Here is a 140047-nt window from a genome sequence, read left to right as displayed (position 1 = left end):
GTCAGTTTTGAAGTGTTTGAGGTCTTAATAAAAGAAGCAATGTGAAAGTGCCCCCCCAGCATTCAGGGCTCCGGGACGGCACCTGGGAGCGCTGCCTTGTGGTGCAGAAGCGATCGGAAGACGGGGCCTAGTGCGGCCCCCAGAAGGAGCTGAAAGCAGGTTCAAGCCCAGGACAAACGGAGGTCACGCCCTCGGAAGTGAGAAGGACACACTTACCCCGGGGGTGGGGGGGGGGGGGGAGAAACCCGAGGTTGCCCTGGACCCAGACGCATCAGACTCAGCACAGTCTGAGCCCAAGAGGCTTCCCGGGGTACCACAGACGTCTGTGGGTCTCAGGAGGGCGGATTCTGAGTAAGGAAGAAACCAGCTGCTTCAGGGAGAACACCAGCCTCCTGCCCGCCGCCCACCTGCCCCCAGTGACGGAGAGGCTGGTCCCGGCCCCTCCCACAGCTGTGCTCCCCCGCCAGCCAGCGGGGACCCTCCCAAGGGCCCCCACCAGGACCAGCCGCAGGACGCAGGAGGCCACGGGCGGCAGGACACAGGAGGTGGTGGCCTGCTGTCCAGTTCAGGGGACCCTCCTGAGCCCCAGCCCCGACTGCCCGGCGGCAGGAGACAGTGGCCTGCCGTCCAGGTGTCAGGACTCATCACAATCCGCGTGTTGACAGAGGAAAGTGCATGTTGAGATTTTGAGGTCACTAAGAGGGGCAGCCAGTCTATTTTTAACGAAATCACGTGTACCTTTCATAGACGAGAAAGAGGCTCACTTTTTTCCTGCTCTACAGTATCTGTCACTAATGGTCACGTCTGCTTCAAAAATCTAAGAAAAAGCTTCAGTAAAACTCAGTAATAAAACTCTGCTACATTATGTATTTATGCCTTTCTGAGTTGGAATTCTTTTCCAAAGCTGACAGGTTGGGGTTTTTACTATCTATATGGAAACCTTTTCTGAGACGTCTTCATAACAGGAAAAGGCCAGACCCCGTAGGCAGGGGACAGACGGCCCTGAGCTCCGCGGGGTGCTCCCTGCCCCCAAGAAAAGCAGCCGGAGGGGCAGAAAGTCTCCCGCAGCCGCACCCCCCAAGCCAGACCCCTCCCGAAGCCTTCTCCCCATCGGCCGGTTCGAGCTGGTCTCCTGGCACCTGGAGTCACCAACGCTGATCGTGAAAAGGACAGCAGGGATCTCAGAAAGGGGGTAGCACTGATGGGGAGTGAGGAACCAGGGCCTCCACCCACAGCCCTGGGAGGTGTGCGACCATCCCAGGGAACAGGGCACCAGCACAGGCCCAGTGGGGTCCCCTCAGCTTGGCCACTGTGAGAACCAAGGCCCCACCCCAAGAGCAGGGTGGACAGTCAGAAAGTAGCCCCCACATAACCACACCCTGGGCCTGGCCGAGAGGGGGTGGGGGTGCGCGGGGCGGTGGGGGGGGTCTCACCTCACCGAACGCAGGTCAGAGCAGGGCCAGGGCGGAGACCGCAGGGGCTCAAACATCCACACCCCAGCACGGGGGCGTCCCCATGGAGGACAGCCCAGACAGGGTCTGAGGCACGAGGGAGTTCACCCTCTCCAGGCTGGCCCAGCGCCCCACCCCGCCCGAGGGTCCAGGCTGCACGGGGCCAGACACTTGAGACGCGGCGCGGGGTGAGAGCCCGGCTCCGTGCAGGGCGGGAGGGGAGCCGTCCTGAGAGGAGTTGGCGCAGGCTGGGCCCCCGGGGGGTTATCAGGGCGCGGGAGGGGCTGCGAGGAAGGAGGGACGGACGTGCTGTGTCCCCGGTGTCGCCTGAGGACACACTTCCTCAGGCACGACCCCAGGTGGGTTATAGGTCCACGATCCGGGGGCAAGTGGACGGAGGCTGGGAGGGTTAGCCCATCTCGCAGCTCTGAGCGGTCGCCGCTTTTCTTAGCCGAGGACGGGCCCCCCCAAAGGGACTGGGCGACGTCACACCAAGGGAAGGGGCTGGTGAGCTCCCCACACACGCACCCCACAAGTCACGGTCACCACCGCTCACGTGGGCTGTGACTACCAACGACCCAAAGCCGATCCCGTGAATCCCACGCACCCACTTAAACCAGGCTTGCCCCGCCTCTCTTGACTCCAGCAAAACCACGAAAAACGTGTCCAAACGTGCTGCATGTGTTTCCATCAACGACACCTTCACACTCGCCCGTAGTAATAATCCACTTGCTGGGAAGAAAGGTAATAAAGTTTCAAATATTCTTGTCCAGCTGTGGAATTTGGGAGCCTTTTTCTCCCGCAAACCCCTCCTGCCTAACCGGGACAGCTGGCAGGCCCAGCTGCGGCCCCCAGGGCAGGCTCCAGAACCTTCCAGACACACAGATCCCAGCGTCCACGGTGACCACACGCACGGTGTCCTCCACACTGGAAGAACCTGACACCCTTGAAACACTTTGTTCATTTCTGTTTTCTAATTAATATTTTTTGGCTTTTTAAAATTTAATTCCGTCTCTCTTGTTGAATCAAAATAAACAGCGGGAGCTGCTAAGGGAATGGCCTTTCCCGGAACGTGTCCCTTGTAGGCAGCAGAGCAGAGTCACTCGAAGGACCGTGGGGCCATTTCCACCCGCCCCGCTCTGGACGTGTGGCTCGAAGGCGTTCTGGTTCGTTATAAATAAGAGGGGTGTGCATTTTTTTCAGTAAAGGGTCAAATATTGCTCGTCGGAAGGTAGGCTTGGGGGGCGATGGTCCTCCCAGGCCTGCGGACCCGATGTGCATCCCTGTGAAAAACTCCCAGGATGTACACGAAGCCTGAGCAGTTCAGAGACGTGGCGCGCAGGGAGTCTGACAAATCCCGATTTCGTGCCTGCGGTTGGCTGCTTCATAGCCCGTGCGACTCCCCTCCGAGAGGAGTGGCCGCGGCCTCAGGCTGAGTGCACCTCCGCCCGCGTGCCCTCACTCACCTCTGCGAGGACACGAGCGACCTCACGCTTGTTGGCGGCCAGTGGGGGGGCGTCCAGCTGCTCTCCCACACCCTCCGTGGAGGCGCCCGACCCCAGTCCCAGCGCCCGACCTTTCCAGAAGTGAGATGCCGGGGACCCATTCTGCACGAGGAACGTCTCATTTCCTGGTAGATCTTCAAACCAGTAGGAAACACAGTTCGCAGCACCCCCTCTCTGAGAACACGGAAACGTGTGGACGTCTACACCCCCGGCCCAATGCCCAGAGGGGGTGTCAGAGGTGAGGGCAGAGACGGGCCTGAGCGGGTCAAGCTGCACTTGGCGGGACACGAGAGATGCCGAGGGCAATGGCTTTGGGATCCACCCAACCGCGGCACGTCAGTCTGGGGTCTGGGGACGTGTGTGCACGCGCGCGTGTGACCGCGGAAACTAAGGCCTGTGCCCCGTGTTGCCTCCCAGGCTGATCGTCCGTACGGATTCCTGCTGAGGGAGCTGGACTGAATTCGGACGCACTTTCCAGCAGAGCCCCAGAGGAACGCGCTGAGGAAAGGCTGGTGCCACCTGCTGGTGTCCCCCCCCCCCCGCCCCCTGCGTCCTGACCCACGTCCCCCGACCCGCGCCACGCAGCCTTCCCCGTGACCCTAAGGCTGGGCCACCGGGTTCGCAACACGTGGGCGAGGGGTCTTTGCAAAGCCATGCGGTCCCGACCTCCTCTTTCTTGGCTGCAGGCCAGCCCCTGCCTGCCTCCCCCTGCAGCTCAGGGCTCCCGGTCCACAGAAATGCGGGCCTTTACTTTCGCACTCGTGTGGCTGAGCCCGGGATTCAGAACACAGCATAAACTGATAAAAATGGACGGAAACTGTTCCATAAAATGCGTTTTGGATGGAGTCTGTGTATTTTAAAAATAAGGTCTGCATTCGGCTGGTGGTTAGCAAGCTTTCGCAAATCGGAGTCTGAAGGGGGCCGCAGGAACCCCCGGCTCCGTGCTGGTCCTCCGTCCCCGCTCTTCCGGGATGAGGGGGGCTAGGGCGAACCTTTGGGGGCTTTTGCCTTTGGGGTGCTTGTCCAGTTGCCTCCAGCAGTTCACTGAAAAGGGCTTCCTTCCTCCCTCGGATCGCCTTCACCAAAACCCAGTTCCTCTCCATGCGGGTCTGTTTCGGGGCTTTTGTTATGTTCCACTCAACTTGGCGTCACTCTGCGTGACCACAGGAGGCAGCGGCACCGTTGGGTCTAAGGCACGGTTTTCTGTGCACCTGCCGGGGGTTGCGCTGCATCTGGGGACCAAAGACACACTCGACCAGCTACTTCCCCTCATGTCCCCCGACCTGCCTCCGTGGCCGGCAGGAAGGTGGAACTGAGAACAGCCCTCCTCCCTCTCCCTCCCTCCTCCCTTGCCCCTCCCTCTTTCCATTTCTCCTCCTCCCCTGCCTCTCCCTCTCTCCTCCCTCTCCCTCCCTCCTCCCTTGCCCCTCCCTCTTTCCATTTCTCCTCCTTCCCTGCCTCTCCCTCTCTCCTCCCTCTCCCTACCTCCTCCCTCCCTCCCTTCCTCCCCTTCCCTCCGTCCTCCCCGCTTCCCCTTCTTTCCCTCCTCCCCTGCCTCTCCCTCCTCTCCTCCCTCCTCCCCTCCCCCTCCCCCTCCCTCCTTCCATTTCTCCCAAGTCTCCCTCCTCAAAGCACCCTGGTGACATTTCCACGGCAGCTGCCATAGTCTGCAGGTGCTGCTAACAGCTTCCTGACTATGGCAGTGACCCCCCCCCCCGACCCCCGCCATCCCACTGCCTCCCTGTGGCCTCCCTGAGTGAAAGCCCCTCACCAGGGCCCATGCTCCATGGGCTTGCCCACTCAGGGCCTTTCTGAAACGTGGGAGAAAGCAGGTTCCACGTCTCTTCCGGAGGCTGGTTGCGAGGCTCAGGGGAGGCCCTGTAGTGACCTTTGCCAGGAGCCCCCTCTCCCGCTCCCAGCAGCCCACTCCTGGGCTGTCATGACCCCTCTTGGCTTTCCCTAATGAGGACGGTAACGGTGGCCCCAAGGAGGCGGTGGCAGGAGGCTCGGGGACACCCCGGCCCCCGGGCTGGCACCCACCCGCCCATCGGTAAAGCTCCTCCCCCCAGAGGTGGGGACGTGGAACTTCGAAGCGTCCCGCCCCCACCAGCTCTCCAGGTTTGCTCCCCTGTGGCTTACGTCCAGTTCCTAACGTCTGGTTTCACACCACTTGAAGGGTATCAGAAGGCAGTACGCCTCCCACAGGAACTGCACAATTGACGCCCACCGATGATGAATTTACTTTCTTTCTAGTGTCTCCTTCCTGCAGGAACAAAATTAATTCAATATGCAGAATAAAATATTTATGCAAAGCTTTTTATTAGGTCTTGAACCACAGGATAAAGAACGAAAATATGCCCGAGGGCAGCGTGAATGGCTGCTCAGAGGATGGGCACTGGCGGGCCAGGCCGCCCGCCAGCGAAGGGGAGGCTCTGTAGACGCGGGCCGGCCACGTCCCGCCCCCCAGAGGTTCAAACGCGGCAATCCCCTGAGATCTGCAGAGAGGTAGCTCCTGCCCTTCGGGAAGTCACAGCAGATCCGGCACCAAGAAGCCGTCTGTCCCCACAGGAGTCCCCAGGACACAGAGACACACACACGGCAGGTTACGCGGACCGCTGAGCTCCCCCTCTGTGCGTGCTGAGAGCGGGTCCTCCAGCCGCCCCAGAGCCGGGCCGGGTGGGGAGTGGGGGAAGCGGGGCCTCTGTGGGGCGTTGTCTCTGCTGGCCTCCCCCCTGCTCCAAATGCATCCAGCGGGCCGTCACAGAGCCCCGGGCAATTGTCCGGCCGGCAGCAGCCAGACTGGCCGTTCAGCCCAGCAGCGGTTTTCCAGGTAGCCGGTCCCCACGAGCCCACACGGCACACGCCTCTGTGGCCCCCGCCCTGCCAGGTGCTGCCTGCTGACCACCGCCGCTGGGTAGGCTCCTGTGCCCCTTGCAGCCCCAGACCCCAGTCGGAGGATGGCTCCCGTACCCCTCCCCCCACCCCGGGGACAGCTCCTGCCTCCCTCTCCAATCCTCCCAGCTGAGGGATGGCTCTGTCCTCGCCCCCTGCCCCGCCCCCCCCACCTGAGTGAGGGCTCCAGGCCTGTGCCTGTGCCCCTCCCCTCAGCCCTCCGCAGGGACACAGGCCCCTGCCCAGAGCTGGGCAGGGAGCACGTCTCTGTAGCCGCTGTGTGTGTCTGCGCCCTCCTCTTCTCGAACCATTGAGAGGGCCCTCCAAGCCCCGCAGCGCGTCGCAGGAAAACGTGTCGCAGGGAAGGAGGTAGGAAAGCAAGAAGCAAGGGCTTGTTGAAAACGCAACACACGGCACTGGCTCCCGTCGCGTCCACAGCCAAAGCAGAGCAGAGGGAAGCGGGGCAGCTCCGCCGATCGGCAGCGTGCAGGGGAGAGAGACCCAGGGAGGGGCCGCTGGGGAGCACGGACGCCCGCCTCACACTCGGGGCTGGAGGCCGCGACTCGTCCTTCGGAGAGGACCGGGCTCCGAGGGGCAGAGCGCTGGGGTCTGGACCTTTGGCCCCTGGGTCCCCACCCTGGCCCCAGGGCTCCTCGCCAAGAGCTGTTCTCCCCACTGTCTTTACACAGAGACTGCGTGGCTTCGTCTTCGCTGCTCCCCAACCAATTTTAAAGTTTATCCGCGTGCACGGAATTGGAAAGGGCAGATACAGGGCCATGGCGTGGCAGACACAATTTTCAGTATTTTTATTTGCTTCAGAACCAACCTGAATGCCAGTTTTCAGAAGAGAGTTGACACTTTTCATCCCGTAATTGGAAAAATAACAATATCGAGCAAAAACGGTCTTGCCACAAACGCCCCAATTTTCAAGACAAATGACACTTTGGTCTTGAGATTTGCTTTGATTTCTCAAAAACATAATTCCAAGATAAATGCTTTACGTGTCACTGCAAGTCCCCCCTCCAGCACCCGGAGAATTCTGCCAGCCGATGTGGGTCACCCCACGTGACCAGGAGGGGTCGAAAACCAAGCCTCAGACTCTCACTGTGGCCGGTGCCCAGGCTGGAAAGGAAAATAAGGGTGAGACATGAGCCTCGTCTCAGAATCAGGAACGTGTGTGGGGGACGCACTCTGGCCGCCAAGTCCTGGACCCGCTGGGCGGTGTCGTCTTTAGAGACACTTCCTTGGCCGCTCCCCTCACGTCGGGAGCTGGAATTCAGACAGTGCAGGCTGCACGCACTTTGCTACGGCTGACTAAGGAGTAGGTGCAGCGGCCTTCGGGGTGGGGGTCTCTGCGCCCGCATGGAAATGGCCCTCTCCCTCCCCGCAGGACGGGACGAGGGACAGGGCTCGGTTCCGCGGCCCGAGGGTCTCCTCTCATTCCAGGGGCTGTAAACACACTGCCCGAAAACCCCACTCCAAGAACCTGTTGGAGCCCTGACTGCTGTCCGGACGTCTCTTGCCCAGGGAGGTGGCAGGGAGGCACCACCTGGCACCTCCAGGACCCGACTCTCGTCCTCGGTCTGCGGCCACCTCCACGGCTCCCCATCGGGAGGACCGTGTGTTCCCCTGGCTGCAGGGTCCGCCCTGCGCTTGCTCCCGGCTGCCCGACCCCTCCCCCACACTCTGCCACTCACCCCAGGGCCTGTCCTTCCTCTTCCAGAAGGTCAGGGCCAGAGACACGGAGCCTCACCACGTAACCTAGAGCCTCTCAGGTTCCCCCGTCTCCACAGGAGGGATGCGGGTGCTGCCCTATGATGCCCACCGCACCGAGATGCTGCCCAGGGCCCTGCTGTCTGCACTGGTGGCCTAGGCACTGCGTCCCTGGGGACGGTGGGGCCCAGCTTGGGGTGTGCCGGGGGTTCCCCGGACGACCCCGGGGGCCAGGCAGCCTTCCTTGTGCCGATTCAGCAGGAAAGAGGCCCGGAGAGGCAGGTCTGCATCAGCAAAGGCCAGGACAGGGCTTTGGGTAGACATGAGCATGGGGACACCAGGACTCTGGGGAGACCCCTGGGTCTCAGGCTGAGGAAAGGGGCTGGTAGGCCCCCGGGAGAAGTGGACACAGTGCGCATTGCGAGAGATGTCGCTGGTTATTAGGGCTCCAGTACTCACTCTTGTTCTCATTCTGGGTTTGAATTAATAGAGCAGTACAAAACTAAAGTTCAGTCCACCCACTTCGGTCTGCCTTTCAGTGGGCACAGGGGACAGACGGCGGTGGGCTCAGGGGACAGAGGGCAGGGGGGACAGAGGGCAGTAGGCACAGGGGACAGACGGCGGTGGGCTCAGGGAACAGAGGGCAGTGGACATAGGGACAGAGGGCAGCGGGCACAGAGGGCGGTGGGCTCAGGGGACAGAGGGCAATGGGGACAAAGAGCAGTGGGGACAGAGGGCAGTGGGTACAGAGGGTGGTGGGCTCAGGGGACCAAGGGCAGTGGGCTCAGGCAACAGGGCAGTGGGCTCAGGAGACAGAGGGCAGTGGGGACAGAGGGCAGTGGGGACAGAGGGCAGTGGGCGCAGGGACGGAGGGCCGTGGAGACAGGTGGCTGGTGTCCCCGTTGCCCTGAGGGTAGGGTCACAAGGGCAGCAGGGCTCACCTGAAGCTACAGGGAGGCTTCCGAGAACCACCTTCGTCTCTCCAGTGCCTGTGATCTCTTTGAGGCGACCCCTCGAGCCCCTCCCCACTCCCTGCGACCCCGCGGGACCCCAGCCCCACTGCCCTTGGCTGGCAGTTGGGAGCGGACACAGTGTCACCGGGGGAAGCCGCGACCCTCTTCGCGGGAGGCTTCCGGCCCGGGGGAATCCCAGCTGGAGCTGAGTGGAGACTGTCCCACGTCCCCTCTGCTGGCCGGTCACGGTAACGATGGGGGCCCTGGGAGGTGCACTCTATGGAGATGAAGGGCAGCTTGCTCTCGCCCAGACGAACGCTCTGGGTGGCTTCTGGGGGCGTGGGAGCCGGGTTGGGGGTCCAGGTTGCCGCCCTCCCCGCCAGACTCCTGCACGGAGGGAAGACTTGTGGGGCCCACGGAGCACGAGGCCACGGGTGTGGAGGAGCCTCATCTACCTGCACCGCGAGCAGCCCCCTCTCTCCCGCGATGCCCACGGACGCGCCGCGGGGGCCGCTCCTGACCCCAAGGCCACACCCGGGCTTGCGACGGCCGCCGCGGTCCAGAGGGCTGGCTCCTTAAGGGGCCCTGGGCTCTGACAGGCAGTTGGGCCTGCGGGCGGGGTCTCCGTGACTCTCGCTACCCACGCGGACACGAGTGGCCGGGGACGTGGGTGTTGGTGTGCTGTGGGAGAAGGGGGTGCCCAGCTGTGCCCCCAAGCCCAGAGGCCACTTCTTAGGGGTGTGAGTCTGAGCACCTGCCTCCCAGTCTGCCCCCCCCCACCCCTGCTCTGTACCCAGCGCCTGAGGGGACTCCGGACGGGGACTCTGGACGGTGGGAGCGCTTGCTGCCCAGCTGGGGGCCGGCAGGCAGCCACCTCCACTGTCGTTCCCCGGGCGGCCTGCCTCCATGTCTGGTGAGGTGGGGTGCGAGGGTGTGAGGGCGGCCCGAGGGGGGAGTACGGTGCCCAGCGGCCCCCCGTGGTCCATGCCAGGGTTCCTGTCCGGCCCATCTCCTGGGTGATAGGCAAAACTGCCAGCTTGGGGGGGCTCAGAGCAGGGAAGGGAGCCAGGGGGCTCCTGGGACCACAGGACCCAGGAGACCCTGTAGCCTGGATCTGTAGCAAGACCCTGGGGCCCTGGGGCCAGGCTGGTCGCCTGCAGAGGGAAAGTGTTCACCTTTGAAAGTGATCTCCTGGAATGTTCCTGAACCCTGCTCAAGACAGGACACCTGGCCAGAGATACCGAGGGACTGTGAGGTCCACACTGGCACCAGGCTGAGGCAGACGTGGCCTTGTGCTTGGGGACCCGTCCACCAGGAGCTCCAGAGTCCCTGCAGGAGCAAACGTGCATCTCAGGGCTGGGGGCCCTTCCTGCCTGCGAGCCTCAGCCGGCACCACCCAGCCCTGGAACGGAGGGGGGGGTCCCGCACCACATCACATCGGGCCAGGGGGCTCTTTGCGGCAAAGGCGGAGTCCGGGAGGGCCAGGAGCCGTCAGGGGCCAAATGCAGGCCTTGCCTAGAACGCGGCACCCCTCTGCCCCATGCACCTGGTGTTTCTAGAGAGAAACCCGCTGCCTCCCGGATTCGTATCCCGGCCTCGGCCTGTGTCCAGACGCTTCCTTGTCCCCCCAGGGCCCCTCGTGCCCAGGTTACCTGTGTCTCTTGCAGAAAGGCTTCTGCGTCGGGTCCTGACTTGCTCATGTGTAAGCTCGTGTCTCAGTGTTTCCAAGGATCTTCTAGAAGCAGACACTTCTCCTTCTCTAGAGGTTGATGCCAAAGGGAAGGGGGTCCATCCTCTTTCCCCCTAAGAGGCCCGTGCTGCTGTGGCCTTAAATAGCTCTGAGGCTAGACAGCTAGGAGAGGGTAATGACCTTGGACAAGTCTTATTTTTAAATGTATCTGCTCAGGTTGCAAGAGGAAGCTCGTATAATCTGCACCCGGGATGTTTACTGAGTCTGAGGGGAACCTTTGAAAATAAAGGAGGCAGGGAGTGGGAAGAAGAGAAGGAGAGAGACACAGAGAGACACAGAGAGAAGGGAGAGATAGAGACAGAGAGAGAAGAAGGTAGGGAGGAGCCCCAGGGCCAGCACAGATAGGAATGGGGCTGCCCCGGGCCACCTGGTGGCAGTCAGGTTCCACTAGGGGCAGAGGTCACCTGGCTGGCCACCCAGAGGGCTGCCTGACCGTCTGGGGTCCACGGAGCAGACCCTCAAGCCGTCCATGATCCTCCTGACATTGGAGCAGGTGCACCATGGAGAGGGCTCCGTGAAGCCAGCCCGGGTGGAGCTGAGCCGCGCAGGGGGTCCGCACAGCCCCGGGGAGGGGGCTGGGGCCTGTGCGATGCAGGCGGCGGGTGATTCCTGGCAGGCTGGCGTCCGTCCGAGATTGGGGGAAGCCCCGGGGCACCAGCGGCCATCGCAGGCATGGGCGTCCTAGGCACTGAGGCCCAGCGAGGGGGTCTGGGTGGAAGACACCATACACGGCAGGAGGCAAGGTCATGGGTCACCTTTCCTGGGAGGGACCCACAGGGATTGCACTCGGTGCGTTTGCCACAGAGTCCTGACCCCGCAGGACGGGGCTGAGTCGCCACCAAGACTGTGGACCCCTCACTGCAGCCCGGGGCAAGTTCAGCACACCCTGCTCCCCAAAGCCTCGACGGAAACCATCCAATGTGACGGGCAGAGAGAAAAATGATGCTAGGAACGCACAGAGAATAGCAGCGTCATGTGGCCTAACACCTGTGCGCTGGAGCCCAGGGGTCGAGGAAAAAGACAACAGGGCAGGAAAAAACCTGAAGAAATAATGGCCCAAATTTTCCTAGATTTGATGAAGAACAATCGTACGGATGCATGGGGCAAATCCAAAGGGAAATAAATACAAAGGAACCACACCTTGTGGGGCTGGAAACTACAAAGAAAGAGAAATTTTTTTAAGTAGCTGGAGGAAAAACTTGGTTCTTTAGAAAGATTAATACAATTTCGATGTGTCCCTAGGAGATTCATCGGAGAACAAAGCACAGGTTGCCAACGCCAGGAGGTGGGGAGGAGAGCCAACCACAGAGCCCCGGTCATTAAAAGGCAAATCGAGGGATATGAGAAGAACGTTTAGGTTGATAAAGCTGATCGCTGAGATGAAATGCAAAAACTCCTTGAAAAACACAACTTACCCAAACCGTCATGGAACAGAACAGAAGTCTGCATGCCAACCCAAGTTAAGGGTCATTCTGCAGACTGACTTGTGCTGTACAAGAATCTCAAGGGTAAGAAATATGGAGACGGGCTAAAAAAAACCTGTTCAAGATTAAAGGGGAAAGAAAATTCGGACTTCGTGAATATTTTATCGACGGAGAGCAAACCGAGCGACTGAAAGTGGCCTCATTTGGGGTTTTCTTTGACAGTTACCTCCTTTCGCTCATTTGCTCGCTTGAGCCGAGAGAGGGGCCCGCTGGTTAACACTGTGCCTTCCCCCAAGGGCACCTGAAGGTCGATTCTCATCGGCCCAGCCAGTGGCCAGTGAAAAGCACTTAGGACCTTGGAGGGGACACGGCTCGTAAGAGAGATTATGAACAACGCTGTCAGGAGGGTAAAAGCTGTTTGTCAAAATAGAATGACCGATGTAATCAATAGATTGGTTCATGAATTCAACTAAGTGGCTAAATTATCATCAGATTCAGGATTGACTTTTCCAAGCCGATCTGGATTTTCATTTCCTCCTGAGTTATTTACATGGGCACGGCATGATGTGATCACACGCACTCTCCCTTGTTCAGCCGGTAACTAGCCTACGGTGACGTGATTGTCCAGTCGACTCTGGCTAAAGGGTCCTAGATCTGTGCTGTAATTACAGATTTTGCACTGGGTAGTGCCTTTCCAAGGAGGCTGAGGTGCGGTTTTTTTTGTTGTTGATGCTTTCCCAAGAAGCAGAGTCCCCAGGCTCCGATGTGTGCGAAACATTGCCCTCCGTTGAGGGTGAACGCCCGGAGAGCTTTTGGGCCAGGTGCCGACACGCCTCCGAGCGTCGCATGGGCGCCTTGCTGCGCTGAACCCCTCAGGGCGACGCAGGGCAGGTCCGGCGTGAGGAGGCCGTGTGGCAGGCGGGCCTTCGTCCAACTCAGGCCTCCGTGTGGGGTCGGCAATCAGGACCTCAATGAGAGGCATTTCTATGGAAACAGAAGGAAAACAAGGGCCAATAGTTACTATTATAAACTCGATTTCTCAGTTTGGAGAGCAGCCGGTCGAGAACATTTCTGGCTTTGGGCTTCCAGCGTCTTTAGATGGTGGACAAAGGGTGGCCGTTCCATCGTGCTGGGCGCTCCTGGTTTGCAGCTCGAGGTCCCTGCTGGTGTCGGCAGGTGTCCCAGTGAAGTCTCTGCGAGGTCCAGGCAGAGCGTTATGCCGACAGGACCCGCGGTGGTGACGCCTCTGAAGTTTCTGGCCAGCCGTCTGCCATCATCAAGCTGTTGGGCCCTTGGGAGAAGGGCAGTCTCAGTGCCAGTGATCCCAAGTCAGGAAGGTGGGAGGGAAATCGGAAACGTCAGTTTGGAGAGTCGTAGCCAGATAGCTGAGGAAACCAGAAGAGCTCGGGACCCAGGAGCGGAATCTGGCGAGGGGCTGCGGCTTTCTACCGAACGGTTGCTCTTTCTACTCCCGGCCTGTTTTTACCAACGATAATTGCGGCCAGAAAAAGTAAATCTAGTCTCACCGACCACGGCCTGGTTATTTACATAAGTGCAGTGGGAACGATGATTTTATGCGTATTCTCAAATACAACGTTCCGGTCAAAGCTTTGGTAAGATCCAGGGGGCTTTATGGGCTCCCACAGTCAATCTTGGTTCCTTAAAACTGTCCAGGAATAAGGAATCTCAGAGATTTTTTTAAAGCATCCCCAGGCTAAGAAACCAAGTCAGAGACTCATCCAATTGTTTCCTGTTCCAAGGAGAACAGATCCCTCTTGAACTTAGGTCAAAACCTATATCGTCGTGAATATAAGATATTTCGATAGGACTTTCTGAATTCCGGAGGGATCAGAAAAAAATAAATGCTTCGTTTCTGTTTATGCAAAAGTATATTTCCCCAAACTGCTGTGATTTACGGATAGCTTAAAAGAAAGGAGAAAGGGGATTCTTTAGATCTGGAAAACAAAACACTAAAGAACTAACAATGCTTTGAAGAAAAAGTTATAAAACTTATAACCACCCCATTAGTTCATTCGATCCCAAGTAACCAATTCTCGGTTCACTTGGGTTGGAGCAGGCGGGCCGATGTATGAATCGGTTTCTTCATTAGAGTTGTAGAAATTCTCACCGAGTTCAACGGCTGGATCCTAAAGTTCTCACCTGTGTTCTGGTCCTTTCCAGGACTCTCCGTGGAGATGAAGCCTTTCTACCTGTGCTTGATTGCAAACACTCTCAGGGAAGAATCAAGAGCCAATAGTAACTAACTGTGAAATACAAAAGTTGCAAAAATGGCCACAGTGAAAAGATCTGGTGAGAGCTCGCTATTAAAGAGGGATGCATTGATGAGGACATTTGGTTATTTCGGTAACATATAGCATTTCGAGCTAGTAATTAGAGAGAGACTATATGGATGGCAGGACATTGACAAATTTCTAGGCATTTTATGTAATTCTGAAACACGTTAATCAACACGCACCCAAACAAATAAAACCTAAAGAAGTTAAGTCACAAACACCGTCTCTGCAGCCCTACCTCAGACCCGCTGAATCAGAGTCTCCAAAAACTCAGAATTACGGGTGCCCATGAGTTCATGACTTTCCTGTGGCAGTCGCTGGGTCCGGCCGGGGTTTAAGCCCACTGCCTGGCGAGCACGGGGCAGAATGAGCCCGGCCCGACTCTGGGCTCCCACAGGCCGGCTGCACGCACCCCTCCCAACAATTAACGGGCATCCGCCAGGTTGCTTCACCGTCCCTCACCGTCACTTCCCCAGCCGCCAGCTGCAAACACTTGATCCCCGGAGGAGGCGGGAGGGGGCTTAGAGGAGAGAGGGGAGGTCATTACTGATCGTGGGGCTCCTCCCGCCCAAGCGCGAGGTGGACCCTCTGCGGGCCAGGAGCCCTCCCGCGCACCAGCGCCGGCGGCCCCGGGGGCAGAAGCCGCCCTCACCTCGCGCTCCCACGGCCGCTGAAAGCCTGGCGTGGGGCTCGCTGGGAGCCTTCTTCCACACCAGCGTCTTTTGAGTGATCACTGTGATTTATCATAGAAATGAATGTGTGGTCTTTGCCGGCTCCTGGCACAGAGCTCCTAAAACTCTTGGAATTTCCTAAGTGATGCGCCTAAAGGTGTCTTTTGTTCTGTGAACGAGGTGACCCTGGGCCGCCCCTCGGCCGCTGCAGGGTGGGGGCTGGTGTCCAGGAACCAGCTCAGAGATGGGGGTTTGGAGCGCTCATCCCGCCCCGGCCTCTGGCTAGAAACCCAGAAGGGGGTGTCCGGAGAGCTTCCGGGGTGCCGGGGGAACCTCTGCGCCCCTTCTCCACGCCTCCCCCTGCACGTCTTCGGTCTTCCTTTCCGGAGCTGTGTCCTTTCCTAAAAAACCAGCGATCCGGTGACTGAACCGTCTCCCGAGTTCCGAGAGCCGCTCTACAGCTTGATCGAACCCCAGGAGGGGGTTGTGGGAAGCTGCCACCCGCAGCCAGGCACCCAGAAGCCCAGGCGACGGCCCAGACTGGGGACCAGGGACTCACGGGACCGAGCCCTCAGCGTCTCCAGGGGGACAGTGTCAGGCGGGTCTGGATGGTAGGACACCCAGCTGGGTCAGAGGGTTGGCGGGTGCATTAACGCGCACACACCCCACACCCACACGCCCACACTCACACCCCCCCACCCCCCACCCCCCTGCACACTCACGCACACACACCCCACACCCACACACTCTCACACACCCCCACATACCCACACGGTCTCTCACACTCCCCCCCACGCGTGCACATTCTCACACACACACACTCATCCACACACCTCACAACCACACTCTTGTATGCACCCACATGCACACACTTACACACAGTCACACACACGCACACTCGCACACATTCTCACACACACATTTGCACACCCACCCACACTCAACCCCACACGCTCAGGTACCACACCCATGCAAACGCATTCTTTCTCTCTCTCCCTCTCTCAAACACACGCACACACACACACGCAAATGCACACTCATACACCCCCACCCCCACGCAACACTCACACACATATTCACACACAATCGCACACGCAAGTGCACACACTCTCACACCCACCCACTCTTACACACGCCCACACACCCACACGCGCACCCTCTCGCACGTGCACGCACACTCGTGCCGTCATCCGTGAAGTTGGCCGGATGTCACTCTTCAAAAAGATGTCTGTGTTCTAGTTCGGTGTCCGTGTTCTAGTCCGGTGGTTGAGGCCGTGGCCTTACCTGCAAACAGGGTCTTTGCAGATGTGATTAAGGGTCTTAAGCTGAGATCATTCTGCCAGAGCATGGACCCTAAATGCAGCGACTGGTGTCTTCACGAGGGAGGAGAGAGGGATTTGCACCAGACACAGGGGCCAGGGCAGGGGAGGAGCCACGGGAAGACGGGGCAGAGAATGGGCCGAGGCTCTGATCCCAGGAACACCTGGGGACACAGGAGCCAGAAGGGGCAGGAAGGGCCCTGCCCCCGAGCCTCCACAGGGAGTCTGAACCTGGCTTTGGGCTTCTGCCTCCAGAACTCCAGAGACCTTTCTCCTGTCGAAGTCTCTCCGCGTGCGTGGGTTTGTCGCGGCCTCCAGGCCCCCTGACCTCGGCCTTCTCCTGGAGTGTCCGCGGCATCGGGGATGCACGCAGGGGGCCGGAGCCTGGTGCCACGTCCATCCAGGGGTGTTGCGCTCCCGGGGAGGGGCTGACAGCCTCTCCCTGGGCCTCGTGAGGGGGGGCCAGCACGACGCTGCTCCCGCCCGCGGACTCTGGACCCGCACCTCCAGGGCAGGTGCCAGGAGGGTGGACGGACGGGAGGAAGAAGGCGGGACCCCCAAACACCCAGCCGGGCATCGGCCGAGACGTGGAGAAGGGAATGAGGGACTGGGGTTCAGAGCCAGCTTGGGAGAGTTACTGAACAAAACTGACTTTCACAAAGCGAGTAACAAAAAGCTCTTACATTTTTCATTTTCAATCAGTCTGCACTATAAACATCTTTATTTGGTTTTCACTCTGGGCAGGGAGGCCATTTAAATTTTAATTTTAATAGCTCCAAAATATGAGGGCTGTTACTCTTGCCTACGTTCTTTTCTTGGAAAAGATCAGAAGCTCCTTGCCAAAAGGAAAATAAGTCACTAGCTTAATAAATAATGAAACACAAAGCAAACTGCTAATGCTTAATTTTTCCTACCTCCATGAATATTTCAGCAAACAATGGAGGCTCTTTATATCGCAATAACAAGGGCTCCAGGGGGCCAGGGGACGGGGGTGGGGGCGGGCTCTTTCTTCCCTCGACTCTCCCGATGTCATTTGTTTAAAATTGAGGCAGGAGTTAGTATCATTTTCCGATTCACCGAATAAAGACATTTGTATCCCAGACGACACCTGATGGCATCTGCGAGCACACACCTTCCCGAAGGCAGCGGTCGGCTTCCTCTCCCAGAAGGTGTCTGTCAGTGAGGCTGGACCCCGCTCTGCCTGCCGTGCACATTGGCGACGCGCTGAGCACCTGCCTCATCGCGGTCCGCCTGTGAGCACCGACGGCTCGGTGACGCCAGTGTCCCACGTGGGACGGCCAGCTGTCATGCACGGTGAGGGAGACCGGCAGGGACAGGGCTCGCCTGCTTGGGGCACACACGTGGGGAAATCTGTCACAGAGACACACGTGTGCACACATGCTCACACACGTGCATGCTCACGCTCACGCTCACATACCCCCACCCTCAGAACCGGCTGGCCTGCGCCCAGGGGCTCCCAGGGCACGAGCTGGCGGCCAGAGGTTTCCACTCCCCAGAAATTTCGACATTTCCGGCTTGCCTTCAATGCCACCGAGCCCCTCATTCTTCTGGCTTTACAAACATGATGAAAGCCACCCTCGGTCAAACCATTTCCAAAATTCCCGGGACATCGGCCGACACCGTGACCTAGTGACCCTCCCCTTCCCACCTCTCGAAGCCTCACGGTAAGAGCCCTCCCTCGTCCCCCGGGCGGGTGCCGAGCCTGGTGCCCACCGGGGACACAGAAACGTCTCCCAGGCCCCGCCATCCTCCCAGGCACCTGAGGCCCGATCAGGACAGTCGGGACTCACACGTGTTCTTTCCCCTCAGGGGACAGTGTGTGGCATCCCGGTGAGGTGTGGCCAGGCACAGGGACCTCTGCACTGACTCACAGCTGTTGTTTCACACTTGCAGAGGGGCCTCTGTCCTAGCAGTGAGGGGAGGGAGCCAAGTCAGGACGAGGGGGGCGACACGAGCCAGGCAGTCAGTCGGGTGGTGGCCCATCCCGGCTGCGGGTGTGGGCGGCTGAGTTCCTCACCCCTTCGTGTTCTGTCCGCACCCTCGTTTGCCCACCTGCTCGGCGGCCTGGCCAGAGGGGTGGGGATACGGGATCACCCTGGTGGGTCAGACGTGGCCTTGTGGCTGAGGTCACTGAGCTGGGTCAGCCCCAAGGCCAGCGTCCATCCCTAGGAGGCTGCTCGGCTGCGTCGTGGGCTGGCCCGGCCTGCTGTAAGGCCTGCTGTAAGGGTCCCGTGCGAGTTGCAGGGGTGGGGTCTCAGGAGCACGGGTGGGGCACGGAGGAGAGAGGTGGAGGGCCAGGCACACAGTGTAGACAGAGGTAGAGGGCTGGGCACACAGTGTAGACAGAGGTAGAGGGATGGGCACACAGTGTAGACGGAGGTAGAGGGCTGGGCACACAGTGTAGACAGAGGAGGGAGGTGGAGGGCCAGGCACACAGTGTAGATGGAGGTAGAGAGCCGGGCACACAGTGTAGACGGAGGTAGAGGGCTGGGCACACAGTGTAGACGGAGGTAGAGGGCTGGGCACACAGTGTAGACAGAGGAGGGAGGTGGAGGGCCAGGCACACAGTGTAGATGGAGGTAGAGGGCTGGGCACACAGTGTAGACGGAGGTAGAGGGCTGGGCACACAGTGTAGACAGAGGAGGGAGGTAGAGGGCTGGGCACACAGTGTAGACAGAGGAGGGAGGTGGAGGGCCAGGCACACAGTGTAGACGGAGGTAGAGGGCTGGGCACACAGTGTAGACGGAGGTAGAGGGCTGGGCACACAGTGTAGACAGAGGAGGGAGGTAGAGGGCTGGGCACACAGTGTAGATGGAGGTAGAGGGCTGGGCACACAGTGTAGACGGAGGTAGAGAGCCAGGCACACAGTGTAGATGGAGGTAGAGAGCCGGGCACACAGTGTAGACGGAGGTAGAGGGCTGGGCACACAGTGTAGACGGAGGTAGAGAGCCAGGCACACAGTGTAGACGGAGGTAGAGGGCTGGGCACACACTGTAGACGGAGGTAGAGAGCCGGGCACACAGTGTAGATGGAGGTAGAGAGCCGGGCACACAGTGTAGACAGAGGTAGAGGGATGGGCACACAGTGTAGACGGAGGTAGAGGGCTGGGCACACAGTGTAGATGGAGGTAGAGAGCCGGGCACACAGTGTAGACGGAGGTAGAGAGCCGGGCACACAGTGTAGACGGAGGTAGAGAGCCGGGCACACAGTGTAGACGGAGGTAGAGGGATGGGCACACAGTGTAGATGGAGGTAGAGAGCCAGGCACACAGTGTAGACGGAGGTAGAGAGCTGGGCACACAGTGTAGATGGAGGTAGAGGGCTGGGCACACAGTGTAGACGGAGGTAGAGGGCTGGGCACACAGTGTAGATGGAGGTAGAGAGCCAGGCACACAGTGTAGATGGAGGTAGAGGGCTGGGCACACAGTGTAGACGGAGGTAGAGGGCTGGGCACACAGTGTAGACAGAGGAGGGAGGTGGAGGGCCAGGCACACCATGTAGACAGAGGTAGAGGGCTGGGCACACAGTGTAGACTCCTGCTCTGGGCCCGGGGCTCAGTCCTGCTGGGACCCAGGAGACGTGGAGCAGCCCGGGCAAGTGACTCCCACGGCTGAGTCTCTCAGGGGGGGCCCGGCCTCGGGGGACATGGCAGCCCACTGTGCTGTGGGCAGGTCCACACAGGCGGGCCAACTGCACCCTTGCATGGACTGCAGAAAGCCCCTCTCTCAGGATAAGTGCAGAAATCACCCCCAGGGCTGATGGGCCCCAGAAGGTGCCTGGGAGACAGTCCACCGTGACCCCCAGTGGGTGGGGGACGAATGGCCAGGGGAGGGTGGGTCCTCTCCGCCCGGGGGCCTTGGCCACGTCGCCCCTGTGCCTGGTCCCTCTTGTCTTGAGGTCAGCACGGCGAGAACAGGGCCTGGTCTTGATGACGGAGTTTGTGGCCCCTGCTTCTAGAGAAACAAGACAGGCCCGTGGGGAGGTTTCTGCCAGGGCCACCTGAGAAATACGGGGTGTCCCCCGACCTGGAACCTGGGGGATGTTTCTAGGGAAAACTCTAAGGTGACAGTCTACGTTAGTCTGTGTCTGCCCCTTTAGCCGGGGACTCCGGGGCCCCGATAAGGGACCCCCACCCTGAGCTTGACCGACCTAAGTCCTGCAGGGGACAGCAGCACTGGGGCCACCACCCTCAGAACCCCCTGTTGGCATGGCTCTCCCCACACGGCGACAAGCAGCTTTCAAGCGCAGACCCCTGTGGGGACTGTGGCCTGGAGGTGGGGGGGGCAGGTGCTCGGGGATCCCCGAAGAGGACGGGGATGGGCCCAGACCCATCATTCCACGACCCCCCCTGACCTGGGCCTGAGCAGGGCAGCCGGACCCCTGAGGGGACTGGGCAGAGGGGGTGCGGGGAGGGGCCGTCGCCTGGGCTGGGCACGCACATCAGGGTCCAGTGAGGAGCTGTTTTCGGAAGGTCACAGCGGCCAGGCCGCGGCAGAGCCCAGGGACAGGCTGTGGACACAAGCCCCAGGCAGGGACGCCCCATGTCCAGGAGGCAGAGAGGAGCCACCGGCAGCCCCACGAGGTTGTGGGGGAGCCCACGTGGCCGCGAACCCCGAGTGGTCCTGAGCGCAGGGAGGCGGCCCCAGGATTCCGGAACCCGGTGAGCACTTCCCCTGAGCCCAGATGTGGAGAGCAGACACAGGAATCCACAGTGCCCCTCGGCCAAGGGGCCAGTGACCTGCCACCCAGAGGCCGGGGTGTCAGGCCCGGGGAGGGGCCGTGCCCTCCCCAGCGGGGTCTTCGTCTGGGTAAGCCCCTTCAGGACCCCCGGGGTCCTTGCTGTGAGTGAAGCCCAACGTGGGCCACCCGGAGAGGGGGAGGGTCACCGGCCCACGGGCATCTGCCGTGCTTGGCCAGTGACACCTCCACCACAGGGGACCCTGTCAGCTGGATTTCCCGACTAGGACCCTCATGAAACGTCACCGATCTGCACACAAGTGGCTACCTGCTTGTGACTGTTGGGAGACTTACCTGGTGCCTGTCCTCGGGACACTCAGGGCCACGTAGACGTCACCAGCATGCGGGGTGTCCTGCCCGTGTCCTGCCCTCCAGGTGTGGGGTCGGGGGGCCCGCGGCGTTAGCCAGCACGTGCCCTGCTCCCTGTTTGACACCCGCCTCCTTGTGTGGGTCTTCCTGCGGCTCCCAACCCCCCAGCAATGCCCACCCTGGCGTGGCCACCACCTGGGGCGCCCCTGGCCTGTCCACCAGCCGGGGTGGCAGCCCAGCCCAGCAGTCACAGCGTTGCCCCAAGAGAAGACAGGACCGCTGGGTACCCCCTGGAGGGGGCAGTCCTCACACTGGGCTGGCCTGCGGGACCCAGGCCCGAGGGGCTCCGTGGCTGGCAGGTGCCTGGAGGGGGCGGTGCCAGGACATCAGGGGGCCACGGGGCAGCCCGTCCCCGGGAGCGTGTGTGGTGCCTCTGGGGGTCCTGGAGGGCAGGCGGCCGTGGTCTGTGCGTGAGGACGGCGGGCTCACGGGGGACATTCCCAGGAGTTCCCAGCTTCGGTGAGCACAACCGTGAAATTTTTCTTTCTATCAAATCGCCGAGCACGGTCACAGCCGACTGAGCCTGCATTCAAACAGCTGCCTGCGGCGTCGGGGTTCCGGGAGGGAGGATGGCGAATGCCCGTGAATGGTGGCAGCGAGCCGGAGGAGAGGGGACAGCTGCAGACACACAGCCGGCGCCTCCGCGGAGGCTCTTTCTTCCCCGGACCCAGGAAGGGGCGGTCTCCGGGGACGCAGATGCTCAGGGCCACTGGAGCCGAGCAGGCGCCCTTGCAGCTGGACCTTCGCCAACTGAGCCCAGGAGCCCCGTCCAGAGGTCCGGGCACCAGCGCGTCCCAACGCCACCTGCGTGCTCCCCACCCAGCCCAGACTCGCTCCCCGGCCTCAGAGGGCCCCCCCGGCAGGGCCAGCGTCCCCAGTCTACAGACGGAGAAACTCGGGCGTGGCGGCTGAGCGAGTGGCCGGCAGCTGCCCCACGAGGCGCTAGCGGCCCGCGGGTCCGGTTCCAGAGCCCGAGCCCCGCGGGGCGCCTGCCGCCTCCTCCCCTCAGCGCCCCAGCCGCGGCCCCAGCACCTGCCCCGCGTGGCGTGCCTTCCGGGTCCTGCCTCGGGCCTAGAGGAGCTGGGGCTGCGGAAGGAGGCACCTCCCGCCCCCACCTGTCCCGGCGGCCGCTCCGAGGACACCGTGAGGTGTTACAGACCCCGTCCCTTCTGGAAGCGGGAGCTCTCTGAACCCCGGATGGAGGCCGCCCCGTGTGGTGGGACACGGGGGCTGGGGTGGGGCCGGGGAGGGGCGAGGCGGTCATCTGGGGCGCAGTGGCAGAACTGGGGGCACGAGAAGGGACAGGCTCAGCCCGGTTTGGGAGGCAGAGCCCACGCGGGCACCGACGTCGGGTCCCGTGTAACCAGTCGTGCTGGTAACGGCCACGCTGGTGGTGCGGACACCTCTTCCCTGCACGCACGGCAGGGTGGGGACGCCGGCGGGGGCGGGGGGCGGTGCGGGGTGGGGACCCAGTGCCACAGGCCGCGTGTGGAAGCTCTGGGCAGAGGGGGTGCGGCCGGCCGGGGTCGCCGCCGGCCCTGCTCACCGGGGTGCCGTGTGTGTGTCCTCGGTCCGTCCGCCTTCTCCCCAAACCACCGTCCTTCCCACGCAGACACGTGACCAGTGTGGTCCTGACCTCGGGGTTTTCCTCTCTCTTCTTAGCGGACAGTGCGGCTCAGGCCCAGCTCCGTCTCCTTCCTTCTGCACCACCGGTCCGACCCCCGTGCCTACGCTCCTGCCAGCGCAGGGTCACTTTCCGACCGGTTTGTAGACATTAACCAGGAAACCTGCCTTCCCCTCACTGCCTTTTGCAAAGTGTCCTCAGGGGTTCCTTTGTCCGTTCACCCCCTCACAGTGGGATTTTTCTCATTTTGAAGTTTCCGGGCTGTCTTTTTGTGGTCATCTATCGTCTGAGTTGTGTCATACTTGGAGCGGACTGAACGTCTGTCACTCTCCTGCTTTCTTCTGGAATATCCCATCCCATTCAGCTTTTCTGTTTCATTTGTGGATTCCCCTAGGACCATTTGCTGTAGGAGTGAGGTCTGGCCGCCTGGCTCCCAAGCTCTGGTGGCAGGGCCACCTCCAGCCTGACCCTGGATGTGCCAGTCGCCCTGCTGCTGTGTGCGTGCCCCAGGACACAGTCTAATGTCCTGACCTCACAAAACGTCTGTTACCCACGAGGACTGGTCTAACCTCGACTTTGCTACAGAACGTTTCGAAGGCATATGTATTTGTCAAGATAAAATTTAGAACGAACGTGATCAGTTCTTACACGCACACACCCTTTTACGGACTATTATTAGAATTACATCAGTTTACAGGTTAATTTAGGGAGAATTAATATCTTTGTAATACTGGCCTTTTCTATGAACATGGCAGTTTCTTTTATTTTTCTTCTGAACTTCAATAGCATTTAAAGTTTTCTTTGTGAATATCTAACCTATTTCTTGTCAGATTTCTTCCTGGGACTCGAGTGCCAGTGTTGTCATGGTTATGGCAAACAGGGCCGTTTTCCCATTTTGCTTTTAACTGGTCACTGTTTTCATAGGACATCTGCGGATTGTTACGAGTAATTTCGCAGCCGGCCTTTTAATCCTCCCGTTTGTAACATGCCCCTGGAGTGGCCAGGCACACGGCCCTGCCTTCCTGAAACAAAAGCCAATCTACTTCCTTTTTTTTCCCCTCTTTATGCCTCTGATTCCTTTACTTTATCAAATTGTATCAAAGTAATATTGAACATCTCTGTCTTGCTTCTGACTTAATGAGAATAACGATAGTCTCTCCTTAGGATCCTGGCAAATGTGGACCTAATTAACTTAGAGCTTTCAATCAAGAATGGACGCTGGATTTCATCAAATGCCTTTGAGGCACTTTGGAAATAATCATGTTTTTTTTTTATCGATGCTCGTTACATGTTGACTTAGAAGAAAAAAATGTCTGAGTGTTAAACTACCTTTGAATTCCCAGGATGAGCCCACCTGGACGGTCTTTTCTCTTCTCTTCTTTTCTTTTTTTTCTTTTCTGTTAGATTCTACTGGCTAATATTGTATTTATTTTAGATTCTTGCATTGATATTCACATCCAAGATTGGTTTGGAGCTTTCATTTCTGTGCTACCTTTGTCAAAATTAAATATCGATGTTGTTCTGCTTTAATGGACGTAATTTGGAAGATTTCCTTCTTCTTCTCCGCCCCGAGACAGTTTAAATAGCATTAATTATTAATTCTGTTTAAAAGAATTAATCTCTTTGTAAGATTGAGTCTCTGTATCCAAGAATGTGGCGGATCCTTCCCTTTTCTCCAATCTCCTGGAAATAGCAACGGAGTTAGCTTTTCCGTGAAGATTCTGCGCCCTGCCCTTGGTGACGTCGGGTCCGGGTTCGGGGTGCACAGCCTTCTGTCACGGTCACTGCGTCTTCCATGGGGACGGATCCAGTGACAGGCTTTTTCCTCCCGGGTGCCCTCCTGCTTCACATTTTCCTGGAAAAGCATCCACATAAACGAGGTGCTGTAAGTGATTCCTCCTGTATCCTTTATTAGTTTGCACATTTGTGCTTTTTCGACATTTCTTAATTGGCGACAGGATAATTTGGTGTTGGATTTCTTTGGTTCTTCTGTTTTCCAATCATTTTTATTATTACCTTTTAAGTTCCTTTCTTGTGCTTTTATGTTAATGGTATTCTTTCTAAAACTTCAGTTCGATGGTTGATACTCTGTTTGGTTCACAATCTTAAATATATTTTTTCTCAGAGGACTGTCTTTGGCTGTAATGTGTATGACTTTTCCTCTGGTTATTTCTGAGATGCTCTATTTAATAAATTTGTTTTGATTTCTTATTGAATCTCAGAGTTCTTTGAGACACAGGTGTTTTTATTTGGTTAGTAAGGCTGTTTGTAGTTGTGGGGTTTTTTTTAATTTTTTTAAGGTTTATTTATTTATTTTATTTATTTATTTTTTAATGTTTATTTATTTTTGAGACAGAGAGAGACAGAGCATGAATGGGGAAGGGGAAGAGAGAGAGGGAGACACAGAATCGGAAGCAGGCTCCAGGCTCTGAGCCATCAGCCCAGAGCCCGACGCGGGGCTCGAACTCACGGACTATGAGATCGTGACCTGAGCTGAAGTCAGACGCTTAACTGACTGAGCCACCCAGGCGCCCCAAGGTTTATTTATTTTTGAGAGAGAAATGGACAGAGTGTGAGCAGGGGAGGGACAGAGAGAGAGAGAGGGAGACACAGAATCTGAAGCAGGCTGAGCTGTCAGCACAAAGCCTAATGTGGGGCTCGAACCCATGGACCACGAGATCATGACCTGAGCCGAAGTCGGACTGACCCCTGTAGCTGTGTTTTGATGTCTGATTTCGCTGTCATGATCAGACAACGTTCTCTGCACTCTTTCTACTTTGGGGACTGTTCGAGGGGTTCTGGGGAACCTCATTTGGGATCAGTATTTGAATGTCCACAGGCTCGTGAGACAAAAGTTGTTTCCTCTATCCTCAGCATATGATATAGGTCCCCATTGGAGCCTCTAGCTGATACATAACATTTTACGTTTGCCTTCTTGGCCCGTCATTAGCTGAGACAGAATTAAAGTTTCTTGTTATGAATACTTTCTACTGTTTTTACTGATGCTTTCTTAATTCGACCTTAACCTTGTCTGATGGCAGGATGCACTCTATCTCTGGCCTGTTCTCTTCTGTCCCATCTCTCTGGGTCACTCAAGTGGTCACGGGTCCTGCTTTAACAGCAGGTAACTTTGTGGTCCCATGTCAGTCTTTTGCATTCAGCACGTGTGTGTCAGGCCCATAACATTTACTGATATGACTCTGGTCTTATTATATTTTATGTATGTATATCTATTTGTGGTTTATTTATATTTTGCATTTATTCATATTTTTGAATTTTTATGCAATGCTTTCTGTTTTGTATTGTTTTTATTTTTTCTCTTCCCCCCAAATGATCTGTGGATTCTGTGCCTCGGTCTGTGCGGCTGGTCCTCCCCCTGTGAGGACGCGCCTCGCGGGGAAGCTTCTCCCGGGGGCCGGGGCATGGCCGCGGTGACCCAGGGCGCCAACGCTCCTGTGCTCCTGCCAAGTTCAATGGATGCTGACACTTCCTCAGTTTGTCTAGGGTGCGCGTATGCTATTTAAATCTCCTCACACTTTTATTGACGGATACACGAATTCCAAATGTCTTCTCAAAAACCGTTTTCCACCCACCGCCTCCCCTGTTCACATCGCCTGTGCTGCCTCCTCCGCACTGACCGCCGTGTGTCTCTGTGGACAAGGCTCCCTTCCGATGTCTTCACGAACGGCTCTGCAAAACCCCAGCCTCCAGTCCTTGCAAGGTGCTGGGTTCTGAGCGGTGCTGCTGGGTAAAGTAGAAGATACCTCATTAAATTAGAATTTCAGGTGAACATCAAATAATGTTTTTAGCATGAGTATGAGCTGTGCGAACATTTGAGTCAGGACCGTGTTTTATGGGACATATTTATACTGAAAAGTAATGTTTTATCTGAAATTCGAATTTGACTGGGTGTCCTCTCTGTGCATGTGTGTGATTTGTTAAATCTGCCAACTCTAAATCTGAGTGACGCGGGCGGCTGGAAGCCAGCGTCCCCTCACCTCTTAGGCGACCGTGACAGGTGGTAACGCAAGGCGGGAACGCGACAGCGGACTGAAGGCCAGAGCTCCAGAGGTAGCGGCGGCCAGGCTGGATGGAGACGCTGACGGGAAGTCCCCGGGGGCACTCAGGGCTCTGCACTGCCCCCCCCCCACAGAACCGTTCATTCTTGGGAGAGGGTGAAGCCAGAGGCCCCTGGTCCAAACGTTGGGAGGCTGAGGACACCCCTGCCTCGTTGAGGTCTGCAGTGGCCTCTGCGGGGTCTCCCCGGCCCCACCAGATCCCCGCGGCACACGCTCCAGCCTGCTCTTCCTCAAGGCTGATGTCCTAGAGCCCCGCCTGGGCGCCCCTCGCCTGGGAGTCGGGGCCATCTGTGACCTGCCTGTGACTGGTTTGCCAAACTGTATACAGAGGGCACAGCATGGTGCCGACCAGGAGCTGAGAGGCGGCCTTGAAGCCGCGGCCTGGGCGTCTGGCTTCAGGAGCCGTCTGACAGCCCCACGGAAGTCACGGACAGCACCGGCCCCGTTCTGCTGGGACATTGCCTGCTCGGCCCAGAGAGTGCTGAGACCGAAGTCTCTGGGACAAGGCTGAGCTCCGGGAGAGCCCGCGTGCCCCACCCGGCAGGGCCCCCGAGCCTGGCCCGTCTGCCCCCCTCCCACGGACATGCCAGCCCCCTCTGCCACACAGCACTTTGTCCTCCAAGGTGGGCCCAGGACAGGGGTGAGTGAGTCTGGGTCAGCAGGTGTGAGGCTGCTCCCAGGGGCCGCGCCCACTGGACGGGAGACAGACAGGGGCCGGGTCCAGAGGAGGACCCAGCGTCTCCCTCCCCGCCTGCCCCCGGCCCGGACCTGGGCAAGATTGGGGTTGGCCACTATTCGCACCGGAGGCACAATCCCAGAGACACCACGTAAATTGGGAATGAAGGGAGGTCACTGGGGCCACCGTGGCCGTGGACTCAGGCTTCTGCCGCCTGTCCGGTCCCCTGAGCAGCGTCAAGGAAGGAGCGAGAGAGGAAGCTCAGGTCTCCAGTCGTCCATCTTCACCCAGAGCTGGGGCTGGCCGACCTCGCACAAAAAAGACAAGTGACGGCGTCTCAGAAGCTCCTGCCAGTGGGACCACGGACTTTGCATGAATCCCAAAGAGGGTACCTGGGTCCTCAGGGGACTCCTCCCCATCCCCAGCATCTGGCGGCTCCCACACGGACTTCTCTGTTGGGCATTGTCCTGGGTGGATGGCACCTTATGTGTAGGACACATGGTCTCTTCAGGCGGGTGGGGGGGGGCACATTTCTGTTTCTTTTGGAAGTGCTATGGTTCTAAACACGGTCAGGCTGGAAGCCGTGTCCAGGCAGGTGTCCGCCCCGCGTGGGTGCACGGTTCCCGCGACACCTGAGGCTCCCACAGGTGGCTGGACCCATGGGAAGTCCGGGTCCCGGCCGGAGAAGGCCACCGTGCTCGTTAGAAGGCAGGTGCCCCGAGGTGTGGGAGGCAGTGCTGGCCAGTCACCCCTGCCGCCGTGGGGGAGCCTCTGTCCGGGGTCCTTGTGGCTGAGTCTCATCTCTGTTGTTCTGGAACGCAGAACGTCTTTCCCTCCAGTCTTTCAGCCGCAGGTGACAGTGGACAAAGCAACAGAGAGACAGGTGTCCCCACCTGCCCCCGCCTGTCAGGTGCACCCAGAGGGACAGCGTGCCATCCACCCCCGGCAGCACAGAGACCCAGGGCCCTGGGTGGGGGGCAGGGGGAAGGGCAGGGCAGGGTGACCATCCACTCTGAGGCAGAGAACTTGCTGGAATTGACAGGCTTATTTCTCTTCCTTCTTCAGATCAAAGGCCTCTTGAGTAAGAATTAGAATTGTCTAAGGAACAGTGACTTTTTCCTGACTTTCCCTCCAAATACATTTTTGATAGTAAACTTTAACTCTCTGGGGGAGGGGCAGTGAGCCACCAGAAGGGATCTCTGAAGTTCTGCCGACAGGAGCCGGGGCGCGGCTGGTGCGCATGTCCCACACCCTCGGAGCGGCCGACAATGGAGGGAACCCCCCCCCCCCACGTCGCTGGGAGAGGACAAAGTGCCGGAGCTCTGGGACCGCGGGGCCACTGTTTCCCGGGGCCGTCGCCCTGTGAGGCTCTCCTGTGCAGCCAGTTGGTTAGAACCACATCGCACCCCCACTCTCCCTGCAAGGTCAGCCCTGTCCTCCACTGAACAAGCCTCCTTCGGGCCACTTCTCCCCGCTTCGCCACCACCAGGCCCTCTGCTCGGGAGCTGCCTGGGACAGAAGGGCCCCGTCTGCCCCTCCCCCACCTCCAGACCCCCTGGACGACAGCCCCACGGGCCCGCCCTCCCAGGCGGGCCTGTCCCGGATTGATGGTCCCCCTTCCCCGAGAATGCCAGGCTGCCTGCCTGCCCCGACGGGTCCAGGGCAGCTGCCCAGGTCAGAGCAGGGGTCCCCAAGCAGGGGGCAGGGGTTAGGAGACTTGAACACACAGGGAACTATTTGGGGCCTCCTCAAACAGGCAGTGGGTGCAGGACACCAAGTGTGGTGCTCTAGGCCAGGCCTGGGGGCTCCCGAGCTGGGGGCGGGGGCGGTCCCGGGGGCATCTGGCCCCGTCAGTGGGGAGAGGTGACAGCAGGGCCTTGCTCAGGCTTGGGCCCTTGGAAACTGCACCCCATCGCCCACCCGTGCGTCCGCCCTGCCCACAGGGGCCTGCTCTCCACCCTAATGCCCGCAGCAGGCCTGGAGCTGTGCGTTAGGCACGATGCCAGTCACAGGTGACCGAGTGCTGGCTCCAGACTGTGCAGGTGTCCGTGGCCCTGACACCCTTCCGGGGGTCCCATCCTGCCAGGGCCTCCTGGAAGCATCTCTCTTTTTCCCAGATGTTTCTGCCGAAAGAACTGGGCCGTGACCCAAAGACCTCTCTCCCCAGGGTGGGGCTGGGGCCATGCGGAGCGCCCCCCCCGCCCCCCGCCAGAAGCATGCCAGCAGATGTCTCCTGTTTGCAGGACATTTTCCATGGATGATGTCTGAGTTTGGCTGCTTCCTCCACCAAATCCTGCTGTGGGGACAGTGAGGGGAAAGCTGCAGTTCTGGAAGGTTCTCCTTGCCTTGTGCTTTGCGCACAATGAAACCCCTCTGGGAATCCTTCCCCTGCTTGTTCTCATCCTCAGACCGGGGCCTGAAGGGGAAAGCCATCAGCCCACCAGCTCTACCGACTACAGCGGGCAACGTCCTCAGGTCCCGGTGGGTGGGGGAGGCAGTGAGCCGCTCCCACACTGGAGACCCATCAGGAGAGAGGGCCCCCAAGTCACCTTCCCGCAGGGTTCTGTAAAAACAAGACAACAGGCCCAGACTGGAGTCGCTCACGCTAAGCCCCGCGTCACCAACCTGAGGCCTGAAGACAGGTTAGGCTCCCCCAGAAATGGATCCTCACAGCAGTGAGGCGGGAACCGCCCGGCCTGCGCGGGGTAGGTCATCTGATCGGCCCCCGCCGTCCCCTGAAGAAGAGCGACCCACCAACCCGCCTTTGGCTACCGTAACCTGCTCGTCCGCCTCTAAGTTTTCCATCGCATCCGGCCCGTCGAGCGCCTTCCTGTCTGCTGGGTGGGACGCCGCCCAACTCAGGAATCATTGAAGAAACCCGATAAAATCCTTAAATGCACTCAGTTGATGTTTGTTTTTGAGCAGTTCCAAAAGAGGCTGCCATTTTGGGTCCAGGGTCGGTGGCTACGTGGGCGCCTGGTCTCCACGCCCGTGAGGCTTCGGGGCCCGAGCGGGGTGTGCGGGGCGGCCTGCATTAAACAGGTGGAGAAGTTGTGTGTGCCTTGGACCTCCCACCGGAAACAGAGGGTGCGTCCCCGTTTCGGGTACAGGAGGGTGTGGGGGGCTGGGACTGGGGGTTCCCTCTGGCTGCGCCCGCTCGAGCCTGCTTCACCCCAGCTCTGTGGCTCTGGGCTCACAGGCAGATGGACCCGCGTGCTTGAAACACTCGAAAAAACTGCAGATTCCCTGGAACAGCCGTGTGGAGAAACCGCAGAGAAACTTCAAGATCAGCCACAGAACGGTGCCAGAGAAACAAGGCCCGAGGCTTCTCCGCTGCAGCCCGGGGGCCACGCCAGGGGCTCGCGTCCCTCCAGCCACGCATCTGCCACATCGCACAGCTCAGGTGACCTTGACTGTGACCGCCAGAAAAATGCTCCGCAGATCCCTGTGCTGACTGTCATTGTCCCTGTTTCTTCGCCAAAGGAGTGAAGGAATCAGTGCCACAGACCCACTCGATACTTGAGTGGCAGAGCGTGTTTCACAATTTGGAAATCAAGGGTTTTTTTTAACACTTTACTTTTAAAAAATTTTTTTTAACGTTTATTTATTTTTGAGACAGAGAGAGACAGCATGAACAGGGGAGGGGCAGAGAGAGAGGGAGACACAGAATCGGAAACAGGCTCCAGGCTCTGAGCCATCAGCCCAGAGCCTGACGCGGGGCTCGAACTCACGGACCGCGAGATCGTGACCTGAGGTGAAGTCGGACGCTTAACCGACTGCGCCACCCAGGCGCCCCAACACTTTATTTTTAAGTAATCTCTACACGAAAGGTGTGGCTCGAACTCACAACCCCGAGGTCAAGAGTCACACGCTGCCCGGGCCGAGCCGGCCTGAGAATTAAGCTTTTAGACTACATATCAGAAATTATGGGATCTGTAGTGCTCCGATGCAAGTTCATACCCTTGCTTATATTGACAAGAAAAGGTGAAAATAATTTAATGAGGCATCTGACTCAAGAAGAACCAAAACGTACCGCCAAGTTAAGTGACAAAAGGGTGGGGTAAGAATTAAAGAAGAAATTGGTCAACAACAAATTGTAGGATCAGTAAATACACCCGAAAGCTCATTCTTTAAAAAGAGGAAGATAATAAAAAAAAAAAAAACCTGTTAGCTTAGCTAACCTAACCAAGAAGGAAAGAGAGACACAAAATAAAGAAATGATAATAAGGAGATAACCCTAGACACAAGGAAACGAAAAACAACCATAAAGACTATTTTGTTCAGGTCTGTGCATTCTAAAGTTTGGGTGACATAGATGCTTTTCCAGAAAAATACAGGTGGACTTGGGAGAAGCCAACTATCACAGGGAAACAGTCGTCAAGTTTGTGACTCTCCCTCCCTCACACTTGGGCGAGAGCACGCGCACCTACGCTCACACATATACACAGCCATACACATACACATATACGCCCCCCGACATACACACCCACACCCACACCCACACACACACCCACGTGCACACACATACACACCCACATGCACACACATATACACCCCCCACATACACACCCACATATACACCCTCCCACACCCACACCCCCCCACACACACATACACACCCACGTGCACACATATACACACCCACATGCACACACATATACACCCCCCACATACACACCCACATATACACCCTCCCACACACACACCCATACACACACATACACACCCACATGTGCACACATATACACCCCCCACATACACACCCACGCACACACATACACACCCACATGCGCACACATATACACCCCCCACATACACACCCATGCACACACATACACACCCACGTGCACACATATACACACCCACATGCACACACATATACACCCCCCACATACACACCCACATATACACCCTCCCACACCCACACCCACACCCACACATACACACCCACATGCGCACACATATACACCCCCCACATACACACCCACGCACACACATACACACCCACGTGCACACACATACACACCCACATGCACACACATATACACCCCCCACATACACACCCACGCACACACATACACACCCACGTGCACACACATACACACCCACATGCACACACATATACACCCCCCACATACACACCCACGCACACACATACACACCCACGTGCACACACATACACACCCACATGCACACACATATACACCCCCAACATACACACCCACATATACACCCTCCCACACCCACACCCACACCCACACACATACACACCCACATGCACACACATATACACCCCCCACATACGCACCCATGTGCACACATATACACACCCACGCGCATACATATACACACCCATGCAACACACATATACACCCCCTGCACACACACATCCACGCACACACATACACACCCATGTGTTATACATATACACGCCCCCACATACACACCCACGTGCCCACATACACAGACCCACATGCACACATATATACACCTCCCCACACATACACACCCACAGACACACATACACACCCCACATACATGCGCACCCATGCGCACACATATACACACCCACGCACATACATATACACACCCATGCAACACACATATACACCCCCTACACACACACACACACACACACATACACTCCCATGTGCAACACATATACACCTCCCACATACACACCCATGAGCCCACATACACACACCCACATGCACACATATATACACCTCCCCCACACATACACACCCATGCACACGCATACACACCCACGTGCACACACATATACACCCCCCACATACGCACCCATGCGCACACATATACACACCCATGCAACACACATATACACCCCCTGCACACACACACCCACGTACACACATACACTCCCATGTGCAACACATATACACCCCCCACATACACACCCATGCGCCCACATACACACACCCACATGCACACATATATACACCTCCCCCACACATACACACCCACACACACACATACACACCCCACACACCTACACACCCATGCGCACACACACATGCACACCCATGCACGCACACATAACCACATGTACACATATCCATGCAAGCCACATGCATGTGCACACACCCACACACAGCCATGCACATCTACACTCACACGCATGTGCACCCCCCACACGTACACACCTGCGTGCACACACCCACAAACTCACCTGCTCAAAACACACGAAAGAACACGTCCAGCGTCACCAGTGCCGGCGACTTTAGGGAACAGATGAGCACAATGTTACGAAAGCAGTCCAAGAGCGTAGAGGACTCAAGGACGAGCTTCTGAACTGTTTGAAAAGATGGCACGGCCCCTTTCCCTACCAGTTTGGAGGCACAGATTCTCAGCAACTTGTCAGCAGGACCGGACCCCTCCCGCGGCCCCAGGAGGAGCCAGCCCGGCCTGGCCGCCATCTCGGACGTCTGCCCCGGGCTGCGCGGAGACAGACAGTCCTATTGTCCCAGGCGCCCGCGGTGGAGATACTGGGTGCAGCCCGTGCGGACGGAGACAGCGGGCCTGGGGCCCAGACGCAGGACGCGGTCCCAGTGGCCGAAATGCCGCTGTGAGGGACACGCAGGGCGCACGTTAGGGACCTCCTGCTGCAGGTGGGCTCGGGTGCCGCCCGGAGACCGGCCAGGGAGGCGCGAGGAACAGCGAGGGCAAGAGCGCCCGGAGTGCAGCGTGTCCCTACATGGGCGAGGCTGGACCGCCTGGTGGCGTTGAGCGGCCTTCCCTCAAGGCGTCTGGGGTCCGAGCACGGACAGGGAGGAGCACCGGCCCGGCAGGAGTGGACTTTCAGAAGGAAACACACGTGTTCTCACGCCAAACAGGGGAAAGAGCAGGTGGGGCCTGACCTGAATTGTCTTTACTAAATGGAACACCAGCCAGCAACACAAGAACCTTGTGTCCCCGCCTCATGCTTAAGGCCCCTGTATAACTAGGAAAATGAGTTTTAATGTTTAATGCTCTAGGACTTGGAAAACCTCTTACTATATGATGTTGGGAGATGCTTCCTTGGGGGATGAATATTTTATAATCGCTGTGCACACGGTGCCAAGTGTCTCTCGGAATAAACAAAGACACGTTTGAGAAGTCCCTGTGGGAGCTCGTAGCTGACTAACGGGGACTTGAGCCTTCCACCTCCGAGGCGGTGCGTGATTGTAGACCCTGACGAAAATAGGGTGCTTGGGTTTCAGAATCACACCCAGGCAGAATTATCATACATACCCCCCCCCCCCACGGACCTCATGTTACCCCGTGTACGTACGTATACATGCAAGTACAGATGCTTCATCAGGCTTTGAATTTCAAACTTTATCTAAGAACACAGACACAATACTTGCCAGAAATCTGCTGAGGACATCGCTTGGGAGTGTCCCAGGAAAAAGGAAGCAGCAGCAGATTTAACAAGAGAAATGTCTATTTCTTTTTCCCATAAGGCCTCTCAGGACTGAGTAGCTTCCCCACAGACGGGAGAGGCGGGCTTCTCCATCCACAGCATGGAAGTTACTTCCTCATGACACAAAATGGCTGCTCAAGCTCCAGTCCTCACAGCCACATTTCCACCAGCAGGCAAAAGGACCCATGAACGGTTGCTCTCCCCTTGAGAATACTCCCCTAAAACTGCTTCAAAGTGACCAGAACCTGGTCACTTGGCCACACTGGCAACAAGGGAGGGGGGAAGTGAGGTAGGCTTGTGCCTGCCAAAAATCAGAGTCTGTTTCTGAGGCAGAAGAATGAGAGGAGAGAGCGTAAAGAAAGATGAACGGTACTCGGAGCAGCATGGACGTCCCACAGTCTGGGAGGCGGGCTGTTCGCGCTGCTCAGCTAACGCTTTAACATTGCTGGATGTTTTCCTCTTCTGTCTGTCCTCCTGGGCTCACCCAGTGGCAGCCCCACACCCTCAGGCCAGTGCCCACCCCCCCCCCCCAACATGGCCGGGTCACAGCCTGGTCCTGCTGCACAGGCCGCGGCCGCCCACTCCCCACCCCCCCACTGGCCCCGGGTCCCAGGTGCCCCCACAACCACCCGCGGGAACCTGCAGGGCTGCACCGACCTCCCCTCCCAGAAGGACCCCATCGGGATCTCTAAATCCTGGGGGGGAGCAGGTGGGTGGAGCTCATGGGGGCAGGGGCCCTAACCTCGAGGGGGCCTTGACCTCGAGGGGGCCTAACATCCTGGGGCCTCTGGTCTGCCCTCCTCCGTGCCCAGCCCCGACCAGCAGTGCTCCCACCGCGGCGGACCAGCAGCCCCGCCACATGTTCTCAGGCGCCAGAGGCTGGCAGAAGCTCCTGCAGCCTCACGGGCCAAGCGCCCGCTGCTGCCCCCCGCCCTGGTCCTGCCCGCCTGGCCTGGGGCCCCGCTCCCTCTCAGGCCAGCCTTCCTGGAGCCCGGGGCTTGGCATTCCTTTGGCTTGGTTCGTCCTTAAGGTACAACTGAAGTAACATAAGATGCCCCACGGTGAACGGTGACTCCAGGGAGTTTGGTGTTGTTTTATTTTATTTACTAATTTTGAGAGAGAGAGAAGGGGGGGGCGCAGAGGGAGAGGGAGAGAGAGAATCCCAAGCAGGCTCCACAGTGTCATCGCAGAGCCTGACACAGGGCTCCATCTCGAAAACCGTGAGGTCATGACCGGAGCTGAAATCAGGAGTCAGAGGCTTAACCGACGGAGCCCCCCAGGCGCCCCAGGGGAGTTCTGAGGGGAATACAGCCGGGTGCCCGACACCCCAGAAAAGGCGTGGACTTGCCTGCCACCCCTGAGCGCTTAGCCCCACCCTGATCCCCACGGTCTTTGGTTCCTCCTGCCTGTTCTAGAACCGGGTGGAAATGGGCCCGCAGAGAGGACTCTTTGACTCCTGGTTCCCTTGCTCTCCGCTGTTCAGACGCATCCGCCTCGGTGGTGGGGTGTCCCCGGCTCAGTCTCTTCCGTGGCTGAGAGGTGATTGTGCGAGCACCCCCCAGTTTGTTTACTGTTGGATAGTTGGGTTGTTTCCGCTTTGGGGCTAATATGAATGCAGACACATCATTTCTCTTGGGGAAAGCTCTGAAAGTAAGATCGTGGGGTCGTGTTTAACTTCGTCAAGAACTTTCTGGTTCTCAGCGTTTGTACCATTTTACGCTCCCACCAGCAGCGTGTTAGGATCCCAGTTGCAGTATCTCACCGATGTTCATCATGGTCAGTCTTCAGCAATTCTCCTGGGCCTATAGCGGTTTCTCACTTTGATTGCAATGTGCAACAGTTCCCTCATTACTCAGGACGCCGAGCCCCCTTTCGTGTGCTTACAAGATAACCCTATCTTCTACCGTCCTGTGTCTATTTGCTGTCTTCTGCCCAGGTTTTTTGTGTGTTTTTGCCTTTTGTTATCGCTTTATTGGCTTTTAAAAAGATAACCTTGGCACAACTCCTGTGTCAGGTGTACTTATTGTGAATTTTCTCTTCCGATCTGCAGTTTGCCTATTCATTTTCTTAACAGTCTTTCAAGGAGCACAGCTTTTCCTTTTGATGACAGATTTATTTTCTTCCTTTATGGTTTCCCTTTTCGTGTCCTAGGTAGGAAACTTCTGCCTGCTCCAAGATGGTGTGATATTTTGCTTCACTCTTTCAAACATTTCCATTCCCTGTAAGCCTATGACCCCGCTCAAATGAAAGTTCCGGCCCGGCATGGTGCAGGGGCTGCGTGTCCCCATGCCCACCCACCTCCCAGGGGCTCTGGCATCGTTGCGGAAAAGGCTCCTTTGCCCCATTGAATCAGCGCATCTGGTGCCATCGGTGGACTATGGACGTGGGATCTGGTTCTGAACTCTGTTCTGCTCCACTGGCCCACACTGTCTTAAATGCTGCAGCCTTCCAGGAAGGCCTGAAATGAAGTGGTGTGAGCCCTCCAACACTGCTCTCCTCCAAGGCCATCTGGCTGCGCTAGGTCCTTTGTGTTTCCATGTGTATTTATTTTTTATTTTTTTTTAACGTTTATTTATTTTTGAGACAGACAGAGACAGAGCATGAACGGGGGAGGGGCAAGAGAGAGAGAGAGGGAGACACAGAATCCGAAGCAGGCTCCGGGCTCTGAGCCGTCAGCCCAGAGCCCGACGCGGGGCTCGAACCCACGGACCGTGAGATCGTGACCTGAGCTGAAGTTGGACGCTTAACCGACTGAGCCACCCAGGCACCCCTCCATGTGTATTTTAAGTCAGCCGCGGATTTCCGGGAAGGACATCGCCCCAATCCAAGTCTTCCCGCCCCGACCGCGGCCTCTCAACCACGATTTGTAACTTCAGTGCAGTGATTTCACACATCTTTTGTTACATTCGTCCCGAGGTGGCTTGTCCTTGATACTATTCTAAATGGTGCGCTTCTGTCCTTCTGTGTCTGTTGCTGGTATTTACATATCGATCGATATTCACATGATGTGGTGTCCTGCCTCTTGCTAAGTTCACTTATCAGTCGTTTTCTGTTTTTGTATCTGCCACAGAATCATACTAGCCAATAAAAACCCATCACCTTTAAAAGGGATCGTCTTATTCCTTTAAAAAGACCCCTCCCCAGACGACAAAGTCCCTGCATCACCACTGCCTCTTGTCTCTGGGCTCCATGAGAAGCCAAACTTCTCGAAAAAGTCCTGCACCCCTCCTTCCCTCTACTCCGGACGCCGCTCACTCTTCCAGCGCCGCCCCCACCCCCCTGCAGAGAAATGGCTATTCTTGGGTCACCCACAGCCTTCACCTTGCTAATCCCAACCGCTCTTTCGCAGTGCTCCTCTTACTGACCTCGTGGCCATATCTGACCGAGCCAACGCCCTCCCTCGACCCCCTACCTTGGCTCCCAGACCCGGCCCTGCAGTCCTCCCTTCCACCTCTCGGTCCGCCAGCGTCTCCCCCGCAGCGCTCCCTGCTGCTGCAAGGCTGGTCTGCAGCCCAGCTCCGCACACAGCAGTGCGGCTGTGCGCAGGCCGCACCTCGGCTCAGAGCCGTCCGCTCAGCCGGGAGCCTTCCCGCGAACGTGAGCTCCAGTACCTCGGCATCCCGCGTGCCCAGACGGAACGCCCACGACCTGCTCCGGAGCTGCCACGCGCCCAGTCCGCTCCTGGAGCTCCCGGCGGGCGCCGGTGCACGCCCAGGCCACCCCCGTAGCCCCAGGGCTTCGGCCTCCTGGCCTCTTTGGCCCCACCCTCGTCACCCAGACCCGCTCTCCTCTCCTGCCCGCGGCATGTGGGCGAGCCTTCACCCTCCCCAAAGACAGTCTCCGCCTGACCTCAGAAAACGCGGAGACCGGGCGCCCAGCGCCCCGGGAGGAGAGGGACCCGCCCCCGCCTGGCGCCCCCGCGCCCCCCCCCCCCCCCGCAGCCCAGCCCAGCCCAGCCCAGTCGCCCTCCCCAGCGCCCCTCCCCGCTCCGGGCCTGCACAGGTGCTGTTCTCGTCCCCCGGTGGCGAGCCTCCTCTCCCTTGCAGATCTCTGCTCACCCGTCCCGTGCTCGCGCGACCCCCCTCGGGAGCCGACCCCTAGGCACGGCATTCACGGTTAGCCTGATGACCTCTCCCCGCAGGGCGGCTCCCCCGCGCCCCAGCCCCGGCCCAGGCAGGGGCGAACTGCCGTCTGTAGGGTGGGTGGATGGATGGATGGATGGATGCGGGAATGAGCTACGGCAGGCAGGAATGCATTCCGGGGTCCTGTGGGCGCGGTCCGCCGCGGCTCAGGGCCAGACTCGGGGCATCCTTGCCGGGCGGGGACGCGGGGAGGCTCGGCTGGAGCGCCGTCCAGGGGGGTGGGCGGGGGTCTCTGAGAGGTGGGGGGGCGCGGGCCAGCTCGGGCACGCCCCCCGGGGCCGCGGCCCCGCCCCCAAGTCCTCGTCCCCCGGAGCTGGGATGAACGCGCGTGGGATGGCCGCCCGGTGGCGATTCGCTTTCCGAGTAGTGTGGCCCCGTCGCCGACCCGTAGGACCGGTTCCGCGTCCCCCTTGGTTGCTAGGCAACCGCCAGCCACTAGAGGGAGGAAGCCAACCAGCCGGGGCTCGCAGCGCCATGGACCTGGTCATCACGCAGGAGCTGGCCCACGCCGAGAGCCAGCAAGGTGGGCGGGGGCCCCGACCCTCCGCTCTGCCCCAGGTGGGCCCGGTCCCGCCCGGTTCCGAATTCCCACCTTGGCAGGTCCCGCGACCCCTGAACCCTCCCCACCCCAGCGCTGGGACCCCCGCGACCCTGGGGAGCTCCAGCAGGTGCCACACCCATGACCCTGAGACGCCCTGGGACCCGCCGAGCCCCGCTCCCCCCCCCTCCAGTTGCCGCGGGACACAGTGACCGAGTGAAACCGGCGCTTCTCGCCTTTGGTTGACCTGGGCGACGGTAAACCGAGCCGCCCTTTTATTTTTTATTTTTTCAACGTTTATTTATTTTTGGGACAGAGAGAGATAGAGCATGAACGGGGGAGGGGCAGAGAGAGAGGGAGACACAGAATCGGAAACAGGCTCCAGGCTCTGAGCCGTCAGCCCAGAGCCCGACGCGGGGCTCGAACTCACGGACCGCAAGATCGTGACCTGGCTGAAGTCGGACGCTTAACCGACTGCGCCACCCAGGCGCCCCCCGAGCCGCCCTTTTAAAAGGAGGCGTTGTCAGGGCCGCTGCTGAGGCTCGGGCTGCTGGAGGGGGCAGGGGGCCGTGCAGGGAGGACCCCAGACCCCTCCTCACCCTCCCGCCCGTCCCCACCTTGCTCAGTGGTGCCAGGCGTGCTTTCCCCAGCCCAAACCCGCCTCCATGTCGACCGCCTAGATGCTGCCTCCCTGCAGAGGGCCTACCAGCTGATCAAGTCGGCCAACCTGGGGAAATCCGAGTTTGACCCCACAGAAAGCTTCAGCCCTGACCTGTTTGTTCTGTGTGCGGAACAGGCCCTGAAGGTACCTACTCCCCAGGGTCCTGGTGGTGGTGGTGGGGGGGGGGTGCCTTCTGGAGGTCTCTGTTCTGGGTTTACCGGAAGCGGGAAGTGGGGCAGGAAGGTGCTGGCTCCCTGTCGTCAGATCGGTCCTCCAGCCACTCCCTCAGGGGTTTGCCGGAGGGGAGACGGGCCGCCAGGGGCGGCTTTCTGGGGCCTTCCATGGTGCCGTGTGGTCTCACAGATGGGGCAGCCGGACATGAGCGAGGACTGCATCCAGATGTACTTCAAGGCCAAGGGGCCGGTCACCCAGTTCCTGGGCCGAGCGCACCTGTGCCGGGCCCAGCTCTGCGCCCCCAAGTCCACCGAAAACCTGGTGAGAGGCCCCATGTCCTTTATCAGTGCGTCTGAGCGTGCCATCTTCCTGTGCACAACCTTAGCACGTCAGTGAGATAGGCCACACCACGTGCCCGTTGGCCATTCGCAAATCAGTACCTAATTGTTTGTCCCGCTCAGCTCCCCGCCCCCCCCCCCAAACCGCCAGGCTGCCTTGAGCCTCCTCGAAGTTTTACATCTTGTGTCGAAATAGTCAGGCCTCCCCCCGCTTCCAAAATGCGTCGGGCTAGACAGATCCGAAAGTACTCTTCTTGGAGAGGCAGGTGAGCGGCGTCGTGTTCAGCGACGGGAAACTGGCCGAGTTTCCTGCTCCCGCCCTTTCCCTGAGCTCCCGTTGGACATTTGTGCGGGGTCATGCCCGGAACAGCCGCCCTCGGGCCAGGCAGAGGGGAACCTGCAGAGAAAGCGCATGCGCCCCAGCCCCGCCTGCCTACACTCGGGGTGCCAGGCCAGCCTGTAGTGCGGTTTGATGGTCACCAAAGGGACCACGAGCCACGGTCGATGTTCTAGTGGCAGATTCAGTGTAATTGTGCATATTCTTTCTGTCGTTTTAGGAGGAGTTTGAAAATTGCGTGACTCAGTATATGAAAGCAATAAACTTCGCGAAAGGAGAACCCAGGTAGGCCCGATGGACTCGGCTGTCTCTGACGGGGCTTGTGTAAAAGGTACCAAATCAGGGGTCACCGAGTGCTGGCACCTGTTCAGACTGTAGGGGTTTTCCTTGTCCTGGTCTGTGTTTGGGGCGCACGTACGGCTGTGTGCTCGTCTCTAATGTGCGGAGCTGGGCCGCACAGGCGCATCGTCCCCCCCAGCCTCATCGTTTCCTCTGTTCTGTGGTTTCTGTGGTCTGCACGTGACTTTTGTCTGCCTTCTCTCTGGGAACCTCTCCTTGGCCCGGTCTCTGTGGCTCCCTTACTTTCTGGGCCTCTCTGAGGGTTCAGCCGCAGGGTCCCCTCCCCCTGCTGCCTCCACTTACCTATTTCCCCCCCGGTGGATGGCCCGGGCCAAGGCCTCGTATCTGTGGTGATTCGGCTAACGCTCCAGCACCGTTTTCTACTTAAGCAGCGTTTCGGTTTTCAAGAACTACTCTCGAAGCTGTTAAACTTGCATACGAACTGATGTTCCTACAACCTACTTAAGTAGGATCCAACATTTAAAGGAGGTTCAGGTGTAAATAAATCCCAGATTCACGCATCTGGTGATCTAGTAGGTGCTGCTCACGGCCCCCTCTGGCAGCCCCTGCTGTGGGTGCTGGGGTACCGGGCCCAGCCCCACAGACCCTCCTCACTGGGGACGTGTGCTAAGGGAAGTGGGTATTTCAAGGGGACCATGTCCTGGAACCGTGAAGCGGGAGTGGCAGGCAGCCTGCATCCAGGGGATCTTGGGGGCACCTGCAGACTGCCTGTTGGGCGACCGGCAGCCTTGGCGGCTGGCAGGACCATCTTTACAAATAGACGAGGGTGCAGCTTGGCAGAGAATGAGAGGGGCTCCGAGTTAGCCCCTTGAAGGAGCAGACAGCCTCGTTTTGTTGCCGTGCCCTGGGTCCTTTCTCCATCCGGGGTAAGAGCGGGCATCCACGGCGCTCACCCACCAGGGGAGCAGTGTGGACCGCCGGGTGCCTGGAGTCTTGCAAGGCAGAGCCAGCCCCTTGGAGAGGCCCGAGCGAGAAAGGCAGATCGGCCGCTGTGATTCTCTTGCTCGGCACCTGCTTCCAGCCCTCAGGAAAAAGCCCAGCTTCCGGGGGTGTCCCTGCTCCCCTCTTCCTCCCCCACTTGGCTCTATCGTGTGCAGGTTTGGGAGTTTTGCTCCCTAAAGATTTGCTCTCCTTCTTCTGCCTGCCGGACCCTGCACCTGCACTGCTGTCCCGGCTGATTGCTCATCGCATGTCAGGTCTCAGCAGGATGTTGCTTCCTCCAGGAGGCTTTCCTTGATTCCCCCTCCTCTTGCCCGTTCTTGTCTATCCCTTGGGAACCAAAGGAGACCTTGCTGACTGGTGCATTTTCACAGGGAGCTGGTCACTTTTGGATTGACTGAATGAGTGAAGGGGTCTCTGGGCTCAGGAGTCATGTGGTGGGGTGACCATGGCCGGGGCTGAACTTGGAGCCACCAACCCCTTCTGGGCAGGGCGCCCGTGGCCACCCCAGGGAGGGCTCTGCTCACTCTGGCAGTGTGGGCCGGGGGCAGCTCAGATGCTGCTGCTGCCATCTACTGGAGACGCCCGAAGGGGCTGGGGACAGCCTTGTGGCCTAGTCTCAGACTTCCTCTGTTCTGGTCGCAGGTATCACTTCCTGGTATATAACGCATCTGTCCTCTACTGGCAAATGGTGAGGCCGTTTCTCAAGCCGGGGTATCATCACCATCTGATCTCCAGCCTCTCCCAGATCGTAAACGTGTTAAACCAAACCGAGGAGGAAGACAAAGAGTGGCAGGCAGAGCTGATGCTGTGAGTGGAGGTGGCCTGCCCGGCCTCGGGTCCCTACCCGACGGCCCCGTGCAGCCTCTGACCTGCTTCCCCTCCACCTTCACCGGGTGGGACTTACACTGCAGGGTGCAGGGCATTGCTTTGGACTCTGTAGTTAGAAGTGCGTGTTCTGTGCACTTGTCTAATGATATCTCGGGATGAAATCGCAGCGTGCTGATCATGTGGGTGTCACAAGCTGAGCGTTCAGACTCAAAACGTAGGAAATGAAAGCTTGTGTCACAATCCTGGTTCGTGGTTCTAAAAACTTCGTTCCGTAACTGTTAATGCAGTAGACATTTTAGCAACGTAAACTCAGCCCGAACGGCCCTATTTAGGGAAGCACACGCCAAGGCATCACCACAGGGACGGCCCTGAGGAGCCACAGTGAGATGTCAGCACGCGGTCTTTGTGCGGGGAGGAGTGAGCAGCGGCCAGACTCACCCCGTGTTTGGGGAGTGCCGTGTGCGGGCAGCGGCCGGGTGGGTGTCCACGAGACGAGCCGGAGGGTCTGCCCTGAAGTTGGAATCAGGAACCTAGACGCTTTCTTCACCTGCTTTATGGCTACGTGGGGAGATTTTAAGAGAAAATCAATACGAATATGATGTTTTTTTGAAAAAACTCATTTTAAACGTCTTAGGGAGTTTTGGTGCGAATATTCCCTTTTTCCCTCCTGCCGGGAGTAGGTGTGCTCTCTCGGCCCCGGTGAGCCGCACCGGGGGCCGAGCCGTGTGACTTCCTGAAGCTTGTGTGATGTGAAAATAATAAATGCGTACTAACCTGGTTATTAGACACGTGCAGCAAAAAACGATTCCGTCACGTCCAGCATTTTGCATCATCCAGGGAGCTTCTGGAGTGTTATCTACAAGCTGGGAAAAAGGAGGAGGCCGCGAAGTTTTGTGCCACCGCAGCGCCCTTTATAAAAGCTAACGTGCCCCAGAAATACCGACACATCTTTTCTGTTATGGTAAGCTGGCGTGTTGAAAAACGGAGGCAGAAGTGATTTTCTTAAGTGTCATTTTCAGAAAACGGTGTAGACAAACAGCCCCGTCCACCCACTGAGAGGCACAAAAGCATACACACAGTGCACGTGCGTCAGCAAAACAAAACAAAATCTTTTGCTTTCATCGTGATCTTTGAACACTTCACTCGCAGCATCATTGAATTGAAAAGGGTCGCAGAAAATGTGTTGCGCTAAAGTCGCTGTAAACCCCAACAACCTGTGTGAGGAGCATCATCGACCACTCACTTCCGTGGGGAGACAGCACGGGTTGGCTGTGAAAACCGAACATAAGCACAGTTAATGAGAAGACACTTGCTCATTCCAAATACTAGTTTTTTTTTTTAATTTTTTTTTTCAAAGTTTATTTATTTTTTGGGGGACAGAGAGAGACAGAGCATGAACGGGGGAGGGGCAGAGAGAGAGGGAGACACAGAATCGGAAACAGGCTCCAGGCTCCGAGCCGTCAGCCCAGAGCCTGACACGGGGCTCAAACTCACGGACCGCGAGATCGTGACCTGGCCGAAGTCGGACGCTTAACCGACTGCGCCACCCAGGCACCCCCCAAATACTAGTTTTAAAGGAGGATGTATGTAATATAACAACGGACACCTGGACCTCTACCTAATCATTTGTTTAAATCAGTTAATAGCTCAATTCCATTTGACAACAGGTGCGCCATGAATTACTGGATGAGCTTCGGCTAAAGGAAGAAAAGAGAACCTCCATAAGCCTGTCCGTCACCTACCACATGAACGTGCTGAAGGCGTAAGTGGTTTAGGAGTTGAGGGGCTGGCCAGTGTCTCTGTGCCGCCTGAGGGGCTGTGGCCGTGCCGGGGTGGCTGAGGCCTGGGCCCGGAGGACGGGCCTCTGCGTTGCCTCCCTTTACTCAGAAGCAGCCAGAGAGGCTGCCATCGGTGAGGAAAGTGGTTGAGGTGGAGACATTCTCCAGCTGGGTGAGACCGTCGGACAGGACCTTCCAGGGGAGGCATGACATTTGACCCTGACATTGAGAAAAACAACAGTAGGGAATGGGTAAAACCCTGACAGGGGTGGGTCAGAGCAAACGAAGAGTGGAGATGTACCCGGGCACACACCTGCAACAGGGCTTTAGGAAGGGGGGGGATCCACTGTGTGCGAAGAAAGGGCAGTGGGAGACGAGTGTGTGTGAGGGGCGGTGTGTGTGTGAGGAGAGGGCAGATGTCCGGGAGCAGGCAGGTTGCCGACCCAGGGTGCCCGGCAGGGGAGGTACGAAGGGCCAAGCCAGCCCACGAGGGAGCCGTCTTCTGGCTCGGGTCCCGGCAGAGGGTCTGTTCAGGAAGAAAGCTTGCTCTGGGAGTGAGGACGATCAGGAGTAGGAGACGGCCTCTTGGAGAGAGAAGGAACGAAGGAGGAGCGATTTTTCAGGCCTTCTGTTGAGTGGGAAACACAGGCTCGTAGACTTGGGAGTTTCTCTTAGGGTAATTTGAACAAATCTGACATGACGTCTTCGTTATTTAATGTTTGAATCCATTCTAGGAAATTGGATAAACATGAGTTACCTGAAGATGTCAACGCAATTCTGAAGAAGACCTATAAACACTTAAGTTATTACAATCACGAGCGCTTCCCTTCAATCAGAGAGGAAAAGTAAGTGTCTCCAGTTCCACACGTCCGTAATCCCTGCGTGAAACTCACAAGTGTAGGAAATGTGAGAAGACAGAAAAGGCCGTCCTAAGTACCGTATGGGCCTCGGCCATTGTGGAGGGTTTCATATATTTCTTCCCACTGTCTTTTTTTGGTCTTGAGGTGTGTACTGTTTGGGGAGCATTCGGGACACGTAACTGCATGTTGGACTCTAAATCAAATTTGACTTCTTTTTTTTTTTTTATTAAAAAAATTTTTTTAACGTTTATTTTTGAGACAGAGAGAGACAGAGCGTGAACGGGGGAGGGTCAGAGAGAGGGAGACACAGAATCTGAAACAGGCTCCAGGCTCTGAGCTGTCAGCACAGAGCCCGACGCGGGGCTCGAACTCACGGACCGCGAGATCATGACTTGAGCTGAAGTCGGCCGCTTAACCGACTGAGCCACCCAGGCGCCCCCAAATTTGACTTCTAGGCGTAGGTGCCTTTCAGGTCATTACAGCATCTTACACCCCGCATTTCAGTGTCTCAGTTCTGTGCCTTCCAGAATCCTCTCGGTGCTGTTTGAGTTTAGGATAAGTCCCGGGTCGGATTCCCAGGAGTGGGTAGCTGAGCCAGAGGCTGACAGAATGAACCGAATGTACTTTCCAGTTTATTCCCGCAGAGATGATGGGTTTGCTTCCCAATCCACGGTCACATTGTCACGTTGACATAAAAGGACGGAGCGAGCACAGCCACACCCCGTTGGCGTGGCTGCTGCAGTTACCCTATCGCTTTGTGATCCGTGTGCGCGTCCCCCAGGATCACTGAGGTGTGACCCTCAGCCGTGTCTGGGCCCTTCGAAGTCCCGCTGTTGAGAATTGATAAATTGATAAATTGATAAATCCCACCGATTTTCTCATCAACTCTGCACTCCGAACACGTGAAACATCCTGGCCCTTGTCCACAGTGATTATTTATATACTTTTTCCATCCATCATTTGTTAGTTGACTTGAGGGTGTTATGGGTGGCATTGAGCCCCCCCAAAAGATCGTTCAAGTCCTAACCTTTGCTGCCGGTGAACATGATCTCATTTGGAAATAGGGTTTTGTGGATGTAATCAAGTCGAGATGGGATCACACTGGATGAGGATGGGCCCCGAGCACTGACCTTTGTCCTTATGAGAAGAGGGAGGTTTGGGGCACGGATGCCCCTGGGGAGGAAGGCCGGTGACGATAGGGGCAGACACGGGAGAGCCGTGTTCACAAGCTGAGGAACACCACGGATGGCCAGCAAACACCAGAAGCCGGCAGAGCAAGGAAGGATCTTGCCCCGGAGCCGTCAGAAGGGGTGTGGTCCTGGGACCTGCATCTCAGTCTCCAGGCCTCTAGAACTTTAGAGATTAACTTGTTGCTGTTAGGCCACCTCGTTTGGGGTAATTGGTCCCAGGAGCCCTAGAAAACTCATAGGCGGGGTCTATTTTCAGCTGCTACGTCACAAACTGTCACAGACATGGGAGCTTCAACAGTGCACGCTGATGACCTCCCTGTGCCCGTGGGACAGGGATCCGGGCACAGCTGCCATCGAGGTGTCAGCAGGGCAGTAGCGGTCTCTTCTGAGACCCGACTGAGCAGGGGCATTATCAGCGCCAGCTACGGATTCCGGACTAGCACAGGAAGTCAGCGCTGTTTGGGGTCTGGCCACGGAAGCGGCCTCTGTTCCTGTTGGTTAGAAGCGAGTCTCGAAGGGAAGGGATCACACAGGCCATGGGCACCAGGGTGTGGGGTCACTGGGCATCCTGAGGCAGCTTGTGTCTAGACGGGATGACCGGGGCCACAAGATGTCTTGGGTTCACTGTCACTTCGTGTATGAGCTCCTCCACTGCTCTTGAATTTATGCAGAGTTAATGGGCCGGGGGTGGCCTGGGTATGCATTTTTAAAATGATTTTCATCATTTTTTTTTTTTTTTTTTTTTTTTTAAATTTTTTTTTCAACGTTTATTTATTTTTGGGACAGAGAGAGACAGAGCATGAACGGGGGAGGGGCAGAGAGAGAGAGGGAGACACAGAATCGGAAACAGGCTCCAGGCTCTGAGCCATCAGCCCAGAGCCCGACGCGGGGCTCCAACTCCCGGACCGCGAGATCGTGACCTGGCTGAAGTCGGACGCTTAACCGACTGCGCCACCCAGGCGCCCCTCATCATTTTTTTATTTCAAATTTAACATGTAATAATTGTAGAGAGTTTGAAAATGAATCGATGTCAAATTTCAACATGATCACGTAGGCTTTCACCTGCTTTTCCCATATAAATTGTGAACACGTTTCTGCATCATGAAATACTCTACAACGGAGTTCTCCACATGGGTTTTCAGACCCTCGAGGCGGTCAGTGAGGACACCTCGGGTTGTGTGAACCTCGGGTTGTGTGAACCCAGGCACACACTTTTGAAGGCGGACGCATGTGTGCACATGGATGTGTGGCGTCCCCTCCGGCGTCCTCTGCTAGGGCTGGGCCCTCCCTTGGGGGGTCTCACTACTCATATGAGCGGCCCCAGGGGAAGTTTCTAGAAATGGGTCTCTGGGGCACCCGATGGTGCAGAGCCGGGCCTCCTGCTGAGCTTGGATCGAGGGGGAGGGGCGGGTCCATGTGGCCCGGGAGCACCGAGGGGCAGCACGTCAGGGGGCCGGGCCTGCCGGGGCCTTGGAGCCCCGGGGACTGCAAGGTGAGTACGGGGTACGTTCTGTCACCTCTGTCCATTCATTGCTCTCTCGTTTCTTGGTTTCCAGAATTCTTTTGCTTTTTGAACTGGCTCGTCTTTCCTTGACCTTGAAATGTGAGCAGATCTCCTCTGACTGCATCTCCGACTTGAAGAAAATCGACAGCCAAGTAAGTGACCGATGACTGTGGCACGCAGCGCCTCCTCCCTGGGATCCAAACACAAAAGGCAAAAAAGCAGGAAGAGGAATTGGAGCGGGCCTCGCGGGGAGGGTCTGGAAACAGGCGCCTGGTAAACGCCTCCCAGTTTTCCTCACATGCACGTCACGTCGTTGAGATGATGTGATGTTTGCATCACACGCTGTTCCCACCGTCCCTGGCACCGACCCGTGTTGCCACCGGCTGTTTGCACGGTCCACTCGAACGGCTGCACTGTTATTTCGGGATATTCGCGGTCCGCAACTTACTCCTCGGCCGCGTTCTTGGACGTTCGAATCTTGTTATCTTTTGCTCTTACGTGAACATTTTGTGCCTGAAGGTTTTATCTGCACTTAGGGTTTCCCCCTAGCATAAGGTCACCGATGGGAAATTACTCTGGAAGTTTCGCTTTCACGATTTGAAAATGCATACTGTAATATTGCCCTCCAAAGAAAAATTTACATTCCCGCCAGAAGTTTCTAAGCCAGCTTCAGGTTTATGTGTTTTAGCAAGGGCTCTCGCGCAGAGCAGAGGCTATTTAGCCGTGGCGTGGACAGTGTTGAACACGGTGCCCGGTGACCAGCAGAGGCCGTGAGGGCCGCTGCCCACGAGGGTGAGGAGGTTGGAGGGACCATTCGCTCGGGTTGGGCGGTGGGGGGGGAGGCACTTCCTGCACTTTCCATTGAGCACCTGCTGTGTTTAGTCCCAGATTACCCGTGGGTCCCGGATACCAGCGGGTCCTGGGGAGTCTCCCTCCAAATAAAGCTCTAGAGTGCCGCCCCTTCCGCGGTGCGGAGAATGGGACACTTGGTTTGGCAGAGGGGAAACCAGTCGTGTTTGTGGTTCTGTGGATCGGGAAATCGTTCTAAAAAGGGAAATAAAACTTCACTTGGACCTTGACCGGCTGGTAGAGCGTGGATAGGGCAGTGGGGTGGGGGTGGGGCTGGAGACCGCCAAGGCCAGAGAGCGGGGAATGAAGAGAGCAGGCGTACCTATTTGGAAGCACTTCCAGGTTCTTTTGCGGGCTGTTCCTGTCTTCTGTGTCCACACACAGTGGCCCAAACTTAGCATCGGGATCCCACCGGCTTCCGTCGCTCACCAGCTGAGTGACACCCTCGGGGTATAGTTTTTTGTCTCTGTACGGAGCCAGCAGGGACGAGACCGCTTTCCTGGGGCCGCTGGGGCCGCTGTCGGAGTCCAGTGTTCTGCCTGTGGTGAGGGGGGTGGTCCTTGCTGCCGTCGGCGGCTTCTTGCAAAGGTGGGTCACGTGTAGGTGGCGGGGCCCTCACCACCCTGCTGCCTCCGGGGGAGGTCCCTCAGGGACTCTCTCCCCAACTCTGCCCAGCCGGCCCTGCGCGCCCAAGCTCGGAGGTGGCCTCCCTTCGGGCCGCCTGCCGAAAGCGATCTCCAGCAAGAGGAACATCCCTCCTGGGGGGGTGTTATCCCTCCTGGTGCTGCCATCTGACAGGGTCAGCGGGTGCTATCAGGCCTGTGGCATCTGGAAACGTCCAGTGCCCGTTCTTGTTTATGTAAATTTTTCACTCGAATGAGGCGGGCTCAGCGAAGTGCACCTCAGAGGCCAGCGCCCCCTTTCCTCGCTGGTCTTTCCAACACCCTCGGTATTTATTGGTGCTGGATTTTGTGAATATTCTGCGTGTACTTGAAGTGGATTCCTTCATTTTTTTTTAATGTTTGTTCATTTTTGAGAGAGAGAGAAACAGAATCTGAAGCAGGCTCCAGGCTCCGGGCCGTCAGCACAGAGCCTGACGCGGGGCTCGAACTCACGAACTGTGAGATCGTGACATGAGCCGAAGAGTAGGGCACCTACCCGACTGAGCCACCAGGAGCCCCTAACGCGGGTATTTCTAATATCACTTGAGAAAGAGCGCACTGTCCTATGTCATATGTCACCCCACTTCTCAGCGTAATGCCTGGCCCTGGAGAGGTGCTCTGCGGATTTTTGTTGAACAGATGGATGGGTGTTAAGATCATTCCAGTCTCTCTAAAGCGGGCACGTTCAGATTCCCATGGTTTGCCAGCTCTGTCTTCGTAGGGTCTCCCTGCAGTGACGGGCAACGTGGTTGGGAAGTCACACGGCTGGGTCAGGCCCGGTCCAGATCCACCCTGGGTCAGTGTGGAGAAGCGGCAGCCGAGAGGGAAGAGGCGTCATCGGGAAACAGGCAGAGCGCGGTTTCCGGCACTGACTGTAATGCCTGATGTCTTACTATCCTCTTAAGAGGAGAGTGAAACAAAAGTAAAGCGAACACAAACGCGTAGTTCTAGGTGATCGTTCAGAAATGAGTGGACCTTTTCTTAAAAGGGGGAAAGGATACGAAAGGGACATGGCGAAAGAAACGAACTTTTTCTGGCCAAGATGGAATAAAAGGCCCCAAGCCTGAAACAACGAAAAAACCAAACAGTATGTGAAACGCTACATTTCAGGACACTGAACGATAGATGATGAAGGGAAGCGAAACCAAGAGGTGGGGAACAGACGGGGTGGGTCTTAGCATCGTCCAGTTTACTGCCTGGGGAGTTTGTAGACTCGGCGGGCGGAGGGGAACACGGGTGCAGCCGGTGGCAGTCTACCGGATGGAGACGAGCTGCTGGTCAGGAGGACGAGGCGGCCCCAGTTCACGGGACCGAGGACCAGAGAGGAGCCAACCGCACGAAGGGAGCTGTGGAGAGCTCCAGGGGCTCCGTCAAGTCATTAGCCGCGTTCTGATTAGCGCCCGTGTGTGAGGAAACTACACGAGCTGCAGAGAGAATCCCCCAAAAGGAGACCAGGGAGCAATCTTCAGAGGTTACACGGGGCTGAGAGTACTTCCCAGAGTGGAATTTAAAGCCATTAGACCTAGATCCTGGCTTTGTGGCCGCCTAACACACACGTGTGTCACACACAGCATCACCACTGCCAGCTAGCCAGTGCCCGGGCCCCCGGAGCTGCTGTCGCTTTGCAAGCACCCGCGACGCAGGCTGCCGCCTGGGCGCCTGTGCGTCGGACATCGGTGCCACCACCGCTACCAGGGTGCTTGCACCCCAGGCCGGGTGCCAAAAGAGATCCCCGTGGACATACCCTGTGGGAGAAAAAGGGATCGGGGGGTCCCCAGCAGCCTTCACCACCAAAGACTCCAAGAGACCTTGAAACTAGAGACCAGCAGCCTTGACTGTTGAGGAATCCTATAGTCTTCGCCGATGCTAACCTTGGCTGATGGAGCTGCACGGAGACCGTGACGCTGGGCCTTTCCTAGAACTGTCGCCGCCACGTCCTGTCCACCCACAGGCGAAGGTCTTTCCCCACCAAAGTCTGGAAAAGATGACTACTTTGTCAAATGCACAGACGTCAACACAAGGCCGCAAGAAACACAAAAAAATCAAGGAAACGCGGCATCACCAAAGCAACACAGCAATGATCCGGTAGCCTCCTCCAAAGAAATGGAGATCTATGAATTGCCAAAGAATTTGAAACGCTTGTTTTAAGAAAAGTCAGCAAGCCACAAGAGAACACAGATACACAATGAAATCAGGAAAACCACACGTGAGCAAAATGAAAAGGTCGATAGCAATAGAAATCATAAGAAATAATGAAATAGAAATTCCGGAGCTGAAGAATACAGTGAATGCAGTGGAAAGTGCAGTAGAGGGCATCAGTAGCAGACTCGATCAAGCAGAAAAAAGAATGTGTAAACTCAAAGGTCATTTGAAATTACCCAGAGGAGGAGAAATGAAAACGAATATGGGAAGCCCATGTGAAGCGAAACAGTGTTTGCGTTATGGGAGTCCCAGAAGGCATAGGGAAAGGGGTGGAAACCTGATTTAAAGAAATAATGGTTGAAGCCTCCCCAAATCTGGGGAGAGATATGGTCATCCAAGTACATGAAACTTGTTGGTCCCATAGGGTTCAACCCAGTGGGGACTTCACCAAAACGTATTATAATAAAACTGTCAGAAGTTTTATCGTAAAAATTATTATAAAAGAGAATTCGAAAGCGGCAAGAGACAGTGATTTCTTACAAGGGAACTTCCATACGGCTATCAATGGATTTATCAGCAGAAACCTCGCAGGTCGGGAGAGAGCTGGATGATATATTCAAAAACTTCCAAACAAGTATATTCTATCCAGCAAAGCTGTCTTTTGGAAATGAAAGAGAAATAAAAGGTATTCTCAGACAAACAAAAGCTGAGGAAGTTCATGACCACTAGACTTGTCTTAGGAGGAATGCTAAAGGGAGTTCTTCAAGCTGAAATGAAAGGACATTAGTCAAATATATGACAGTATAACGTTCACTGGTAAAGGTGAGCATGTAGTCACGTCAGAGTATTCATATTTTAATGGTGGTGTGTAAGCCGCTTCCCCTGGTATAGAGTTTAAAAGACAAAATTATTAAAAATAACACTACAATAATTTGTTAACGGATACAAAACGTTAAAAGATGTAAACTGTGACATAAAAAACATAAAATGTAGTGGGGGGTAGTGAAAAGGTAGAGTTTTTGTACTGATTGGAGTGAAATTGTTTCAACTTAAAATAGATTGACATTACTATACATTTGTAAGGAGCTTTTTGTAACCGTGAAGCACAATGCACAAAAGAGTGAAAGAATCAAATCATCCCACAACGGAGAGCCATCAAATCACAAAGGGAACAAAAAAGCAAGCGAGGAAGAAAGAAACACAGAAGTGCAAAAACCAGCCGGGAAGGAAGATGGCAGTGATCAGTCCTTACCTGTTAACAATTACTTTAAATATAAAGGGTTAAATTCTTCTATCAAAAGAGACAGGGTACTGGATGGGTTAAACAACAAACCAAAACAGGCCCGACTATGTGCGCACAAGAGACTCACCTCGGCGTCAAGGGCACATGTAGGTGGAAAGTGAAGACGTGGAAAAGATATTCCGTGTAGATGGCAACCACAAGAGCAGAAGTAGCTGCACTGATACAAAAGTCGAAAAACGTAATGAGACAAAGGGGACCGTCATATAAGGACGTGATGAAGGATGGAGACGAACAGCCTATGAACAGAGAGAGGGCGAGGTCTGCAAGGGTCCCAAGGGCAGGAACCTCTGTCCCTGTAGAGTGGAGGCGGCTCACCCTCCTGGTATATGGACGTGTTTGCCAACCTCGAGGCTCCCCGAACCCTGTACTGTTGGGACGTTATGAGGCTCCCTCCCATAGGCATGATGCAATTAGTAATCCATCTCCAGCCCCCGCCCCCTCTCTCGGGGGTAGAGGCAGGTCTGAGAATCCCAAGCTTCTAATCATGGCTTGGCCTTTGTGTGACCGGCCCCCACCCAGGAGCCCCCCCCCCCCCCCCGGGAGTCACATCTTTAGGAAAGATGCTCCCGGTGCTCTGCCACTCAGGAGATTACCAGGGTTTCAGGAGCGCTGTGCTGGGAACCGAGGCAGAGACCAATGTTGATATTAACTCACGTCGACACACCTACTAGAATGGCCGCAGTGAGCAGACTGACCGCACCAGATGTGGGAGAGGACGTGGGCGGGCTGGAGCTCTCTGTCCGCCCAGCCGCTGGGGACTCAGGGTGGCACGACACCTTTGGGAAAGCTTGGCAGTCTTGTAAAAAGTGAGGTAGACGCCGCCCCGACAAACCCCGGGCTCCTGCTGCGGCCCGCCTCCGCGTCCAGCGAGCAGGGCACTCTCTTCCTAAGCCGGCAGGGGTTAAGTCAAAGAAAACACGTTTGCCAGACTTTATAAGAGTTTATCTGAAATTGGTGCCATCATGTAAAAATTCGACGTCCAGTGAAATGGGCTCTCTCCCCCATGGTTAAAAAGGTAACCAAAAAAAGCTGTTTTTGCTTTCTCACTCGAGTTTGCATTTTGGGGGGAAAAGGTTACGTTTTTTAATATATATATTTGTGTTCTCCAGAGGCCTTTTTGTTGAGTTTCTACCTAGTACGTTAATATCTTTAAATGGTTTTTGAAGTTAATGAATGTGTGTGATTTCTTTCACTAAAAACCCCCACGTGTACAAAAACTGTGTGTGTCCTGTAGGACCCTGGGAAGCTGATTGAAATCAAATGCCTGGAGTATGAATTAGAAGCTTTAGGACTCGAAAGTAAAGTTAAAGTCTACGTCCGAGCAGCTGTTGAGGTAAGTCCTTGAACAGGAGTCAGCGTCACTGAGCGGCTTTGCACGTGTCCTGGAAGGTCGCTGGCCCCCGGGTGAGGGGGACACAAGGCCAGCCTCCCGTGCCTCGGGTTCCCACCGGTGAACACAGCCTCCCCGGCAGGAGCCCCGCCAGGACGGGCTCCCCCACGGCTCCTGGGCCACCACATAGCAGGCATATCGGGGTCACGCATCCTGGGCAGAGGGCGGGGCACGGGAATGAGCTCCCGAGAGCCCTCCTGCTGCCCGAGTGGCGGTGCCCGTCCCCGCAGCCCCATGCGCTTGCCCTTGGTCAGGCCTTCGTGTCCCTGTCATGGCTCTTTGCCATCCAGACTCACGTCCAGGAAGGCAAAAGTCACTCCCTACCGCAGCGTGGGGCTATCAGCCACGCGGGGCCTGGAAACCCGAGGGGCTCGGGGTAGGCGGTAAGGTCGTTGCACGCAATGGGGGCAGGCAGGGATCTGGGGGTGGAGAGACGAGGGTGGCCAGAGGCTGTTGGGGATTCAGGGATCCCCAAGTGCGTGGGGAGAGGCAGGGGCCCCGGGAAGGGTGGATCCAGGGGACGCCCAGGCGGGCGTGGTGCTCACTCACGGTGACGGCCCCATCTGGAAACGGACGTGGCTGCGGTCAAAGAGGAGGCAGCTGCCCAAACGTGGTGGTGACGTGAGCTCGGTTCCACTCTCCCATCTGCTTACTCAACGCGGTGGGATTTGGACCGGCAGCCAGTGCCAGAAAAGGAGTCCAGAGATCGTTTTAGACCATTCTTTAATGAGAAATTTGCAGCTTAAAAGGAGAAAAAAAGCTGTCGAAGCAGAGATTTGGAGCCTCGTGTTGATTGGAGCCAATGCGGGCACACGTGGGCTTGGCTCCTGGCACCCCCAGGGAGCCTTCGGGCCAGGAGATCGGCGGCCGGGCGCGGGGCCCCATCCCCCACACCCGCAGCAGGCTCTGTGTGGCGCCTTCATTGCGGCCCGGCGGATATCCGTTCCTCTCGGACTTGCCCGTGTGGCTCCTCTAGCGTTGACCCTCCTGTCTGGCACCTGGTAGGTGCTTGACAAACGCTGTGTAGGAGACGCTTTGCAGGGAACACTTTGGCCCCACGTGTGATCAGGAGATAGCAGCAGACGGGCGGTGCGTGTGGCCCTGGGGGCCGCAGGGAGTGCTGTGTGGAGCACAGAGCAGCTTCGGGCACCGGTTCACGAGGCAGCGTGAGGGGAGGCCCCGAGGGTGTTGGCAGCCAGAAGCGTGGGACATGGCCGAGTTTAGGACCCGTGGGCAGCCCCCGTGGGCTCTGAGGAGGCGTGGGGCTGGGAAGCCGGTTCCACGCATCTGAAAACGCGGGACCAGAGTCTGTCTGGTGGGAAGGGCACATGCAGCACGGAACAGGGGACGTGTTCTTTGGGTTGTAAACGTAACAGGCCGTGGGCCACAGGGCATGTACGAGGCTGAGAAGTGCACTTGGATGGAATCAATTCACGGAAGAGAACCTCATCCACGGGTGTGCAGAGGCCATTCCGGGCTTTTTAAGGGAGCATCTCACAGACATTCTTACATCCCTTCTAGAAAAGAGGATGCAGGCCGTTGCCAGAGACAGGCTCAGACCTCGGGTCCCGGCTGGCCCTCCAGCTTCCGGGCCTCGGGACCAGGCTCCCCACGCGGTACGTGGTGCTTCACGGACCGGTCGATGTGTTTTGTGCAGGCCCAGCTGAATATAGTACGGAGACTGGACATCACGCTGCAGCAAGCCGTGCGCCTGGGCGACCCCGGGGTCATCCACGTGGTGTGCACCACCCAGTGGAACGCGTGTCTCCCTTTGCTGCAGCACAACCTGAGACACCACCTGCGGAAGCCGCTGGCCAACGTCGCGGACGTCCTGGAGAAGGTGGACAGGTGGCCTGCGTGTCTTCGTCCCGGGCTGTCCTCTCAGAGACGGGGAGACGTGGCGGGAGGGGGCCGGGGCAGAATCCCTCAACACCGGGAAAAAGATGAAACCCAACTGACTTCCCCCAAAAAGGGTGCAAGCGGGAAACCCCACCCGTATCAGAAAGGGCTTGTGTGGCTGCCGCAGGGATGGAGCCATCCGTGTGCCCCGCGCGGGGCTCAGCGGTCCCCCACCGCCCGCTAACGGAGAGCGGGCGCCCGCCTGGGTCCCGGCACCGAGGGTCCCCGAGCCTGCAGGCACACCTACCTCTCCACTCTGCTTTCAGTAGGCCAGCCGTGGGAAGCGCTGAGAAGGCAGGAGCAGGGAGGGAGGGCGGGTGGGTGTTTAGGCAAGACGGTCCCAGTCGGTCTCCGAAAAACCGAGCCCAGAGAGAGGAGACGGCCCGGGGGCCGGGAGGATGACGCCCCAGGAGCAGAGCCCTCCCTACACTTAGAAGGGGGGCTCATCAGTCCTCCAGGGGCGGAGGTTGTGCCGGGGGACAGCGTCATCAGAGGACCCGGCACAGAGGAGGTATCGCCAGTTGTCAGATGGCCACCCCGCTGTCGAGAACAGCCTGTGGACAGGGCGGGCGCCGGGTGGCACGGAAGCCGCCGTGAGCCGGGAGGGATGGAGCTGTGGGAGGTGGGCAGCAGGCCCACGGCCCCTTGCAGACACCCCGGTCTTGTGCGTCCAGAGCTCACAGGGGTCTCTGGGAAGGTCACCTGGGCTGTGGACAGGGCGTAAACCCAAGGTGGCACCCATTTGAGAGCAGGAGGGCAGAGCGGGCCTTGAAATGCCTAAAGAGACAGGCCGGGCCACGGGAGGAGGACGCAGTCCCGGCCAGTGGTCCCTGGGCTGCTGCAGGGCGGGGGCGACCCTAGGCGGGCACGGGCGCAGGTGCAGGCGGCAGGGGGCGGGGCGGCTGGGAAGCACACGTGCCACATTCCCAGCGTCCTCGTTTTCCATTGGTTCCTTCATTTCACAGACTCTCTAACTCTTCCTTCTCTTTGGCCTGCTTTTAATTTTAATGAGTATATTTCTTATTTCCTATTAGCTTATTTTCATGTATGCCTGAGTTTAGAAAACATCTGGTGGTTTCCCCCTTTTCCTCTGCTAATTCTCCTAAGTGACATTGAGACCCCGCTGCCCCCAGTAGGACGCACGCGTGGGGGCATCCGCGTTGGCAGCAGGCCCTTTAGCCCCGGATGGTGTTTCTTCTGCGGCTGTGAAGACGGTCATGTGCCTTTTCTCTCCCGTTCTTACTGCCTGAATCACGCCGATTGAGTTTTGGGGGTTGAACCAACCGTGCACGCTCTGTGTGGTCCCGATCTTTTCACTCTTTAATGTATTGCCACGTTCGGCTTCCTTCCCGTGATCTGTTAGAGGGTCTTATGCATATGCTCATGAGGACATCTGCCTGTGTTTTCCTCCCTTTGTCAGGGTTGACGTCAAGGTCACGCTGGCTTTATAAAATGAATCGGGAAGCTAGGAAGTATTCTTTCTCCTTAGAAGGTTCTGGGCCTGGGGGCTGTGCCGAGTGGCTGCTTCCGGAGGAGGGTTCCAGGCTGCCGCACTCCCCGTGGCAGGTCAACTCCGAGGAGTCCTGGTGGCAGCTGATGGCATTGTCTGTCCTTGTTGAGGGCTCTTGGCAGCTCCTGTCAGTGTCCCCTCAGGCTGACCCTGAGGCCAGAGTTCCCCTGGGTGCAGAGCGCTCAGCCCAGCGAGTGCCGGCCGGAGTGCAGGCCTCCGGCTCCGAGCCGCCTGGCCTCTGGCACCCCGTGTCTCCCCCGGCTTTGCTCGGCGTGGTCCCAAACACCGTGTCCCGCACGTTTGGGGTCGTGTCTCCTCGTGGCCTCTTAGCCGCTGGTGGCCCCCCTGCCTCGAAGGCTCTGGAGTGTGGTGGTGACACCACCTCCCCGGATGCACGGCCTCCCCTTTTCCATCCTCTTAAATCCTGTCCTCTGTGTACCTCGAACGTGCGGAGCACGGCCTGGCAGTGTCGGGTGGACCGCTGTCTGTCCGCCTTCCATCACTGTGACCCTCTGCGTGGTGCCTGGAGCCCCGCACCCTCTGCGCTCCGTGTCCTGCTGAGCTGGTCTTCGACCTCACGTCTTTCTGCTCATCCCTTCTGCTTCCTGCGGCTCCTTCCCTGCCTTCCTCGAGGTTAACTTTTAGAATTCTGTCCACGTCCTCGGCTGTACTTTGCAGGGGGCGGCGGGGGGGGCGCCTCTCGAGGGCCAAAAATACGGGTCCTCAGGCAGCAGAGTCCGTGAGGGCCAGTGGCGCACCTGACCCCGCACCCCGCAGGCAGGGCCCCCGCAGCCCTTCTCCCTCAGCCCGCTCCCTGCCTCCGTGCCGTCGTGGCCGTGGGCTCCCCTCGCTGAAGTGTGACGTCTCCCACGTGAAGATGTGTCCACTTCACCTTCAGTGCTGTCGTCTGGTCTTGGCGGCCAGTGGTTTTCTTCAACAAGGAGAACGTTTCAGAGGGAATCGAGGGTTTCTTGGCTTTGCCTCCCTCTTGGCCGGTCCCGCTGGGTCTCTCCTTCCCACACACCCAAGCTCCCACCCGCTTGATCTCAGCCCTAAGAGCTTCTGCCGTGTTGACCTGAAATGGCTTCACCTCATCCCCATGAGTATTTTCACCGGTCACCGGATTCTGGGTTCAGGGACAGTTTTCCCCTTCAGACACTTTGAAGACGATGTTCTGCTTCTGGCCGTCACAGTTCCTGAGGAAGACGTGCGCTGTTTTCAGCGTCGTTCTGTGTGCCGGGAGTCTTTCTGCTTCTTCTGTTTTCAGAGTTTTGGTCGTGGGATTCCTCAGAGCCTTAAAGAATCCTCCTTGGGTGGGCTGCGATGCCCGGATATGTGACCGGACATCTCAGGTTTGCGGAGTTATTGGCTGTGACTTCGTCCTTCTCGCTCTCCGCCTCCCGGGACCTGGGTTTCGAGTGCACCCTCAATACTGCCCACAGGTCCCCAAGTCTCCGCTCGTTTTTACATCTTGTTCAGTCTGTCCCTCTGATGGCTGATTTCCTTCCGCCGTCTCCTGTGTGCCGTGAGCCCTGAGCAGGAGTTTTCCCCTCACGTGGTCTAGTTCCGAGCTCAGGTGCCTCCCGTGTCTGCATTTCTCCACCTCCCCTGAGATTCAATATCTGTTCTGTCCTTAGTATTGTTTTCCTTCAGGTTTTTGATGTATTTGTACTTGTATTGTAATACGTGCATTAGTGGATTTATCTGGTAAACTCAACATGTGGTCCTTCCTGTATCCTGACTGTGGGTCACATTTTTCTCGTCCTTGCTCGCCTGGTATGCACTGAACACTGTGGGTGATATGCTGCGGGGTGCTAGGCTCTGTTGTCCCGTCTGGGGAAGTTGGTTTTTGTTGGAAAGGCATTGAATTAACCACGTCTGGTGACGAACAGCCTCCTGGTCGTCCGGTCTCTGGTGTCACAGAGCCCCTCCCTCCTGTCAGCCTAGGACTCCAGCCGCCCAGGCTGTGCTCTGATGTCGCCTCCTTGGCACGGCGGCTCCGCGCTCTGTCCCCCGGGGGGCCGACAATCACGGGCTCACGCCTGACGCCCCCCAGGGGCCGCGGTCTCGCTCCACCGGAGCCCCGTGCCGGCCGCCTCGCATACGTGGCCCCGCTTTGTGGTTGCTGCGTGTCGCAGAGGCACTTACCACCGTCGGAGGATTGCTCACTTCTAAGTCCTTTTCGCCTGGTTCCGTTCCTCCCGTTCTGGCAGCTATGTGCCCTCATTCGAGTCACGGCCTCTTCAAGGGAGCCGTCTGCCAGGTCGTTCCCAGAGTGGGCTGACCCTCCGTGTGGCCCCCTCTGCTGTGTGTGGCACTGGCTGGCCTCGGCCAGCTCCTAAGGTGTCCTCTGTAGCCACCCCAGGACCATGGCCCTGGCTGCCGCCGGGCTTGTAGAGAGTCTGTGGGTGAACCTGTTTCCCCGTGAGGAGCGTGGGCCCTCTCCCGGCACTAACCAGGGCCACGGGGCCTCCCTGCCTCCTCGTCCCTGAGGTCATAGGCAGGCCACGTGGCATTTACGCCTCCACCTGTGCTCAGTTCGTGGGTCCTGTGGAACTTGCGTTCGGCCAAATCTGTTGGATTTGCCAATGCTGGCATCCCAGGGCATGACCCCGTGACGTGGGCTCTCTGCCTCCCGTTGATGGAAAGGCTGTGAGGACCCCTCGCTGATACCCGTAGACACTGGCAGAGGTAGGGTGAGCGCCCATGGGGCACGGTGGCTGTTCTGAGCGTGGGGGGGTGCCCCAGCTGCTAAGACCCGAGCGGGGCTGCCTTCGGAGCGGCAAAGAGCAGGCTTCTGGCCGCACGCTGCAGGGGGGGCGGGCTGCAGGGAGCAGTGGGCGTCAGGGGGAGGGTGGGCGGTGCTTGTGGACGGACCAGGTGACTGCAGCGTCCCGAGCGCCCCGAGCCGGCCCTGTGCGCCACCCGGCAGGCCTCACTGGCGTGTCCCAGCTTGCTGCTTCTGGGCCTCGGAGCGCGGGCCCCAGCCGCTCTGGCTTCCGCAGGGCCCTTGCTGCTTGTCCCCCGTCTGAGTCCTCTAGGCAGGCCGGGCAGGGCCTAAAGGATGCGGGAAAGCCAGGAGCAGCCGGAGGCTCACTGCACGTCTCCCCCTGGGGCGTCTGCCGGGAAGCCAGTGCTCCCGGGGCCCGCGTGACGCTGTGCTGTCCCCCCCCCCCCCGCCCCCAGCCTCATGGTCCTGCTCCGCTGCCAGGTGCACATGGAAATGGTGCACATCGAGGAGGACGAGGACCGGCTGGAGCCGGCCATGCGGCACCTGCAGAAAGCCATGCGTCTGGACGGCCTGGGCCTCTACCAGGACCAGCTCAGGATGGCCTTCAACCGGCTGTATCTGTGCACCAGGCTGTACCAGTGCCCTGAGCGTGCCGAGGACAAGGCCATCGTGGCCATCGAGCAGGTGCTGTCATCACGGCCTTTGTGGGGTTGGCCGGGGGTGGGGGGGGGGGGCTGGGGCCCTGCGGGAGCCCACGTGCCTCCTTGGAACAGCCCGGAGACAGTGTCGCTTCTGGCGACGTGAGAGCCCACTCTTCCTTCCTGCTGCAGGCCAAGAAAGCTATGCCAAAAGACAGCGTCAGGAAGAAGCGGGCCCTCCTAGTGAACGCGGGCCTGGCCCTGGCCCCCGACACCTTCCAGATTGTGCTCGACAGCGAGAACGAGGCCAAAGGTAGGCTGGCTTTCTCTTCCAGAGCCCGGGGGCCGCCTGAGCCTCGTGCCGTCTTGAGGCAGACGCTCAGCCTGGCGTGTGGGGGCCACGCCGTGCCGGCCGAAGGTCCGAACCTTGAGGCGTGCGGTCTGGGCCTCTGAAAGCACCAGTCTGGAGGGGGCATGGCTGCAGCCCCCCTGTGTCTTGCAGGTGGCAGTGTCCTCCGTGCCTTCACCTCGTCCCCGTGGAGACACAAATAAGGCCACATTCTGAGGTTCTGGGGGTTAGGGTTCATCATAACTTTTGGGGGGCCCAGTTCTGCCCGCTGACCCGCCAGGCACATCACATTCTTGAGGACGGCGGCTGGGTGCCCGGCTGGGGGGCCCCACCGAAGGCCGCCCCGAGGCTCCCCCGGCTGTCCTGCCCCAGCGGTGGGGAGAAGACGGCTCTGAGACGTGGCCCTCTGTGGCCGTGGGGCTCATTGGGTGTGGCCGCCCTGGCTTTCCACTGTGCCCTGCAAGTGTCAGCAGAGTCCTGAGGTGCTCCGATCGGTAAGAGCATTGCTGGCCGGCCGGGAGCCCAGCCGGAGAAGGCACCCCGGCCCTGCAGGGTGAGGGGCCCCGGGGGTGGGGGGCTGGCTCCTGGAGGTGGCTGGAGTGTTGGCTGAGAGGGGCACGGAATGTGCCACACGCTCTGTGCAACTGTGCCGGGCAGCCCCGCGCTCGGGGAAGCCAGGCTCTCCGTGGCTTGCGCTTCGTTTATCAAAGGCAGCCCCCGCCACCCAGCAGACCAGAGGGCCAGGCCGCGGGAGGGAGCGGGGGTGTCGGGCAGGGCCGGGGTGAGGGAGCGCCCTCCGGAGGGGCACCAGCTCACGCCTGTCCAGAGCGCAGAGCCCCCGGGCTGCTGCGTGTGGGGGCGGCACCCCCCTGGCACCAGGGTCCCCGGGACGGAGGTGCGGCCCCTCCCAGTCCTGGGCCCCGGGACACCGGACGCCAGCCTTGCCCTTCCATTTCCGCCCGCAGTGTCTACAGGGAAGACCAGGGGCCGGTTCAGCTTCCTGTTCGCGAAGGCACGGCACCACATCGTCAGCGTGGACAAGGCCGCCGGGCACTTGTGGCGTCTGGGGGGCGAGAACGCCAGGGAGCGGTGGGCGAGGCGGCGCCCCCGGCCGGGCCAGCGGGACACCCGCCCCAGCGGGGAGGGGCGCGGGCACCCCCCACGGGGCGAGAAGGGCCGTGGTTCGCGGCCCCCGCGGTGGTGCCGGGTGGCCTGTCACGAGCGACGCGCGCGTGCGCTCTTGTCTCTTGGCTCCCCGGCGAGCAGAATACAGATCTGGGCCGAGCTCGCCGAAGTCGCCCGGAAGCAGGGGGTGTGGGGCGTTTGCCGGACAGCGTGCCGCTTCTGCCTCCTGTACGACAGCGTCAAGGCGAAGAGGCCGGCACGGCTGAAGAGAGGTGCGAGGCGCCAGCCAGGGTCGCGTGCTCTCCGAAGCCCGGAGCCGGACCGTGCGGCCGCCCCTGGGCAGGGGCCGGCAGCCCCGATGACCAGTGGGGCGGCTCCTGCCGGGGGCCGGGTCAGCGTGCACGTGCTGGAAGCAGGGGTCCTGCGATGGGAGGGACTCCCGAGCGTCACCGTGACCCGCCGGACCCTGTGCAGCCGGGCCATTGTGCCTTTGCTCTTTGGTCCCTCAGGGTCATCGGGGCTCCAAAAGGGAAGGCACCTGCTGTGAGCAAGAGAACAGAGGCCGCCGTGTCGGGCGCCTGGGGGCAGAGGGCAGAGGGCAGAGGTGACAGTGAACGGGAGGGGGGTGGGGAGGGGAGCTGAGGTGGGTGGGGTTTTCTCGGGAGTGTGGGTGGAGGACGGCTCCCCACATCAGCACAGATTCTGGGGCTGATGGGTCAGCGGGCAGGTCCGGTGGACGGTCAGGGCACAGGCATGTGCCAGGGGTCTGAGGAGACCCAGGGCAGGGTTGCTGCAGGCTTGGTGGGGCCGGGTGCTTCTCAAGGGGCACAAGCAAAACCAAGAATGTGTTGTCGGGGACGTCAGTGACACGTGGGCTGCGGCTGAGCCGGCTTTGGGGACACGTTAGCCACCCGCCCGGGGAGCCCTGCTCCCCGGGGGTGGGGGGGCCTTTCCTCCGGCCCCTTCTAGCAAAGACGCACCTCCCAGAGACCCCTGTCTGCCCCCGGAGCTGGGGGTGAGCCAGGGATCCTTGAGATGTTTTTGTTTCTTTGCTGCAAAAGAAGCACCACGTCTGACCAAGGCTGAGGCTCCGCTCTTTCCCCCAGGAAAGAAGAAGAGGGGCGGAGACAGCGCGGCCCAGGACGGCTGGGGCCACTCAGAAGTGACGTCGCAGCGGCAGGCGTCCCCGAGCCTGCTGCGCAAGTTCGCCGAAGTGGGGTTCATCAACGCAGAGGTGCGTCGCTGGTGGGTCGGCGTGGGCGCCTGTGCTTTGTGGAACACTGCCCCTGAAGACCTGCCTCCTGAAGGGACGGGTGCCGAGTAGGGGCGCCTTCCTGGTGCGCGAGGGCCCCGTGATTACGTGTCCCCTTTCCTTAGAGATAGTTTCTGCCTCGGGAGCCCACAGTCACGTGGGGACTACGCAGTGACCTGCTGTTTTGGGGGGTTGCATCGGGGTGGACGTCAGAAGCGCTTTGAGCAAGTTGTAGCGGGGAGAGGTGTGCCATCAGGGGTCAGCACCGGGCCACAGCACCTGCACCTCCGCCCGCGGGGGCCACGCTCCACGGCACTGCGTAACCCTAAAATCCTTGGAGCCACGTTAGGTCGTTTCTCCTGGGGTCTGGGCAGCCGGGCTAGAGCGCTCTCTGAATTACTCGGGGACCGTCTGCTAAGTGCCTCCCAAATGCCGGGCCGATGCCGTGAGCTGGGGACGCAGTGACGACTGGGGCACAGCCAGTGGTGGCAGGGCCACCTGCCCGGCCGTGCCAGTGCTCTCGGCAGCCTTCAGTGCCTCTGCGCACTCGTGAGGTGACCGGGGGCAGACGCGACCGGGCGCTGGCTAACGTTGAGAAGTGACTGTGTCCGAGGAATGGCGTGACTTGTGTGGGGCTCGTAGAAGGAGCCGTCTCTTCCCGGGACACGGTATTTGTGGGGGTGAGGTGGAGGGAGGACCCTTGAGGCTGAGAGGACCACGGGGCATCACGGGGTCTGCCCACCCTGTGCCTGGCCGCGTGTTCCCGCCTGGCTCTGCGTCTGTGCCCTGTGACTCTGCCGCCCCTCGCTTCCTTCGCAGGCCACCGTCCACCTGCTGCGCTCAGAGGGCGTGCAGCTCAATGACCGCCCCACCCCCCCGGAGGACCCGAGCCAGCACTCGGCCGGCTACACGCTCGAGTGCCCCGAGGACAACACACAGTGGGTCGTGTACCGGTAGGTGGCCCGGAGGGGCCCCGGCGTCCCCGGCAGCTGCCAGCACGGCTCAGCCACGGGGCGGGCCGGGTGGCCCAGGGAGGCTGCGCCCACACCAGGGGCGTGGCTGGTGTCATGTGTGGCCGGCGTGGCAGGATGGTTTGTCTAGTGTGTTTTAGTAGAATCCACACTTTGGCTCCTTCCAGTTAGCGTGTTTTGTTATTAGTAACAAGGGGATACGATGGGTTGGTGTAAGCAGTGGGGTGTGGAGGGGGAGCGGCTTTCCGTGCGCTCAGAGGACGAGCTGTGGTCTGGGCCTCGGTCACGAGTGTGGGTGAGCAGAGCGCTTCACGTAGAACATCCCAGAAGACACAGCGCGTGAAATGCCACGACAGAAACGCTCGTGAATTTGAGATGCTCTGTTAACAGTGATACCAGGGTCTCAGTTGTCTTTGATCTAAAACTAAGTATTTTTAAGAGAGAGTGTGGTAGTGCGTGAATATCGGCCCCACGTCGCAGGAGCCGCACACCGTCTAACTGCCCAGCCGCTCACTGGAGGGGCGAGCCTCTGTCACTAGCGAACAGGCTCCCGTGGAGGCAGCGGGCAGGCGCCGCGTGGGGACACGGCCCGGCCCCTGCGGGCGGGTCGAGGGGACGCAGTGGGTCGCGGCAGGCAGTCCAGGCCGGGGGCAGGCTCCGCAGACCAGCGGGCCACGGGCAGACCGCATGTTCGGGTCCCTAATGCCCGTTCGGGAAAGGTCTTGTTTCGAAGGAAGAGCTTGACGGGGCATGTTCTGCAGGACCTGGATCGAGAGTCTGTCACAGGGCGCCATGGACAGCTGGCTGCGGTGCGCCGAGATCGGGCGAGAGATCCAGGAAGGCTGGATCGTGCAGAACGCGGTGGTCTACGTCCTCAACCACAACCGCCACCTCATCGTGGCCGGGAGGCAGAGGGAGCTCGTGGACGCCTTGGACCACCTCCTGAGCATCGTCAAGGCCACCGGCCACAACGGGTAGGTGTGGCTGGCGCGTCCCGCGTGCGGTCCTGACCCCCGGGGAAGGCTCCGTCCTGCCGCTCCGAGGGACCTTGATTCAGGCCCGGGGACTGTGGGGTCACACACGGGTCCGCCGGTGGGGGTGGTGCCCCGGGACCCTCCCCGCCGTCGTCAGTGCCATCCTTCCGGGAAAGGCGGGTCTGCCGTTGGCTGGTGTCTGACAGTGATTGGGACGTGGGGACAGGGGGACGGGGGAAGGCTGTGGGGGCACAGGGAGGGCTGCTCAAGCATCCCAGGCTCCGTTCACTAGCCGTGCACCCCAAGCCAGATGCTCACCCTCTCTGAGCCGCAGGGCGGCCCATAGTGGTGGAGGAAGGCCTCGGGCCCACCCGGCAAGGAGCCCCCCACCCTCACTGTGTCTCAGCACGGAGCCGGCCTGCCCCACTCTGTTCCAAACAGAATGATTCTAAGGAAGGTTTGCTGAGACCCGGATCAGCTGGGAAAAATGGAAGCAAAGAGCGACTCCTTTGTACGAATCTCATCTGGTTTCACGGAAGGTTGCAAACGTGCGTCTGTGTTTTCTTACGTAGACGGATGGGAGCCCGGGAGATTGCTGTTTTCGTGAGCTAAAATCGGAAATTTAAAAGCAAGACAGACCACAGTGTCACCCGACAAGGGTGACACTGAAAGACTCTCCTTGTGTGTTTTTTGCTGGTTTGGTTTTTAGTCTGAACGATAAGCTTTAGGTTTTCTCATCAGATACCGAAGTACATGTGCTAGACGGGGTGGGAACCAGCAGGCCGCGTGCCGGTTTTCGTCAGGGACGATTAATAACGAACACGGAGCCCGAGCTAGAGAGCCCCTCGCTGGGCAGTGAGCAGGCCCTCTGTGAGATGCCCCTCTGATGCGAGCGCCCCAGCGGGGCCCCGCAGACGCCAGCCTCTCCCCTCCCAGCACTGCCGTGAGTTTCCATCGCGGATGGAGCTCAGACTTTGAGTCCCCGGTTCTGGACGTGCGGAGACCGTTTGCAGCAGTTTTCGACGTTTTGGTGCCATAACGTTGCCAGTGAGAAACGTGGGCGCTCTGGCCGAGGCCCATTTGATCTGTTAACCAACCGATAGAAGTGCCCGGGCCGCGACTGAGGCCTGGCGGACGCCCGGCAGCGGGCACGGAGGCCAGATGGGCCTCTCTGTCCCGCCCCGACGATGCCCCGAGGAGCCCGCCTGGCACGGCGGCGCCCTCTCGCCAGGAAGGCCACCTGTGGCGGGGGAGCCAGGCGTCACCGGAGCGGCCCTCGTCACAGCCGGCTTCCCCTAGGAGGCCTTGGAACAGCTCGGCAAACTGGCGCCGGGACCACGGGCGCCTGTGGTTGGTCCCGGCAAGATGGGAGCCCGGCAAACGCACTTTGTCACGGACTCGTCTGCTTGAGTCTGTGCGTGCGACTGTGTTCTCACCTGCCGGCACGCTCTTTCCAGAGACTTCACTCTGCTGGGGACGCTCTGCAACACTTTGGCTCGAGGCTTGATTCTCAACTGGATTCCGACCCAAGTGCCGGAAAAATCTAGAAGACCCGTGCGCCCGAACCTGTTTCACGCACCACTGGACTCAGGAGCCAGCGCTGAAGTCAGGACCGCGGTGGAGGTAGAGCCCTCGCTGCGCGAGGCCGGAGGGGAGGGACCCTCACTCCACTAGCGCAGGTGACGGGTGGCCATTAGGAGGTGACACTGGCTAGGGTTTTCTACTGCCAGGAAATGGGGTGCAGGGCAAGGAGGGGCAGAGAACATGCATTTCTGTAAGAGGAAGACAGAGAGCCGGGTGTTGTCAGGGAGGGGAGGCGGCGGAGCCGGGCAGGTGGCAGGGCCAGCCGGGGGCCCCCCAGGGGCGCGTGGGGGCCAGGCCGCCCAGCTGCAGGCCTGGTGCCTGTTTAAACCCCCGCCGGTCTGACCACGAGCCAGGTCCACTTACTTTTACTAGTCTGGGTCTTGGCTCGGGCTCCCTGTTCAGAGTTCAGGCTCTAGAACAAGGCCCCATCTGTGTTAGGTTTGCGAGTTCGCCCTGAACCTGAGCACCGGGACGGAGCCCGAAGAGGTGGTGCCCGTGAGCACCCAGCAGCAGCTCCTTGCCACCTGGGTGAAGGCCCGGCAGCTGCTACAGCAGCAGATCGGGCCGCGGCTGGGCACGGACGAGCAGGTGCCAGGGGCCTGGGGCGCGGGCAGCGTCTGGGAGCTCCCGGGGGCTCGGAGGGCTCAGCAGGCCGGGGCCTGCAGGGCGGACGCCTCCTGCTGAGGTCTTCCCTGGTCTCCCGCCTGAAGGGGGACAAGCAGGGACCCAGAGAGGAGAGCTCCCACAGACGTGGGCTCTGAGGTCATGGGCGGGCCCTGCCCCAACCCCCCGGCCAGCCCAGCCACCAGACCTGCTGCCTCATCACTGCCTGGAAAGGGACCTTGGAGAGAAACCGACATACCAATGGCTCTGGCTGTCGCCGCGATGCCCGCGTGTCCCAGGGCTCCGGGCCCCAGCGTCCCGGTACCCCCGGGCTGACGGGCGCTTCTGATTCCTTCCCCCAGAGTCCCAACGAGGACGTCAACTCGGTGACCAGAGTTCTCGTTGCTCTGGAGATGTACTCCTGCAACGGGCTGGGCCTCATGGACTTCTCCGTGCCCCCCTTGGCCCAGGTAGGCGCCACCAGTGCCCAGAGCCCCCAGCCTGAGGCCACTCGTTCGGGTCAGCTGCTCAGACTCAGAGCCGGGGTCAGAGGGCCTTGCCTGAGGCGGCAGACTGGGTGCCCTGTCGCGGGATCCCGTCCTCACCACGGCGCTCACCTGCCCCTCGCAGGGTGCCCGAGCCATTCCACGTGGGAGCCACCCGTGCGCTTCCTCTGCAGTCGGCTCGGGGCGGGGACCCCGGGGGTGGCACGTCAGCCGCGCTAAGAGACGCCCCTTCTCCCCTGCCCGGAAGGTGGTGGAAATGGCTTCCGAGTGCAACTGGTCGGACCCCCTGGTGGAGCTGCAGACCCTGACACGACTGACCCACTTTGCCCACATGGCCCACGACCACGAGGTCGCCATGGCCTGCTCGCAGAAGGCCATCCAGATGGGCATTAGGCTCCTGAGGATGTTTAGCCGGTAAGTAGCTGTGGACCGATCCCCCTGAGGCCAGGAGGGGTCACCGGGCCCGAGCGCCAGCCCTGGGTCGTCCCAGCACGTGTCCCGGCAGCCGTGTCCGTGCGTCCGTGCGCCTCTGCCTGCCAGCTCCTCGTCAGCCAGCACGACGCCGTCAGCCACGGCTCCAGAGAGCCGGGTTCAGAAGGGTTCTGAGGCCACACGAGGCTCACTGGCCGTGAGCGTGACGGTCACGGGCACAGAGGCAGAAAGGGGCTCCCGGGTCACCATCTGCCATCCCCAACAGACAGAGCTTTGATGAACGTAGTTCTGAGTGGGCAACACAGACGTGCCACATAAATTCAGAAGTCACCGAGGACGCGTCCCAGTGACAAGAAAACCCTCCGGCCCCTGTCGCCCTGCCCGCTGCGGGCCGCTCGCTCTCCGGAGGCCATGGCTGCCGGATGTCGCGGCACGAGCTCCCGGACCCCTGTCCCCGTGCGGCGCTGGACGCCCGCTTTCCCTCACAGCTTCCGGCGGCTCTCGCGTTCCGACCTCCGATCGGGAATTGTGTTTCTGCGTCTTTCCCCTCGTTGTGAGTGTCAGGCTGTTTTAATTTGTTTCTACTGTGAGTTTTTTCTGTGGTAACGACCGTTTTCCTTGAGGGTCTTGTGGGTTATTTCCTGGAAACCACGAAATCACCGACTCGAGGGTATGAAGAAGACGTTGGTAGTGACTCAGCAGCCAGGGCGGGCGGGCCAGACCCAGGTGTGCCGAATTGCCACGTGAGGCCAACCTCGGGCCGCGTCCGCGTCTCGGGCTGCCCGCTGTGGCGGCGTGATTGGCAGCGTGGGGAGGGGGGTCTGTCCCCGACTGAGAACCCCAGGGACACGGATGCGTCCGCCATATCTCAGCGGCAGTTCCGGGGCCTGCGTGGGACACACGCAGCGTGTATTTGGGGGCCGACAAATGAATGCCACCTGAGATGTCTCAACACCGCCGGCCTCCAAGTGGCCGGGGTCTCAGATGCGCGTGGGGTCATGGTGGGGGCGGCGCGTGCAGGATGGCTCCCTCCGAGGACCCCGCGGCACCACCTCAACCAGCTCTCTGGTGGGTGCCACCGTCCCCATATTGCAGGTGAGGAAACCGAGGCAGGCGCAGGCCACGTCTGTGGCCGGAGGCCACCTCCCCGGCAGGCGGTAGAGCCGGGCCCGGGCCCAGGCGTCCGGTTCTACGAGCCCATGCTCCCAGAGACCCCCGGATGCAGCCTCTCGGACGCGGCCACGCGCCCATTCTGTGGGCAGGAGCGCGCCAGAAACTGCCGGAAGAGTCAGCCGCGATCCCTGTGGGTTCACGTCCCTGAGATGGGCACAGCACCTGGCGACGGGAGTCCCCAGGACGCAGGGCAGCAGGAGAGGCCCCCTCCCATGGGAGGGCTTGGGCCCAAGTAACAAGGTCCATTGCTGAGAGGTAACGGGGAGCCTCGTCTCTGGCTGGTCGCTGTAACTTCCTCAAGAATCGGACGCGGTTGTGGCAGCCTGTGTCCCGAGGGCGTGCGTGGGTCCCAGCTGCCCCACGAACAGAAGACCGCGTCACACACCGCAGCAGCCGACTTTCCACCGCACCCCCTTCTCTCCGGGTGGGGTGGTGCGTGCCCGCCAGGACCTGCCCTCCTCAGACGGGACGCTCAGGCACAGAGGCCTGGTGTGGGGCAGCGGCGGGTCGAGGGGAGACCCAGTGGCTCTCGTGCCAGCCGGGGGGCTCCAACCACACGGGGGCACAGGAAGCTCCCTCCGAGGGCCGCAGGGCAGGGAGGGGATGGACGCGTGGCTGAAGAGTCCGGCTGAGGACTCCAGTCACCGGCCCGAAGTAGCAGGTGGGGGTGCCAGTGAGAAGGTGGCCCTGCGAGGAAGGTTGGGGTGGGTTCCCAGGACCGTGGGCCACACGACCCGTCGAGACAAGGCTGCCCTCGAGCGACCCCGGAGCTCAGGGCAGCGCCTCCGAGGCCCAGGGGTCCGTAGACGCAGAGGCAGAGATTTCTGGAAGAACACCGAAGCCGTGGATGTCTGTTGGGATGAGGTGGGGCGGGACGAGGCTTCCCCACAGGAGGGGAGGAGAGGCGGCCGGCGGAGGGTGAGGGCCGTCGGAAGCTCGTGGAGCCGGCAGGTCGAGGAACGGGCAGTGGACTAAACCCTCTGAGGAGCTGGACGTTTGGGGCAGGTGTCCGTCAGCCTTGCCCGAGGTACCCGTGCCCACCGACCTGAGGCGGTAGCCGTGGGGGCGTCAGAAGGGCTCCGTCTGACAAAGAGTAGCTGAAGCACAGCCGTGACGGAGCCTGTCCGTTCTCACCGCCAGCACTGAGGGTCATCACGAGGGGCCCTTCCCCCGGCACAGTGTGGACTGACCTCTCTCAGAGGCTACGGGTTATTTTCTCTCAACAGTCTGTCCTGAGAGGTACTTGGCTTCCACAAGGGAAGTCTCCCACGCTTTCTGACTTCCCACCCCAGCTGGGGGAGACCGAGGGGTGGTCCCTGGTCATGCAGCTCGGTGGCTACCGGGTGCCCACCCGCTGCTGGCCTCCACCCACGCAGGAGCCCAGTGCACTGAGGCGGGACGTGCGGCCGCCGTGCAGAGAGCACCTGGCCGCCTGCCGCGACGCCTGACCCCGGGCCGGGCACCAGGGCTCCCCTGCTTGCTACCGGCTCCCCACCAGCATCTCAGCCACACTCTCAAATAGGGAGAATCCCTCGGGATACGCAGATTATGCGACAACCAGAGGAGAACATTAAGAAAAACCCCTCAAACGTACTTGAGAAGTTGTGGCATTTAAAAAGTGTGTAGTGTTGTGGAAGGAGGAATAATCAAGGACTGGAGATCCCTTGAAAAGAAATTGAGTGAAGATTGCAGCGTGAGGAGGGGCTCCTGGGCGGCTCAGTGGGTTGAGCGTCCGACTTCAGCTCAGGTAACGATCTCACACTTCACAAGTTCGAGCCCCGCGTCGGGCTCTGTGCTGACAGCTCGGAGCCTGGAGCCTGCTTCAGATTCTGTGTGTGTCTCTCTCTCTTTGCGCCTCCCCTCTTGTGCTCTGTCTCTCTCTGTCTCTCAAAAATAAAACATTAAAAAAAAAAAAGGTATCAGTGTGAGGAAATCTCTCAGGAAGTAGATGAAAAAGGACGCACACAGAAAATGTGACGGAAAAGCCAGGAGCCACACCGGAGCCACACAGGAGGTCCAACGACTAACCTTCAGAACCCCGGAAAGAACAGAGAGTGTGCTTCAGAAAGAAGTTTGAATGCGGATTGTGATGCAGGAGAGGCTCCAGGGCAGACAACGCCACCGCCTGACGGACGCTCTCACCAGCGGGCAGCAGGGGAACGAAGTCACCCTCACGTGCAGACGCATCACAGGGACACGTCTGGTCATCACAGATGAAGAGAGTGTCCAAACCGCCTTTAAAAGGAATCCACCTGCACCTCAGCAACTTCTGACGAGACACGTCTCCAGAGGCGAGGGAGACAAAAGGAAAAACGAACCACTGGGACCTCGTCAAAACAAAACGCTTCCGCAGAGCGACGGAAACAAGCAGCAAAACTAAAAGGCAACCTACGGAATGGGAGAAGATATGTGCCAACGACATAGCAGATAAAGGGTTAGTATCCGAAATCTATAAAAAACTTACCAAACTCAACACCCCAAAAACAAATAATCCAGTGAAGAAACGGGCAAAAGACGTGAACAGACACTTCTCCAAAGAAGACATCCCGATGGCCAACCGACACATGAAAACACGCTCCACATCACTCCTCATCAGGGAAATGCAAATCAAAACCACAATGAGATACCACCTCATACCTGTTGGAATGGCTAAAGTGAACGAGTCAGGGGACTCTGGATGCTGGCGAGGATGTGGAGAAACGGGAACCCTCTTGCACTGCTGGTGGGAATGCAAACTGGTGAGGCCGCTCTGGAGAACAGTGTGGAGGTTCCTCAAGAAACTGTAAACAGAACCATCCTACGACCCAGAAACTGCACTACTAGGTATTTATCCAAAGGATGCAAACATGCAGATTCAAAGGGGCACACGTTTATAGCAGCACCATCGACAGTCAAATTATGGAAGAGCCCAAATGTCCATCGACTGATGAATGGATAAAGAAGATGTGGTATATATATACACACACACTATGGAATATTAATTACTTGGCGATCAAAAAGAATGAAATCTTGCCATTTGCAATAATGTGGATGGAACCAGAGTGTATTATGTTAAGCAAGATAAGTCAATCAGAGAAAGACAAATACCACATGATTTCACTCATATGTGCAATTTGAGAAACACAGCAGATGAACTATAGGAGAAGGGAAGGAAAAATAAAATAAAAACCAGAGAGGGAGGCAAACCATAAGAGACTCTGGAATACGGAAAACAAACTGGGGTTGCTGGGGGGAGGTGGGTGGGGGGTGGGCTAAATGGTGATGGGCCTCAAGGAAGGCGCTTGTTGGGACTAGCGCTGGGTGGCGTATGGAAGTGATGAACCATTAAATTCTACTCCTGAAATCATTATTACACTCTATGTTCACCCACTTGGATTGAAATAAAATTAAAAGTGAAAAGAAAGAAATCCATCTGCAGAGTCACAGGAAACATCAACACAACAGCCTTTTCCAAACGCTGGGAGGCAGAAGAAAACTGGCGCTTTCTAGGTGGAAATGATTCGCAGCCCGGGTTTTAACCCACTCAGACTTTGAGTCAAGTACGTGGGGAAGGAAAGCCATTTTTAGGCAGACAGGGACCCGGAATATATGTTTCGCACACGCCTGTTTGTGGGAAAGTCACTTGAAGGATATGCTCCAGAAAAACAAAGGAATAAACCAAACGAGAGAGAGAGATGTGGGATGCTTGGAATAATAAATACGTTCCAGAAAAGTTGTCACACTGTGCTGCTTGCTGGGAGGGCTCCCTGTCTGAACTGGAGCAGGACGGAGGGGGCTCTGGAGCGAGGGCAGGGAAGACAGAGGACCCGGGGTTAGGTCGGGAAGAGTAGAAAAGGCACGGTGCTAAATGAAAATCGTACAGTGGAGAAAAAGCCAGTGGGAAACTCTAGGAGACACAAAACATTTGCATTGTCATGGTGTTCACTGATACTTTAGTTTTGGGCTTAACAGTTGTGGCTACTTCACACAAGCGTTACCAGCTTTGGCAATTCAAAAGCCAAACGCTTCTGCAGGGGAGGGGAGAGTCCAGAAGAGAGGAGAACAGCTGTGACAGCAGCCTCGCCTGAGAAGGTGGGCGGTCAGGTGTCACTTGCTGAGGGTCCACGAGATCTGAGCTGGTATAATGTTTTAAAGAATAAAGATAATAATAGGGGGATTAAATTAATCCTGTAATCATCTATATTAATAAGTTGAGAAGAGGGCAAAAGGAGGGTCTGAGTAGTTTAAATTTTTAATTTTAAAGAGAGAGCATGCACAAGAGGGAGAGGGGCAGAGGGAGAGAGAATCTGAAACCTTGTTTTAAAACATCTATTTATTTTGAGAGAGAGAGAGAGAGAGAGAGAGACAGCGCGAGTGGCACAGAGAGAGGGAGAGAGAGAATCCCAAGCAGGCTCTGCGCTGTCAGGGCAGAACCCGACAAGGGGCTCGATCTCACGACCGCGAGATGACAGCCTGAGCTGAAATCAGGAGTGATGCTCAACCGACTTGAGCCACCCAGCAGCCCCAGGTCTGAGTAATTTAAACTTCATCTATCGTCGTGAGAATTCCACAGGCGATGTGTGCAGCTGATAACGTTGGGAAGTCAAGTTAGATGCCAAGTTTTAGAGGCAAGCATATGCCTACTAGAGGAGAGGACTAAGCGTTTAGAAGTCATTCCCTGCAGGGAACAGCGCTGCGAGCTGAGTAGAAGTAGCGATGCCTCCCCGTGTGCAGGTACCGTTTTGGTAAAAATTGACAAGTTATTTTGAAAAGAGAAACTGCAAAGATATCCTTCTGGAAAGAGTCAGCACCTGAACGCTGCTGCATAGTCGTTCTGTTGTTGGGTTGAAAGTCGCTTCGCTGCTGGTGGCGGGCGGGCCGGGAGGACTCGGTCAGGGCGGCAGGGTGTAGGCTGTAGGAAGTGTGGCCTTGCCATTCTTCTCCAGTGATTCTTAAATTGAGTTTCATTTTAGAATGAAAAATCTTATGTAATACAATAAAACAAGATAGAAATAGAAATTTATGCAAATAGTGATAGGGAGAGTGGAGGTACCATAAAAATGTAATTTCCGCTTCGACTTTTGAAAGCTCATTTATATAGCATCACTGCCCTCTAGCGGCAGCCGGAGTCACTGCACTCAGCGGGATTGCCCCTCGTACCCGGGTCTGACTGTGGTTCTGACCGTTCATCCAGCCTCCTGGCTTGCTAGCTGTGTCCAGGCATGCTCCTGGGTGTTTGGCAGCTGGAGAGACACGGCCCCTGGTTCTGGAAGAGATGCCCACTTGATAGTGATCTTGCTGGCCACTCAGAACGTTGCACCCTGTGCCTGGTCAGGCAGGATACGTGGTCACCTTCAGCCACGTGGCACTCGCTGCAGATGATTCACTGTTTAAAGAAAATGACACGTATTTCAAATGTTTATGCTAATCTCTCCACTTTGCAATTTATAGGTAGAAACTCTAGTGTGGAATTGGTCACAAAGTAATTTTATAATAGCGATGCACAGTAATAGTAAATGTTTAGTTCTTGCTGAAAAATAGTACAGTTTCTAATCAGTATTTTCATCGCTGAGTGTTTAATTACCAGAATAATTTTCACATTCACACTATCAGTATAAAGGAATGTCCATTAATAAGAAATTTCATGCAGATCCTTAAAACAGACACAAAATAGATTAGATAGTCTAATTCTAGATAGTCTAAGGTTGTTTGGGACATCTCTACTTTGTTCAGCATTTTCATTTAACATAATCATCAATGTTGGGTCTTTATAGAAATTTATATAATATATACAATATATTTATGTAAATTGTTAATAATTTATATATGTGTATAATATTTATATCTTACATATAAATATGTAAGATATTTAAGATTATATTTGTTGTATATTGTATTATTTATCTATAAACAAATAAGTATATAATATATAATAAAATAAGTCATTTATAGAACATGTTTATTTATATGTAAAAGTCCCTTTTCCTACCATTTCTGGCCATTACACAGTAACAGTTACTATACTCTTGTGCTGTGAGAAAAAACGGTAAAGCTTGGCAAAATACATGAACCAATTATTGCCAGCATTGGGCAACAGATGATCCAACGAAGAGATTTCTGTAAAAGGGAACATCAAACGTGGCTGCACGTTCACCCTTGCTTTCTGTGGGGTGGGGTTGGAGGGGTGTTCAAACGTCAGCCTTGGGAAGCACAGCCCAGACAGAAGACATACTGGGACGAAACAAGGACCCGTGCCTGCGGCTACTGAGACAGCCGGCGTTTGTCAGATATGATGTGAGAAAAGAGATTACTGGACAGAGCGTGTATGTTCCCGGGCACTGAGGTGCGATTTCTCAGCTGCACAGAGATGCTGGAAGCCATCCGTGTTGAGGTGTTTGACAAGAGTCCACTTGCCAGGCGTTCAAAAAGACCGTATGCCTTAGGAGTAGGGCTGTAAGGGCCACTCTAGACTTACCCCACAAAAGCCTCATTCAAATCTTCATAGGATAAACTGAGGCACCAGTAAATTAACTGCCCGTCAGAATGAACCCCAACATCCCATTAAAGGAAGGCAGCAGCATCCACACTCAACAATACAGCCCTTGCAGTGTCCAGCATAAAATAAAAAAAAAACTACCAGACGTATGGAAAAACAAGAAAGTGTTCTCCCATACCAGGAGAAAATACAGTCAATAGGATAGAAACAGTTAACAGACGCAGATGTGACACAAAGTTTGAAATCAGAAGACAACAAATTTAAAACTTAAAACAGCTGTTATAAATACAAGAAAGCATTTTTAGTGGAAAGATGAGTGTACAGGTGGGGAATTTCAACGAGGAAATGGAAACTGTAATAACTAAGTGGAAATTCCAGAACTAAAAAGTACAACATCTGGAAATGTTTCACTGGGAGAGCTTAACATCTGAATGCTGAAGAAGTGGTAAGTAACTGTGAATGCAGCTCAACGGAGTATTGAAACCAAAGCACAGGGAGAAAAGACAGAAAAGCGAAATGAACAGAACTGCAACGACACGTGGGGCAGAATCAAGTGGCCTAACCCAAGGGAAACAGGGGTCTCGGGACAGAGGCAAGAGGGGGAGGCAGAGATACGTATATTTGAAGATAGAAGAGTTTAATTTTTTTCCGAATTGAGTTAAAAACGTCAAGCCAGAGATCCAAGATTTTCAATGACTCCGAGCGGGACAAACACAACGAAAACCACAGCTATTTTCACCGTAGTCCCATTGCTGCCGGCCAAAGGCAAGAAATCATCGGAGAGAAGTCGGAAGGCAAACGGGTGCGTTGTGTGTAGGACAGCAAGGGTGGGACTGCAGACTTCTCAGCAGAAACAACGTGGGCTGCCTAACGTTTTAAGGGCTAAGAAAGGAAAGAAACCTGCCAATCTAGGATTCCTGTAAGAAGAGCCTGCAAAAAATGAAGGCAAAATCAGGGCGTAAGCTAAGCTACAGGTAAGGCAGGTAATCCATTCCTCGAAGAGGTGCCGGAGGAAATTCTTCAGGCTCGAGGAAGATGATAGGCGGGAACGCGGTTGAAGAAGCCGGGAGAACACCGAGGTGGTGAATGCGTGGGGAGCGCAAATGACTCTCCCCCTCAGTTCTTAAGTTCTTTAAAAGGTTTTGCCTTTTTAAAACGGAAGTGCCTCGGGGCGCCTGGGTGGCGCAGTCGGTTAAGCGTCCGACTTCAGCCAGGTCACGATCTCGCGGTCCGTGAGTTGGAGCCCCGCGTCGGGCTCTGTGCTGATTGATGGCTCACAGCCTGGAGCCTGCTTCTGATTCTGTGTCTCCCTCTCTCTCTGCCCCTCCCCTGTTCACGCTGTGTCTCTGTCTGTCTCAAAAATAAATAAACGTTGAAAAAAAAATTAAAAAATAAAGTGTTAAGGGGCGCCTGGGTGGCTCAGTCGGTTGAGCGTCCGACTTCAGCCAGGTCACGATCTCGTGGTCCATGAGTTCAAGCCCCACGTCGGGCTCTGGGCTGACGGCTCAGAGCCTGGAGCCTGCTTCCGATTCTGTGTCTCCCTCTCTCTCTGCCCCTCCCCTGTTCATGCTGTGTCTCTCTGTGTCTCAAAAATAAATAAACGTTAAAAAAAAAAAAAAACGAAGTGCATCGCGTGGTGGGATTCTTAGTAAATATGCAAGTAAAGTGCGTGACCGTGAGAACACAAGTGACAGGAATGAGGCACGTCACAGAATACTGTTCAGAGGTTTCCCACCGCCTGTGAAATGATACACTAACCCAAGCTACACTGTTAGTTAAGGATGTACGTTGTAATCTCTTGAGCGAGTACTGAAACAATAGTAAACAGAAGTATAACTAAAAATCCAACAGGGGAGACAAAATGGAATACTGAAAGGTCATTCACTTAGCCCAAATCAGGGGGGAAGGCAACAACACACGGGACAAACGAAAGCAAATGGAAGATTCCGCCCCAACCACACCGTGTATGTACCAAGCGGAAGCGAGCCGTCACTCCAGTTAAAGAGCAGGGTTTATCCCACGGAATACAGGAAGCGTCTGAGACCCAGCCAGAGGCCACGCTCTTCGAAAATAAAGACTCAGGTGGCCCGTGGAGGGAGGCTGCCCAGGAACTGTGTGTATTTCTCTGGGAATAAATCCAGGGCCCCCCGAGCCGGGTCCGGGTGTTGGGGATCTGGTCCCCTCCAGCACGGGGTCCCCCTCCCGGGGGCGATGTCTCCGTGTGTGTGGTGGTACCTATGCACAAGCCATGGCGAGCCCGGGGTAGTAAACGTTTCGGGAGAGGGTCTGGCATCCTTGACACGGCTTTGAGTCGAAACCGTACCGGACTGAGCTCCCGGCACAGGGCGGAGGCCCTCTGAGACCAGCACACGGGGGCGCAGGGAGCGGAGCCCCGTTGCTCCCGGCGGGGCCCGGCCCTGCTAGGAGGGGCTCGCGGTGCCCACCTTTTGCTGCTCCCTTCACAGATTCGTCATTTAACACGCCGGTTCGTGGTTCTGTGGGTTGAGTGCGCTCAGCCAGTTCGCTGCGGGTGGGGGGCTCGCACGAGGCTACTCTGGATGCCCCCGGGGCTGGTTGGCCTCTCTGCACAGCACCTTCTCCCCGAAGAGCCCTCCTGCCCTTGTACTTCTCTGTCCCCAGGGCGGAGACTCAACTGGTGGCCGAGATGCTGAGCACCACAGCCTGCATCCAGGGCAGGAGCATCCTGGAGAACCTGAAGGGCAGAAAGCAGCTGCGCCTGGCGGCCGCGAGGTCCTTCATGGAGAGCGCCAGGTGCGCCACGCCGGGCTGAGTGGCCAGTGTGACCGCGTGGGCTGTGGGCTTGGCGTGCGTGCCGCCTGTGGGAGGTAGACGGACCGCAGTGCCGCGGGGTGAAGGGTGCGGGGCTCGGTGGGGACTGCCACGAGGGCTGGCCCTCCTTTGTGACCCCGTGGCCGGGGCCATCTCGCCCCTTGCGGTCACATCCACTCCGCCCCGTGTTCGAGAGGCCCTCGGGCACGAGTGGGTCGCCACAGGCCACATGGCCGTCGGGGGGAGGGAGCGCCCGCGTCCGGGGTGCTCCGTGGCGCCCAGCCGTGCCCGCCCCCCGGTAAATCGAGAAGCTCCCCATGTCGCTCCTGCATCGTTGGTGTCTACGCCGCTCCAGCCCAGGGATTCCCTTTCAGGTTCGGGGGCATTGCGGGGAGCAGCGCCCTGGTGATGCTGGCTGTGAGGCAGTACTGGAACACCTGGCTCCCGCTCCTGTCCTCCGCGGCCAACAGGAGGAAAGCCAAGACTGTCGTACAGAGGCTCATCGGCATCATCAATAAGACAGAAGCGGAGAAACAGGTGTGCCATGTGGGGCCACGGCGGGGCAGGCGTCCTCCGGAAAGGGAGGGCGAGATCCCCAGGGAAGACAGACCCCGGGGAGCCGTGGAAACCAGGAACACAAGGGCCAGCAGAGGAGGGGGCCCAGAGGACAATGACGTCCCTGAAGCCCGGCAGGACAGACACACAGACCTCTCTTTCCTCCTTCCTCCCCTCCAAGGGGACACTGACCGTTCCCCAGAAAGCCCCAGCAGGGGAGGGGAAAGGACAGAACGGTAGGTTCAGATGGCCGAGGAAAACCACAGAAACCTCTGGGCCGGAGCCAAAGTCTCGGCCTGAGCCCACCCCACAGGCGCCCCGTCGCCAGGGCGTGTGTGGTCTTGGTAAGTCACCACCCGCGGCTGGCCCCCTCTGTTCACCTGGGCGCAGACCCAGCTTCAGAGGGCATGCGGAGGTCAGTGAGGGCTGTCCCGCCTGCTGACCACGTGTGTCCTGTGCCCCAGGACTCGGCTTGCCGTGGGGACTCCAGCACCTTTCCCGTCCGCCCAAGAAGGCCGGGCTCAGACCTAAACCTGCAGTTTTCAGCAGGGCCTTTTTCTAAGGGAAGGTCTGCAGGTCAAAGGCTTTGGCAGACAGAGGTCCGTGGTCAGACGGCCTAGGGTAGAGCCCGTGGGCGGAGGAGCTTCGTGGGCCCTCAGTCCGGGCCCCAGCAGAGCCCTCGGAGGCCGGCGGCCAGACGAGCTGGGGGAGGTTTGGGGGGACAGGACGGGCTGGGGGAGGTTTGGGGGGACAGGACGGGCTGGGGGAGCCGCCCTCTGTGCTGATCCAGAGCCAGGCCTGTGGCAGGAGGGCCCACAGCTGTGCGTAAAATCCCCAAGACTGTCTCTGGTCGGGGAGACTGCTGTTCAAGAGACAGCAAGAAGAAAATTGAAAATCAGAGCCTCATAGAAGAAATTGGCTGATGCTTCCTATTTTCTTACAAAGATACTTATGACCTCTGATGGCCTAAGCCAGGTGTGGGCAACCCCCGCCCAGGGGCCAAATCTAGCCTGTCTCCTATATTTGTAAATAAAGTTTTATTGGGACGCAGCCATGCCTGATCATTTACATATTGTCTGTGGCTTGGCTACAACAGCAGAAGGGAGTAATTGTGACAGAGACCATGTGACCCACAAAGCCAGAAGTACTTACTCTCTGGCACTTTACAGAAAAAATTTGCCCAGCCCGGGTCTAGACGTTTATAAAACTCACCTAAAGTTCAGTTCTTTCCAATGGGCTTTTTAAAAAGTTGTGATCAAATATACATAATATAATTACCATTTTAACCATGCAGAAGTATATAATTCAGTGACCTTAATTGCATTCAGTGTTTTATGGCCATCACCAGGGTCTGTGCCTGCAACTTTTTCATCATCCCCAACGAGAACTGTCCCCATGGAACAACAGCCCCACTCTCATCTCTATGAATGGGAAGACTCTAGGTTCCTCACTGAACAGGAATCACACAGCGTTTGTCCTTCTGTGTCCGGTTTATTTCACTCGGCATGGTGTCATCAAGGTTCATGTAGCAGGTGTCAGCATTTCCTTCTTTTTTATGACCGAACAGTACTCCGTTGTGTGGATGGACACCATTTTGTTTATCCACTCATCTGTTGCTGAGCATGATGGCTTCATCCTTTCCACTGTTGTGAATAGTGCGGCTACACACGAGTGTGCAAATATATTTATGTCCCTGCTGTCAGTTCTTTCGAGTCTACACCTAGGAGGAGAATTGCTGGGTTATATGGTACTTCTGTGTTTAACCTTTGAAGGAAATGCAAAGCTACTTTCCAAAGCAGCTGCTCCATTATGCATACCCACCAGCAGCGTTCGAATTTCTGCACATCCTGTCAACACTCATTGTTTCCGATTAAAAAAAAATTATACCCATCCCAGCAGGTGTGAAGAGATACCTCATTGTGATTTTGATTTGTATTTCCCCGATGACAAATGATTTTGAGCATCTTTTCATGTGCTTATTAGTTATCTGCATATTTTCTTTGGAGAAACGTCTGTTCAAGTCCTTTGCCCATTTTTGGATTTTTGTTGTTGTTGTTGTTGTTGTTGTTGTTGTTGTTGTTGAATTGCAAGAGTTCTCTATATATTCTGGATATTAATTCTTTATCAAACATCAGATTTGCAGATTTTTTTCTCCCATTCATTTGGTTGCCTTTTCACTCCCTTAATGGTATCCTCTGACACACAAGATCTTAATCTTGACAAAGTTCAACTATATTTTTCTTTTTGCCTATGTTTTTGGTGTCACATCCATGGAGTCATTGCCAAATCCAATGTCATGAAGAGTTTTTCCAATGTTTTCTTTACGAGTTTTATAGATTTAGCTCCTATGTTTCAGGTTTCCCCCACCCTCCCTTTGAGTTAATTTTAGTATGTGGTGTAAGATAGGGGGACAGTTTTATTTCTTTGCCTGTGAAAATCAAGTTTTCCCAGCACCATTTTTTTTTTTAATGTTTATTTAGTTTAGAGAGAGACAGAGTATAAGCAGGGGAAGGGCAGAGAGAGAGGAAGACACAGAATCCGAAGCAGGCTCTGGGCTCCGAGCTGTCAGCACAGAGCCCGACACAGGGCTCGAACTCACGAACGGCGAGATCATGACCTGAGTCGAAGTCAGACACTTAACCGATTGAGCCACCCAGGTGCCCCACCCAGCACCAGTTGCGGAAGAGTGTTCGTTGCCCGGTGTATGATCTTAGTGTCTTTGTCAAAAGTCATTCACCATATATCTGAGAATTTATTTCTGGGCTCTCTGTTTTATTCCATTGGTCTATATGTCTGTCCTTGTGCCAGGATCACACTGATTCGATTCCTGTAGCTTTGTGGTAAATTTTGCAGTCAAGAATTGTGAGCCTTCCCACTTTATTAATCTTTTTTGAGGTTGTTTTGGCTACTTGGAGCCGCTTGCAATTCCACATGAATTTGAGTTTGGCTTTTCCATTTCTTTGGAGAAGGGTGTTGGGATTTTGAGGGATTGTATTGAATCTATCGATCACTTTGGGTGCTATGGACAGGTTAACATTTTTCCATCCATGAACAAGTGATGTCTTCCCATTCATACAGACCTTGTTCACTTTCTTTCAGCAAAATGTTTTCATAGTTTTCAACATATATGTCTTTCACCTCTTTGCAAGCATTTAATTCTCTTAGGTGATGGTATAAATGAAATTGCTTTTTGTCTCAGCTCAGGCGGCCATAACAAAATGCTGGATGCCTGGGGGGCTTAAACAGTGGAAATTTGTTTCTTACTCTTCTGGAGTCTGAAAGGAAGTCCAAGATCAGGGAGCCAGTAAGGCCAGGGCCTTGTCCCGTCTTGTATACATCTGCCTTCTTGCTCTCTCCTCGTTTGGGGGCGTGTAGAGATCAGCAAGGTCTCTGGTGTCTCATCTTATAAGGACACTAACACCATCATGAGGACCCTACGTCATGACCTCATCTAATCCTAATCACCTCCCAAGAACCTCATCTCCAAATATCAGCGCACTGGGGATTAGGGCTTCTGCATGGGAATTTGGTAGAGGAGGGACACAGCTAAGTCCACAGCACTTCCTGGTTTTGTTTTCAGACTGATCACTGCGGGTACATAGAAAAACAACTGACTGTTGTATTGTTGTGTCCTGCAACTTTGCTGCATTCAGTTATTTGCTCTAGTGGTTTTCTTGGGGATTCTTTGGGATTTTCTATACCTAGGATCGTATCATCTGTGAATAGGGACAGTTTCACCTCTTCCTTTCCAGTTTGGCTGGCTTTTATCCTGTTTTCTGTCTATTACTCTGGCTAGAATGCCCAGTAAAATGCTGAAACTCCCTCATCTTTTTCCCGATTTTAGCAGGAAGCTTCAGGTTTTCACTGTTGAGCACAGCATCAGCTATGGGTTGTTCACAAATACCTTTTATATGTTGACCAATTTTCCTGTTATTCCTAGTTTTCTGAGATTTTATGATGAAAAGTTGTTGGATTTTGTCAGATACCTTTTCTCCATCGGTTGAGATTATCGTGTGGTTTTTCTCCTTCATTCTGTTAATGTGCTGGATTAATTACACTGATCGGTCTTACGTGGAACCACCCTTGTATTCCTGGGAATACACGTGGTCATGGTGAATCATATTTTCACTACGCTGTTGGATTTGATTGGTTAAATTTTGTTGAGCATTTTTGCATCTATAGTCATAGAGTATTGTCTTGGTCTGTAATTTTCTTGTGATGTCTCTGTCTGGACTTGCTATCAAAGTAACGTTGGTGTCAGAATCGCGTCAGAATCGGCACGGAAGCATTTCCTCCTCTTCGGTTTTTGGAAGCTGAGGAGGGTTACTGCCAATTGTTCACATGTTTGGTAGAAGCCACCCATGAGCCTTGCGCCCAGGACTTGTCTTTTTTGGGAGATTTCTGATTACTGATTCAGTCTCTACTTGTTTAAGTTTGTTGACGTTTTCCATTTCTTATTGAGTTAGCTTGGGCAATTATGTGTTTTAAAGTATTTTTCCATTTCTTCTAGATCTAATTTGTCGGTATGCGCTAGGCCACAGCCTTCTCTTAGAATCCTTTTTATCTCTCCAAGGTCATAATAGTCCTACCTTCACATCTGATTTTATTTTTTTTTTATTTAAAAAAATGTTTTAACGTTTATTCTTGAGAGAGACAGAGAGAGAACGCGTGCACACGCGCATGAGTCGGGGAGGGGCAAAGAGAGAGGGAGACGCAGAATCCGAAGTAGGCTCCAGGCTCCGAGCTGTCAGCACAGAGTCAGGCGTGGGGCTCAAACCCGTGAACCGTGAGATCATGACCTGAGCTGAAGTCGGACGCTTAACCGACTGAGCCACCCAGGCGCCCCTAGAAGTCTTTTCTAATGTGCTTTTGGTCCCACTGATTTCAAGCTCTGACACTGATTTGGATGTGTTGCGTCATTAAAAAGGGCGCGGGCTGCGTGAGGCAGTCCCTGTGCGTGTTCTCGTGTGCACTGGGGGGCCTTTCCTTAGGGGTGAGATGTGACTTCAGTGTTTGTGGTTTAGTAGTTCAGGAACTTGGCTTCCGTTTCTGTATTCAGATACTGAGGCAAATAAAAATCAAAATGGTGACAGAATAAATTGCACCTTTGCGATATCTGCACGGTTTCTTTGTTTTCACCTTAGGGAAAAGAAAAAACACTGCTTCTGCACCAGTGGCCTACAGCGGACTTCCAAAGCGGAGGGACTCCCGAAGGGCATTTTCTCCCAGGTTTGTAGGCACGAGACGCGGCCGCAGCACAGAGAAAGGGAGGTGCCGCGTGCTGTTATTCCTTGCACTAACGCACAGACCGCTTCATCACGACAGTAACGGCTCCTGTGTGACGGGCACAGAGTGCTGTTTGTGAACAACTTCCTGGAACCTGCACTTTGCGCGCAGGGAAACCGAAGCCCGGAAGGCCCCCTCGTCCGGCCCCTGGGTTCAGGGCAGGGCTCTGGGCGGGTGGCGGCCGTCTCTGTGGTGGCCGCCGGGGGGCCCAGCCTCTGGGTCACTCTGGCAGATAAGTCGTGTTCTTGTACTTCCAAAGCCAACGTAGAGACGGACTCCTGCAAAGCAAAAGCAAAACACAAACTGAACTTAGAACAGTAAGACCGTATTTAAGAATTCATGTTTAAAGAAAGAAAATGATGATTAACCGCTAAAACATCATCATTCCTGTTACCGTAAGGTCTCGGTGTGTACTGGGGGCGTAAATGCTGTGGGCTGGGGCAGCGGCCCCCCTCCCCAAGTACTGCGGGTCTGTTGGGAGATAAAGTTGATTTAAGATAATGAGCAGACAGTAGGACCGTGTGTGACTGAAGAGTGAGTGGAGCACCACGCTCCAGACGGCAGCCCGGGCCGCGGATCGAGGCTCCTGGCGGAGTATGGCTTGGGGGGGCGGGGGGGATTGTGCAGGCCCCGCCCACGCTGAACTCCACGCACGGAAATGATCAAATAGGTCAGTTTAGTAGTAGCGAAAAAGGCAGATTATAGGGGGAAGATCAGAAAGTAGGATTGAGCCAAGCAGGTGTTTCGTGGGAAGATTACTTCTTGAACTTTAAAGTGAGTCAGTGAGTAACTTCTGTGATACGCGGTCGTGTTGGTCAGGACGGGCTGTGCTGCGGGAACAGACTCACCGGAGCACCCAGAGGCTTGACTCCGCACAGCACTTTCCTCCCTGGTGGCGACCCCACCCCGAGGCCCTGCCCGGAAGGACCTGTGGGGAAGGGGTGGAGCAGGAGGGGGCCCGGCGCACAGGCCCCCGGCGACAGCTGCAGTACCTGAGGGGAGGGACTGGACCAGAAAAGCGGTGGACGGTCCAGAGCCGTGACGGTGACAGTGACCGTGAGGGCAGACCAGGGAGGATGTTGCTCCTTGGCACAGATCAAAGAAATGCAGAGCCAAGGGCAGGACCTGAGCCAGTCGGGACTCAAATGGCAGACCCTGGCGGTCCTCGCCGCCCCACCGTGAGGCCCCCCCGGGTTGATCGGGGTTGACCGGCTGACCCAGTCACGTGCCTGAGTCTACCTGCTCCTGGGTGTGGACGCAGGGACACCTGTGTCCTGAGATCCCGGCACTGGCGGTGCAGAGGCCACGCAGGTCCCGGGCAGTGTGTGCTGTGCTGGCCGTGTGGCCGTGTGTGTGGCCGGGTCCTTGGGCCTGCTCTCCCGGCTGCTCTGACATCCAAACAGGACAAGAAGGCTACACGGTCACCCATGTAAACTATTGCCGCTGAGGGCCCCGTACCCGCCACGGGGCCTCTGCTTACACGGGACAGGGGGGCGCTGAAGCTGGGCGGCGCAGTGGCACGTTTGGTGGCAAGTCAACAGGAAGGCGTGGTCTCCGTCCATCAGCCCGATGCCGCCACCTGCCGGGCCTGGCCAGCAGCCACGCCCGGCAGTGCGGGTCAGGGCTTTCCAGAAAGGATTCTTCTTCCCTCACGAGGCAGAAAAGTAACGGGAGTCCGACACAGAGACAGGGCTCGGAAAACGAAAAGTCTGAGCCAGCTCAGGTGTGGAGGGTGTGGAGGCCCGGCCGGGGAGGGGGCGGGGGCGCTCAGGAGGCACCCCTCGAAGGTGAGCCACGCGGAGGCCGGAAGAGCAGTGGGGCAGCCTGGGGGACAGTGAGCCCCTCACGAGCCTCTTCGGCGCGGCTGGTCCTAAAGGACTGCTGTCGTGCGGCCCTGCCCCCCCTTCCCCCGTGACCGGACAGCTGTCGCGTTGGCCCGGGGGTCGTCGTCAGGCCCGTGGGGTCGCCGATGCGTGTGACAAACCGGGCGCACGCCGCCCTCAGGGACGTCCGCGGCTTCCGGGCTCTCACAGGGTGCCGGGAGCCCTCCCTGTGGCGCCCCGAGGCCCGCAGGTCGGGGCGGCCTGGAGCTGCCCCTTCTCGGAGCCCCGAGCACCTCTCCTGCCGCAGGTGCCGAGGACGACCTGACGCTGCGCGCCGCGCTCTACGGCCTGCTCTTCCACTGCCACGCGGACCGCGGCGACTGGGAGGGGGGCCTCAAGGTGCTGGACGAGGCTGTGCAGGTGCTGCCGAGGACAGCGCACCGCCTGTGAGCGCTCCCCTCTCCTGGGCACTCTGTCCCCCCCCCCCCCGCCCCGCCCGGGCCCCCCCACCTGCATCTGCCCCCCTGCCCCACCCTCCCATCTCCACTGGACTCCATTTCCCCTCCGGGAATTCAACACAAGAAGGGAGGGGACTTAAAACACACAAGTCATGACAAAGGAAAACACAACACAAAAACCCCCAAGTAACTCAGGTTCCGTTTCGTTTTGTCTTTGTACGTAGGAAAATGGACAAACATTTCTTAGTTTTGGGTGCCTTCTATATATTTAATTGTTTCTCGTTCAGTTCAAGCATTAATTTCTCTCTTTTGCTTTTTTTTTAAGCCTGATTTTCAAACACATGGTCATCGTGAAGGCCAAACTTGGCCAGAATTTTACGATGGAAATACAGAAATTCAAAGATGAAAGTGAAGATTACTTGGCACACATGTGGCACCGTCTGGCCTTGAACTCCAGGAGTGTGCATGGCGAGCTGACCTGCTATCACAACGCCATCCAAGCCTTACAGGTCTGCCTGGGTGCTCGTGACGTCAGCCTCTCAGTTGTGGACGCGGGCCCAAGGAGGGAGGCCTGGGGAACCCCTGGCCCAGCGGAGGCGTGGGGCGCAGCCACAGGGAGGGGACGCGCCCTTCTCACGAGCGCAGGGGAGCAGGCAGACAGACCCCTGTCTTCCGTGGCACCTTCCAGCGTGGAGGGAGAGGCCCTGCGTGGGTGCAGCGCCCGCATTGCTGCCCCGGGGGACGGTTGTGGGGGAGGGAGTGAGGCCCGCAAAGAGGGGGTGCCCGAGGCCGGACCGGGCACAGAGGAGCAGGCTGTGTCGCCTTCTGCAATTCGGGGGGTCTCGGGCTCTCTCCCCACGACGAGAATCATGGCAGACATTCGTCTCCATGCACCTGGAGTGAAGCAGGGCAGGTTTGGGGAGGGGACGGCGCCTCCACGTGGCCCCACGGCAGGTGGGGGCTCTGCTGGGGGACAAAGCCGCCCCTCAGTCACGGCCCTGAGCTTGTCCTGAGGACGCCACCAGCGCCAGGTAACTGACGGGGCTTTTCTGTTACTCGGAGTGTCTCTCATGGAGCAAATCCTGCCGTGAGGTTTGTCGACGGAGCCAGGGGTGGTGTGTCCCTCGGGAAGGAGTTAACTGGGGACTGGTCAGGACGCTGCTCTGGGTCCAAACACAGGCTCTGGGTGGTCAGCGCTGAGCGGCCAGTGAAGAGGCTCCTGGGACCTAGGTCCCCACCGGGTTCAAAGGGACCAGGCAGTGTGGACCCCACCCTCCAGGGAAAGGCTTCCCCGGCACCAGGCTCCTGGCAAAGGCTGTCTGTCCCCACCGACCCCAAGTCCCCTCGTTCCTCGTTTCTGGTTTCTTGGGGTGCAAGGTGTATCTTCATGAACTCACAGGGTCACGTAGCCATCACTGCCATCGGTTTGAGGACGCTTCACCACCACCCAGAAAACCTGGCCCATTAGCGCCCGTCCCCTCACCCACCGCCGGCCAGCGGTCCGCTTTCTGTCTGTGTGGGTTTGTCCGTTTTGCATGTGTCGCACAAGATGTGTCCTTTGTGCCTGGCGTCTTTCATCTGGCGTAACGCGTCCAGGCTGTCTTGGGTTATGGCTGTGTCCGAGCTCCACCCATTTCTCTGGCTGGTAAGGCTCCACTGTGTGCAGACGTTGTCAGGTAACGTTTTGTTGACGGGTGTGCGTGTTGTTTCCATGTTTAGCTCTCGTGAATGACGCTGCACGGACGCCCCGTTCGTGTCTCCCGGGCACAGACCTAGCAGTGTATGCAAGGTGCCCGGGGAGCTCTACTGGACCTTCCGAGGGGCGGTCACGGCTCTCCAGAGCTCTTTTCCCACCAGCAGCGGCGAGGGCCCCAGCGTGGCCGCACCCTGGCCCGCACCGCCCGCTGGCTTTCTGACCTAGTGTCCTGGGGGGGACGGTGCTGTCCCACTGTGGTTTGACTTGTGCTTCCCGGGTGACTCACACATGTGTGTATTTTCTTTTTCTTTCTTTTTTTTTAATGTTTATTTATCTATTTATTTTTAATGTTTATTTATTTTTGAGAGAGAGAGAACAAGCACGAGCGGGGGAGGGGCAGGGAGAGAGGGAGGCAGAGGATCCAAAGCAGGCTCTGGGCTCTGTGCTGATAGCAGAGACCCTGCTCTGTGGGGCTTTAACTCCACAAACTGTGAGACTGTGACCTGAGCCGAAGTCAGATGTTTAACCAACTGAGCCCCCCAGGTGCCCCCCTTTTTTTAACGTTTATTTATTTTTTAGAGAGAGAGAAAGCAATGTATTTTCATGCATGTATTGGCCATTTGCCTATCTTTTTAGCCTGAAAAAAAATTTTTAATGTTTATTTACTTTTTGAGAGAGAGAGAGACAGAGACAGAGACAGAGGTGTGAGCGGGGGAGGGGCAGAGAGAGGGAGACACAGAATCCGAAGCAGCTCCGGGCTCCGAGCTGTCAGCGCGGTGGCTCCCGAACCCACAAACGGAACCGTGAGATCATGACCTGAGCTGAAAAGTAGGGCGCTTAACCGACAGGTGCCCCTGTCTGTCTTTTTCAGAGAAATGTCTATTGAGATTCTTTGTCCATTTTTTAATTTAGCTGTTTGTCTTTTTATTGTTGAGTTGTGGGACTTCCTCATGTGTCCTGGGCACAACCTCTGATGAGATAGGAGATTCGTATATGCGTGTTGTCCTTTCAAGCGCTTTTCACTTTGTTGGTGATGCGTTTATAGCCCAAACGTTTGTAGTTTTGGTGAAGTCCGCTCTGTTTCTTTGGTTGCTTGTGTTTATGGACTGTGTCCCAGGAGCCGTCTCGGAGGCCAAGGTCACGAAGATCCACTCCTGTATTTGTTGTAACGGCGTCACTGTTTCAGCTCCCACATTCAAGTCTTCGATCCATTTTGAGTTGCACTTTGTGGCTGGTGTGAGCATGAGGGCGCCCCGTTTTCCCAACACCATTCGTTGAGAAGACGGTGTCCGTCATAAACCCCACCCAGGCTCTGGCCCCCCCCAGCTCCCTTGCAAAGCTCTTGCCAAGCCCCCAAGACCGCCGTGGGCACCCTGAGGTCCCCCCCTCCCCGACCTGCCCCTGCCCTGTCTGGCTTCCTTCTCTGGGCTCCCAGGTCCCCCCGCCTCCCAGCCCAGCCACCCGCCCCCCCCACCGCCAACCACTTAGTGGGGAGAGGGCGGGACTCAGGGCTCCGATCCCTCCATCCACGACTCCCCTCCCACCCCCGCCAGTGATCTCAACCAGAGCCAAACCCCACCTCTACCCTGAGTCTCCTCACAACTTCGTGTCTGGCCTGGACCCCCCTCCAAGCTCACCTCCCATGACCCGTCGCCCGTCCGCCTCTGTCTTCTTGCGTGCGAGCCCGACACCCAGAATCAAACGCCTGCTCCTCGGCGCCACCCTCCTCTGTCCTGCCTTCCCCAGCCCGCGGATGGCGGCCCCCCCGGCCTGGGTGTCAGGCGAGGGCTGTGGGGTTGGGGCGAGCGTGTGGGGCCCTGTAGGTGGACCCGACATCAGTTGGGCTGTCTCTGCTCCGGGAGGGGTGGGAAGCGGCAGCCCTGTCCCTCATGCAGTGAGTTTCGACTCACTTTGTGCGGGGTTCTGGGGCTGCATGCTGGACGGAACGGCCTCCTTCCCTGACCCCGGAGCCCTGGGTAACCACAGACCCGTCCAGAGAAAGCCTCGCATACACATTTGAATGAGTGCCCCGGGAGGCACAAAGCTGAGCACAGACTGAAGGCAGGCAGACTCAGGAGGGCCGGTGGGCACCCGCAGCGGGGTGGGAAGGGGGCCGGGAGACTGCCCGGCTTTGGTCTCGTGACAAGACCATCAGCAACGGAAAGGTTGTGCACGAGTGTGGACGGCATTGGGTCCCATCAGAGGGTCCCGCGCCGCGAAGGTGGGTTGAGAGCCCTCCGCCCGCTTGCAGCGACGTGCTCAGTCCCAGCGTTTGGGACGCCGAGGAGTGAACACATACCCCTTCTGACCTTTTTGTTCAATCCCAAAGAAGCCAGAGAGTGACTGGCAAAAAGTAGAATACATCCTGGAATTCAGCGAGTGGCTGTATGACAAACAGTTTCCCATGGAGGACGTAACTTTCCACCTGACTTGGGCGATTCACATCCTGCTGGCGATGACACCTGCCAGGGACGCCCCTGAGCTGGCAGGTGAGGGTGGGCTCGGACGCCCCTCAGTGGTTATCTGCTCTGGTTCGCGGTCAGCTGCTCAGCGCGCAGGGCCGCGCCCTCCCCGTGGCACCGGGGCGCTTGGGTGGGGGGCTCCCTCCTGCCTGGGACGGGCGTGTCCTCACGGCCCCCACCGGGACCTGCAGCCCCCAGCGGGCAGCCCTGTGGTCCGCTGGCTGGGGGAGGAGCCCTGGACGCCCGTGCCCCCAGGTGCCCTTCAGAAGGGCCCACGACATCCGAGCGTGGACATGCTCGTGGCCGTGGGCACCCCTGTCTTGCAGAGGAACAGCTGCCCACTCAGACAGCCCCTGAAAGTCCAGTGTCCGAGGCTGCGGGGACAGTCTCCTTGGAGAAGCTTCGGAACGTGAGGCAGCTGGAGGCGCTGGCCCGCGCCTACATCCTGCTGGCCCTGATGGTGTCCCCGAGCGCGGCCAGCTACCAGGACTACTGCCTCATGGCCTACACGTTCCTCAAGCGCATCTGGCAGGTGAGGCACGAGGCTGCTCCCTTCTGGGTCCCCAGCTCTTGACGGGAGTCCGAGCCTCTCCCTGTAGCCCGTGGGCCTCACCTGCTCGAGAAACCCCTCAAGGAAGGCCCGCTCCAGTGGCCGAGGCCACTCGTCTCCGAAACCCACCCAGAACCCTTGTCCGTCCGCCCAGAAGTTCCCCGGCGGGGGTGCCCACAGCCCGTGCGAATGGAGCGGCCGGCTGGCCCATGTTTGCATCTCCCTGCCCCTCGGTGGCCCAGGCACAGCAATCCTGAGCTGCCCTGCTGCTGGGCTTCCAGAACCTTCTGTGCACAGCCTGTCCCTACCATCTCTTTACAGGGCCCCCCACCCAGGGAAGCTCTTGGAGCCTCTGGTTCTTGAGGACCTCCTGTGGGCAGTTACCCCCCCCCCCCCCCCGCCCCTCAGAAACGTGCTGGGAACCTTGGCTGCGGGAAGGACGGGCGGGACTGGGAAGGCAGCTTCAAGATGCCCCAACCCACTGTCCCACCACCCATCAAACAAGGATTCTTTATGCTTCTTTTAGGAGAACTGCTAAAAGTTATGTGTGTTCTGTTTGTTTTATTTTTTTAATTTTTTTTATTTATTTTTGAGACAGAGAGAGAGCATGAGCAGGGGAGGGGCAGAGAGAGAGGGAGACACAGAATCCGAAGCAGGCTCCAGGCTCTGAGCTGTCAGCACAGAGCCTGACGCGGGCTGGAACCCACAAACCGCGAGATCGTGACCTGAGCTAAAGTCAGACGCTTAACCGACTGAGCCACCCAGGCTCCCCAAAGTTATGTGTGCTCTTAATTAGAGACATGAACTCACTTCATAGAGCTGACAAGCCCTCCTTGGAGGTCAGCCCCGTGTCCCCACCGCGCCCGCATCCTGGAGGCCAAATGTCCCACTCACCAAGGGATGCTGCGGTAACCCGTGCACAGGGCGGGCTCACCGACGTGGCCCTGGCACACGAGTGGCGTGAGGTCGCCACTCGGAGCGTTAGGACCACTGGCCGCCCTCAGATCTGAGCGTGTGCGGGGGCGTGTTCACGGCTGTTCCTCATGTTGCAAACCTGGATTTCATTTCTCACAGGTTTCTTTGTTAACAGCAGGAAGGTCAATTTCAGAAAGCAGAATTCTAGCAGCAACAGCTAGCTCACATTTGCTACTGCCTAAAAAGAAGGAGAAGAGGAAGGAGGAGGAGGACAGGGAGGAGGGCAAAGACCCCAAGCAGGTACCCTGACCGTGGGGCTCCAGGCCACCGACTGGGGCCGCGCAAGAGGGCCTGGACCGGACTGCCGGTCCCCCTGGGCTGCCGGGCCGTCGCCCCAGGGTGTGTGCCCCCCCCCCCGCCCCCCGGCAGAGGGTGTGCGGGTGGGAGGGCAGCCCTCTGGAGGAGTGGGAAGACAGCTTCCTCGTCACGTGGGGCCCCACCTCGCTCGCGTGGCAGTCCTGTCCGACTGCCCTCCGGGGCGGGCGCTCCCCCTGGACTCCGGCCCCACGTCCTCCGTGCTCGCCTTTACGCGGCGCTGGCCGGGCCTGGACGTGCCGGTGGTGGGGTCACCGCGAGCCGGGGTGCCTCCGGGTAGACTCTGTCGGGCGAGGGGAGAGAGCACCGTCTTCGTGCCCTCGGGAGTGACGTCAGAGCGGGTTTTGCTGTGAAACCGAACGTGGCTCTGGTGTGGCTCACAGCCCGGGCGCGGACCCCAGGGAGGACAGACGTGTGCAGGGGTGCTCTCGGGGCGGGGCGGGGCGGGGCGGGGGGGCGGGTCCGGGCGGCGCCCCGCCCCCAAGGGCGCCCTGCCTTCTCAAGGCTCACCGCCCGTCTGCTCGAGCTCAGCCGGCTTCCAAAGCGAGTGCGCCGCCCCCGCTTTCCAGCTTCCAACCGCGGTTCCTGGCAAGCGGCTTGAGGACTTACCGGCCAGCACGGAGGAGTGGGCTTCCTACTCCTGCCCCGAGGAAGCGATATCTGTATTTAAGCAAGATAAAAGCGACTTCACCGTCAACGCGTCAAGCATCCAGAAGCCGGTGAGTTGACTCAAAGAAGTGGTGTGGGCCGTGGCCACGCGCCCGCCAGCCTGCGTTCCCGAACCGTCTCCCCGAGCTGGAGCCTCCCTGTCGTGAAGTACGCCCAGAAGGGGGGCGGGGACAAGGCCTGGGCTCGCGAGGTGCCAAGGAGACACCTGTGGGTCGCCGCCCAGGCCAAGGCGCGGAGCAGGTCAGGCCCGGGGACCGTCCCCAGGAACGCGTTCCCGGCCGCCGCTCTCCCCAGACGACCGCCGGTGTCCGCGGGAAGCACTTCCTTCCTTTCGCCACGCACCCCCCCCCCACCCGCCAGGAGCACCCCAAACACGCCAACGCAGCTGCGTGTCGGGGTCTGTGGCCGCCGTGGCCGTGGCGGTCGGCACAGGCCGGGTGGCAGCAGCCTCCGACGTCTCTCCTCTCGGCTGCGGAGCCCAGGCGTCCAGAGTCCGTCTGGCCCGGCCCGAGTCAGGGCGTCAGCGGGGCCACCTTCCCTGCGGGGCTCTAGGGGAGGGACTCCCTGCCTCGCCCAGCTCCCGGGGTCCCGGCGTCTCTGGGTCAGGGTCGTGTTCCCCCCGTCTCTGTCTCCGACCTCAGGGTCCTCTCCTCCGTGTCACGTCCCTCCCTGCTTCCCTCTTACGATGACCGGTGGGGTGACGCCTAGGGCCCCCCTGCCTAACCACGAGCATCTCTCCTTCTCAGGACTTTTTTTTCTTTTAAGTCTGGTACATGGTAATGCACCATTTCAGTTATTTTGTCCATTAATAACTAACATTTGAGAACATTTATAATATTAATGGAGCTTAATCTAAGGGAAGTTCAACTTTTTTACATTTCAGTGTTGGGTATTAATTAAGAGAAAGAGTAAAAATAATTACGGTCAAAATTATTACGTCAAAAATATGATAAATGCTTGGTGTTAAGTCTACATACGATTCAGTTTTTGGCATCGGGTTCTTCGGCTGCGAGAAAGAACATTCGGTTTACATCATTAAGGGAATATTCCTTAATGCTGGGATGGGCTCTTGGTATCTCTTCTGCTGTTGACTCTTAGCAGAGTTCTCTGATTGTATGAATGGGGTTGAGTGGAGAGGTACTGATCGTGTCTATTCCAAATAGGAGTACATACGTGATTACTGTTGTGACGAGGAGGCAGGCAGGCAACGCGACCTCTCTGTATTTTTGAGGCCAGTAGGCTAAGCCTAAGGAGTTTAGCCGAGACTTAGGAAGAAAAGCCCAGACAAGATAGAGTATGAAGCCAAATTGGGAGCTTAAGAAAAGAACAAAGCCGTAGTTGCCCTTTCTGGCAATGGGGGCAGTGAATTTTCCTCCATTTTCCCTGTGGCTTTAGACAACCTTTCTGACCTGGGACGCCAGAGCACAGGGTCAGCCAGAATGTTCCTTTCACCACCAGAGAAGATCCCCCCTACACACACCTTTTATTTTAACTATTCTTGGGGAGCATTTATATAAGATTGTTTGTTATTTCTTCCTTAAATTTGGTAGAATTCCCTGGTGAAAACCTTTAGGCCTACTCTATAAGGGAAGGCCATAAATTATGAATATAGTTTATTTCATGGTTATACAGATCTCCAGATTTTCTGTTTCTTCTTACAATTTGATGGATTGTGTTTTTCTAGGACATTTTCACTTAATGTAAAATTTCAGATGTATTGGCATAATGTTGTTCTTAATATCCTTTTATTATCTTTTAGTGACTGTAGGCTCTGTAGGGATTTCTGTGTCTTCCCACCCCTCTTTCCTGATCAACCTCACCAGGACTTACCAATTAGTAGTCTCTCAAAGAACCACACGTTTTCCAGGCCACCCAAAGACCACTGGGTTTCAATGAAGTTCCTGAAGGGGCTGCTTTACTTCTAGATCACCCTTAACTGTAAGGTGCAGCCCTTTGGGAACCAGCCGGGACATGTAGCTTTCAGTGGGCCCTCAACTCCAGTTTTTTGCCTCCACCCTACAAAAAAAAAAAAAAAAAATCAGAAGCATCATTCAGCCTCCCAGCTTCCTCTTGAATCAGCAGACATGCCCAGGACAAATGTACCCCAATACGTGAGGCTAATTTCTCTGGACACCCATCGTCTTCCAGGTCTCGGCCCAGTGATTTTTCCCAGCATTTCCCAGTTTTCAGTGCTTTTAGTGCGTTTTAAAAATAGTTCATCCAACTTCTCTAATTTTATCAAACCTAGTTCATCTTTGTAAGTATTAGTTCTTCTCGATCTATATTCAATTTTAAAGCAGGTATTTGTGTTCCTAAAGAAAGTCTGTTTTTAATGGATCAGTAGTTTTTAGTGGAAGAAATCTAACAAAAACATTAATTTGAGTAAATATGTAAATGGATTGTTTCTTTGTTTTTAAAGTTTACTTATTTATTTTGAGAGAGAGAGCACAAGTGGGGGAGGGACAAAGAGAGGGAGGGAGATGGAGAATTCCAAGCAGGCTCCATACTGTCAGCACAGAGCCCGGTGTGGGGTTCAAATTCATGAATTGTGAGATTGTGAATTGAGCTGAAATCCAGAGTCAGCCGCTCAACCAACTGAGCCACCCAGGCACCTCATAAATGGATTGTTTCTTGTGAGGACCTTTAACTGTACTTGGATGTTGAAGATTGTGGGTGATTTCACATGACAAGATAAAAGTTATTAGTGAAGGAGAGGAGGAAAGCACATCATTCATTCATTCATTCATTCATTCATTCGTTGTTCAACAAACACTGTTGAACACCTGCTGTGTGCTTAGAGCTGTGCTTGGAATGGAGAAGGATAGAGGTTTTTGTAGAAAGACCCTAGAAGCTAGTGGTCTAACCTTCCTCCCTTCTTTGACCTTACATGTTTGTTGTGTGTTTATGTAGACATACAGTTTATATTATCTGGACCACTTGGTCAAAGCCCTGCAGAAGATGTCCCTTTACGAGCTCACCATCCCACTCCTGCAATTGGGCGTACTAATTGCAGCCTCCGTGGTAGACAGCAAGAGCCTCAAAGATCTGTACCATCTTCGGTCAGTATAGCTGTTTTATTTTCAGGGAAACTGGGGAGCATTTAGGTGGCTAAAATGAAAATTTCCCCGAAGCAATATAAAAGCAAACAGCGTTTTCATATATTAATTCTGTCGTCAACTATTTCTATAAATAATAGTGCCTATGATTTGTAAAACCAAATCAATCAATATATTTGAACATAAAATAGTAATTTTATTTTACAATTTCCACCTGGTCTTTAAGAGAAGATCATTGTTCTAAGGAAATGCACACTGAAGTGTTAGAATAAAGGGCCACTGTGCCTGTAGCCGACACTCAAATCATCCAGAAAAAAATATAGGGTGTTGGGGGAGGAAGAGAAAACGGTAAAGCAAATGTGGTGAAGTGTTCACACTGAAGGAATCTGGGCGAGGGGCATATAGTAATTATGGTATTTGTGCCGCAAGCTTGACATCATTTCAAAATACAACCATTTTACACCAGAATCAAAGTGGAGCCTCTCTCCTTGAGGGGGGAGGTGGTCAGAGCCCCAGCCACTGTGCCGGAGTTTTACCTCTGAAGGTGACCCTGAGACCATAAGTAGGTATTGAGTAAAATACATGAATGAGTATTAAAATTTTCTCTGCCTGAAATTTGGTAGAGTCACCTGTGTAATTTTGCTTGGGTTTAAACATTATTGAAAACCTCACTAAATTATACGTTTCTTTTTCCGTTTACCAATTTTTATCAGGTCCCAGTACAGCCTGACTCTGATCTACCAGGTCCTGTGTGACCCCATTAACGCTCCTTATTGCCCCCCTGCCCCTAGACTTGCCCTAGTCTGTTCCGATTTGAAGTTGCAAGAAGCAGCGACTTACCATGAAGAGGTGGTCGGGCAAACATACCTTTGCGACATGGAGCAGGCCAGGTACGGCGCCTCCCCCGGCTGTTAGGTCTCCTGTCGGCGGGACACGCTCCCCTGTCCAGAAGGGACGATTTGGCCAACCTGGGGCTGCTCTCGGCTGAGTCCCCTCCAGCCCCAGGCCCCATCCTTCATCACAGCCGGACGGTGGGCTGTGGGGAGACCCTCGGCCTTGGAGGCTGTGCCTGGGGGGTGCAGATCTGTGCCTGGGGTCAGTGCCTGGGGTGGGGGCTGTGCCTGGGGGGGGGGGTGCAGATCTGTGCCTGGGGTCAGTGCCTGGGGTGGGGGCTGTGCCTGGGGGGGGGGGTGCAGATCTGTGCCTGGGGTCAGTGCCTGGGGTGGGGGCTGTGCCTGGGGGGGGGGGGGGTGCAGATCTGTGCCTGGGGTCAGTGCCTGGGGTGGGGGCTGTGCCTCGGGGGGGGGGGTGCAGATCTGTGCCTGGGGTCAGTGCCTGGGGTGGGGGCTGTGCCTCGGGGGGGGTACAGATCTGTGCCTGGGGTCAGTGCCTGGGGTGGGGGCTGTGCCTCGGGGGGGGGTGCAGATCTGTGCCTGGGGTCAGTGCCTGGGGTGGGGGCTGTCCTGGGGGGGTGCAGATCTGTGCCTGGGGTCAGTGCCTGGGGTGGGGGCTGTGCCTCGGGGGGGGGTGCAGATCTGTGCCTGGGGTCAGTGCCTGGGGTGGGGGCTGTGCCTCGGGGGGGGGTGCAGATCTGTGCCTGGGGTCAGTGCCTGGAGTGGGGGCTGTGCCTGGGGGGGGGTGCAGATCTGTGCCTGGGGTCAGTGCCTGGGGTGGGGGCTGTGCCTCGGGGGGGGGGGTGCAGATCTGTGCCTGGGGTCAGTGCCTGGGGTGGGGGCTGTCCTGGGGGGGTGCAGATCTGTGCCTGGGGTCAGTGCCTGGGGTGGGGGCTGTGCCTGGGGGGGTGCAGATCTGTGCCTGGGGTCAGTGCCTGGGGTGGGGGCTGTGCCTGGGGGGGGGTGCAGATCTGTGCCTGGGGTCAGTGCCTGGGGTGGGGGCTGTGCCTGGGGGCAGTCATGGGCATTTTCTATTACCTGTAATCTCGGTCTTCCTGTAGCTATTTTCATTTGTATTTCTTGACGACCAATGAAGTTGGACATTTTCAGGTATTTCTTGGCCATCATATTTCTTTGGCATATTAGTTGTGTTACTTATGTTAGCTGCAGAAAAGAAATCGCCTTGAGAAAGGAGAAAAACAAGGAACTGCTCTCCGAAGAAAGTCTGACGACGGTGCCCGAGCCCGTAACTGCGGTCCAGAAAGCAGAGACAAAGCCGCTCATAGCGAAGGATAAGGTACCCACTCTGCCCGCAGCACCGTGTTCCTGGCTGGGCAGGGACGGTGCTGAGGCTGCAGCCCCAGCCACTGGCCAGGACCTGCCGTGACTGCGTTGCGCCCAAACCCTCCTGCCGGGTTTCCCGTGTCCCCTCCCGGTGGGTCCCGGACGTCTCCGGGGAAGACGGGGCTACAGACCGCCATGGAGTGCTCCCCCCAGGGGCCTGGGCAGGACTCAGAGAAGACAGGCTGGGGGCGGCACAGAGGGCCCACCAAGAAGGGCAGTGGAGGCCCGGGCAGCTAGAGAGGGGGCCCCGGAAGTCTGACCACCAAGCAGCTCTCCCCTCCACGCAGTGGGCACACTTTGGGCGGTCTTGCCCCCGAAGGAAAGTAACCGTCCAGGCCACCATGCTCGGGACACCGCTCCATACTTGAGACTCCGTTTGTGAGCCCCCAGAGTCAACCGTTTGGGACACTTGGTAGGAACGTGCCAGGAGCCCAGGTGTCTTGCTGAATTCAGGGGCTCAGTGACCCCTCCCGTGCTGGTGTGGGTGCTGTGTGGTACAGGACAGCAGGGCCACGGAGCACGGAGCTCGGGCAGGAGCAGGGGCCACCTGGTGCTGGGCGTGCTGGGCGTGCTGGGCGTGAGGCAGCCGGTCAGAAGACACAGGCCCCGGGAGACTGCACGCAGTGGAGACAGGGGGCCCAGCCCGGCGAAGCGGATCCTCCTGGCGTGGAGCCGCGGGGGCACACGTGCCTACCATGCCTTGCAGATCTTGAAGATAAACGGAGAGACCGGGACTGGGCTGGAGGGGACGTCCTTTCCCCTTCTGTGGACCCTCAAGGCGGAAGTTCTGCTGGAGGTGGATCTGTACCAGCCTGCGAGGCTGCTGCTGTCGGAGGCCTACCTGGCCTTCCAGGTGAGAGGCCGCCCTGCCCGCGGGGACATGCGCCCTCTGCTGGGAAGCCAGCCTGCTGCTTGCCATTCTGGAACGCCCATCTTAGACTTGTATCTGAGTCTCTGCCCTTTGCCTGACGTTCCTCTGGTTTCCTTGCCTTCTGTACACAGAGTTTGCTAACTTCCCTGCTTCCCTTGGCTGCCGTGGGCCTGATTCCACGGCCGCTTTCTCTTGGATGGTAGGGCTCCTAGCGGGCCGTTCAGCATTGCGTTTCCTGCCGTTGTGTGTGGAGGCTGAGAGCCTGGAGGCCCGGGCTGAGCCCCCCGCCCATGAGTTCTGTCCTGTCTCCCCAGGTGTGGGCCCTGCAGGTGTCTGGGGCCTCTCCAGGGCCTCCCTGGAAGCCTGGCGTTTTCCGAGCCCCCTTGGAAAGGCTAGCACTCGGGCCTGGCTGTTCAGATCTTTGCTCGGCTCCTTAGGCCCCACTACTCCGTCCACTGGGCTTCTTGAACCTGCTCTGTCCTCGAGCACAGATCTTTGGTCCTCCTGGTGTCCCCCATGAGTGGCCCTTCTAGTGCCTGGAGGCCCCAAGCCCAGCCTCCCCTCCCACACTGGGCCCTTGCTTTTCTCCTGGGCTGTGTCCCCATGAGCATGGATGCCCACGTGTGCTCCCCTCCTCGGAGATCGTGGCCCTCCGACGCCTGCGGATGGGTGGTTCTACCTGCGTCCGGCTCTGAGAACTGTGTCCACTGGGGAACCAGGCAAAGCTACAGAGCCAGACAGGTGGTCAGAGACAGAGAAGTCCCCGATAAAGGCACAAAACTTCAAGGCGTGGGAGGTTCAGGCAGTGGGGACAGGCGTGCGGGTCTCGGCCAGCAGGAGAGCTGTGTGCAGGCCTGGTGGCCGGATAGGCGCATGCGGTCCAGACTCCAGGGCCAGGAGGGGTGCGAGGGGTGGGGCCCGAGAGGCCGGAGCACCCTGCTGGCCACGGCCTCTTCTGAGAGCCCCTGGGGCAGAGTCAGTCCCCAGGGCGTGGCTGGGCCACCTTTGCCGCCTCCAGATGCCACCCCGCCCCTCCTGAACCTGACACGGGTCCCACGTGCCCACGGGTCTTTCCCTCCCGGCCATCCACTGCCCTGAGCCACCCACCCCATGGCCGCGCCTCTGTGGGGCCATAGCAGTCACAGCCTGGTGACATGTCCATGGGGTGTCTGCAGGTACGGGCCCCGCTTCCGTCCACGGCAACCCGCCATCAGCCTCTTTGCCGTGGCTCCACCGGCCAGCACCCCCCCCACCCCCCACACGTCCGCCTCCCGTAGGCACCTCGTCGCCCTCCCCGCCTCCAGCCTGTATTTGCCGTCCAGAGCCCCGGCTCTTGGGACAGCAGGCCCCAGGCCCACCAGGCCCTCGGTCTCTTTGGGCTACGTGCCAGCTGCCCTGTCCGGGGCCACTTCGGACTGCCGCCATTCCGGCCTGCGTCCTCCTGCCGGCTGTGGGTCAGAGGCCAACAGCACCCCCGCCCCACGCCCAGGCCACCTGCGACCATGCGCAATGGGTGGGGGATGAGACAGCCCTGGCCAACTAGGGTGCAAAATCTGCTCACCTGCCGGCCCTTGGCCAGCATCTGGACGGGGGCTCCTGGGCAGGGGTGGCGGGGGGGGGACACTGGAACCTGCCGCTAAGGGGAGGGGGCTTCCCAGGGCCCTTGGCACTGTTGGAACCCTGGAAGTGGTTTTAGCACAGGTACAGGCCTCAAGCCCCGCCACCCCTGTGCCCTGAGGGCGAATACGGGGCCTCCTTCAGAGGTCAGGGAGCAGCCCAGTGGACACGGTGCGGGAAGGCCTGGTGCCCGGAGCTGCTCTCTCTGTCTCTGTCTGTCTCCCCCTCCCGACCCCCCTCCTGTCTTTCTACGTCTTTCAGGAGCTCGATGATCCTCGTGCCCAAGCAAGATGCCTGCACCTTCTAGCGCAGCTGGCGAACAAGGAAAGAAACTACGGACAAGCTAAGCAGTTGGTGCAGTGGGCGCAGCGCCTGGGGGGCAGCGAGGAGTTCTGGTACAGCTCAACCCTGACCCTGGCGGACACGCTCCTGTCCATGGAGGGCAAAGGCAGAGAAGTGGCGGTGAGGGGGCCGGGTGCGCTCGAGAGGGGCCCGTGGCCGGTCCCGGTGGCCGAGGGCCACACGCCGACGCCACGTTGCCGTCCCCAGGTCTGCCAGTTGTTTCAGAGACTGATAGACACCTTCAAGCTTCTGCAAAAAGAAAGACCGAACCGAGTGCCCGTCTTGGAGTTTATGGCCACAGACCTAGAGGCCAGGTAGTCCTTTGTAAGAAAAGCTTAATTCGCATGACGGTCGCGGCTCACTTTGTCCTTTATGCGGCATCTCAAACCTATCGCGTGCAGGGAGTCACGCGGAGAGCCCTCCGCCCACGACCCCCTACCCAGCCGACCTGCTCTGGAGCAGAGCCTTCCCTGGGACCCCCTGCCTGCTGCACGCGGCCCCTGGGGGAGGGAGGCCTGGGGACATCTCGGGAGCCTGACCTTCGGCCTTCGGGCTCCTGGGGGCAGTGTCTCTTTCTTTCCAAAGTGCCTTTTTCTTGGGACGGGGGTGCAGGTGGCTTGGTTTGTTCCTAAATTCTCAGGGGACGCACGGTTCTGAGCAGACGCCCCTTATGCTGAGGGGCGGGCCCAGCCCTGGTTGGGGGCTGGCTGCGGGGTCTTCTCCACCCTTCACCCTCCGTCAGTGTGGAACTGCGTCTGGGAGCAGACACCTCCCTGGGGTCTGTCCTGCTCCGTGTTCGCCTCTGTTCTGGCCGGTGGTTCTGCGCCTCCCGCCCAGGGGGCAGACGGCAGGTGCACTGGGGACAGAGCCTCCGAGAGCAGCTCTGGGTCTCCTGTGCTTACTGGTCTTGCAGACTTTCAGCTTGTTTTTGAGCCAGCTTTCTGGTAACTTCCATCCTTCTAGAAAATCGTTTCCTCCGGTTGTGTTAGTAGACGTGTTTCTGGGCTCTTCCCCTGTGACTTCACAGAGCGTTTCTCGTAGGTCCCGCTCCTCCTCGGTGCCCTCACTCTTTTCCCAGATCAGACTCCACACCCACGGCTAACTGACCTCAACAAAGAAGCAGCTCTGGCTTTCTTGGCCAGAGCAGCCGGGACTTTGTCGTATTTTGGTTTTCTTGATTTTCTGCTTTGTCTTTGTTCAGTTCTTGGCTGTGTATTGGAGAGGCGCTGTCCTGTTCCGTTTTCACTGGTCCCGTGGGTCACCCAGCCTGTCCCCCCTCCCCCGGCAGGCGCCCCTGACGCCCCCTGGCAGCGGCCCGCAGGTCTGATGTGCGAAGACCGCCCCGTCCGTGTGGGTTTCTGCCCCTGAGTCAGAGGAGAGCGGTTTTGAATTTCCAGAAGCATGTGATGGCAGGGTGCGGGCTGCTGCCTTCCGACTTTATCGCGTTGTGACGGAGGCGTGTGTGTGGCCCGTGCGGTCTCTGCTCTTCCGGAAGCGCTCCTCAGGTGTTTCCTCCGGCAACGCTGGTGACACTGCGGTGGCCACACGTGACGGCCCACGTCCCATACAGGTGCGTGAGCCTCCAGATCAAGGCCGCTCAGGAGTCAGCTGATGGCGAACCTCCCGGATGCTTGCTTCTGCTGAACAAAATGGACGACTGCTTGACGGAAATTGAGAAAAGGTTGATCACCTGGGGCTACAGAGACAATTGTGTGGATGTAAGACTAGAGCGCGCCAAGATAAAGAGGTGAGCGGCCCTCCCGGGCCCCCGGAGCTCTGCCCGGGCCGGCGTGCCGCTCCCCCCCCCCCCCCCCCCCCCGTGACCGTCACTGAGCCCCCGTGACCGCGCGCTGCCCCCAGGGCTGTCCAGGCCGTTCTCCCTCCGGCCCCCTTCCCCCCCTGCCCCCCCCCCCCCCGACTCCGCGTCCTGACCACAGGCCCAGCTTTCCTCCTGGGTCAAGCCCCCACCGGCCCCCGTCGCCCTCCAGCAGAACCTCCTCCTGGCCCCGCCCTGTGGCCGCGGGCACCTCCGTCCAGGACAGCGGCACAGGGAGGCGTCCTTGCTCTCATCCAGTCCCCCCAGTGTCCCACCAGCTCCGTCTCTGCACACACACGGAGGTACACTCACAGCCCCACACGCCGCCCCACCCGCGCACGCAGGCACACACGCACACCCCCACAGCGTTCTCACATCGGTCACACACACGTGGGCACGTCACCCGTGATTACTCACAGGTGCTCACACACAGCCTCGCACACGTCGACCCCGCACACCCCTGCACCTGCTCACACTGGCTCTGGCCTGAGGAGCAGCCCAGGCGCTGCCCTCCAGTGGGGCTCTGTCACCCTCCCCCATGTGACCTCCCGAAGTCCCCACTGTCATCACGGGTAGGCGCTGGCCCAGAGGCAGAGGAGTGAGGCTTCAGTAAATGCCCTCCCCCTCCCACCTCCCCTCCACCCACCCCGCCCTGGCCACCCGCGTGCTTGGGGTGCACACAGGCATTTCGAAGCTCAAAACCGCGTGTAAGGTACTAACAGCGGCCTTTGTGAGGGAGAAGGAGCCGGCACACAGGCTCACAGTGTGCACAGTGTGAAGGGTGGCCTTTGGCCCGTCATCACACAAGTGACACGCGGTCGTGGAAGAACTTTAAAACATGCGGAAAAGCACCAATGGGAAGATTCGGTGGTTGAATGAGCACAGTTAACGTTGTGTTGGTTCGTCGGTCTGTCTGCCAGGTATAGATTTAACTTTGACAAAAGCAGTACAGGGCGCGTACTTATTTTTGTATCTTTACGTATAAGACATCTCATCAAAGGGTTTAAAGTACTAATAAAAATATAGTCACATAGAAATTATATACTCCGCACTTCGTTAGTGCTTTGAGATTTTTGTTCTGAATCCCACTCTTGGTCTTATAAAGATTATGTGCCCAGAACGAGAAAGACCAGGAGCAGAGAACCGCGTATTACTTGGAGGCACATGACTTAGTCCAGAGAGCTGTGGCTGATACAGAGGAGCTGTTCTGCAGCGTGCGGGCCTTACTGTCCCTGCAAGAGGTGAGTCTGTGCCCTGGCCCCCCCCCCCCGGAGCCCGGAGCACCCCCGGGGCACGCACAGACGCCCCCCCCACTTGCCTTAAACAAGCCGCCGGCTTCCACTTCTGGGAGTGACACTGACTGGATTTGCCCTCCCCTCTGAAATAACCAAAAAGTAGACAAAAACGTGAAGCCGATGTTCAACACACTAGATGTCAGCATCCGTGCCGTCATCCTGAGCAGAGGCGGCCCCACCTCCGTCCACACTCCGGGTAGCCGAGGGGCACCCAGGGGGACAGGTACGGGGCTGGGCCCCCACTCGGGCTTGGGGCAGCGCCTGCTCCCACCAGCGGACAACCTCGTGACCCCGAGGCCAGTCGGGGATGATCCGGCCCTGGGTGAGCCCTGCCCCAGGTCAGCCTGCAAAGTCATCCAAGTGTCTGCGCTCTGGGGTCCCAGGGCAAAGGCAGGAGCGGGGCACAAACGTCCATCCGCCAAAAAAGCAAGATGCGCCACGTCTGGCAAAGGGTGAGAAATCACCGTGCCAAAATCCCAGTCAAAACTCGGCATGCGAAAATCACCACGCCCAAGCAGGAACTACACCTCAGAACAGTCTGTGAACTGGCACAGATACCAGAGTTCAAAGGCAAGGATGTTAAAAATGACTACTGACCGCATTCCTCACGCTCCAAAGGCTAAGTGGAGATACAGGAGACATAGAGGGAGAGAGCGAGCTGACAGAGGTGAAAACCACGTGTGTGGGGAGGCACGCACCGGATGGGTAGGGGAGCAGAGACTGAGAGGGTCGGAGGCGGCCGCGGACAAGAGTGGAGATCGCCAGAGCACCCGCGAGTGCGCAATGATCGGAACCTCGAGAGGAGAGGAGGGCCAGGAGGGGACAAAGGCTGTTTGAGGAAAAAATGGCTGAAAGCCACTATGAACCCACTGGAACCCAAGTATGCCAAGGGTACGTTGTGACCCAGCTGTCTCCGGCCGGTGGCTGCGAGGGCTCTTCGAGACGGGTCAGGATTGAAAGCACACGGTAAGTGCAGAGCAGCCGACTTCAACAGAAAGAGCGCCGTCTGGAAGACGGTGACGCGGCGTCACGAAGAGCCCGGAGCGAGAGCCGCTGATCGGTACCCAACAAACACGTCTCTCGAGGATGAAAACGAAGTAAAGACTCCCCCGGACCTCCGAGAGCCGAGCGCGTGGCAGCAGACACGCGACGGGACCGCGCCGTTGTCCTTGAGGCGGAAGGAAATCGGCCCCACGTGGAAATGTGATCTGCCCAGATGAACGAAGGGCACGGCGAGTGTGAGCTGCCCGGGAAAACCTGTGACGATTTTCTCTCGTTATTTAAATCTCTCTGAAGGACAGCTGACTGTTCCGGCAAAATGGTAGCAGCGGAGCATCAGGTCGGTAACACCCGTGAAAACAAGATGTGTGAAGGAGTTTTGTGCCCTGAGTGGAGTGGCAAAATATACTCTAAACCCCGAAGGGATTATGAAAATCTCAGAACAAAGAAGCATGCCTAATGAGCCAAGAAGGGCTCAGGAGATGCTAGAAACCATCCACTTGTCCCTCAAGAAAGCGGAAAAAGGGGAAAGAGAATAAAGAACAGCCGGGCCGTACAGGAGACAGACAAGTCATGTCACAGCCCCGCGAACCAGAATGGTCTGGATCCCCAGTTAAATGACAGAACTCGTCAGACGGTATGAAGAGGCAAAATGCAAGCATGCGCTGCCTGCAGGGAAGCCGCTTTACAGACACGACTAGGCCGGATGTAAAAGGATGGAAGACGCTACACGACGCTGACACACAGCGAAGGAAGCCGGGCGGCCCCGCCCGCATCAGGCAGGCTTTGGAGGAAGAGCGTCACGGGGGCGAGCCGGTCGGTTTCACGGTGTAAGGGGAGCCGGTCACCACGGAGACGTCACGTTCTAAACTCTAAATACCTAATAGCAGATCGTCCAAAGAAACGAAGGAAAGACTTGTGACATTGCGGCGGAGAGGCAGACAAATCAGTATTAACAAAACAAGAAGACCTCAGGCAGAGAGCTAGGTTTGTGCACCACCACCGACCAGGTTGCATAGTGGGTGTTTATCATGCATCTCCCCAGCAGCAGGATCGCATTCTTTTTGTTTTGTGGGCACACGACACAGTCTCCACGAGAGATCATATTCTGGATCCTAAACACGGAACAAGTCTCAATAAATATAAAGAGATTTAAAGAAATTAAAAAAAAATGGTGTACCAAGACTGCCATGGAATTAACGTAGAAATCAAAAAGCAGCATAAAAGAATAGTTTAGCCCATGGAGGCAGAAAGCTGATTCGTGGTCGCAGGGGAGGGGCTGCGAGGCCAGAGAGAAGAGATGGCTGTTGAGTGGGTAAGGGGTTCCCTCTTGGAATGACAGAAACATTTTGAAAGCAGACGAGGTGCCTCCCAAGGCTGCGAACACACGAAGCACCACCGAGCTGTGCACTTTGAAACAGTTAACTTCACGTTATATGAACTTTACCTCAATTAAAAAACAAACCCAGAAAGCCATGGGTGGAATTGCCCAGATACATGGAAAATGAGTAGCAGCTACCAAAGTAACTGTGAGCCAGAGAGCAAATCAAAAGGGAAAGTGTTTCTGAACTGAAGGGGGGGAAAAAACGCATCAAAATTTTTAAGGCATCTCTAATGGAATGCTTAGGGGAAATTTTGTGACACTAAATGACCGTATGACAAAAGAAATAAGATCCCAAATTAATGACCTCAGGCCTCACCATAAGGAAGGAGATAAGGAACCAGCTCCCCAATGAACAGAAGAAAGGAAATCAAAGATCAGAGCAGAAATCAGTAAAATAGGAAACATTAAACTAGAAGGTAAAATCAATAAACCCACAAGTTGTTATTTGAGCAGATCAATAAATACACACACTTCTGCCTGACTGATCAGGAAGAAAAGAGAGAACGTGAATAACCAATATCAGAGAATAAGAGGTGTGACATCACCGTTGATCCCACACATATTAAAAGGATAATAAGGGGCTATCCTGAACAACTTCACGATAATGTGGAAGATTCCTTGAAAGACACAAACAACCAAAACTCACTCAAAAGGAGACAGATCACCTGAATAGCCCTCCATCTGTTAAAGAAACGGAATTTGTAGTTTCCACAAGGAGAACCTCGGACCCGGAAAGCTGTAGCGGCAGATCCCAGTGGACAGGTAACGAAAGCGTAACACCAATTCAACACAAACCCTTCTGGAAAACTGAGGAGAGGGGAGCACCCTATGAGGCTAGTATTACCCTGATACCAAAACAAGAGCCTCACATAAATGCCTCTCGTCACGAACATAGATGCAAACATTCTAAACAAAAATTCAGCAAATTAAATCCAACGATATGTAACAAGGAGAAGACATCAACGTCAAGTCGGGACTATCCTGGGAATTTTTTTTAATGCTTTTGCTGTTGTTGTTGTTGTTCTTTTTTGTTTATTTATTTAAATTCAAGTTAGTTAACATACAGTGTTGTCTTGGCTTCACGAGGAGAACCCGGTGATTCATCTCTTACGTATGATGCCCAGTGCTCATGCCAACAAGTGTCCTCCTTAATGCCCATCACCCATTTAGCCCAACCCGTCACACACCTCCCCTCCAGCAACCTTCAGTCTGTTCTCTGTATTTAAGAGTCTCTCATGGTTTGCCTCCTTCTCTGTTTTTATCTTATTTTTCCTTCCCTCCCCCTATGTTATCTGTTGTGTTTCTTAACTTCCACATATGAGTGAAATCCTATGATATTTGTCTTTCTCTGACTGACTGATTTCTCTTAGCATAATACCCTCTAGTTCCATCCACATTGTTGCACATGGCCAGATTTCATTCTTTCTTCATCACCGAGTAGTATTCCATTACGTATATAAACCACATCTTCTTTATCCATTCATCAGTCGATGGACATTTGGGCTCTTCCATAATTTGACTGTTGTCGATGGCGCTGCTATAAACGTGTGCCCCTTTGAATCAGCATGTTTGTATCCTTTGGATAAATACCTAGTAGTGCAGTTGCTGGGTTGTAGTGTAGTTCTGTTTACAGTTTCTTGAGGAACCTCCATACTGTTCTCCAGAGCGGCCTCACCAGTTTGCATTCCCACCATCAGTGCAAGAGGGTTCCCGTTTCTCCACATCCTCGCCAGCATCCAGAGTCTCCTGAGTTGCTCATTTTAGCCACTCTGACCGGTGTGAGGTGTTATCTCAGTGTGGCTTTGATTTGTATTTCCCTGATGAGGAGTGATGTGGAGCATATTTTCATATCTCGGTTGGCCATCTGGACGTCTTCTTTGGAGAAATGTCTGTTCATGTCTTTTGCCCATTTCTTCACTGGATTACTTGTTTTTTGGGTGTGAGTTTGATAAGTTCTTTATAGATTTTGGATACTAACCCTTTATCTGATATGTCATCTGCAAATATCTTCTCCCATTCCATTGGTTGCCTTTTAGTTTTGCTAATTGTTTCCCTCGCTGTGCAGAAGCTTTTTATCTTGATGAGGTCCCAATAGTTCATTTTTGCTTTTAATATTTATTTTATTTTTGAGAGAGAGAGAGAGAGAGAGAGAGAGCGTGTGCACGTGAGCAGGGGAGGGACAGAGAGAGAGGGAAAGAGAGAATCCTGAGCAGGCTCCAAGCTGTCAGCGCTGAGCCCAACACAGGCTCAAACTCATGAACCACGAGATCATGATCTAAGCGGAGAGTCATATGTCCAACTGACTGAGCCACCCGGGAATTGTGTAACATTCAAAATCAATCAATTTGGCTCACCATATTTTTTTAAAATTAAAGTAAAAACGATCACCTCAGTAGATGTGGAAAAGCATGTGACTAAACCCAACACTCATTCCTGATTGAAAAAAAAAATACCCTCAGCAAACTATTAATAGAAGGAAAACTCCTCAAGCTGATAGAGGGCATCTGTGGGACCCCCACCACACCTGGGTGGAAGTCCAGGGCTAGGACAGCGCTATGTACTCTCACCCCCTTCCTCCTGAGTTGTATTTGAGTTGTAGCCCACTCAGCAGGTGAGAGAAGGAAATTCAAAGTGCCCTGTTGGGAAGGAAGAAATACAGCAGCCTTTGCTTTCAGACAGCAAAATCACGTGTATGGAAAACCTCATGCAGTCTACAAAAATGATAATAATAATAAAGCTAGTGGGACTACCAAGCAGTTGCACCAAGGCTTCAGGAGGCAAGGACAAGATGCAAAGATTAATTTTATATTTCTGTATACTCCCAACAATTTACCAGATATTAAAAATTCAAAAACAAGGGCACCTGGGTGGCTCAGTCGGTCGAGCATCCAGCTTTGGCTCAGACCGTGGTCTCACAGTCCGTGGGTTCGAACCCCACATCAGGCTTTGCGCGGACAGCATGGAGCCTGCTTGGGATTCTCTGTCCCTCTCTCTCTGCACCTCCCTCACCCATGCTCTCTCTCTCTCAAAAAGAAACATTAAAAAAATTTTTTTAAATAAAAAAATTCAAAACAATACCATCTGACAGAATGAAAATGAAATTTGATAAAAAAGTGGAAACGCCTACCCTGAGAACTGTGACACATTGCTGAGAAAGTGAAGGAGGCCCAAACAGATGGCGGGATATACCATGTTCATGAGCCAGAAGACTTGATATTGCTAAGATCTCAATTCTCCCTAAATTTTCTGTAGTCCTGACCAAGAAGCTGCAGGCTTTTTTACAGAAATTGACAAAATTATTTTAAAATTCATATAGAATTGCAAAAGACATAACATAGCAAACACAACTTTAAAAAACAAAAACTAGGGGCACCTGGGTGGCTCAGTCGGTTAAGCATCCAACTGCGGCTCAGGTCATGATCTCACGGTTTGTGAGTTCGAGCCCCACATTGGGCTCTGTGCTGACAGCTCAGAGCCTGGAACCTGCTCTGGATTCTGTCTCCCTTTCTCTCTGCCCCTGCCCCGCTCACACTCTGTCTCTGTCTCTCTCAAAAATAAATAAACATTAAAAAAAACTTAAAAAAAAAAAAAAGAAAAACTAAGTTGGAGATCTAACACTATCTGATTTTAAGACTTATTATAAAGTGACAGGAACCAAAACAGTGTGGTTTTAATGTAAAAGTAAGACATGAGATCAATGGAACATAACAGAGAATCCAGAAATAGACACACTTTACAGACACAAAATTGATTTTCAACAAAAGAGCAAAGGCAATTCAGTGAAGAAAGGCTACTCTTCAAAACAGTAGGCTGGGGGTGCCCGGATGGCTCAGTTGGTTAAGCCAGCGACTTCAGCTCAGGTCATGATCCCATCATTTGTGGGTTCGAGCCCCGCATCGGGCTCTGTGCTGACAGCTCGGAGCCTGGAGCCTGCTTCGGGTTCTATGTCCCCCTCCCTTTCTGCCCCTCCCCCCGCTCATACTCTGTCTCTCTCTGTCTCTCAGAAATAAATAAATGTTAACAAAAATTTTTAAAAATAAAATAACTAAATAAAACATTGGTGCTGGAGCCACTGGAACTGCACACCAAAAACACAGATGGAAGGACTGAGCTCAGAGCAGATCATAGACTTACAGGTAAGAGCTGAAACTACAAAGCTTCTAGAGGAAGACACCTTCGGGACCTTGGGTTCAGCAAAGATTTCTCACCTACGGCAACAAAAGCATGATCCATGAAGGAATAAATTGATAAATTGGAGTCTGCTCTTCAAAAGACACTATTCAGGGAATGAAAAGGGAAGGCACGGACTGGGAGAAAATATTTGTGAACCATAGGACTGACAAGATTTGATCCAGAATATAAAACACTCTTGGGGCGCCTGGTGGCTCAGTCGGTGAAGCGACTGCTCCGGCTCAGGTCACGATCTCGAGGTTCGTGGGCTCGAGCCCTGCGTCGGGCTCTGTGCTGACAGCTCGGAGCCTGGAGCCTGCTTCGGGTTCTATGTCCCGCCCCCCCCCCGCCCCTCCCACAATCCACTCTGTGTCTCTCTCTCGAAAATAAATAAGCATTAAAAATTTCTTTTTAATTTAAAGCACTCCTAAAACTTAATAAGAAACAACCCAATAAAAAGGGGGCAGTTGAGCAGACACCCCCAAGGGGAACGTGTGGATGGTGGGCGATGACATGCAGAGATGGTGAACCCACCAGTGAACCAGCGAGACGCTGACGGTCATGGAAAACCACAGCACGCTGTGACAATGGCTACAATTGGGAAGACTGAGCATATTGATCGTCAGCGAGGACGGGGAGGGACAGACCTCAGGCCGCTAGGCTGGGGGCGTAGCACGGACCACGCTTTGGCAGTTAGACACAGGCCACCGTGTGAGCCGGCCCCGAGTGTGAGTGGATAAATGCCCTGTGGCGGGTTCTCCCCGTCAGTTAACGGGCACGAATGCGTGCAGCGATGTGGATGGGCCTGAAATAATTATGCAAGGGAACAGCGCCGGAGAGAGCACATGCCGTCAGCCCACGGGCACGAAACCCTAGAAAACGCAAACCGGCTCAGAGTGCTGGAGTGTGGCTGGTGGCCGCCAGGAGGGAGGGACTGAGGGACACGGGCGTTGTTTGGCTGTGGAGACAGCCCGTGACGCCTCATCGGAGCTGATGGAAGCACGGGGCGTGGGGGGTCGCAGGGCCTGCCCGCGCCCTGACTGTGTCTCTGTGCGCCCAGGTACAGAACGTCAACACGCCTCTGAGGAGGAGGCTGGCGCAGCTCCGACTCCACCTGGCGGAAGTGTCTCTGGACCTGCTGGAGCTCATCTGGGCGGAGGCCCTGGCCCGCCAGTTGGAGCAGAGCCCCGTGGAGAAGCTGCTGCTCAACTACCTGCAGAGCGTCAGTGACCACACCTCCGTCGGCTTGGTAACCGTCCCCGAGACCAAGGGGCCTCCCCCGCGTGCGGGTCTGCGGGGCCGTGCTGTGATGGCAGGGCCACCCCGGGGCGGCTGGCGGGAGGGAGCCCTGGGCCTGGCGGGCCTAGGGGTCTTGCCAAAGAAAGCCCCCCCGCGTCTGACGGTCGGTGGGGGGGTCTGCTGGCGGACTGTGCACGAAGCACTGTCCTCCCCAGGGCGTGCGTGTGCTTTGCCTAAGCACGTCGGCATGCTAAAGAGCTCCTCAAAGCTGAATTCGTGTTGTTAAAGAGCAGTCGAATTTGCAAAATACCTGAAGGAAACGTATTCTGCCATTTTTAGACACTTTCCTAGATTTCATGTAGTATGAGTCAAATTAATTTGACGTAACTACGGAGACGTGGAAGATAGCCCTGAAACTGAACTTGAGGCAAACTAAATTATTTGTTGGTGAGCCCCACCTCCGGGTTCTGCAGCCAGGCTTCCGTGACCTCCCGACGCCTCAGCCCCGGAGACCCCCCCCCCCCCCCCCCCGCCCAGATGCAAAAGGGAGCGTTTCTCAGAGTGCTCGGATGTTGTCCCTCCCGGGGGCCTGAGACCAGGGACTCGAGGGGCGCGACCCGGGGCCGCGGGGGCGGGAGGGGGCCGCGCCTCCCAGGGCCGGGCGAAAGTAACCGCAGGCGCTTTGTGCTCCCGAAGAAATGGTTCACCCTGAAGCGGACTCTGGCCCACGTGGTGCTGGCGCAGCTGGGGGCCCTGCACTCGCCGCGCACCGGCTTCGCGGAGCTCCGCGCCCGGCAGCTGGGCCTGGCGGGGAGGGCCCTGCGCCTGCTGGCCGTGCAGGCGGACCCCGTGCGCCCCACCGTCTACTGGGAAGAGGGCCTCTCGGTACGCGCTCCTGCCCTCAGCCCCCCCCCCCCCCCCCCCGCAGACCCCTCACCCTCGCGCGAGAACAAACCGTGTATCTAAGACTCACCTCCTCTCAGTAAGAACCGGGATGTCGAACAGGCCTCGAATTGTCCCTGGTTGAGAAGGTGGTGTGGCCTGGGGCGCCTGGGTGACTCAGCCGGTTAAGCCTCTGACTCTCGATTTCGGCTCGGGTCATGATCTCACGGTCTGTGAGTTAGAGCCGCGTGTCAGGCTCCAGGCCGACGGCACGCAGCCTGCTCTGGATTCTCTGGCTCCCTCTCTCTGCCCCTCCCCACCCCTCAAAATAAATAAATAAACATTGAAAAAAAAAGGAGGGTGGTGTGGCCTGAGCGAGGGAGAAAAAGGCAAGAAGTGGTCTGTCCGGTGTGACCAGCCAGCGGGAGAGAAACACAGACTGCTGGGGACAGACTGGAGAGGAGGGGGGGGCAAACACACAGGTGGTCCGAGGGCAGGACGTCCCCGGCAGCGGCCCGCGGTTCCTGGTGTTCCCCGCACCTCAGCAGCTCTCCAGGGAGTCCAGGGTGCACCCAAGTGCGGGTGCAAAACCCCCGCTCACGTGCACAGGGGACCCGAGCCCCCTTCCTCCCTCCCACCACCCACACTGCCTCGTGGAGCCGACACAAGGGCTTGTGGCCCTGCACTGGCCGCGTCGTGCACGCAGGCCCACACCCTTCTCTAGGGCCCCCTGCCAGGCTGCCCCACAGGCCGGGTGCCCCTGGGGAGCACCCCACCCCCGAAGGGACCCTGCTGACGCTGCTGCAGGGCTCCAGGCCACCGTCCTGAGTGCCTCGTACACACCCCTTCTTCCATCTGGAAGGCACCTGCCCAAAGGCGAAGGCAGGCTCATCCCCACAGACCTTGCTCTTCTAGGAAGACCCCCAGCCCCAAGCGGCTGAGCTGGCCCGACAGGGGCGCCTTCTCCATAGGCAGGTGCTGAGCTGAGCGGCCATAAGCCTCTGGAGACCATTCTGGAGGACGAGGCCGGCGAGGATCGCTGCAGGGACCCGGGACCCTCCAGGGCCGCCTCCCAGGAGCACGGCAGGAAGGGCTGGGATCTGCAGGTACGGCCCCTCCCACGCGCCCCGCGACGCCCTGCCCACAGCCCCGGCCTGAGCCTGTGTCCCTGCAGAGAAAGATGAAGCTGGCCCAGCGGTACCTGGCCCAGGCGTCCGAGGTGCTGCTGCAGTGCGTGCAGGTGGCCCTGGGCGGCTGCCTCCCGGACATCGCGGCGGCCGCCAGCCTGGAGATGGTGGAGTGCAGCGGCACCCTGGACCCTGTGGCCACCTGCCAGTTCCTGGCGCTGTCTCAGGTGTGGCTCTGTGCCCCTTCCTCCGGGCCCTTCTTGGCCACCTGGGGAGAGCGCCCCGGAGCAGCCCGCCCTCCCTCCCGCCGGCGCCCGGCGGGTCTCTGCCTTGAGAGCGGTGCTCAGCCGGAAGAGGGCGCTTCCGGCCACCGGAAGCAGTAGGGAAGGCCGCCCCCCACGCCCAGGTTCCCTGAGCCGCAGCCCCTGTTACCGACATCCCCGTTGGCCCGGCAGGCCTCGTGCTCTTGAGGCTCAGCGCAAAGGGGTGGGCGGGTGCCGGGAGCGTGGTGGCGGAGGGCCAGGAGCAGCACGGCCTCCCAAGAAGCCGGTAGCAGGAGCGGCCGTGCAGCCCCGTCCACCCTCGCGCGTGGGCGCCACCGGCCCAGGGCAGGGCTCAGGCCCCTGGGCCCCTCCTGTCTGGTTCAGAGCTGCTCGGCCTCAGAGATGATGCGGGACGTGCTGTTCACGGCCACGGACGACACCAGCAGCTCACAGCTGGCGGCCCTGCTGCGGCTGGAGCACCAGCTGAAGCGGAAGGGGAGGACGTCCACCAACTTGTTCGCGAGCGTGAGGCAGAGGCTGGCGGTCGTTTCCAAGGTGAGCGAGCCCCCCGAGCCGGCCCCGTTCTCACAGCTGTGCTGCGTCGCTCTGCTGTGGCCGCGCGGTTCTGGGGTGCCACTCACCCTCTGTGACCTCCTGGTTCTCGAGGGCCTCGTGGGGATGAGGGCCCGCCGCCTCGGTGACCCTACATCCCAGGCCCGCGGCAGAGGGCGGGAGCGACAGGACCCCCGAGGGTCCTCCTTCAGCCGCCGTGGAACGCTGCAGTCACCACACCTCCTGGTGCTGGGACGAGCAGCTGTGAAGAGGGGTATTTGAAGGAGCGGGACTCGGTGAAAACCTAGCAAGTCGGGAAGCAGCCTGGAGCCCTCTGGCTGGTCCCGCTCGCCTCCTTCCCTGTTGCTGCTGTGCACCTGTGTGGGTCTCACCTCGTCCCCTCCCTCCACGGCTTCCTGTCTCCCTCCGTCCCCTGTCTTGCTTGCAGTGAGGCGTCCTGTGCTCCATGGGAAGTTGAGGGGCGCCCCTGGTCTCTTCCCACCAGATGCCAGTAGCTCCCCCTCCAGTCGTGACACCCCGAGCTGTCCCCAGAACCGCCCCCTGCTGAGAGCCAGGGCCTTAGCCCCCGTGCTGGAAAGCCTCCCCCCTCCTGAGGAGCACTGCAGGCCCCAGGAGGTGCAGGGACCGCAGGCCGGTCCACAGGCAGGCCGTTCCCCACAGCCCAGCTGCCCACCTTTGGAGGACACGTCCGTGTGTGTCACTGTGGCTGGGGTGACAGTGACCCAGCACTAACTTCAGAGGAAACCTGAGGGACCATGTGCATCAGTGCACGTGCAAGGCTGAGGACAGAGCCAGACGCAGGGGGCGCAGGAGCTCGGTCCAAGACGAGACCCAGTCCGAGGTGGGATGAGGTCCAAAGTGGAACAGGGTCCATGGTGGGACGGGGTCTGAGGCGGGTCGGGGTCCATGCGGATCAAGTTCGAAGACAGGATGGGGTCCATGGTGGGATGGGTTCCAAGACAGGACGGGGTCCATGGTGGGATGGGGTCCGAGGCGGGACGGGGTCCGAGGCAGGACGAGGTTCGAGGAGGGACGGGGTCCATGGTAGGCTGGGGTCCGAGGCGGCCATCTCTGTTGCGGGTATTGTGTCAACTCCTCCTCCTCCTCCTGTTTCGAGGATCCTTGTGGGAGACCTGCACTGACTCTGGTCACAGACTCGGGGGTCGGCTGCACCTGGGGGTGGGGCGCAGAGCACAGCCAGGCTACCGCAGCAGCCACAGCAGGCGCCAGGTCAGTGGCACCAAACGCTGTCTTTAAAGGCCCAGCTGTGGACACACTGAGAGCAGGCTGAGCTCCAGCTCCCGAGAGGGGACTCTGTCCCCGTCTGTCCCCGCATCACTGCCGGCCCTCTGGGACATGTGGCAGGCTCCTGACGACACGCCTGGGGACAGCGGCTACATTCTGGGCTGTGGGGAGTTTGCCTGAAAGCTCGTGGAAGGTGATGAAGTCCATCGTGGTCTCATGGCGCCTGGGAAGTGAGGGCCGTCCTGGGAGGAGGTGGCCTCCGGGACCCCGGTCCCCGTGAGATACCCCCCACGTGAGGCCTCTTCAGAGAGCAGGAGCACAGCACAGGGAACACGGACCGGCAGAAGGCAGTCAACCGGAGAGGAGAGGAATCGAGAAGACAGAACCAGGGATGAGCGCCATGGGAGGAACTCTCAGCAGGCCAAGCGCACTCCTAACCGGAGTCTCCGGAGCCGGAGCCGGGAGAGGGAAATGCGGCCCCTAGGCGATACTGACATGACCCGATGGCTCGAATTTCCCCAAGCTCACGAGGCCACAGGCTCGGGACCGCCAGCAACCTTGCACAGGACAAACACAGGAAGCCGCACCACGTCCATCCACGTGGAACTGCTAGTGCCCAGGACGGAGGCCCCGAGGGCAGCGGGACCGGAGCCACAGGCCCCTGAACACAGGCCAGAGGAGACCGCGGCCCGCCGACGTGCAGTGGAGACACGCTCAGATGCACAGAAACCCAGGCAGTTTGCAGGTATCCTGCAAGAAAAGAAACAAGGAGGTGTCGGACAGGAAAAGTAAGTCCCCAGAAACACGAGGGAACCAAGAATACTCTAAAGGCAAACGTTTAGTGATAGGAAATAAAATTTGACTGCGTAAGACAGTGATTCTAACATCTTGTGGAGCTGAAATTATTTTGTGGAATTAATAGGCAAGACACTAAAACAAAGAGCAGGAAGGGTTAGATGAAGGGGTAGACGATGCCGAGGGTCTGTCACTCCTCGGGAAAGGTAAAGTTACATCTCTATTAGACTCTCATGAGCCAAAGGTGAATGTCTTAGTTCCCAGGGTAACCACTAAAGTAATGTGTGACTAAGTTAATAAAAAGGAAAAAACCAAATAATAGTATTTTATTGTCCCAAAGACAGGCAGAAAGAGCGGGGGAGGTGAGGGGATATAAAAAGCATGTGGTCCCAGTGGGGAAAAGGCAGAGCAAAGTAGACAGAAACCCAACGGGTTTGGGGTCGTAGTAAGTATCACAAGCCGAAGACCAAGGCTGTCAGAGTGGATGAAAAGAAAAACAAAGTCCAATTACGTGCTGCGTAAAAGGGGTACGTTTTACACACAAGGACCCGGAAATATTGAGCGGAAGAGATGAGAGAGAGCATCTAAATCATGAAGTTACTACTGACTCGAAAGCCGGGTGACCCGGAATCAGTCAACAGGGAATCACAATCCTAAACCTTCACATACGATGATGGAGATTCAAATACCCAAAGCAGAAGGGATAGGAATAGAGGAGCCCTGGACAGGCCCACGTCTGGCGGGAGGACCCGCGGCCACGTGGACGGCTGGACGGAGCGTGTACCAGAAGGGACCAGAGCCGGGCCGTGGCAAACCTGAACACGCCAAAAGAGCGAGATCCTCCCATTTGTTTTCCAACCACAGTGAGATTGAATTAGATGTAATAGCTGAAAGATACCGTTGCTTTGAGAGCATCATCATCGGTTAGTCAAAGAAGGAATCACGATGAAATTTAGGAAGTGTTTTAAACCGAGTTAGAGAATGAAAACACTGCATATCAAAAGCTGTGAGACTTGTCTAAAGCAGGGCGTAGAGGAAAAATACAGCCTTGACTACAGGGAGAAAAATCTTAAAAACGGTAACTAAGATTTTGATTTCTAGAGGCTGGAAGAAAAACACCTAAGAAAAATAGAAAATAAAAAATAAGAAATACAGCAACAGAAATAGTGAAATTTGAAAACAAACATACAATAGAGGAAACCAATGCTGATAAAAGGGCTCCAAAGAGAAGATTGATAAAGTTGATGAACATTTAGGAAGACCCAGTAAAGAAAAAAAAAAAAGGGAAAAAACCAGTAAGATTCCAATATCAGTACCAGAAAGACATCATAGAGACCCTTTGGACATCACAAGGCTCGTAAGGGAATATTCTCTTTAACCTTACTCCAGTTATCTTGACGATTGGGATGGAATAGACAAATTTCTCAAAAAATACAACGTACAAGCTGACGAGACAGAAAATCTGAGTAATTTATTAGCTGTTAAAGAAATTGAATCCTTTATTTTTTTTTAATTTTTTTTTATGTTTATTTATTTTTGAGAGACAGAGTGTGAGCGGAGGAGGGGCAGATAGAGAAGGAGACACAGAATCCGAAGCAGGTTCCAGGCTCTGAGCTGTCAGCACAGAGCCCGACGCGAGGCTCGAACTCGTGAACCACAAGATCATGACCTGAGCCGAAGTCGGATGCTTAACCGACGGAGCCACCCAGGTGCCCCTTGAATCCTTTATTAAAAACATCCCCACGAAGAAAATCCCAGACCCAGTTGGCTTCACCAGTAAATTCTGCCAAACGGTGAAGGTACAGATAACCTCCCCAACGCTTCTAGAGAATAGGATTACTTCCTCTTTCTTTTAAGGTCTGCTAAGTCTCCATACTAGAAACCTAGTGGTGGCACTACAAGGAAGGAAAATCTCTCTCATCGTCAGACACGAGACATTGGCCAGCCAGATCTTGGTCGTGCGTCAGCGTCAAATGGCCACGTTCCCCGTGGCTTCATATTAAAAACATCAACGTAGGGGCGCCTGGGTGGCGCAGTCGGTTAAGCGTCCGACTTCAACCAGGTCACGATCTCGAGGTCCGTGAGTTCGAGCCCCGCGTCGGGCTCTGGGCTGATGGCTCGGAGCCTGGAGCCTATTTCCGATTCTGTGTCTCCCTCTCTCTCTGCCCCTCCCCCGTTCATGCTCTGTCTCTCTCTGTCCCAAAAATAATAAACGTTGAAAAAAAAAATTAAAAAAAAAAAAAACATCAACGTAATTCACCATATTGACAGAACTTGATAAAGGACGTCCTTTACCCCGAGCAAACCTCAGCCTATCTGCTGAAGGGTTGAAAGATTTTCTCCAGCCAGGAGTGTTGGCGCCCCGGAGGCCGTGAGCGCTTCTGTCCCGCATCGTCCAGTGAGGCCAGAGGTGAAAGGAGGGGGTGAAGGAACAACAGTCAGCACAGAGGCCGGGAGCCCAGCCCGATGCGCCCATTTCGCAGGTCGTTAGAGAAGCGTCAGCTGCACTCCGCGTGCCAGGTGCAAACAAGCAGAAAAGGAAAATACCTGAGTGACACTGTCTTCAGTAGCAGCAAAACAATCAGTACCTGGGGGAAATCGGACACGAGGTGCCCCTGGCCTCTCCCCTGAAAACTACAAACCTTCTGAGAGAAATCCGAGAAGATGTGCACAGAGGAGGTGGGCTGTGTGTGGGCCGAAGGCTCCGTGCCGTTCCGACGACCGTCCGCTCTCTGTGGACAAAGGGACAGGTGTGTGTGCTTTCCTCCTTGGGCTGACTCTGGCTATGTTCCCCCGAGTTCGTAGTCAGTATCGCTTTCTAAGAAAGTGGCCCGTAGTTGATGATGAGCCAAAACCACTTGACAGGTGATCCCGTACCCGCCCTCTGTGGAGCTCATTCCCACGTACCTGACGTGTCACTGGGCGGACAGGAGTCTCCGGGAATGGCTCCCAGAGAGAGGGGTGCCCAGCACCGACCTGTCCTGATTCTCCTGGGCGGCCTTGTGAGCCTAAATGCCAAGTCACCCCAGGAAGACGTCCTATGGGCCATGAATCTGCAGTTGCCACAGAAGCCTCATCAGACTCCCAGCAGGCGTTTACCTTTTTAAGAACTGACGATCCAATTCTAAAATTTGTGCAGAAATGCCCACTTGCTATACAAAGTATCAGGACCTTGTTATTGACGCGATCAGCATGTTATCGACACATAGAGAATATATACACATACAGAGACAATGACCAGCGGCACAGAAGAAAAGTCTGGAAACAGACCCATCCACATAACGTCCAACATATGTCAAGGGTGACCCCGAGGGGCGAGGGCACCGTGGTGCAGATCCCGGTGACGGGACCGAGGAGGGCACCTGTCGCGATGAGCCCCGGGTGCTGCGTTTAAGTGTCGAATCACCACATCGTACGCCCGAAGCTAGCATAGCAGCACATGCTGTACTTCAATACAAACTTAAACACAAGCAAGCCCGAGAAAAGGCCCCCGAGCTCACATCCCGTGGTACTGGGGATGTGCTCCCGTCGGTGAGAAAAAGACACTCCCACAGGAAAGAATGACAAGAGTGGGATTTCACAAAAGATACCCAAATGGTCGGTAGACATTTTTAATGGCCCCCAGCTTCATTAGTTATTAGCGGAATGCAAAGAGGCCTGCATTCAGATGCTGCCAGACCCCCAGAGGCACTAAAACGGATCAGGTTCAGCAGGACCCGGGTCACACGGGTGGGGTGGGCCTGCATCCACGCAGCAGCCCCTCTGGCGTCTCGGTCTGTGCTCAGCTGCACCTGTGTCCCTGGCCTGCACCCCGGTGGAATGCCCCCGCGTGGTCCCCAGGGAGCACACGCCCAGGGCCCCACCCGCAGCTTCCCAGGTGGCCCAAGCGGGACTGCCACTGCCACTGCCACTGCCGGGAGAGGACAGAGGCTGGTGGCGGGCTCACTCCGCTCTCCAAGAAGCCAGTCTGGTCCCCAGCAGGGGGCGCTCCGCGCCAGCCGCCCTGGCTCCACCTCTGGGCGGGTGGGTGTGGCTGGGTCATGCTTCTGCTTTGTGCCTGCTCCGCCTGTAGGCTGGGACGTGAATGCAGACACCCGTCGGTGCTCGCCAACCCGAGGCTGGTTTCAGTAGCAAGTGGGGACCCGTGCTTGTGGGCCGGTTCCTCGGGACGGCTGCGGAGCGGGATGCGCCTCGGAGCCGGGGAGGGTGAGGGAGTGGGCTCCGGGCGGGATGCGCGCCCCAGCCAGATGCGCCTCAGAGCAGGTGCCCTGGGAGCAGGGTGCGCGGAGAGCAGGGGCACGCGTGTGACCACGCCTTGTGGCGTTCAGGGGACCGGGCGGAGGAACAGAGGGAAGGCACTAGGCTGCTGGTGGATCTTCCGTTTGTTACTTGTTTGGGTTCTTAGGCCTGCATGGGGAGGGCAGGTCAAGTTTGCGACAGAGGCCAAGAGGGTGCAAGCTGGGTGGATCCCAGTGAAGGCCGCGTGCGCCCTCTGCCCCCTTGTGGCGGCCGCGAGTCCTGCAGGGGTCGTGCCCCAGGCCGGCCTGGGCAGACCCCAGCCAGAGGCCTGGCACAAAGCGTCTGAGCACAGCTCAGGGACTGTGCCAGCATCTGGCATGGTCCGTTGATTCCTGTCTGTCACACGCAGGCTTGGCAAAATCTCTGGGTCACTGAGCAGCATTTTAACCACCTGAATGAAATGCCGCCTACCTTTCGGATTCTCTTTCTGCAGCACGGGCGGGACAGGTAAGGCCTTCTTGTCCCTGTTCTGGGGACGTTGGCCATCCTGTTAAGAAGTCTAGCGGAGCAGCGTGGACACGGCACTGTCACTGGGGGCGGGGGGGGGGGGAGGTTGTCACCATGCAGGGCACGTTATGGGTGCACCGAAGGCCCTGGCTGGACAGACACAGGCCAGCAGGTGCTCCAGGCTGAGAGGGGGTGGGTGCGGCGTCCCACCAGGCTGGCATGACAGGGGGACACGATGCCCGTGCACCTGCCGAGCAGAGAGAAGTCAGACAGCTCACGGCGACGACTGTGCCCAGATGGGTCTGTTTCAATTCTGCGTCTTGACTTGGCCAAGGCATTCGTGGGGAGGGGGCCCCGCCAGGGGGTGTGTGGTCCGCTGAATGGGCTCCCCGAGGGCCCCTCGAGCTGGGCTCTGACCCTGCCCCGTGTCCTGGCAACAGGACCCATCTGTATGGCGCTGCCTACGAGAGACCCAGGTCCGTCCCTGCGGCCAAAGGGAAGATGCTCCAAGCGGGCGGTGAGTTCCACTGCAGGAGGTGCTCCTCAAACACAGTCCTCAGCAGGGGGGCAGGTGGACCTGCCTTTCTCCACGGGGGGGGGGGCCTGAAGGGTGGGGGGGCTTGCTGGGTGGGGGTCGTCAAGCCTGTGAGAGACGGGAACTCGGGCAGAGACGTGTGTTTCCCAGGACCGGAGCCCAGCCTCAGCTGCCCTCGGGGCTGGTGATGCTCAAAGTCCCTGGGTGGCCCTCACTCGGCTCCACAATCTCTTCTCCCAGGAATCACTACTTCCCCCTTTCTTCCTTACACCTCAGGCACATAATTCCACTTCCTGTTTCAGGCTATAGACTGGGGGACACCCGCCTGAGCCCCCACTCTGACAGCCACCATGAGTGCCCGTGTGTATCGACTCCCAGTGTTCATGCACAGCCCCCGCTCCATCTGTCCTCGGCCCCTCAGACTATGGGGGGGGGGGGACAGCGGCAGTGTCGGTCTCCACAGGCTTCTGCAAGGTGGCACGGGTGGCCGTGAACCCAGCCACCTTCTCCTGCCTACTGGCCGATGCCCAGCAGTTCCGGGAGCTGACCCAGGTGGAGGTGACCAATGAGGACATGGCCCTGAACTCAAGCACGGTGAGGCCCCGAGCCCAGCTGCCTGGGCTGCTCCGTCACGAGGGCGGGACCAGGACCCCGGCCCGACTGCAGTGAGGTGAAGGAGGGGTGCTGGGTGAGCGGCACTGGTCATCCGGACCCCAGGCGTTGCCGGACGCCCAGGTCGGGGTCCCGGCAGGATGGCCGATGCTTTTCGACTCCTTGAGCGAGTCTGGTGCAGGTGCCTCCATGATGTGAGCAGAGGAACCAGTGGGGCTGGGGGCGCCAGGGCGGGCCCCAGAGGAGCGGGCGGCTGGGACCGGCAAGGAGTCTGGGGTCCGGTGGAGCCCGGTGCCTGGGGCGGGCCGGTGGGGTGCAAGGAGCCTGCTGTGCAGCTGAGCCGCGCCCCTGGCCACCAAGCTTTTTTCTGGAAGGGCGGGTCCTGCAGCGTCTTCCTCACTCTGTGTGCTAACTGGGCTGGGATTTTATGAGGCCCCCTGAAACGCTTCTGATCACGGCCTGATGTTTGGGCTGAGGCAGGAATTGGAAAATGCGCCTCCTGAGAGGGAAGGGCACTCTCTGCGGAAGTTTGGGGAAGTCCTGGCGTCCATGGAGGGGTACCTGAGGCCGCTGTTTCCAGTGCTCGGCAGCCCTGAGGCCAGGTACCTGTCGCGGGCTGATTGCGGAAGTGTTTGCTGTCTGAGCAGCTCCCGGCACGAGGGTGCAGGCCACGGGGTGGGGGGGCGGGGGGGGATAGGGCGGTGCTAGCTAGATGTCGTGGTCCAGGTGGGGGCGGGTTTCGAGCACAAAGTCCAGGACTCTCCTCGGGACAGGGAAAGGAATCACCATCTCTCTGTCCCCAGAAGTGATGCCCGAAGGTGCTGGGGCGGTCAGGAATAGGGGGCTGGGGGCCAGGTTGGCCAGGGCGGGGGCTCAGCCTGCAAGCCAGCTCTGACCCCAGCCTTCCCAAAGCCCAGCATGAGCTGAGTGGCCGGCGGTGGGCTGGGTGGGCGTCATTCCCACGTGGAGGTTCAGGTCTCTGCTGTGAAGTTGATGAGCTTTGCTCTGCCCTAAATCAGACCGTGCTGAATTCAGACGGGAAAGGCCAAAGGGCCCCTCAAATCCAGAATGCCCGACTCGGGGCCTCTGTCATAGGGAAAAAGTCCCGACTCTGCTGAAAATCTTTTCTGGGGGAACATCCCCACCACTCAGGTCTCCTCTGCCCCATGCCCTTGCAGTGCCTGGTGCCCGAACAGGGTGGGAGTGGGACACGTGGCCCGGGGTCCTGAACCCCTTTGACTTATTCTTGGTAGGGAAGGCAGAGGCCTTGGGCGGCCTTTGTTTCTGTCTGTGCCCAGTTATCCCTGCCCCCATCTCAGTGAGACCGGCCCCCAAAAGTGACACTCCCTGCCCTGATGTGAAACGGTCCAGGGAGGTGTTCTTTACATCCTTAGTACGTGTGATTTTCATGTGTTTTTAAAAACCTGAGGACGTGCCTTTGGCCTCCAGAACACAGGTGCCCACCGTTGTCGCGGATTCAGGGAGACCAAAGGGCAAAGACAAGGAAAGGAAAGTGTCCCTGCCCCGGGGTGAGTGAGAGCACGCCGGAGGGAAGGCTGGGTTGGGGGAGCCCAGGTGGGTCAGAAATAGGCGTCCCCTGAGGGTCTCCCAGGGCGCTGAGCGCCCACAGGGCGTGAGAAAGTCCCCTCAGGGGTCTGTGCGCCCCACGTACCAGAGCCCGGAGCGGGGGCTTCCTGCACCCGCAGACCTGCCCCTCCTGGGGGAGCTGGTGGCCCGCGTGGTGGCATACTGCCCGTCACCCTCGGGAGCGTGCGCCCCTGATGACACGAGGGCGCGACCAGCTTCTGCACAGGGACCTGCTGGCTCCCGAGTGAAGGGCGACGCGTGCTGGTCTGGCTGCCCCTGGGGAGGGGGCGCCCGGCGCCTGAGCTCCGGAGGCTTCCCGGTCGTCTCCACGCGGTCAGGACAGCCCCTCCGGTTTCCCACTCGATGGGCCTGAAAATGTGGGAAATGCGCTCGCGCCATCCTCCCAGCCCCGCGGCCGGAGCGGGTGTGACCACGAGGCGCCCATCTCCCACCCGGCACCTGCGATCGTGTCCATCGCTCTTGTTCGAAGGCATTTTCGTCTGTCTCCTTTTCTGGGGCCCACGCGGGGTCATCAAGCAGGAGGGAAGGGAGCGCGCCCGCCTCGGGTGCTCTGACCCGGAAGCCCCACTGGTGCCCCCTCCCCACGCGGCGCACCCACCTGCACGCACTCGCGGCTCGCGTGTCGCAGCACCAGCGGCTCCGCAGCCGGACGACAGATGAGGGCTGGGGGTGCGTGCGGCTGCGGGGCCGGTGGTGGTGCTTCCCGCTCCAGCTGAGGGGCCGGAGTCGGCCCACCCGCGGTCACCTTTGTCCGCTGGGATTCGGACTTGAGACCCCCAGACGCAGCCCTCGCTCACCGCAGTAATTTGTTTCCCTTTGTGCATACGGTAAATTCGACCGAGGGGCCTAGGGGCCTCACCCTCACTACCATTTACGCCTGTCGGAAAGGGCAGGGTTTCTCTAACTGGCCAAGCAGGGCCCACGTGATCCTCCGAGGGTTCCGTGGTCACGTGGAGAAGCTGCCACATCACAGGTGCAAGGCTTCGTCCTCTGAGAGGTGGCTCCCTGGTTCGGAGTCGTGGGTTCCAGGACCTGCTCCGGGAGGCAGGCCCTCAGACCTGCGGAGGCCCGGCCATCCTGTGACCTAGGCTGCGTCCGGCTCGGAGCCGTGACCCAGCTGTGCCGTGAAAACCAGCGTCCTTCCCCCAGACGCCCCCGCGCGTCCTGCCGCCCCCCTCCCCTCCCGTCACAGGCTGAGCCGAGCTCAGACTTCTTCCTGTGTCTCCAGCCGATCGGCATCAGCGGTGACGGGCAGGCCCGCCCAGGGGTTTGCGCGTCCTCGGGAGCTCGTCTCCTGCGGCCTCCGTAGCTGGTGCTGCCCTGTCCACAGTTGAGCCCGAGGCTGCGAACGACGCCATCCTCATTGCGGACAGGCATCTTCTGGAGCTGCCGCTGGAAGGTCTCTCCGTGTTTGAGGAAGGGGTGGACTCCGTGGCCCGAGAGTTTTCCCTGCAGATGCTGTGGAGCCGCCTCCGTCGAGAGGAGACAGGTGAGAGGTGTCCTGGGCCACAGTTAATTTCAAAATGGGACTAAGTTACCTTCACGTGGACTCCTGGCAGACGGTCATCATCGGCCGTGGCAGCGCTTTACTAGGCACGCGTGGGTTCGAGGTATTGCAGAACCCCTGGTGTGTGCCAGGTGTCTGGGAGTCACGCCGAAGGGGGCATTGAGCGTCGGCCGTGGCCTCTCACGCTTGGGTTTGAAAGGCAGGTTGGCAGCCAGCAGCCGGTGACGAGCTAGTCACGGGCTAGGTGGCGAAAGGTGATGCCCGGAGGTTCGGGGGCCGGGACGCGGGCCTGGGGGCAGCTGCGGACTCCGGCTGACCGTGGCCTGTCCGCGGGCGCCTTTCACGCAGGTGCGCCGGGTATGGGAAGGCCCTCCCTCCGTGCCGTCCCCGGCAGACACGCTGCACTTCAGTGAGTAGGAAGGGAGGCTAAGAACAAATAGTTTGCACCTTCACCTGCATCCCGGATGGAGCGACAAGGGCCACATCTGCCCTTCCAACTGAAAGCAGGGAAAAGGCGACGTAGAGGGAACAGCGGCTTTGCGACGCCGGAGAGCGGGCACGGAGCCTGAGCCCCGAGAGGGAGCCACGGGGGACGCGGGGCCCAATGCGCCAGGCCCGAGCCCTGGGAGGGGAGTCCTGGGATCAGGGACCGCCAGTGTCCCCCCAGAATTGGACAAAGACTGTAACCCCGTGTGTCCAGAAGTTTCCAGAAGCCCCCGACATGAGAAGCGGAGCGGAGACTCCAGGGAAGGCGGTCAGACTGATGAGCCCCCGGCGGCATTTTAACGGCGTCCAAGGCAGAGCAGCCCCTTGCAAGATGGAGGCAGGAGGTCACAGACAGATGGGAGGAGGCGGTGCTGCTGCCTCTAAGGACGGGGCGGCGCCCGAGCCCAGGCTGGAAAAGGTGGAGCCCGTCGTGCGCAGCCCCAGAGGAAGCAGTCCTGGGCAAATCGTCCGCCAGAAGGACTCCTCTGCACAAGTGTGAGAACCACGTGTGTGTTGCTTTAAGTCCCTCCACTTGTGGTCACTTGTTACAGCGGCAACGGTTCACACCGTGGAGTGACAGAAACACTGGCTAAAGGGGAGGTGAGCCTTCCTAACGCATTGCCGAGGGGTGACAAGCAGAAGCGTCCGACGGCCCAGGCTGGAGGCAGGTTCTCTGTGCGGTGAGTACTCCCAGTACCCGTCTACGGACAACCACAGAAGAAGGGAGTTGCCGCACAGAGTCCACGCTGGTGAAGAGGGAAAACGAACGAGAGAAATGACGCAGCCGTGGGGCTGCGAGAGCCGGTGACGGGGAAGCGCACACAGATCGTGGGACAAACACGAACCAAACAGTGGGGCGACGGGAGTTAATCCGTCTAGATCATAAGTAAATACACAAACGGGCCACACACCTGCCCACTGAGTGACGGCGTGGACAAGGGGACGTTGCGCACACAGGTGCCGTGTGTACGAGAGACGCGGCTAAACCAAAGGACACCCCACGTCAGAAAGAGATCGTCAGGGTGACCGGAAGGGACAGCTGCCCACTGCCACGTGGAACAGGCTCCACAGCCAGAGGCACTCCGGGGTGGGGTCGTCACACAGCGGTAACGGCTGACAGCCTCGAAACATGTGGAGCAACACCCGGAACCATCCCAGACGCCAGCGTGGTCGGCACGGAAACCACTACCAAAAGGTGGCTTTCTTGAATCCCCATTTGGAAATTTAAAACCGCACCCCTGCATTATCTCGTGGGACTCAGGAGAAGCGATCACAGGAAGGCCCCAGACCGCTAGTCTCTGGAAGCGTAGAAGTTGGAGCAAGAACACAAAAACCTCAAGGCAGAGGAGAGGGGGCCGCAAGCACATGAGCAGACACCAACAAAGAGACAAAAGTTTTTAAAAACTCGTAAAATAGACACATTCCAGTGAGAATGGTCAAGAAAAACGTGGATGGGGCACAAATGCACAACGTGAGGAGTGAAAAGAGACTCCGACCCTACAGATGCATCAGAGATCCGAAAGATGGTAAGACAACGCTACGAGTGACCTTACCAAGTATGTTCAAGCGCGCAGCCGAAGCAGGCCGAGTCCTGGAAAACACAGCTCGTGGACTCAAGAAGGAAAACTCCGCATGCTCTCCTAACCAACAAAGAGGGGAGACTTACATCTGCTGTTGAAACCGACCGGGTAGACTTTCCAGAAACAGCTGATGTCAATCTTAACAAATCTCCCTGAGAATAGGGAAAAAGGGCCACCCCTCCAGCCTCTGATGGCCCCACACCCCCAAACTGCCAAGAACGGCACAAGAGAGAAAAATATGACTTTCATCACCCATTCTGACCTTGAAAGTTATAAGCGTCATTAAATTAGACCAAGGGAAAACGAACTTAATAAGCATCTTAGTCACTGCAGAGAAACAGCGTTTCTTAAAATGAATGCATTCGTAATAGAAATTCTTAGCAAACCGGCTGGGAATGAACACCGCTCGCCCTGGCGGAGGGTCCATCCGGGTCCCCAGCAAGCCGCCTTCTTGATGGCACAGCACACAGGACGCGGCCAGAGCCTTGCTCTTCCGCCCGTTCCCTCCTGGCATGTGAGTGCGCCCACAGGAATAAGAGACGTGAGGGCCTACAGAGAGGAAGTCACCTGTCACTATTTCCAGAACTTGCAAAAGAATCTACAAGCCAGCAGAGTAGTGAGGTGTAAATGCTCTTGCAGGAGGCAGGGAGCCAGCAGGGTCCGGCCCCGCGACAGGGCCGCTGCAGCAGGCACACTGGCGGGTGCCCCGCGTGGTGTGTGAATGGCCAGCCAGGTGGGCCTGGGGGTTCTCTGGTGCCTGTTCCTTTCTCGAGGTCTCCTGGCTCGGGCCTTTGCCAGTCCCGCGAGCCTTTACATGGGAGAAATCGCTGCTTTCACAACTTCAGAAAAATTAAAATCAATCGTTGTCACTACTTCTTGGGTTTTTTTTATTGAGATGAAATTTACAGAATGTAAAATTAACCCCCTTAAAGTGAACAGTTCGGGGACATTTAGCGCGTTCACACTGCCTCATGTCTCCACCTCTACTGGCTCCAAACACCTTCTTTTCTTGTCCGCAGCCGACGGGACTGTGAAGAAGGAGGGCAAAGGCAGACAGTTCAGGAAGAGAAATCCAGCTAAGAAGGGACACAAGGTGGGCAGAGGAGGCCTCGCCGGCCACAGGCAGAGGGCCCGGGGAGCCTGGGGTCCGCCTGCGGGCCACGGGGCCCCTAAAGACCCTTGTCTGTGGAGCAGGACGCTGCGCCCCGGCTCATCACCCCCGACTGCATCGTGGTCGACCCCGACAACTTCAAGTGTATCCTTTATCGGCCAGACCGCCCGGGACACCCAAGCCTGTGGGCTGTTGCTCCTTAACCCAGACCCAGTCATCGTGGACCCCTACGAGGAGGCCCGGGTCATAGGCAAGTGCCTCTCACGGGCCCTCGACGTGCACACACAGGCCACAACCCCCCCGTGGGCTCCGTCGCAGCGTGGCGTGGGCTCAGCGCCGCGGCCTCTGCTCTCGGCTGCCTCCCGTTACCCCGACCACGCAGGGGGAGTGGGGCCCTGGGGCCCGGACGCACACCTGTGCTCTGCGGCCCTTCCTGGCCATCACAGCCAAGTCAGGACGTCAGTTGTACGACGAATGAGCCCCTGAAGCGAGGTCCGGTGACCCTCAGGGCCCGAAACGTGACTTGGTGCCGTCCCCTGTAGCTTTAAGTATTTAGTTCCTTGGGTTTTTCTTTTGCTAAGCTGGTTTTCAGAACCTCTTTAGGAGAGATTTAGGGAAGGGAAGGGGCACTGACGTTTCCACAAGTGATAGACGTCGACTCCACCGTGTCCCCGTCTGTGCGCAGCAGGTCCACCACAGCCACACGAGGGCCACGCTAGGTGCGCACCAAGGGACACGCCAAGGCCACGCCGCGGTCACACCGGGGCCTGCTGCTGCCTGTAGCCCCTCAGGGTTCCACGTGTGAGACAAGCTCCTGTGTCTGGTCCCCATTCAATTTGTGTTGCAGATATGCGGACTCCTGTCTCCGTAACCCGGGAAATTTTGGAAAGATTCCGAGACTCGTTCACTGCTCTGTGGGTGGGACACCTGGGAAACACGCACTTCCCGAGGTCGGTGTCTGGTGTCTGGAGACACGGTCCCCCATCGAGCCGGTTTATGTGACCCACCAGAGGGGTGCTCCCCACACTCGGGGGGGTGGGGGCGGTGGGACCACTGGCTTCCGTCTCCCCCTGGCCCCTCGCTTCTCCCTGTTTCCCTCAGCCTCCCCCCAACCCTGAACCCCCATTTTATCCCGGGAACCACACTCCCACCCCACCCCCAGAGGCTCCTGTGGTCTGGCCTTTGGTCATCGTGCAGTGGGCTCCTGGTCCTCAAGGTGCCTGGATGGCGGCGGGGGGGGGGGAAGGGTCATTGTCTTTGTCCCACTTTACAGATGAGGACCTGGCACCCAAGGGTGTACTTCTGCCCAAGGTGCAGGGTGTGCCCCAGGCTCTGGCACTTGGTTGAGGGAAGGCAGGGGAGAACCTGCTGGGGGCAGGGGTGGGGGGTGCTGGGCGGGGCTGTGGGCAGGCGGGGCCTGCGGGGGGGGAGGGCCGGGGCTGCAGTGGGATTGTGCCCTGGGGCCTGCTGGGGCTGGTCCTCCGGCAGCTGCGCAGAGGCGTTAGTGGGCGTGGCCTGTGGGGAGGCGCGCGCGTGCGTGTGTGTGTGTGTGTGTGTGTGTGTGTGTGTGTGGGCGGGGCCTCCTGGAGTGGTGCAGAGCGCTGGCTGGGAACAGGGATGCTCACCTGGGGGTCCTCTCAGAGACCTGGGAGAGGTTGGCCATTAGGGAAGTGTCCTTCCAGCACTTTCCAGAGCCGCTGCACAGTGAAAGGAGGGTTCATTCCAGGGACGGGATGTAGCTTCTCAGGAGAACCACATGGGTAGAACCCAGGGTTGAGGGCAACAGGGGGCACCAGGGGGGTGGACATTAGTTCTGCCTGAGCGGAGGGGTGGGACAGGGAGCAAGGAGCACAGGACGGGCTTTGCTTTAGAAACACGTCCCGAGAGTTTCTCCTGCCCGCAGCTGCAGCCCTAAGGCCTCAGGACAGACCCGGTCCTGGCTGCCGCAGCCAGGACCCCCTGGGACGCCCCGGGATACCTGCTGCCTGCCTGGCTGCATCCACCCGGCCACCCTCCTTCCCTTTGCAGCCAGGCCGAGTGGGAGCAGCTCCTGGGCAGCTGCAGTGGCTTCTTCTTCTACGGGATGGAGAGCTTCCTGTCCCACATAGCGGTGGAAAGGTTGGCTGCCACGAACCTACAAGGTGAGACAGCCCCTCGGCGCCCCCAAGCCTGACTGTCTGCCAGGACGACAGGAACCAGCACAGACACGGAGCAAGGCCCCCGCGTCTCCATCAGGCGTCGACTGTCTGATGAAGGGCTCCAAGGGCTGGCGGCTCCCTAGAGGCACGGCCGAGCTGTGGGGGAAGCCCCTCCTGCCCTCACCCCCCTCTTGCCAGTTCCCAGCTCTGGACCTGGCAGGCCCAGCCAGAGTTAGGGCCTGGGTGGGTCGTCCCCCGGGGCTGTGCCTGCAGGGTCCGGGAGGGCTGGGGTGGGCATTTCCGGAACACGCTGGTCACCACTCCTTGTAGTGTAACTGTGGGCACCCTGGGCCTTGTGGTCCCTCTGGCTGTCCCCTGAGGGCTTCTGAGTGGTGGTCTGGCTCGCCCTGGAGTCGCCTTCTCCTCAGCGGGTGGCTGGATGGCTGACCGCCCGACACAGTCGCTAGGAGAGCCTTTTCAAGGACCCCTCGGAGATGCCCTCAAACTGACCCGCTGATGGCAGCACGTGGACACTCGTCCCGTGGTCAGGGCACCTGAACACCGCCCCCCTCCGCCGCACACGGCCACCTGGTACCTGTCTCCTTCCCAGCCCCCTGGAGATGGGGGTGAGGCCAACACACCGCCCCATCCCAGAAGCCTGTCACCCGGCAGAGTCCTCGCCCCAAAGGGCAGCAGAAACAAGGCCTCTCAAGCTTAACTCCAAGCCTTCTCAGACGAGATGGTGTGCGAAGTCACCATGCGCGCGTGGGGCCGACAGCACCCTTGGTGCCCCCCTCCCATTCCCGACCAAGGCTTGTCCTCACGCATGGGAGGTCCCGCCTGCCCCTGGGGCAGCCCCCCGAACCGCCCTCAGCCAGGCCACCGTAGCAAGTGGGGAGTCCACCTCTGTCCCGTGTGGCCCCCTGCACATCCATAGCCAAGTGTCACACTTCAGGCACTGGCACCTGTTTCACGGGCCCACGGGGCCAGGGTGACCGACTCTCACCATGTGTGTCCAACTCCACCCCCCCCAGCCCCCCCTTCCCCCAGCAAGACCGGGGCCGAGAGCCTCTGCTGAGCAGGGGGGCCAGGCCATGGCCCAGAGGGTGCCGCCCAGCCCAGCCCGCTGGCACAGGGTCCTGTGAAGGGTGTGGGGTTCCCGAAGCAAATGCTGCGCCCGCAGGCTCAGGTGGCCGGGGGGCCTTGGAAGAGGGCCCGTGGACGTCAAGCCCCAGCCGGGCGAGGCCGCTGGCCGCCTCCACCTGGGCGCGCGGCGGCTGAGCTCTGCCTCCTGGGTCCCGCAGAGTGCCAGATGATGGTCCTGCTGGACCTGACGAGGTCCTGCGCAAGCATGCAGCGGCATACGGAGCACTCGGACAGCAAGAGGTGCCCGATGTCCCCCCCGCCCCCGCCCCGTGCCAGCAGCCCCGCCTCCACATCCCTGACTGGGGGGCTCGTGGTGGGGGCCGGGGGGCGTGGGGGGGAGACAGAGCCCCACGAGGGAGCCAGGACTCTGCAGTCTGCCCCGACCCCTTCCCTGGAAGAGTCTGGCGGGGGCGTCGTGGAGGCGGGAGGGCAGCCCCAACGCAGACCCCGAGGACAGAGGGCGGCAGCTGGGAGGGTGCCCTGGCTTCAGGGCTCCCCACGGGGCCGGGGGGGCCGCCGAGGTGGCGCAGCAGGGCCCCCGCCTCCCGACGGATGCCGCGACTCCTGGCTCCACTGCCATGCTGGGAGCGGTCCGGAAGGGTCTGGCAGCACTCCGGAGGCTTCTTGTTAGATGGCGTTTAATCTGCCGAGGCGGGCGGGGTGGGGGGTGGAAATGCGTTCTCGATTCTTCCAAGAACTCGGAGAGCTGTCCGTCGAAGGACACGTGCCCCACTTGGTGCTATGCGGGCTGTGCACTGGGGACGGTTCAGGCGGTCACACTGGACCGTGGTCCCCGCAGTGTGGCCCAGCTGTCCCTGGAGAGGCCCGTCGAGACTGCCGTCCTTCTGAGTCTGGTGGGGGTCAGGAGCATCCTGGCAAACCAGTGGCCGACCTTCCTGCAGGACAACGCGCTGCGGGCCAGCGTCCTGTGGGAAAGTGAGTGGGCGCGGCCGTCCCCTCCCCGGGAGCCTGCCGGCGGGGTCCCTGGCCAGCCTGAGGATGTTTCTTTCCTAGATCTGTTGACAGCTGGCAGGCCCATCGGGAGGGCCGCCCATCTCCTTCGGCAGACGGGAGCTGGGGACACGAACAACCATGGTAACGGAAGCTGTTCCACATCCCCGCTCATCCTCTGCCATGCAGGGCCACCTCCCGGCCTGTGTCCCCGCCCCTTGTCTCTGCCAGTGTCCCTGCAGCCCCACAGCCCCGTGTCCCTGCCCGCAGCCCCGCAGCCCCGCAGCCCCGCAGCCCCGCAGGCTAGGACGTCTGCCTCCTGTCTCTGCACAGGCTGACAGCAGCCTCAGGGACGCCTGGCGTCCTAAATCCTTAAGGGAGGCACCCTGGCTGTTAGAACTGCCCGTCTGTCTTTAGAACCGTCCAAGTCACATAAGTTCTGAAAGCCCAGGTGTGCTCCCTGGGAGCGGGGGCCCCGGGACTTTGTTCTTCAGAGCAGACAGACACCCCTTCACACCTTCACGTAAGGTGCTGGGGCTGAAAATAAACACGACGCCAGCCATAGCTCGAGCAGTGCGTTAAAGGAACAGTCTGCCGTAACTAGGAGAGGTTTATCCCAGGGTGACTTACCACGAAGTCTTCAGACAAACAGCACAAGGGGTTACGTGGTCCCCGGTGCCCAGAACGCAGTGCCAGACGATAAGCACGGCTTCGGTGGATGGAGGAGGGAGGGAGGGCCTGGCGTCAGCAGGTGCATGAAGGTCGATGGCGTCTAGAGAGAGCCGGTGGCGGAGGAGCCGCTGACTTGCGCTGGGGGCGGCAGGAGAGGAAGCCGTGGCTCCTGCGTGCTCCGTGGTCCCGCGTTGATGCGCATTGAAAGGAAGGGACGGCACCGTGATTGTCATGCACACCCTGCCCCCAGTTAGTGGTGGCGGCCAGCTGGTGCCGGAGGAGGCCCCGAGCTGCTGGAAGCTTCTGGACGCCTCACACTCAGAGTGGGGAGGTGGTGCGGAGGGGACGGGGGGGTGGGGACACTCGGTGTCCCGGGTGTGGGCGTGCGGCAGGGCCCGTGTTCAGGGCTACGTCTGGAGGCAGGGTCGGGAGCACCCCCGCCCCCCGTGTGCGTGAGCCTCTCTCGGGCCCCGGGCGTCCTGCCCCCAGTGAGCTGTGCCGTCCTCAGATGAGTCTCCGTGGACCTCCAAGGACCAGCTGCCGTCCTTCCAGCCACAGCTGCGCGGCTCCGAGCGGCTCCCCGTCGCCCTCAACTCGGTCCTGTATGGGCTGCCACACCTGGCCATTGGGTGACTCCCCGAGGACACGGACCTCGACGGTCCCTCTGAGGACCCACCGCCCACCCCTCCCCACCCCACCCGTAGGCGCCCCTCCTCCAGCGGCCTTGTCCCCGAGTCCCAGTTCTGCACAGGGTCACGCCAGGGCCTCCCGGTCCGGCTGCCTCTGGGGCTGCCTCCGTTCCCCCCCCCCCTCCGCCGCATGCACCGGACCCTCGTGGAGGGGAGGGGATGCCTCTGGGGGCTCCGCAGGGTGGGTGGGGCGAGGGGTGCTTCGGGGCTGGCCCCTCAGCTGCCCGACCCCCAGATCCCTCCCCTGCCCCAGGTGTTCCCAATAGTCCCGTGGTGGGGGGGGCCGCCTGGACGCGGGGCTAGGGGCTGGGACAAGGGGTGGCCTCCGCCTCCCACGGGTCCTCAGCAGCAGGTGGGCCCTTTGGAAGACAGCCTCCCTGGGGTGAGGCTCACGGTCCCCGGAGGCCCACCCTGGCTGCCGCGCCCTGGCTCCTGGAAGTTTATGTGCTTTAGTAAAAACGACTAAATCACTGTGGTGTGGCACCTGTGGTGTGGTTTCTGTGACCCCGGGTACGCAGCTTGGCTCGAGTCCCTGGGGGGGGCGCTCGGTCTGGCACCATGCTGTGGCGGGGTCCAGCCAATATTTGCTGAGTGAATGCATGAACGAATGAAGTCAAGCCCGGAGGAGGCCAGCAGGAGGTGCCCGTGGACGTGCCCTTGAGGCCGGGCCCCCAGGAGGCACCCGGAGGCTCCGTGTGGGGCAACCACATGTGCGCTGGAGTTCCCCAGTGTGGGACACACAGCCACGTCACCTCCCCCAAAGCTGGACTTCCAGCCCCCCCCCCCCACCCCCGTGGGCAGCACCACACGCAAGGACGGCCCCAGGAGAAGCCACTGTCCCAGGGTTGAACACCCGGCCAGAGTTGAGGGTGGCAGGAAGACAGGTGCCGTCCTGGCCCACGGGGAGCCTCGCGTGTCCCAGGGGTCTCCCAGGCTGCGGCCAAGGGGTAAGGGAGAGCCAGCTCCATGTGTCTCTGGGGTGAAGCCAACCCCGGTAGAGGGTCCGTTGGGGGGGCGGAGGGGGAGGGTCAAATCTCCCCAGGCACTGCGTCCTGGCCAGCAGCCCCTCGGACATCTGCCAAGGCCAGGCCACAGAGTGTCTTTGTCCCCAGGAGCCCGGCAGCAAGGCCCGGGCACGCTGGCCCTGGGGGCCACTGAGAACGCCCTCTCCAGGCCTCTGAGCACTGGCTCTGGGGCCACCTGGGAGCCAGAGGCAGCCACCCAAAGGCCAGAGGATGCCAGGTCTCAGGCCAAGTGACCACTGGTCACCATCTGGGCCGAGGCTCGGGAGCTAAGCAGACAGACACGGTACAATGCTCGAGGGTTTGTCCCCTGGCACATGCGAGGCAGGCAGGTGGTTGTACGTCCTCCCGACCCCGAGTCCTGGACGCTGGTGGCAAACCTTTGCCCGCAGCAGCACGGCCTCCCTGCTCTGGGCCAGGGGGGTCAGCACCGGGATCTCCTGGGTTGGGGCCTAGGACAGGCCAAGTACTGAGGCGAAAAGCACGGAGGACGGCCACCGCGAGGTATCCCAGTGCACCGACCAAGGCTGCTGAACTAAACAGTAGTGACCACAGCAAATGCTAGGGAAGGTGCAGGGGGACGGGCGGGCAGGTGGGACAGTGCAGCCCCTCAGGGCGACCGTTTCCCGGGAACTCTGCACACGGTCAGCGCGAGAGCGCGTCCCAGAGACACGAGACGCCGTGCACACACCCGCGCCTGCCTGCTTACAGTGGCTTTGCTCCATTAGAGCAAACGCTCGAGACCGCCCGAGCGTGCCTTGCCTGTGAAGGTTAGACCGGCTCTGGGCATTTATCCGTGGAGCTCAAATGAGGAGGGACCCACTGACCCCTGCAGGGACTTCAGAAGCACCACGCGGAGTGCAGGAGCCCCTACCAGCGAGGTCAGACACCAGAAGATGCCATTTACGCAACGCTCTCAAGGTGACAAAACCGCAGAGCGGAAGGACAGACTGGTGCTGCCAGGGGTGGGGACAGGCACACCAGTGCCTGGGGGGAGCAGGAGGGCGTCCGGGAGCGGCCAGAGATCTGTGCGCCAGAAACCACCGCACAGAGCTGCACACACAGGAGCTCCGGCCCCTGCCGACCCGGCCAAAGGGAGCGCGGTCCGCGGCCCGTGCGCGGTGCTGCGCCTGCGGGTCTGGTCTCCGGCTTCAGCAGCCACCCCTGGGGAAGCGGTGGGAAAGGTGCCATCGACACTAAGTTCACAACTGCCCGCGCATCATCATTCAGCATAAAAAGTCGAAAAACAACTCATCTTTGATAACATTGAGAGGTGGTGATTCCCCTCTTTTTGTTTAATTTTTTTTTCCTTTTCTCCGACACATACACATTCTTCTTCCAGTTAACAAAAGAAGCTAACTAATGATTGGGGAATAAATTCAAATCAGGGCAGCCTTGGATATATGAGCTTCCTTCTAGAAAGATGTTGGCACGCACCCAAACAACAAGAATAAAAGCCTCTGGAAATATTTCATCCGTGCAGGACCACATTTTTTTCCTTCTGGTGCGTCTGCTCCCGTGAGCGAGATGGAACGTGAGCGCCGGTCCGGGCATCGGAGGCTGTGAAATAACTTTCTGAATTATGCCCCAGCAACATAACAAATCACATTATCAATTAGCTTCTGTAACGCAAGTGGCATTCCGTAATATATTCAAGCATGAAAAAATTGCAAAGGTGGAATTTCTGTAACCCTAAAAACTATAAGGAGAAAAAGGATCACTTGGAATTTATTGGTGATAAAAGACAGAACGTAATTGGAACCGGACAGCCCTCCCAGGAAGTGGGACCAGATCTGCACGTTCAGAATGTCGCGAGGGCCCTGAGGCTCCAGGAGACCGCTGCGCCCATGCCCCGGCCCTGCCTTCCCTGCACGGGGTGACCCTCGCGGGGCGGGGGGTGGGGGGCGGCCAGAGGGGAGTCTGACCTTGAGCCGGTCGCTCTCGTCTCGAGCCCCGTCTTCTCCTCTGGGAAGCGCAGCTCCAGGGCTTGGACGTCAGACCCGCGTGTCGCCCCCCCCCCCACCCCCACCCCGGGCCGGCCGCGACGGGGCCCCTCACTTGCAACACCTTGCAAACTCCGACGTGTTCTCTGCTTATCAGTCGCCTTTTTACAAGTTCCATTTATTAATTTATGTCTTGAAAATGGTGATTTCCATGTTTTCAAAACAAGGACTTTTTTTACACAATATGTTCTACTGTGGGGAATTTGTACTCACAGCCCACACACGGCGTTCTGACGGACCGCTGGATGTCTCTCCAGCCCGCTCCCGGCGTGCGGTCAGCCCGTCTCCTGTGTTCTCCCTCGGCACCACGCAGGACCCCCCATTTCAAGTTGTGGAAATCAGAATTCTCGTCAAAGCATCTCCGCCCTCCAACGGGCCGCTTGCCAACGCGGGAGACCCAGCACGGCCGGACAGGGGGGCCTCTGGGCACGGACGGGGGTCTCCGCAGATGGGCCAGGGCAGTGTGGGGCTCCCACCTCACCGCGGACGGGGGCCCGGGGCCCGGGTCAGCCGGAGTCGGCACCTCGCTCCGGCCAGGACCCCCGCGGGGCTCGCATCCGTGCCACCTGTAAGGTGGGTCCCGCGGCCCCGGGACCTGTGTCAACCTCGTCCCCGCGGAACAGCATCACCC

The 140047-nt window shown here is 57.8% G+C and overlaps 1 protein-coding gene and 1 pseudogene across 6 annotated transcripts; one reads left to right on the top strand and one right to left on the bottom strand.

The window, feature by feature from the left end:
* Nucleotides 1–39490: 39490 nt before the first annotated feature.
* CFAP46 (cilia and flagella associated protein 46) lies at nt 39491–136830 on the top strand. 6 transcript variants are annotated; one of them, XM_047825387.1, is made up of 59 exons: nt 39491–39565; nt 40261–40385; nt 40605–40736; nt 41311–41375; nt 43035–43199; nt 44058–44181; nt 44888–44982; nt 45733–45843; nt 48605–48704; nt 54743–54841; nt 56556–56746; nt 61494–61722; nt 61869–61989; nt 62991–63114; nt 63292–63422; nt 64257–64384; nt 65222–65355; nt 66135–66347; nt 67805–67970; nt 68370–68519; nt 68897–69004; nt 69288–69454; nt 79761–79892; nt 80285–80447; nt 85610–85694; nt 87882–88020; nt 88358–88541; nt 92058–92217; nt 92517–92722; nt 93815–93955; nt 94600–94749; nt 97610–97758; nt 98547–98645; nt 99813–99945; nt 100699–100845; nt 102742–102942; nt 103030–103136; nt 104393–104569; nt 105744–105879; nt 113547–113735; nt 114422–114610; nt 115579–115713; nt 115782–115961; nt 116382–116552; nt 123259–123356; nt 123797–123873; nt 124355–124485; nt 124984–125105; nt 125953–126032; nt 127442–127600; nt 130704–130777; nt 130879–130939; nt 131010–131045; nt 131643–131745; nt 132824–132936; nt 134238–134319; nt 134879–135015; nt 135094–135174; nt 136211–136830. In XM_047825387.1, exons 1-59 carry the CDS (start codon nt 39517–39519, stop codon nt 136333–136335), a joined length of 7779 nt encoding a protein of 2592 aa, XP_047681343.1. In that variant the 5' UTR covers nt 39491–39516; the 3' UTR covers nt 136336–136830. The 6 variants fall into 6 exon arrangements, with proteins under 6 accessions (XP_047681343.1, XP_047681341.1, XP_047681342.1 ...); XM_047825385.1 differs by having other exon boundaries at nt 62991–63422; XM_047825386.1 differs by lacking the exon at nt 40605–40736 and having other exon boundaries at nt 62991–63422.
* LOC125147919 (phosphatidylinositol N-acetylglucosaminyltransferase subunit P-like) lies at nt 95680–96077 on the bottom strand (annotated as a pseudogene).
* Nucleotides 136831–140047: the final 3217 nt, after the last annotated feature.

This window comes from Prionailurus viverrinus, chromosome D2 (genome assembly GCF_022837055.1).
Source record: "Prionailurus viverrinus isolate Anna chromosome D2, UM_Priviv_1.0, whole genome shotgun sequence".
Classification (NCBI taxonomy): Eukaryota; Metazoa; Chordata; class Mammalia; order Carnivora; family Felidae; genus Prionailurus; species Prionailurus viverrinus.
The sequence above is the reverse complement of the archived record's forward strand: the minus strand, read 5'-3'. Positions and strand labels throughout refer to the sequence as shown.

Coding starts and splice junctions, on each gene's coding strand:
- CFAP46 (XM_047825385.1), top strand. CDS start 39,517: ATGGACCTGGTCATCACGCAGGAGCTGGCCCACGCCGAGAGCCAGCAA. Junction 40,386..40,604: donor GTGCGGAACAGGCCCTGAAG/GTACCTACTCCC, acceptor GTGGTCTCACAG/ATGGGGCAGCCGGACATGAG. Junction 123,874..124,354: donor GAAGATGCTCCAAGCGGGCG/GTGAGTTCCACT, acceptor CGGTCTCCACAG/GCTTCTGCAAGGTGGCACGG.